The 120,631-nt window shown below is 45.0% G+C and overlaps 4 protein-coding genes across 8 annotated transcripts; 1 reads left to right on the forward strand and 3 right to left on the reverse strand.

Annotated features, from left to right (window-relative positions):
• Positions 1-203: 203 nt before the first annotated feature.
• On the reverse strand, positions 204-9,828 carry EIF3F (eukaryotic translation initiation factor 3 subunit F). Its single transcript, XM_082225021.1, has 8 exons — positions 9,480-9,828; positions 6,936-7,006; positions 6,476-6,555; positions 5,124-5,261; positions 4,039-4,130; positions 1,960-2,096; positions 1,745-1,858; positions 204-503 (listed from the first exon to the last, which is right to left on the reverse strand). Exons 1-8 carry the CDS (start codon positions 9,811-9,813, stop codon positions 426-428), a joined length of 1,044 nt encoding a protein of 347 aa, XP_082081147.1. The 5' UTR covers positions 9,814-9,828; the 3' UTR covers positions 204-425.
• Positions 9,829-14,622: 4,794 nt separating this feature from the next.
• TM9SF3 (transmembrane 9 superfamily member 3) lies at positions 14,623-39,944 on the reverse strand. The gene is made up of 15 exons (XM_082225012.1): positions 39,784-39,944; positions 32,507-32,702; positions 31,329-31,451; positions 28,686-28,846; positions 27,912-27,989; positions 27,111-27,242; positions 25,110-25,276; positions 23,178-23,272; positions 21,001-21,131; positions 19,831-19,970; positions 18,414-18,482; positions 18,178-18,324; positions 17,414-17,497; positions 17,198-17,274; positions 14,623-16,523 (listed from the first exon to the last, which is right to left on the reverse strand). Exons 1-15 carry the CDS (start codon positions 39,859-39,861, stop codon positions 16,456-16,458), a joined length of 1,746 nt encoding a protein of 581 aa, XP_082081138.1. The 5' UTR covers positions 39,862-39,944; the 3' UTR covers positions 14,623-16,455.
• Positions 39,945-44,077: 4,133 nt separating this feature from the next.
• On the reverse strand, positions 44,078-92,965 carry PIK3AP1 (phosphoinositide-3-kinase adaptor protein 1). 3 transcript variants are annotated; one of them, XM_082223574.1, is made up of 17 exons: positions 92,746-92,965; positions 82,233-82,640; positions 75,649-75,800; positions 71,272-71,416; positions 69,732-69,874; positions 67,415-67,544; positions 65,254-65,450; positions 63,435-63,627; positions 61,704-61,784; positions 60,585-60,767; positions 56,615-56,680; positions 54,603-54,808; positions 52,670-52,742; positions 50,686-50,841; positions 49,884-49,954; positions 47,922-48,025; positions 44,078-45,013 (listed from the first exon to the last, which is right to left on the reverse strand). In XM_082223574.1, exons 1-17 carry the CDS (start codon positions 92,837-92,839, stop codon positions 44,944-44,946), a joined length of 2,472 nt encoding a protein of 823 aa, XP_082079700.1. In that variant the 5' UTR covers positions 92,840-92,965; the 3' UTR covers positions 44,078-44,943. The 3 variants fall into 3 exon arrangements, with proteins under 3 accessions (XP_082079700.1, XP_082079701.1, XP_082079699.1); XM_082223575.1 differs by lacking the exon at positions 92,746-92,965 and adding an exon at positions 89,716-89,895; XM_082223573.1 differs by lacking the exon at positions 92,746-92,965 and adding an exon at positions 84,861-85,116.
• A 699-nt stretch (positions 92,966-93,664) lies between these two features.
• Positions 93,665-117,137, forward strand: NOLC1 (nucleolar and coiled-body phosphoprotein 1). 3 transcript variants are annotated; one of them, XM_082223584.1, is made up of 14 exons: positions 93,665-93,800; positions 95,057-95,112; positions 97,885-98,012; positions 99,041-99,153; positions 101,054-101,219; positions 102,835-102,953; positions 105,873-106,005; positions 107,899-108,036; positions 108,678-108,767; positions 110,663-110,770; positions 112,323-112,910; positions 114,155-114,264; positions 115,226-115,306; positions 115,471-117,137. In XM_082223584.1, the coding sequence occupies exons 1-14, from the start codon at positions 93,690-93,692 to the stop codon at positions 115,627-115,629; spliced, it is 2,100 nt and encodes a 699-aa protein (XP_082079710.1). In that variant the 5' UTR covers positions 93,665-93,689; the 3' UTR covers positions 115,630-117,137. The 3 variants fall into 3 exon arrangements, with proteins under 3 accessions (XP_082079710.1, XP_082079712.1, XP_082079711.1); XM_082223586.1 differs by having other exon boundaries at positions 102,838-102,953; XM_082223585.1 differs by having other exon boundaries at positions 99,044-99,153.
• Positions 117,138-120,631: the final 3,494 nt, after the last annotated feature.

Genomic DNA, 120,631 nt, shown 5'->3' on the forward strand with positions numbered 1-120,631 from the left:
ATTTAGAAGAAAGGTTTCAAAGATCAGCAATACTTTATGTAGTTTGTTTTTGAAATGTTTGTGGTATGTATTATTAGGTTGTTCTTCCTCTTCCCTCAGGTGCTGATGTTAAGAATAGATTTGTCAAAAAATGAATTAAAAAGGATGGGATTTTACTTGGTTGGTTATTAAGATCTAAACATGAATGGGCAAGACTCAGCAGCTTGGGAGTTGCTAGCTTATTTTTAATTATTGTCTTCCTCTTTGTGATCCTGTTTTTTGGGGGATGCGGTTCTTCAAGGGTTGGAAAGAGGGGCCAGGATAAAGTTGACAGTTTAATTATCAGTCGTTTCAAAAGTTATAGTCCAATTATAAGAACTGAATGACAAGGTTACAACTCCATAGTTTTCTTCACCTTCTCCTCTAATAAGATGGTTAGGAGTTAATTACAGGTTTAGGATTTTTTCATTGAGTGCAATCTGTGACTGTGTGAGATTTGCCAAGTAAGTCACCATCAGCAGGTCCTGGAAAGAAGAAAGGAGCATGCATAAGATTAGGCAGAAAACAGTCGTATAAAATAACAATCTGTTAATGTGCAGGAGCGTATTGATACTTGGGTCCACCTGGTTGTGCCAAGAGACTGCAGAGCCTCTTAAGCTCCCAGTTCCAGATTGTTTAATACAGCTTGAAAGCCTTGTCAAACAGTTACATTATCGTGAAGCTTCGTACCAACGGGATTTAGTCCAGTAAGAGAGGTGCTTAACTTATTTTGATCTCATTCTCTGCAATATGGTACAGGAAGGGAAACCTTATTCCGCCTGAGGGCCACATTCCCTTATAAGCAACTTTCTAGGGGCCACTTGCCAATGGTTGGTGTGGCCAGAAGCAAAAGCGGGCAGAGCAATAAATGAAACTCTTCTCTCTGTACGGTGGACTAATTCCAACCATACAAAAGCCAGAGGTTTTGACATCTCTTCACACACAAACACCCCCATCCAAACAAGCAAGATGAATTATCGAAGTCTAAGGACACATTCCAACTGGGGAAAAGGACTTGAAGAGAGCATGGAGCAGTGTCAATGAGGTGTGTGGCCTAGGTAGCCAGGCCCCAATGTTCCAGACCCGTTGTCCACAAAGGCTGCACAGTTGTCATGCCTCCATTTTCCAGACAGGAAACCTGAACCAGAGGTAACCACCACTATCTTGAGTTATGCAGTCTGAACTGCTTGGCCACTGCCAATAATTTTACATGTCCAAGACTGCAGTGTGCAGTTGGGTAAACCGAGGCTCTGGTCAAGACCTAGGCTGTGACTGCAAAACTACACAGGAGCATTCAAGGGAGCTTGTGGTTAGGAGCTTATACATAGAATATACTGACTTGGCTACCATCCTTTTATAAGCAACATGTGTATGCACCCCCCCCACCCCAACGCTAACTTTGGAACTGGTCAGAGTCCATATTTTTATCCAAATGGGCAACTTTTCAGGATATGATCCAATACAACGCAAGTTCTTGATTTGCAGGGAAATAAGCCTTCATAAAAGGCAGCCAATTCAAAGTCCCCTCTGGTTGTTCAGGAAGGTTGCTGCACCAGAGCTAAGGCAGCCTTGCAAGTCAGTACACACAGGAGGTGCTACTAAACCAAACAGGAATCACCAGCTTACCCACCTATACATCTATATCTTAGCCAATTGTGGCACATTGCTTGGATGGAGGAAGCTTCCAAGCAAGCGGTGCTTTTACAAGCCAGCTCTATGGACTTACGTTGATATTGCTGTTCAACATTGTCTCAAAGTCCTCTGGCGAAATCTTCGGAACCTGGGTGATGAGGTCCATCAGGAAGCGGCCAACAGTGTTGTCAGCAGTCACCTTACCAGACTAGATATGAAGACAGGCAATGTTAACAAGTCATTCAAAATAAAGGTGCACACAAACAAGGGTGCATTTATTTCCTGGCCAGACCACAACACTATCCTCACCAGCACATCTTCTGCATACTGCAGCACCGTGCTCAGGGTATCCTGAATCCGAGCAGAAGCAGCTCCCACTTGCTGAAGGTCACTGGATAAACTGATCACTCGATTTGGACTGAAGCAAGTCTTCATGATGAGATCAACTGAGAACACAGGGTGTGGGAATGACTGTTAGAACAGCATTTGTTGTCACTGACAATTCCAGAAATTGAACCTAAAGCCATGTACCATAGCAATAATGATGCTTCACTGCTCATATGCAACCTTCTGAATCAATTGCCACACCCTTTCTAGTGGGAATTCAACAACTACTATTTGATGCTACTGCCTCATCTCTTCCCCCTGGCCACTGCATGGTTATTCAGCTGAAAGCATTGTTGGCAAAGCCTTTCACTCATTAGAAACTGAAATCCAATTGTTAAAAATCCAGATTGCTGAAGGTTGATATTGCCAAATAGTGTGCATCTTCCAATTTAGAGAAAGCATTTAAAAGCTGAACATGTTTCGATGCAGAACAGTGTCTCTGGGCACACAAGCATGTTGCTACTGTCACTGCTGTTAGTGCTTAATTTCCTTCCTGTCAGCCAAGTTCCCCTGCAAGTCCCTCCTCCCACCTGCTTTCCCTCACAATGTGGCAAACATATTATCTAGGACCTGAGCGGAAGGAAGGGAGTTGCAGGGGCAAAAAGCAATCAACTGGAGATTAAGGCCTCTCACTCTACCCACTCAATTCAAGCTATGCACCCACTGCCTTTTTGCAGCTGTTGTCAGCCACCGAAAACCCAGCTGGACCTAAATATTTATAAACACAGTGGTATCTAAGCACTGAGCAGCGGACAGCTATCATTGTGCTCTCACTGCTGCTAGGAAAAGCCAGCACCGTCCTACTGCCCAATAACAGGTTCACCAACCCCTGGAACAAAGTCATGTGGTGGTGGTAGGCTGTTTTCCCACATGGCCATGGCCGAACTTTGAAAGAGCAGCAACTGGAAAACAATACCTTTCCCACAGCCCTTATTTCTGAAAAAGAATCTTACATTTATTGTAGGTTCATTTTTATTTTTTACTGTGAGCTGCCAGTAGGAGGCCTACTGACAGGCAGAAAGGCAGGATATATATGGTTAAAACTTAATTTTTATTATGAGCTAAATAAATGTCAGTTCATTCAAGAAAATGCATTAGTTGATCAGCTGGTTATTATAGCTTTAACTATTACTACTCTACATCATTCAGCTCCAGCCTTACAAAAGTATGTTGGGTAACTGAATCCTCCGTCTTTTGTTCTAAATCACCCACAGCAAACCACCCCCACCCCCACTACATGGAAGTAGAGAGAGCATACACAGAGACAGCAGCCATAATATGTGGAGGCAACACAAAGGAGTGCTATGAATGCTCTAGACTGGAACACACAACTATGGTCCAGTTGGCGGTGGAATAAACAGATATGTGCATTTGATAACTACTCGCCCCAGGCAAACCAGATGGCTGCTGTGGATTAATTAAATAAAATCCCAGTCTTCCAACCTAAGGGTCAGCATCACCCATAGGAATGAGTGGCAACTATTTCACTTATACGGGGAGCAGCAAAGGGGTGATCACACAAGCCCCACTCTTTATCCCTAGGAAGATCAGCATCAGGCATAAGTGGCAGGTTAGGCCACTCTCAACTGCATCCTAGATTACAGCCCTAGTTCTGTATCCTACAGAACACTGTCAAGCCAACCTCTACTTGTCTCAGCCCCAAATAATGAGAGAAACTTGGGAGGACAGGCACACACTACAGTCATACCTCGGGTTACAGACGCTTCAGGTTGCATTTTTTCAGGTTACGGACCGCCGAAACCCGGAAGTACCAGAACAGGTTACTTCCGGGTTTTGGCGGTCACGCATGCGCAGAAGTGCTAAATCGTGCTTTGCGCAGAAGCGCAGAATAGCAAGCTTCACGTGCGCAGACGCAGGTTACGAACGCTGCGGGTTCCGAATGTGCATCCCGCAGGGATCACGTTTGCAATCTGAGTGTCCACTGTACTTTAACCAATCAAAGACATTTATAAAGTATCAAAAAAGGACAAGAATACTTACCACCTATCCGTTCTGTGTCGTAGTAAGTATATTTCACTGTGAGCGGAGTGAACATTACTCCCATAGTCTTACCAGGGACTCCCATTGCAGTACTAGAGGAAAAATAGATTTTCTTAGCACAACCAAGGGCTCAGAGGAAGCTTTATAGCACCCAAGAAGGTGGTTACACTGGCTTGATTCATATGGCATGGTAGGACAAACTATGGCTTACCGAGATGGTGCCAATGTGTGGGGTTTTGGAGGAGCTCACAACTACTTGGCTCTTCCTAGGTCATTTTTGTTGCCACACTACACCATACTATGCCTAAATTTGCCTTAGGGTGTCATCTGAACCCAGGATCATGGTTAAGCTCCCTCTTCACTAACCATCAGCTAACACCAAGAACAAACCTTGGTTAGTACAGCTCACGGTTAGTGAAAGGAGAGTTTAACTATGAATCCTGCTTCGGGCAACACAATAAGCCAAACTTTGGCAAGAACTGCAAATATACAAATAGTACTTCTGAATGTTCCGGTGGACAAATACCTGATTAAAAAGCAATGAAATTGCAGAATGGTAGGAAATAAAAAAAGCACAAATGAGAACATTAACACCTGTTCTCATCCCATCCCTTCTCCATACATAGTACGTGGAGGACCATCCACACAATTGGGATCCTTAAAAGCAGGATGACAATTTTTTCCCTCTCTCCTTCCTCTGTAATGCCCACTGAAACATTCTCCAAATCCTTTGTTAATTTGAAACTTACAGTCAGGAGCCCTGGAATGTTCTCATAAATTAAATGTCCTTGGGTATATGAGACAGACAGAGCCTTCTCCGTGGTAGCGACTAAATAAGAGACATTTTCCCAAGCAAGTTCCACTGGGCTCAGTCTTTCTGTTTATAGATATGCTTTGAAAACTTTATTTTAAACAGTCATACTTATTTGATGGTCTACTCAATTGCATTTAGATTTTTGTTTTTGATATGTTATTGTCTTACTTGTTTTTGAAAGGCCATTTTTGTGAAACACCAGATTTCTAGTTAAAAGGAACAAAGGTGGAAGTAGAACAAGTGCAGTACACGAAGGTTGTTTTCTAAATACCTGATATAGGCCTTAATGCTCATGCGCCCATTTTGTAGACTGGTGTCCACCGTGAGGTGAATTGGATTGTGTGCTTCTCGACTGTAATATTCGTGAATCAAGACAGAGTGTTCTGTGATGTCATGCCCTGTTGCATACCTTCAAAAACGTAATTAAGACTAATTAATACCTGCACACAATGAAGGCCATTCATTTAACACAGACCTTTTAGACACAGATGTGATATGCCAGTGAGATATATTAAACAACGCTAATTCAGATTTAGATACATCCATAAATCATTCTTGTGCTGCCCTCTGAATTACATTAAAGATATATATCATATCTTGGTTTGGAGGCAAAAGATTCCTACATTGCAGGGGGTTGGACTAGATTACCACTGTGATCTCTTCCAACTTTACAATTCTATGATTTGTTGATAAACCAGTTGCATCACAAAATAAATACAAGGAAAAAAGACAGCAAGAGACTTGCCAGTACCTCTGCGGAGAAAGCATAAGCCCAGTGCAATTAGAAACTGCACTTAGTTAAAATAAACCAGAATCAAATGTTTGTCATTTGTTTAAACTAACTACAGTTAGAACTAGCCACAGTTCTCCGAGTCTGGACAAAACAGAGAACTGTGGTTAATCTAAAAGTGAAAGCAGATAAGCTTATAATATCATCTTGGTTGTGCGGAGACAAAAAGTAGCAGGTAGGTATATGCTTCTGAGGCTCACAAAACACTTGTTCCTTTAATCACAGCCCACAGTTTGTCATTATGTCTGAACCAGGCCCTTACACAGTGAACATATGTTATAGGTATGGGGAGACTGGCACATCCAACGTTCATAAGTAATGTAGCCGCATGATACTCCAGCCATTTAACCAATTGGTCTATACGGAACAAGATGTTCCTCTCCTCCAACTAAATGGGCAGTCAGTTATTTACTGCAGTCACTGAAGTCTCTTGCTGGGTACAAAAAAGGACTTTTGAAATGTTTTTGTGCGGAGTGTAAGCCATCATGGGGGGGACGACTTTGGATTTTGAAAGATGGCATAAAAATATTAACAAATATGTATTTATTTAACATGTTTATATCCCACCTTTCTCCCAAGTTGGGACTTGGCAGCAGTGCTTAAAAAAAAAAAATCAGATAAGACACTCTAACATAGAACTAACAGAAGTCAGGAAATTGCTGTAGTTCTGCCATTTTTAGATAAGTCACAATTAATTTTACCATCTCTGGAATGAGTTATGCAACACAGGAGTAAACACACTTTTGCCCCAGCATAACTTGCACTGTACATCAACAATTTTAAAAGCCCATTAATGCTGTTCTGTTTTTGTAACAAGAAGAATAGCAACCCACCATCCCAGAATAATCTCACTGGGAGAAACTTTCTTGTGCAGTTCATACATATTCTTGGCAAATTCCATGTCAACTGCCACCTAGAAGTAAAGAAAGGAAGTTAGAGAATCTGTAGCAGTGAGTCTCATCTATTGCAATGGTAGCAACTCTCCAAGGTCTGAAGCAGTCTTACCTGCCTTGATAACTAAGTTCTTGTGACTGTAGATGCTGGGGATTGAACCTGGAACTCTGCATGCACAAAACCTGCTCTCTGCAAATGGTCTTATAGCTTCCCTGCCTTCATTTCAAACAATCACCAGGTTATCAAATTTCCAAGAAATGATGCTGCACCAGACTCACAGGGATTTTGAAACCCAGAATTCTCTAATCTAGCTATCAACTATTTCAACACCACACTGGGCTTAGCTCTGAGTGGCCAGTACATGACATAATACAGCATGGGGAGGAAGCAGGTACTCACCTCATCTTCTGACTCATTGTGAGGCACTGAGAAGCAGTTGGTGACTTCTACTGAATGCTTGTCAATGGTGCCTGCAAAATTAAGGACAACATGTTTCTGGAAGAGAAAGCCTTTCTAACCAAGGCCCCAGGATCATGCAAGGATAAATTTTGTAATTAAGGTATAAGACAAGGATGAGCGATTGTCAGCTGCTGGGCTGGTCTCGGCTCATGAAGCCTTGCAATTCCAGAATGTTTGTCAACTGTGCCTGTGAAATTAATAGAGATGTTTCCATGAGAAAGCATCATCCAGATCCCTGCCATGGCCCTCTCCACAGTTTTGTTGGGAGCAGGAGGGAGAAGCAAAAGTGCTAGAGGGTAGAGGGAGGAAACCAAGATTAATAGGCAAAATGCGTTCTTTATGCTGGAGAGTGTCTGATGTAATTTGAATTGCAAAGTGTTGTGGGTCTGTGGGGAGAAAGAAACCAAAATTTAGGATGCTGGAGGGAGAAGCAAGGGGCTTGTTTTTTTAGTGGTGCTGCTGCTGTAGAGTATCAAAGCATCTGATGTACTCAAAATGCAAAGTGCTTTCCCTTTTATTGCTTTCTCTCGGAGGAAGAAAGGGAGGGAAGGATGAAGTCAACTGAGTCTCCAACATAATGTAACCCCTGACATCTTACAGCTTGTGGATTGCAGCCCTTGACAGAAGGTTTCCCACCCTTGGCACACCTGACCAAAAGAAGATGATGATTCAGGTTTGCTAAGAAAGTATACTGGAATTAGAAACATCACCCAGCTTTCTTCTCCAACTTCAGTTTCTTTCCGCATCTATTGAAGAATGCTTTTTATTGTGGTGTACAACAATGTGGCCATAATTTACATTAGCCCATGGGATCACGTTTCAGTAGAAGGCCTGAGTATTTTGACCTGGTGCAAAAAAGAGCTCCCTGTTCCTTCAATAAACTATTTAGAAAAGTACAATAAAACAGATGCACTTTTCCTTGCCTTTTATGACAAGCTATCCTCTTCCAAAATCCCCTCTTCTACGTAAATTCAAAGAATTGTAGAGTTGGAAGGGATCCTGGGGGTCATCTGGTACAACTCCCTGCAATGCAGAAATATGCAGCTATCTCATAAGGGGATCAAACTTGCAACCTTGATGCTATTTAAAGCACATTTGTTCTCCACTGCATTTGGGCATCCTAGGGCTGAGACACGTGACCATGCAAAAGGTACCACAGCCTAGCGGCTTGACCTACAAATCAGTACGTTCCTGGTTTGCCTTGTCTCTTTGCCATAAAGTCATAAATTCAACACCCATCCGCAATATGGGAATAATCATACTCACTTGCCTGACAAACTGGTTGAGATACCATAGTGAGTGAAGTGTTCTGAGAGCCACTACAGTTGACATGAATAGAACAGGGAGATCTGGCTTCCTCGCTCAGCCAATTCCTTGCTCAGCCACTGCAGTATACACAGGTGGGCTGCTTTTTAGGCTACTTCACAGGAATGATTCTGCGCACCAGCCAAACAATGACAGAGGAAGCAGGGACAAAATGCAATCAATAATGCACCATTACAAAACGGGAGCGTCAAAGCAGCAAAGCTGCCATGTGACCTCAGCTACAAGGCATGAAGCCCAGATTCAAATTTCACCTCTGCCTGTCAAATACACTTGGGAAACTTTAAGAGGAGGAATGGGACCCTATGACCCTCCACTTACTGTTAGGCAAGAGATGATGGGAGCTGGAGCCCACCAATGTCTGGAGAGGCCAAACCCTCCCCTATCCCTGTCTTTAAACTGCAATCCATGCAGTTTCATCCCCTGGCCAGTGGGTAACCCTGCAAAGCAGTCTAAACTAAGCACCAAATAAATGCTGTCAAGCAGCTGCTTTTAGCATTTTAGCTTCTTGTACATTTTCAACACATGGTAGCTTTTCACCGGTTTATCTTTTTGTAACATGCTTTAAGGGTTTGGGTTGTTGTTGTTTGCAAATGACGTATAAACTTCATGAAATAAAAACGCATGAAAATATTAACTAGCATAGCTACATTTTAATTAGTATGGTGATGACTAGCTGGTTTTACATCTTATTTTATTCTGTGAGCCGCCCTGAGACCCCTGGATATAGGGCAGTATATAAATTTAATAAATAACAATAATTTTGAGTTTGATTGACGACCAAGCGGTGTATATATTTTATGGGATAAAAACACAGGAAGCATAAAGTTATTACCTGGCAAAGCTACATTTAAATGAGTACACAGATGTCTGACTTCCGAGTTTCACGTTTGTGTTTTAACACCCAAGCGGTGTATATACATTTTACGAAATAACTACGAACTAAAACAATGCCAGTTAATTAATTTATCGCTTCCGCTTCATAAAACCTATACACCGTCGATTAAAAAACAAAAGCAAGCCAGCGAAACCCCAAGCCGATTATTACCAGCCTAGGAATGAGTACAAGGTAGGTAAAGAAAGGCGGGCTTCTGAGCATGTGCAGAGTTCCGGCCACGAGGAAAAGCGGCGGTTGGGACGGAAGGGTGTCGTTGGCCTTACCGAGCAGCGTCCCGATGACCCGGGCGGCCCCCTCGTTCCGCCGCTCGAAGCTGTCCACGATGGAGGCGAGCACCACCGGGTGGATCCGGACCGCGCGGCCGCCGGGGAAAGGCGCCGCCAGAGCCGGCGGCGGGGCAGGAGCCGGAGTCGGGGCCGGCGCCGGGGCGGCCTGAAGGGGAACCGGAGCGGGAGCCGCGGGAGGCGCCGACGAAACGGCGGCGGCGGCGGCGGCGGTGGAGGCAGCTGCGGGCGGGGAAGCAGCCGCGGGAGCAGGAGGCGGCGGCGGCGAGGGCGTCGCGGCGCTCTGAGGGGAACTGGCTGCTACGGCCGCCATCTTGTCGGCGAAAGGGACCCGTGGAAGCGGCTCCTCGGCGCTGATAGGCTGAGCCGAGGCCACTGGAGAGTCACGTGCTTCGCCCTCTTCCCGAGGAGGCGCGTCACGCCTCCCATCCCCCGCGACGCTTTGGTTGCCGTCACCATAGACGTATGAAGAATGTAGAGTGACGCGTTCAACCCGAGTGCCGTGGAGCTTCCTAGCTCCCTTTTCACTTTCTCCTTCCTCCTCAAGGCGCCCAAAGAGGAGCAATGGAGAAACTCAGGGTTTTCGGCTTGCTTGTTATTGCATAAGAATTGTAGAGTTGGAAGGGGCTAATCCAACCCTCCCCCTGTAATTCTGGAAGCCTTTGACCAATGTGGGGCTCGAACCTACGACCCTGAGATTTAAAATCTCATGCTCTAGCGATTGAGCTACCCCGTGTTAAATAGGTACTGGTTCTTCCCTGCCAAATTGGACTTGTTGTAGATATTTGATTTCTTGCGGGATGAGGTAAAGGTAAAGGGACCCCTGACCATTAGGTCCAGTCGTGACCGACTCTGGGGTTGCGGCGCTCATCTCGCTTTATTGGCCGAGGGAGCCGGCGTACAGCTTCCGGGTCATGTGGCCAGCATGATTAAGCCACTTCTGGCGAACCAGAGCAGCGCATGGAAACGCTGTGTACCTTCCCGCCGGAGCGGTACCTATTTATCTACTTGCACTTTGACATGCTTTCAAACTGCTAGGTTGGCAGGAGCAGGGACCAAGCAACGGGAGCTAACCCTGTCGCGGGGATTCAAACCGCCAACCTTCTGATTGGCAAGTCCTAGGCTCTGTGGTTTAACCCACAGCGCCACCTACATCCCTTCTGGGATGGGGAGAGAGCTTTAAAAGGTTGTGTTGTGTTGTTTTGTTTGGAATACCAATACAGTCCAGTTACAGTGCTGGTGGGTGGACTGCACTTCAAGCAGTTTACAACAATCTGTAACATGGACTTATTGATATTGCAGGTATAAGTGGCACTGAAGGCATATAGATTCTTACATCAGTGCCCTACGACTTATTATACCCATCACACATGGGCATGATGACAATTATGTTGATGCATGACAACCCTGCAGTGTAGTCCAATATTATCTGGTCATCTACTACAGGGTATTTTTACAGAAACTCTCTTGGGGCAGAAAGGAGGATACGTTTTCCTTACGCTAGGAAAATATACAAGCCTGTTTTGGTTCTAAAGGATTTTCCAGGTGATGCCTCACATTTTCTGAGTGTTGCTGCTAGAAAAGCCTTGGTATCTTGGATGGTAGTCTTATAATTTGTGTATCATTTTTCTGTTTTAAGGAGGGTGTGTGTTGTTTTTTTCCGTTACTTTCAATATGTCCATATACAACAGCAAGTATTTTTTTATCAGAAACACAGAATTGTAGAGTTGGAAGGTGTTATGTACTGATGTTCTCACCCTGGGCCAGCAGGGGGATACTGTAGATAGTTTTTACTCAGGTCCACATATGCAAATAAGGGATTGAAAGTGACATTCAGTGATTGGATAGTTACAGAAAGTTGTTACAGTTACGTTGTACTGGAGCTCTATATAAGCAGGCTGACTGAACCCTTCAGTTCAGTTCTGTTCTGGCCTGTAGGGCTCCCCAAGGGTCACCTAATCTAACCTCCTGAAATGCTGGAATCTCAACTAAAGCATCCCTAACAGATGGCTATCCAATCTCTGTTTTAAAACCTCCAAGGAAGGAGAGTCCACCTCCTTCTGAGGGAGTCTGTTCCACTGTCAAAGAGGTCTTATCGTCTTATCCTCCTGAAAAGTTCTTCCTGATGTTTAGTTGGAATCTCCTTCCTTGTAACTTGAAGCCATTGGGTTCAGGTCCTACCCTCTGGAGTAGGAGAAAACAAGCTTGCTCCATCCTCCATCTCACCCAACTGCATAATTACATTCATAGGTAACATATGCTAAAAATGGGTTGCACCCTTATTGGAACAGAAATGAGAAAGACCTTGAGGAACACAACACACAGACACCTAAATCAGAAAATCAAAATCTTTTCTGCAGGAGGATCTCTTAGTATTCTGTAGGTACTGCTCTTCCACACAATCATGTGAAGACAGCAACAAAATCAGACCTTTAGCTCTACTATAGACATGCTGAATGTCTGCTCAGTTGAGTCCTGAGGCTAGGCAATCACACTGTTGCAGGCCACCCCAATCTCTGCTGAGCCGTGTGAGATTCCAGGGGTCTTGAAACTTAACCAGGGTTTGTGTTGCCTTTGGAAAAATGAGGCACAGTGGAGACTGTAGTGTCTTTAAGATATATGGTTTTATTTACACATGCCGGAGTCTACAGTGGAGATTGTTCAAAGCAGTGGTTCCCAAATAGCTAATTACAGAGGACCCCTTATTTTTCAAAAGTCAAGTCATTGACCACTGACTTTTGACAATTTTGATAACTCTGTGACAGAGCAAATTTTTGAACAAAACGTGGGGTAGTCTCTAATAAGCAAAGGATTTTAGGTATACAGTGGTACCTCTGGTTACAAACTTAATTCATTCCGGAGGTCCGTTCTTAACCTGAAACCGTTCTTAACCTGAGGTACCCCTTTAGCTTATGGGGCCTCCTGCTGCTGCCAACATGTGATTTCTTTTCTCATCCTGAGGTAAAGTTCTTAACCAGAGGTACTACTTCTGGCTTAGTGGAGTTTGTAACCCGAAGTGTTTGTAACCCGATATGTTTATAACCCGAGGTAAAACTACTAAAAAATAGACTAGGGCTGAGCGATATCTGGTTTTTAACATTGTAATATATCAGCAGCTAAACATCACAATATTCCAATATATCATGATGTCTCAAATTGGAGACTGGGTGTGGGGATGAGGGAAGGAGCAACCTTGGAGATCGGATGGGTGGGGGGAAGGAGTGGAAACGGAGTGCTTTTAGTGGGAGGGTGCATCAAGGCGCCATCAGCGGGGCAGCCAGCCGTGGCAGCCAGTGAAGATGCACATCCACTGTGGCTTCTGCTGCTTTCCTGCTGAGAAAAGCTGCTGTGCCCCAGTGCCAGGGGAAGGTAGTGCCACGGTGCCTTGAAGTGAGGGCGATCAGTTGCCCTGTTTTCCCTCAGCACGAGGGAAGGCAGCTCAGATCAGCAGCATTATTGGCCGAGATCTTCATGTGATATAAACGGTGCCTTGAAATCGGCTGCCCTGCTCTCCCTTGCACAAGGAGCAATATATTGCTGTGTATTGCTGGCTCAAAATCATCATTGTGGTGTAATTTCAAAGCCAATTTTGGCCAATAAACTGAAAAACTGCACAGCCCTAAAACAGACATAAAATTTGAGATATTGCCATGCAAGAATGACAACAATTCAGTTGGGAGGGAAGCAAGAGATAGGTGCATTTCCCAGACCCCTAATTGGGAACCACTGGTTCAGAGCATTCACATCTCAAGAGGGGCTTGCTTCCTGCAGGAGCACAGCACTAGATTCCAGGGCAGGGGAAATAATTTTCTTGTTCCTTTAACAGCTGTTTGGCAGTCAGAAATCCAAAAGGCTTACCTTTCTTGTTATGGAAATACAATTATAGGAAAAGTGTCACCCTGACTACTCTGATTTTGTGATGCCTCAAGCCCCCTCTTCTGGGCGGCAGTCTTTTGTGTTAGTCACACAATGGCTGCTGTGGAGTTTGACCTGAGTCTCAGCACTCACTCAAAATCCAAGATTTTCCCACAAGTCCAGAAAGCTTGGCAACCCCTGGTGCAGGACCTGGGTACCTCGCTGACTGCTTACTCCAGTATAAACTTGACATATGTTGAGGTAAGCTGGTGCTCCATCTATGGAACACTCCCCCCACCCCCTGGCTGGCTCACCTGGTGCCTAAACATTGCAAGCTGCACTAAAGGGCTGAATATAAACAAATATTATGCAAAATAACCACATCACTTAATTTGCTTATTTCATTAAGTTGGCAGTGACATAATCCTTGTGACATAATCTAGAATGTTTTTTGGAACAGGAAAGAAACCAAAAATTGGCGAGAAGTATAAAATGATTTCTCACTAGTGGCATCCATATTGAAATTCTGGTCACTGTTCTAATTAGTTTAAGTAATATTTCCTGACGACAAACCTAGACAGCATCTTAAAAAGCAGAGACATCACCTTGCCAACAAAGGTTTTCTCAGTAGTGATGTATGGAAGTGAGAGCTGGACCATAAAGAAGGCTGATTGCCGAAGAATTGATGCTTTTGAATTATGGTGCTGGAGGAGACTCTTGAGAGTCCCATGGACTGCAAGAAGATCAAACCTATCCATTCTGAAGGAAATCAGCCCTGAGTGCTGACTGGAAGGACAGACCATGAAGCTGAGGTTCCAATACTTTGGCCACCTCATGAGAAGAGAAGATTCCCTGGAAAAGACCCTGATGTTGGGAAAGAAGGGGACGACAGAGGATGAGATGGTTGGATAGTGTTCTCGAAGTTACCAGCATGAGCTTGACCAAACTGCGGGAGGCAGTGAAAGACACGAGTGCCTGGCGTGCTCTGGTCCATGGGGTCACGAAGAGTCGGACATGACTAAACGACAACAACAGTATTTCCAGTTTCCAAACAGAGGCAAACATCTAATCTACTGTGGATCATAATGTGCTATGCATCCCACTACTGTGCAATCTGCAAGGATTTCCATGAAGTTTGTGCAGAACCCCTATGCACTGCTACCTGAAAAAAAGATTGTCCAGTAACTGTATGGAGGATTTAATCTGCTCTATTAGAATTTTTGAATAAAACCAGTGTTTATAAAATGAACTGCAAACACTACCAAAATAAGAGGGCCAAAATCATTTAATATCTGTCTGCCATTTAGATATGAAAAGAACTGCAGACCCACCATGGAATTTAACTACACATATAAAACATTTTCAGATAGCCAGCCACAATTCACTTACAGTAAATTGTATTTATTTCTCCTCTTCCACAATTTTCCAAGGTGAAAATAAGTATCCAAGTGAACTTACCTCGGGAAAACTGTTTTCTTTTTATACATACATACACCATACACACAGTTTAGGGCTACCCAACTCCCCTCGCAGTAATTTGTCTTTTGGGAACACCTGCATTATTTGGAATCTGCCTTGCCTTGGCGATACATGTTAAAATTAATCTCTAGACATCTTTGAAAACAAGGAACCCTGAAGGCCTTGCTGCAACAAACCTCCAGAAATAATTGTCATTTGTCCACTATCTATTTCACCATCATAGCCTGTACACTTAATAGGTGCCTCTTCTCATGAGCCAGAAAGCTTCTTTCTAAATTAACAAAGCACACTGGAATTGGAATGTGACCTATCCTCTGGCGTTTTGATATATGGAGAATATGTAGCACTTTATTCAAGAATTGGTATTCTGTAGTACTGCTTGAAAAAAATTTCCAACTGCGAAATTTATCTATTTTTTACAATCAGAACATTTGTCTGAAAAGTTTATTTTAAATTTTCTGAACACTTAAAGCAGCACTGCTTTAGGTGTTACACAAGTGTCCAGAGATAACTAAACAAAATTAAACTTATAAATTACAAGTTTTTGCTTCTGAAAGAGCTTCAGTCAACAGAAAACATGACACACGCACACACACACATTGCGAGGAAACCCCCCAAAATTTCATGCAACAGCAGGCAGGATGTAAAAAGCCACCTAAATTCACACGTTTGTACATTGAATCATCAGAAAAAGTATTCTTTAGTAAATCTGTACATCCAAATACATTTGGGAGCTACATCTAAGTTACATCATTTAATGTTTTATACACTTGTTACCCCTTTTAATCATCAAGTAAGCACGCCAAACCGGGGATGGGCGGCTGAGTTAGGAAAAAAGAAAAAAAATCATTGTAGACATTCAATTATTTTTGTTACCTAGACCACCAAGTGTTGAATAAAAACCGATGGCATCATCTTTATTTACCATTTTTTCTTGCTAACTGTACAAAAATTGCAGTGCAGAGAATTCCACCTTTGTACTTAAGATTCTTTGGATGGATCTCAGATATAGCTGGATATTCCTTTAATGACGAACCAATGGAAAGTCGGTCCTATTAGACTGATACTGCATGCAAATATTTGTCTTTTTAAAACAAATGCATGTAAATGTTAGAATAGGTGATACTGCAAATTATCCTGGTAGCATCCAGTGTCCCCTTACCCTGTAAAATAGCACTAACAACTGGATGGAGGAAATCTTTCCAGAACAGTATTTTAAAGTACCAGAAACTAATCAGCAAAGTTTTAGGATCCACAAGTTTCCTTTTCCTTTTTTAATTAAATGGAACAAATGTGTAAATACAGTTTTGTCCTCTTCACTGAAGAGAGCTAGTCTATTTCATCTTTGTGAGCTAGTTTTTGGGAAGATTAGCATGTACTGGGGAGTGATGCCTACCGAATACAATCCAAGCTTTTGCTGAGAACAGTTGAAGAAAGTCAGTAAGAACCTAGGATCAATGAAAACAGATGTTGCTTTAAATGATCCACAAAAGAGAGACCCACAGAGTGCCCAGTGTTAAATACACAATTTTCTCCTTGCGCTTTCTGGTGTGCAAGTTTATATACTCTGTCCCCCACCCCACCCCACCCCAAGGGTTAACCATTCCAGAGTTCACTTTCCTTAGTCAATTTTCACATTAGTGTAGATTTTTCGAACAAAGGCACTTGTTCCCATATAGCCAATAGCTCCTGCAAAAACAAGGCAAATATTTTTGGTTAGATTTGCTTAAGTTCTACAAGACAATGGCTGCAATCCTCAGCATATCTGCTATTATTATCGAATTCATTAGGACTTCCTCCCAAGTAAAAGCACATCAGATAAGCTTCAATAATTATGTTTATGTCATACAACCATATAGCCTGCAAAAAGCTCATTCCTTAAAAAGCTTAAGATATGCACCATTGTCATTTTTGGTATATCATTTTTTTAAAATTACATTTTGTTCACCCTGGAGTGCAAGCTTCTTTTCATCTCAAACAACACATGCATTTTGGCAGGGGGTTGGACTCGATGGCCCTTGTGGTCTCTTCCAACTCTATGATTCTATGATTCAGCTTAGTGTCAGCTTAGTACATGTGCTGCCAAGAGCCATACATATGACAAAAACTTTAAAGACTAAAAATCTGATAAGCTAGCAAACTCATGTTCCTCAACCAGAATGAATCAGGTCCAGAAAACCAATTTATGGAATGCTTCCCCCCATTTAGGAGTCTTCCTAGCTTGTGTTCTCTGTTTTCTCAATAGACTACGAACTCAGAGACAGGAGAGATACATGCTAACTTAAGGCTGAAACCCAATATAACAGAATGGGCCTGGCAGAAAAGAGAGATGACAGCATTTCAGTATGCTGCAGAAAACTTACCGCACATTATTCCCAGCGCTGTGCTAAATACTGCCATATAACCAAAGTAAAATGATGTCTGAAACAAGCCATACATCCTGGGGGGGCAAAAAGAGGAAGAGGAATATTTTTTGTATCTCCCATATTACCAATAATTAAACATTGTTTTTAAATGTGAAGTATTAGTTTTCTTAATTTAAAAGGGAAGGAAAATACAAAATGTCAAAGGCTACGTACTTTGTCTTGAAAAAGTAGTAATAAAAGGAATACATGTAAACATAGATTGCAGTTGAAGCAGCAGACAGAAAACTTGTCCATTGCCTGAAAAACAGACACAAATATTTCAAACAACTGGGAATAAAAGCCTGGCAAACAGTACAAGAAAATCTAGACAAGAACTGTAACAGGAATAAAATTTGTTCAACTAATTTCCACCTTGCATGAAAAAACAAGCTAGCTTTCTTCATACTGTTGCACAAATTGTTCACAATCCTTGTGCAGTTTTGTGGAACCACCATTTTCCAGTTCTGTTTCCTCTCCCTCTCTTCAGAGGGAGAGATTTCTTTTTCTTGGCATAATTTTTAAACAATGCATTTAACATTGGAGACTCATCACTGAAATAAAAATATTTACCTAACAGAATATGCATGCCATTTAACTGTAAAAATCTTCCAAGCATTTTACACAAAATACACATTATAATTGTCAATAAAAAGAAGTCAAACATAAGTAGACCTAAACAATTCAAAATATAATTGAATCACCAGTTTTAAGTTTACATTATTTAAAGAGTACACATAAAAATGCATCAAGTTATGTATCTGGTTAGGCTTGCTTAAAACACACACACAAACACACAGACCCCTGCCTGCCTCAAAGGCTATGTGTTACCCCACTGAAAGACAGATTTCTTGCAAGTGCAAAATAGACTTTCTGTGGCACTAATTTCTAGGTTTTTTGCTGCTTAAGACTGACTTGTAAGTGGGGAAAAAAATACTTACCACCTATAGTCCTCTGCATTCAGTAGAAAGTATGTACACACGATTGTCACACATACGGTCACAATGCAGAGAATAACCAGAACTAACATCATGAAGCCATAGACATAATAGATTTTGTAAGCCCAGAAGGAAGTGAATATAAAATACCTGCAGAATAAAGAAGCATTGTTTATTGTACGGACATGAATGTTTAATTAATTAAAGCGCTTGCAAAGTTCTCTAGGCAGAAGACTCACATTTCAATGAAAATGGATCCAAACGGGAGAATCCCACCTAGGCAAACAATAACAGCTGGTTCCATAAACCTGAAAAGAAATTAGAATTAACTTTCTCATTTGACCATAACTAATGGAATAGCTCACTTAAGAGAGGGGCTCCTGCAGAATCACTGAAATCAAACAGATAGCTGATTTAAGGATGCACTGGTGGCAAGATCTCAAAGGACTGTGATCACTTCAGTAAGGTTCAGACCATGTGAGTCCTGATTCTCCAGAACTGTTGCTGGCTTAGTTGCATTCTGCATGCAGTTACTGCTCCGGATTAGAGCGCCAGCCCCCTGAATTCCACCTGCACAAGGAGTTCATCACTGCTAGACCAAAAACATGATAGCAGTTCTAAATCAGGAATAAGGAACGCCTGTTCTTCAGGCCAAATTAGGCACAAATTAGGTCTTCTCCCCTCAGCCACACCCACCTATCCCCACATCGACAACATGTGTGGGGCAAGTAAGGCTATGACTGCAAAACTGGAAGCTTTAATGTGCACCCCCAATTGTTCCTTGGCAGGCAGGGGGTTGCATTTGGCACCAAATGCAAGCCCTACTGGGACTGGTTCCCCTTGGGATCTCTGCCAAAAGCGGAGTTTGCAGCAGTGCCAAATCTTTGCAGCCCCAGCCTGAAGGGCAGAATTGGGAACACACTTAAGAGTGAGCTCCCAGTTCTTCCTTTGACGTTTGGATCACCTGATTGACAGCTGGTGACTGCCCATCTGTCAAAAGCAGCCCACAGAGGGTAGCCCAGTTCCATAATCCTGCTCTTCAAATTATCCACAATGCTCATCATTGGTGCTGTGGTCTAAACCACTGAGCCTCTTGGGCCTGCCAATTGGAAGGTCCGTGGTTTGAATCCGTATGACGGAGTGAGCTCCTGCTGCTCTGTCCCAGCTTCTGCCAACCTAGCAGTTCAAAAGCACACCAGCACGGGTAGATAGATAGGTACTGCTGCGGTGGGAAGGTAAACAGTGTTTCCGTGTGCACTGGCACTCGTCATGGTGTCCCATTATACCAGAAGTGATTTAGTAATGCTGGCCACATGACCCGGAAAGCTGTCTGTGGACAAACACTGGCTCCCTTGGCCTGAAGCACCACAACCCATAGTTAGTTACCTTTGGCTGGATTTAACCATCTAGGAGTCCTTTACCTTTTATTATACGCAACAGATCAGAAATAAGACCGTACATTGCCTCAACCACTAATAAAAAGATGTGGCAACTACCAATGACACCCATAGGATTTTTATCTCTCAGCAAGTATTTAACCTAAAATTGAACTGACCTTCTTGGTAGTTTGGCTAGTAAAGGGGCAAACCTACTTTCAAGGGCAACCACCTACTTCACCAGATGCATGAATGCCAAGAGAAGCCATTTATACTTTACCATTTTTTCTCTGGGATTGGACGAGGAACAGCATTGACTCGGCAAGGAAAGTTGGGCTGACCCGAAAGGTTCCGTCCCAGTATTGTGCCAACAAGGTTCAAAGGAAGGATAACAAAGAAGCAGATGCAGCACACAGCCACCTGTAAACTCATAATCACACAAGAAGAGAGGATATAAAATGCATCAAAGCACATGCACCCATTATAACAATTTCTGCTTTCTAGCAACATTAACCTTAACATGCCTATTCAGAATAGCGACACTAAGGTTCATTCCACGAAAGGATAAGTATCTGAAGGGGGGGGGGTGCACTGCACCAGGCATGAATTTGTCTTCTCCTCTCCTGGTGGAGGGAACTTTGGGAGCCCACTGCATCAGCTGTCCTGGAGCTCAGGGTTGGAGAACTCACACTCTGCTTGGCTTCTCCCCCAATAAAGACAGGTTGCTGTCTGGGGGTCAGGAAGAGAAGTCCCATTTCCAAATGTGGACAGCATTCTCAGGGCCTTCCTAATCCAGCTGCTCTCCTTCTCTCAAGAGAGCAGCAGATAACTTCTTTCTTCTTCTTTTTAAATGGGGGAAGTAGGGATTTTTTGCGAACATTTTAGCTGCTGAAGTCCCTTTGTTTGTTTGTTTTCAACTGAAGTGAAAACTGAACTTAATATAAATTATGTCAAAGGAACACGCAAGATGATTCCTATCTCTGCCGAGGGACCAGCTGCCTTTGGTTTTCTACAATGGTCATCTAGAAGCAGTCATTATATCAGGCTAGTTTGCATCCTGAACTGCTTCCATGTAGCTGGCTGTTTTTAAAAATGAACTAAGATTTGTGGTGGAGCTTACCTTCCTTCTCTCCCCCCCCCCAAAAAAAAAACCCCGTTTCTTGGCATGTTGTGCATTTTATGTTATAAGCTTTGGGGCAGGGACTATCTTACTACAGATCTTGCAAGTCATTAACATGCAGACCCCCGAAAGGGCCCCCCATCCTTGCTTTAAATAAACTAATTATCAGGATGCATCAGTAAACCTAAGCTTTTGGCTTTCTTGTTGATGTGATGCAATTCCAAGTTTTGCATGCAAGTTCCCGCCTTCTTTAAACTTTTAATTGCCCAAGGCAATGTATAGCAGCCTTCTTGATTTAATAGATCAAATCTACAGCGCTAATGTACTCACCATTGTTCCAAAGGGAATAGCCCTCGATGCATGATAATAGATGGCAATGAAATTAATGAAGAATGCTGTGCCACACACCATTGCGGGAATAAGGAATGCCCCAATGAACATCTGCTTTATCCACCGCCTTCCTGCAAGGAGAAATATCCCAATGAAATTAAGATTCAGGACTCAAGTGGCATGTGAACATGTTCCTATCTGTAGCCAAAAACACTGTGTTGTGATATAGGAATGATTAGGTAAAAGGAAACCATAATGCATATTCAGTATAGCCCCGAAAAAACAAATTTTGGTTCAGGGAAAATATTAAGATCAAAGTCTGATAATTTTTAGGCTGGAAATGTCTGGATCCTAGTATTATCTTTCTTGCGTAGATCTAAAACAGACTCACATCTCAAATGATTCTATCACCAATCTTACTTGTACAGTGGTACCTCGGTTTAAGAACAGCCCTGTTTACGAACTATCCGGTTTAAGAACTCCGCAAAACCGGAAGTTGTGTCCCGGTTTGCAAACTTTACCTTGGTCTAAGAACGGAAGCCGAACGGTGGAAGGGCACTGGCGGCGGGAGGCCTCATTAGGGAAAGTGTGCCTGGGTTTAAGAACAGTTTCAGTTTAAGAACAGACTTCCGGAACTGATTAAGTTCATAAACCAGGGTACCACTGTATATGCTATAGTCAAATAAGTATTTTGAAAGGTAAAAAAAAATGAGTCATTAATACCAGGAATAGCTTCTGTATCTTGAAGGTCCCAGGCCACAGAGAAGTTAGGCTGGCCTCAACTAGAGCCAGGGCTTTTTCTGCTGTGGCTCCGATCTGGTGGAACACTCTGTCACAAGAGTCCAGGGCCCTGCGGGACTTGACATCTTTCCGCAGGGCCTGCAAGACAGAGCTGTTCCACCAGGCCTTTGGCCAGGGCACAGCCTGACTCCCTCCTGCGGCAATCTTCGTGGAGCTCTGGCCCAATGGTTGCCAGTGCCCTGAATTAATTAATTTTATAATGAATGATTTTAGAGTGTTGTTTATGCTATACTTTTATACTGTTTTACTGTTGTTAGCCGCCCTGAGCCCGGCTTCGGCTGGGAAGGGCGGGATATAAATAAAATTTATTATTATTATTGTTGTTGTTGTTGTTATTATTATTATTATTATTATTATTATTGTTATTATTATTATTGTTATTATTATTATTTTAGAAAAGGCTCAAAGTAAACTCCAGGGCAAATGGAGGACATTCACCATCTGGTGGCCAAACATGGTTCGACGCTCTCATTTGATAGTTACTAGTATGGTGGATCATGGGAATGCCATGGACGCAGTATATCTTGATTTCAGCAAAGCACATGATAGAGACTCCCTACACTAACAAGGTGGTAAAATAGGGGCTAGACAATACTATGAGATAGAGCCACAGCTGGTTGAGCAACCGTAGCTAACAAGCGCTCATAAAACATATCTGCATCGACCTGGAAGAGGGCATTGTCCTAAGCACTATACTGTTCAACATCTTGGCACAATTCTGCCTTTCACTTCTGGGATTTTCAAGACAAGGAATAGATACAATTGATATGGTATCTGCAGGAGAATGGCCCTCCTGTTATTTGTGGTGTCTGCTGTCACCTAGGAAACGCCTGCAGCCTCCCATTCCTCTCCAAAGCCTTAGGTTGGGGTGTATATTTTCCCCAAAATGAGAACAGAGTCCGGCCTTCAGTAGATTCCAAAGGGTTTCTTCCGATGGCAACATATCCTCAAAGGGACATGAGAAGATACTGCAGCACCTGTTCAGCTATTCCGATTATCATGCTGCTGAGGTACTGTGAACAAGAGCCTTTCTCTACCTCTGCCACAGGACACAAACTTGCTTACCCTTCACTGACTTAACTACTGAGCCCTTCTTGACTCCTTTCTGATCAGGTGGGAGCAATCTATCCCAAAGACAACAGCATACTACTACTGTACTTGCAACATCTAACTGGGGCCACAGTGTTAATTTACTCAAGGTATTCTCGCCACAAAGAAATTTGTTAGGCACAAAGCTGTCTGCAGAACCCAGAAAATTCACAACTGTATAATGGTGCAGGTAATCCCAAAAAGTCAAAAGCAAACCAGGATGGTGATAAGATTTTAGATTCCTTCCAAAATTATATTTAATACAAAGGTAATTTTAAAAGTCTCACCTCCTTGCCTGGCATAAAGGCTTCCTCCAAAGTAGCCATTCACTGGGGATGTTGCAGCATAAACAAAAATAGCGGTACTTAGCATTGATCCTCTCCTAAAATGAAAGACATGTAGTTTTGGCTACACAAATGACTGCCTGAAGTCTACCAATGTAAAAAGTGACAGGGAGCAAATTGTGGAAGGTATGCTGAATGTTTAGCTTCAGCTAGTGCAAAACACCAACAATTTTAATGTGCAGCAAGAACAAAATCCCAAAGTGCGTTGAACATCTGGATTAAGTATTCCATTATAGCCACAGTTACATGCCACCATAAGCTGCCACATGCTGCTCAATCACTCTTCCCCTAACCAGGATGATAAACCTTGGCTTATTAGAAAAACCACTCGTGTTCCCAGACCACATGGTAAGCCAAAGTTTGTAGCTTGTTCCTCCCCTAGCGTGAACAGGAGCAATAATCAATAATCAAGCAGTGTGACTCATTTGTGATATGCTATGGTTTGTAGCTTACCATGACATGCAAACTGTGTCACCTTGCAAAAAAAGTAACAACTAGAACAGTTTAACAGTTTTGGGAATAAGCAACATTAAATTATGTTCAAATATATTTTTAAAAAACTTACCTAAAAATCTTTTGGCCAAATTCTATTACAAGATCTAAATTATTTAACAATTATGTCCTTATAATTAAACACAATTCCTTGCAGATCAGAAGTGCTGGTATCACTGTTGTAGCCTAGCAGTGCAAGAATCAAAACCATAGGAGATACTGCTAATTCCGATGTTGGTCTTTCAATTCACAAGGCAAATCGTCATAGGAGCCCTCCAGTGAAATTTCAGAAATGTCAATATTTTTCAGATTACAGCAGTCTGGAACGATACTCATAAGTTTTCGTTTCTGCTAAGTTCTACAACAGGAGTAGGCAACCTAAGGCCCAGGGGCCGGATGCGTCCCAATCGCCTTCTAAATCTGGCCCGTGGACGGTCCAGGAATCAGAGTGTTTTTACATGAGTAGAACGTGTGCTTTTATTTAAAATGCATCTCTGGGTTATTTGTGGGGCATAGGAATTCGTTCAGTTTTTTCTTCCCAAAATATAGTCCGGCCCACCACATGCTCTGAAGGTGGACCAGCCCACAGCTAAAAAAGGTTGCTGACCCCTGTTCCACAAGGATCACTTGGAAGCTTCTGGCTTGTACATACAGTTCCAGAGGGTTTCCACTAAAACAAAGTGTCTCTCCAGAAGAGAGACTGGGAGAACTCCAAGAGGCTGTTTTTCACCACTGGCCCAATGCTCTCTCTTGCTATTCTATGCATTTTTTTAAAAAAAACAGACACCCTTTACACCTTTTGAATGAATGTCAGTCACTGGAAAAACAGTCTTGGAATCCAGCAGGTTTTGGGTTCTTATCTAGTTCATGGCCAAGTCAACTCTTTTGAAGTCTGGGACATAATTCATCATTTTTCCTCATCTGACAGGGTGCGCCTTTCCAGGTTGCCTGAGCCTCTACAATGCTCCCCCAATTAATCAGTTTGTGTTACTAATTATGCTTTTAATCTGCACATAGAAAGTACAAAATCAGGAGGTTTCTGCCAACTCCTCCCTCTTTCCATTTGCACCACACTATTTCCAAAGGGTTCCCCAGCCCCCAAGGGGCACAGGGAACAGGAAAACCCTCGACAGGAACTCCTGTTTTGTTCATAGCAAGAAAGCCAGGATCCAAGATGTTGTTTTAAACTTTTCATTTCTGAAATTACGCTCAAGAGTTCTGCACCATGATGGCCATTGAGAATGATTTATGCACACAGTGGTGGTTCTCATCTCCTGGGCATAGAAAAATTGCCCCAATGTGATCCACTTTGAAACTGTAAGGAGTTCCTGAATCTCAGCTAATATCTTTTAAGATATGATGAAGGCACGAAGCAATACTCACTCTGTGTATAAATCCTCCAGCATTGCAACAATGATCACTATGAAAGAAACGGCAAAGATCTGGCAGCCAGAACCAATCAAAGATGAAAATATTAAAGGGTGACTGGATGGTCTGAAGACATCGCCATGAACCTGTTTCCAGCCATATTCATCACCTAGATCTCTGTCCTGCACACAAAAAAGTTTGAAAACAATCACCAGGAAGGAAATGGCTAGTAGTCAATCCCATTTAAGCAAAAATACCCATTTAAGGAGGAGAAAAAGAGACAATGGCCAAACTGTTATAGGAAGGAAGCACTTTGTGAGACGCTACGTATCATGAGATGTAATAAATATTCCAAAGCACTGTACAGTGGTGCCTCGCAAGACGAAAATAATCCGTTCCGTGATTCTCTTCGTCTAGCGGTTTTTTCGTCTTGCGAAGAAACCCTATTAGCGGCTTAGCGGATTAGCGCTATTAGCAGTTTAGCGGCTATTAAAGGCTTAGCGGATTAGCAGCTAAAAGGCTATTAGCGGTTTAGCGGCTTAGAAAAGGGGGGGGGGAGTGAAAAAAATCACAAGACTCGCAAGACGTTTTCGTCTTGCGAAGCAAGCCCATAGGGAAATTCATCTTGCGAAGCGCATTGAAAAACAGAAAACCCTTTCGTCTAGCGGGTTTTTCGTCTTGCGAGGCATTCGTTTTGTGGGGCACCACTGTACATGAGGGTACTAAAGCTTATTAAATGGCAAGTGCTTGATACAGTGAGGCATTTTGCAGAAGGTTCAGCCAGGCGTCTGGCTACTTGTGGTTAGAGTGAGTTGCCATGGTTGGCTGTGATCCATTCTCTTTGACTAGGGTGATACAACAGATTTGTATTTCAACTGTACCCATTCCCTTAGTAAGAATTCCTGGAAAAACAACAATACCAAATCCTGGGGGTCTGTCACTCAAATGCTAGATCCCAGAGAGATGCTCTCCGTAGACAATCAGCTTAGGCAGGGGGGGGGGCATTCTGTGCACAGCACCAGAAACCTTGCTAAGGGCTCTCAAGGACTGCCCCAAGGAGAAAAATCTTTTCTTTCAGAGGAGCTCAAGCTTAGAACCTCCGATGTAAGGAGAACATCCGTGTACTGTGGTTCTTGGTCATTCATTTCCAGTGCTCTAAATGTTGGGTGTTTCAGAGGATCTCTCTGCAACCGTTTTAGCATCACCAAGAGTGGATTGCTTGGTCATAATTCCTGACTTATGTGTTGATTGGCTCAGGAGTCAAAAAGCTCTTTTGCTAATGAGCTCATGCTTTTGAGTGTCAATACTCTGCTATACTACCAGTGGGGATTAAATGGCTTGGGCACTTGCCTCAATCTGTATTCAATTGTGCCAGGTCAGCAAGCTTTTGAGACAGTTCTTTGCCATAATCCACTTGCATTCCTCTCTTTGGAACAAGGGTCGAAAGAGTAAAGGAATGTTGCTCCAGGCAGCTTTTCTTTTATGAGGCCTTGCATATTTGAATGCTCTGAGACTTTCCAACACCACAGTTGCACTTGTTTGAAGTCTACTCCTTGCACTCCTAAATAATTCCCTATAGTGGTAGGGAGTTCTCTTGACTTTCTGTCCAGGCATGTTGGGGTTGGGGGTTGGAAATGCCATCCAAAGAAGGAAGGAAGGAAGGAAGGAAGGAAGGAAGGAAGGAAGGAAGATGCAAGCAATTAAGCTGAATATATGGGGGAAAGTGACAGAATAGGATAGGCTTCTTAGTCACCAAAAGGACTAGCTGCACCTCTGACAGTTGAACATAAACTGAGCAGCAAGACACCCCCATACCCATATCAAGGAACTTCAATGTTCCTGCTTTTAAGCCCTCACATAAATTACACAGAAACACCGAGGAACTGAAATCTGACCAAAAACTTGTTCTAGAGATCCTTTCCTTTTACCGAAAAATTACTGTCATTTGGACAAGTTTTCTAGAAATGAAAATGCAATTTAAAAAAAGAAATAGTAGCAGATAAATAAGACTTTTACCATATCATCCATTTCTTCTTCTTTACTGTATCGTGCATAATCTTTTCTCAGTGTCCTCATTAAAATCATAGAAACCAAGCCCACCAGGAAAATAACCATCATGAAGGAATTGAAGATTGAAAACCAGTGAATCTAAAATAAAAAAGTGGAAATGTGTCAGCTTGTTTATTATTTAAGCAAGCTACTCAAAAGACAAAACAAATACTGTAGCCCAGCGATGGGGAACCTCAAGTAGAAGGGCCAAATACTGCCTGGAAGGCCTCTCAACTTGGCCCTTGGGACTGTTCCCAAGCCACACCCCTCACTGTCCTGCTCCACACCATCAAATGCTCCCCCCACCTGGTTAAAATGTGACTTTGAAATATAATAATGCTTCTTGTTTGACTGGATGGAGAACGGTGGTTGGTGTTCATTGCATAGCTGAAATGTAGCCTACTGTACTAAGGTTTAAAAGTCACATCTAATAATAATAATAATAATAATAATAATAATAATAATAATAATGTTGGAGGGGCAAGGTGAAATTAAAAGATTGAAGGAACATATCCTAGAAGCAGAGCTCATATGTAAAGCTAATGGAAGTTAGGGACACTAAAAAAGAAGAAATTCTTGTTGCATGCTGCTGTTTAAATGCCACAGGTGTTAAGTGACCTCCCCAACCTTAACCCTGGTTAAAGATCTGAAGGAGAGTTCACTGTCCGATCCGGACACTACCCATTCAAGATTTAACCAGGACAGGAGTTTTCTGGGTTACTAATTATTATAATGTGTATATACATAAACAGAATAAAGGAGACATACCCTGTGCTGAAAGAAAGATGGGTCGAGGTACTTGTCAAATCTGTCTTCAAACTTCACGTCTGACCTTTTCCATTTCACCTAGAAAGAAATTAACACTTGGAAAGCTGACAATATTTGGTTATAGGTCTACTGAATTCCAGTTCAGCAAATCACCTATAGTTAGGAAAAAATAAAACAGGTTGTGAACTGGCAATCTGAGTTGCCACCTTTCTTCGTGACCCTACTCCTGTGCCTAACACGCAAGAGAACCTTTTCCTAGTAGGGAGACAGAGATAAAGAATCACTTGTTTATTTCAGTCATTATTTTCTCCATGTCAACTGCTGTTGAAGGCACAGGGAAAGGGCCATCAAAAAAATAACGGCAAGCTGCCATCCATACAGGAAGAAGGCTGTTGGAGCAGAAGACCATGTGCCAGAGCACCGTTAATATGCAAGAGCCAAACTCAAGAAACACTCTGCTTCTATAAAACCCTTTAAAGCACAAAGGTGCTTTTCAGAGTCTGGGCTTGGAAATCCTAAGCATGCAGAGACGCCCAACATACAGCAATCCAGAGCATGAGGTGTGGGAGTAAGTTTTTGAAGATGACCTGCAGTTATATTCAACTGCCAGCTCTATTTTAATATATTGCTGGGAATAGGGTAGAACATGACGAGCACACCAGTTAGCTCTCGACGCAAGGCTAAAACGAAGAGATTAGCTCAGCTTGCTGAATGGCCTAGTCACCACTAATGTAAGAGTATAAATAATGTTACCCATGAATTTGAATTACTTACAGAGTAAGACATTTGGATTTTGGTGTTGGGAACTAGTTTAACTTTTCCTTCACTTGTCAGATTCACATCTACGATTCTATTTCCATTATAGCCTATTTCAAGTTTTTTGTACGTCCAGAGATAGTAATCTTCACCATTTTCATCAGCTTCACCAACAATACCTGTAAAGAGAGGGGAATGGATATAGGTAATATTATTAATCCATGCACGAAAGCAGGTTTTGTTTTGCAGCAGGCTTGCCGTCTACAAGTGTGCCCCCCCCCCGAGGGGAATAAAGATGGGCTTCAAGAGTTAGATACTTCCCTGCTGTTGCAGAGATAGAGAGAGCTGCAGCCTGCAGGCAAACTCTGCATTCCACGCACACAAAACGATCCCACAGGAATCCAAATTTTGGGTAAGAAAGCTAAATTACACAACATAAAACAAATGTGCATAGTTTATTTTGCTTCCGCTAGTCATGGACAGGGACAAGGAGCAATATAGGCACTGACGCACTCTTCTGAGCACTGTTGATTCAATTTAGCTACACCTTCTCTGACTTCCCTTCCGAGATTTCACCAAATTTGCTGCCCATTAACTGATCAATTAAAAGTAAATTTGGATATAAACATTAAACCTGGAAGTTTAAAATCAACTTACAATGTAATAAAAAAGAGCTATCACCCACTGGGAAGGGATGGCTTCCATTTTAACAATCTCATTGCAGTACCCCAGTGGCCTTAAACAGATGCCTGCAAGTTTATCATTATAGATTAAAACTAAATTAACTAAATCTGTAGTAGATTAATCTACCAACCAGACAAATTAAAGCTTGCACCCCTACTCAAATCAACGGTCTTAAGAACATTACCATATCCTTGGAAAACTTGCACGGCTTTAAAAAAACCCTTAAAAAATCATAGACCGCTTCACAGCACACAGCCATCAAAGTGTTGTACACAGTAAAAACAGAGTAAAACTCAGAAACACAAACTTGAAGAACAATCGAATCAATTCAGCAAACTCTAAAACAACAAAATCATATTATCAAATATAAAATTTCACCTCAGCCTTCCTAAAATATATATATATATATTCAGTAGGTGCCTAAACACCATCAGCAGGGAACCAATTCCAGAAAGATGGAGCTGCCACACTGAAATCCCAGTTTCCAAGTGCACTTCTGGGGCATATGATAGTCTTAGCATGCAGTGCCCCATTTGAGGAGCACAGTTGCCAAGAGGGGATATTGGGGGTAAGGTGGTTCCTAAGATATCCTGGTCCCAAGTTATTTAGGGCTTCAAATGTTAAAAGCAAGACCTTGAATTGTGCCCAGTAACGTATTGGCTGGCTACCCCAGTTAACAAGCTGTTGCATTCTGCATCCCCTGCAGCTTCCAAGTTAAACCCAAGGGAACCCCATGTAGAGCATGTTGCAGAAATCCGGTCTCAAGGTTACCCCATAAAACAGTAAAAAACTGTAATCATGTGTCACTCCAGCTGAGTAACACATACCCTAACAGATTGAGGTTGAATCCTGGTAATGGCTGAATATGGTAATGGCTAACAGATTGAGGTTGAATCCTGACAAGACAGAAGTACTGTTTCTGGGGGACAGGAGGCGGGCAGGTGTGGAGGATTCCCTGGTCCTGAATGGGGTAACTGTGCCCCTGAAGGACCAGGTGCGCAGCCTGGGAGTCATTTTGGACTCACAGCTGTCCATGGAGGCACAGGTCAAATCTGTATCCAGGGCAGCTGTTTACCAGCTCCATCTGGTACGCAGGCTGAGACCCTATCTGCCTGCGGACTGCCTCGCCAGAGTGGTGCATGCTCTGGTTATCTCCCGCTTGGATTACTGCAATGCGCTCTACGTGGGGCTACCTTTGAAGGTGACCCGGAAACCGCAATTAATCCAGAACGCGGCAGCTAGACTGGTGACTGGGAGCGGTCGCAGAGACTACATAACACCGGTCTTGAAAGACCTACATTGGCTCCCAGTACGTTTCCGAGCACAATTCAAAGTGTTGGTGCTGACCTTTAAAGCCCTAAACGGCCTTGGTCCAGTATATCTGAAGGAGCATCTCCACCCCCATCGTTCTACCCGGACACTGAGGTCCAGCACCGAGGGCCTTCTGGCGGTTCCCTCACTGCGAGAAGCCAAGTTACAGGGAACCAGGCAGAGGGCCTTCTCGGTAGTGGCGCCCGCCCTGTGGAACGCCCTCCCACCAGATGTCAAAGAGAACAACAATTACCAGGCTTTTAGAAGACATCTGAAGGCAGCCCTGTTTCGGGAAGCTTTTAATGTTTGATGTATTATAGTATTTTAATATTCTTTTGGAAGCCGTCCAGAGTGGCTGGGGAAGCCCAGCCAGATGGGCGGGGTATAAATAATAAATTATTATTATTATTATTATTATTATTATTATTATTATTATTATTATTATACCCATTCCTTCCAGCATGACGCAGAGCTACAAACACAGAAGCAAGCCTTGTAGCTTGTGCCAATTCCCACCGCCAGTTATTCAAGGTTCATGTGGAAGAGGCAATGCTTGATCAAATAGGGAAGAAAGTAGGATAAAGCAGGACAGAAAGGCGTCAGATAAGATCAAGGGTATAATACTTATTTAAATGTTTTCTGGTTCTGCAGGCAAACATTTCTTACCCCATATTGGCAAGTCATCTATGTACATCTGATACCAATAATGATTTTTGATAGCATAAACAAATGCATCTCTTGTTTGCTTATCCAAGTCTATTTCACAGTAAGTTGTCTGCATCACATCATCTGTGGAAATTATTGGAAAAAAATGCATTAATAGTGCATTAACTGAAAGTTAATTGAGCCTTGGATATTACACTAAACACTATTTTACTAAAAAGATCAGTCACTCAAAGATCATTTCCCCACTTTCAACCCCGCTGAGCTCCTTTATGCTGCACTGTTGCTAACCCTTACTGCTGAACTACAAATAAAATTAAACCCACCCACAAGGCCCCAAAAGTCTATTGATGGGCATCAAATGCTCAAGGACTTAAGAGCAACCCAAAGCCAGCTTTTTGGCTTTGAGTATATACAGCTCTCTGTCCCTCAAAGCACACAGACTGCATAGACCATCACTCCTGCCATGCTTTTCTCCAAACCAATAACCAAATCACCAGATCAATCACACACACACACACACACACACACACACACAAATAAGACTCCCACAAAAAAGAGTGTGTGTGTATACCTATGCTTAGGAGATAGGCTGCTGCCTGTGCAAATTTTCCAGCCATCCTTCATCATGGTTAAATGGCAACCAAATTAAAACCCTGGTTTCAAACACAGTGGTACCTCTGGTTATGTACTTAATTCGTTCCGGAGGTCCGTTCTTAACCTGAAACTGTTCTTAACCTGAAGCACCACTTGCTGCTCTGCCGCATGATTTCTGTTCTCATCCTGAAGCAAAGTTCTTAACCCGAGGTACTATTTCTGGGTTAGTGGAATCTGTAACCTGAAGTGTATGTAACCTGAGGTACCACTGTACTGGTTAATAGCAATTCTCACTAAACCTTTTTCCTAATCTTAAGGTCAACACCAGCATTAGCCTTTATGACGCTGAAGACAGGTGTGGGAAAGGTCCATGGAAGGGAACAGGAGTGTGGCCTGCTTCTGAACGCTTAACAATATTGTGAACAAAAGTAGTATCAATGATGGTGTTGGAGGGTTAATGACGAAGTAACTGAGCTGCATTAAACAAATTTCTGAACATAAGACAATATAATTCCAAGTGTGTGTGTGTTTAAGACTGGAACAGTCGTGTGCAAATTTAGAAAACATTAACAAAAGCAGTTTACCTTTAAATTTAATGTCCAGACCACTGAACTCCAATTCAACCCCTTGCAGTGCTTCTCCGAGCGTTTCATGGTAGTGACCAATGCTTTTTTTGGATCCACCACAGAAAGGGAGAGAAAAGTATTTGTATGTCTCCTGGCGATTGTGGTATGGTCCTACTGTATTCATCCATAAAACAACTTCTTCTTTATCTTGGTACTGAAAAGAAAGCATATTGAAAAATAAAAGGATTGTAAATAAATGTGTTATTTAGAATGGAGCAAATATTCACAGGAAAATCTGTGAAGAATGTGCAAAACACAGTGGGGAACATTTTTGCTTTCAAGGGCCACATTCCCGCAGAAGTAAACTGTTGAGGGCCAACTGAGCTGGAGCTAATTATAGGCTCCCTCCTTGCCACTCACATGGAATTAGGCCAAGCTTGTACAGCCTTACTTTAAAATTAGGACTGCACTACATATTCAAATACTTTTCTCTCTTGCATCCATCTTCTGCAAACAACAACAACAACAACAATTTATTTATTTATACCCCGTCTATCTGGCTGGGTTTCCCCAGCCACTTTGGGAGGCTCCCAACAGAAGTAAAAGCACAATAGAACATCAAACATTAAAAACGTCCCTAAACAGGGCTGCCTTCTGAAAGTCAGATAGTTGTTTATTTCCTTGACATCTGATGGGAGGGTGTTCCACAGGCCAGGCGCCACTACTGAGAAGGCCCTCTGCATGGTTCTCTGTAACCTCACAGGGAGGGAACTGCCAGAGGGCCCTTGGCACTGGACCTCAGTGCCCAGGCTGAACGATGGAGGTGGAGACGCTCCTTCAGGTATACTGAGCCGAGGCCGTTTAGGGCTTTAAAAGCCAGGACCAACAGCACCAGGTAGCAGACTGTTGGCTGAATTGTGTAAGTTTAGCAGGATAATGAAGTGTTTGTCATTTGTTATGTATGGGCGTTAAACTGTCCAAGAATCCCATCTTACTTCTGATGGCTGCTCCCATTCAGCAGACAATAGTAAGGCGCTGAATTTTCTCAAAAAAGGGTACCGGTACATTCTGCTTATCATCTCTTGACTTCCTTTGACAAACAATTATTGGTGGCTTGCCACCAAAACACACAGCTCCCTACTGGTGGCACAGAAGTTGCAGATCACAGCACTAATAGAAGCTGGCCTCAGCTTTGCCAAGCACAGTGCCCTGGCAGTTGTCCATGCACCCTCACACAAGGCAAAGAAAATCTTGGAGCATAGGGCTACTGCAGTGTCAAAAAGCAGAGGCAGGGCTGCAGCAAGTGGGTAGATAGTTAGGAGAAAAGAAACTGAACAAGGCACAGGGAAGCTTATGAGATAGTTTTTGCTGCCTACCTGAAAGTGACCAAAGTGCACTAGGTTTCAACCTAATTTGGGCTGCTAAGTGTAAAAAAAAGTGCAGTTAAATATATATTTTCCTATGCAAAAAGCAAGTAGTAGCTGTACTCCTTTTTAAATAAGAGTACACGGGTCAAGTAATCGTGAAGGAAGATGTTAAAGACGCATGGGTTAGAAATCTAGCTGGAATATGGCATTTTAAGATGGGAACAAATGTCGAAGGCTTCAGAGGAGAGAAGCAATTAAAAGAATCTAGCAGGGTAAATAAGAATAAAGAGTCCTGCGGCACTTTAAAAAACGAACAAATTCATTGTGGCATAAGCTTTTGTGGACTACATCCCCCCCCCCCATCAGATGGATAAAATATTATCCCAAGTTACAGGTACATATACATTGCTTTGGGGGGGGGGGTTATGAACAGTAAGGTCAGAGAGAAACCTTGTCTCTTAGTTGGTTCGTGCCAGGGTAACAACCAATGGGCTGAGTTTGTTAATTGGCTTCACAAGAGGATCAAACCGTTTTAACTAGGAGCATTCTAAAATAAGTTGTTTATCATCATCATATTTATACCCCAGGGGACGCGGGTGGCGCTGTGGGTTAAACCACAGAGCCTAGGACTTGCCAATCAGAAGGTCGGCGGTTTGAATCCCCGCAACGGGGTGAGCTCCCGTTGCTCGGTCCCTGCTCCTGCCAACCTAGCAGTTCGAAAGCATGTCAAAGTGCAAGTAGATTAATAGGGACCGCTCCGGCGGGAAGGTAAACGACGTTTCCGTGCGCTGCTCTGGTTTGCCAGAAGCGGCTTAGTCATGCTGGCCACATGACCCGGAAGCTGTACGCTGGCTCCCTCGGCCAATAAAGCGAGATGAGCGCCGCAACCCCAGAGTCTGTCACGACTGGACCTAATGGTCAGGGGTCCCTTTACCTTTACTTATACCCCACCTTTTTATCCTGACAGGGACTCAGTGTCTGTGTCGTTAATGAAAGCGCTCACATCTGTTTGTGTATTAAATTTCATTTAATAAATATGTTAAATATATACATTGTGTCTTTAATTATATATTTAATTAAATATATATTAATTGTGTATATTTAAAATATTAACTATATTGCAAAAACTTTAATTTATGATATGGTAATTTAATTCAGCGTACGGCCCACGGGTTCTGTGTCAAAGTACTCTTGTGGCCCACTTAAACTGAGAGGTTGGACCGCCCTGGTCTAGGACATAAGGAAGGTGGTTGCTAGTGAGGTGGGAGGAGAATTCAGTGAAGACAACATCTCTGAGCCACAAAAATGATTTCTGGCATGTAGGTTTGCGAAGTTAATGAAATCTGTTTGATACATAACTCAGAAGCTTTCTTTTTACCATGTAATTTCTCTTTCGGCGTATCTTATTTTTTAAGCACTTGTTCCATGCCACCTATGCTAACCATGGGAAAAAGAGCTTAAAACATTGCAGATAACTGTATAATAGGATACAGTATCATCCACATGGACTCTGTGGCTTTTCCTGCTGATACGAGCTACGCTGCAATGACCAGCTAGTCCCTCTGTCCTGTAGAAAGCCCACAATATAGTAATTTATATGAAATGCAAATTTCATGATATGTTATTTTTAAATGGGAGAAAAGACTAGTTTGGATTATTTCTGAGGCTTCCAATGGGCACTAGGGCCAAACACTTCTCTTGCCCTTCCCGCTGTGCATTGACCAGCACAAAGATCCTGGCTTGTATTAAGCCAGTTCCTCATTTTGCCCAGAACAGGCAATTCTGGCTTAATGTCTGTTAACCAACCAAGAAATAAACCTGATCCTGGCTTCGTTTCCTGATTTAACTACCGTATTTTTCATCCCATAGGACGCTCCGTCCCATAGGACGCACCTAGTTTTTTTTTTGGGGGGGGGGAATAAAGGGGGAAAAAATTCCCTTTATTTCCCCCCCAAAACCAGGTCAGGGAAACCGAACCAGGTCGAGGAACAGCAGGATGGCGGCGCTGCGCCTCCCTGCTGTCCCCCGAGCTTGTGGGGCTGGCCGATGTCTGCCCGGCACGCGGGGCGCTCTGCTTCAGCGTGCCCCACCCATTGGGCGGCAGGCTGCTATCCGCAGTGTGGGGAGCCCTGGGGGGAACTGCTGCAGGGCTCCCCACGCTGCGGATGTCTGCCCGGCGTGAGGGGCACTCTGCTTCAGGGCGCTTGTCGCGCCGGGCGGCAGGCTGCTATCCGCAGCGTGGGGAGCCCTGCGGGGAACTCCCGCAGGGCTGCCTAGGCTGCGGATGTGTTCCCGAAGCGCCGGGCGCTCTGCTGTCAGCGTGCCCGGCGCTCCGGGAAGCAGGCTGCTATTTGTGGCCTAGACAGCCCTGTGGGAACTCCCGCAGGGCTGCCTAGGCTGCCGATGTCTTCCTGAAGCCTGGCGAGCGAGAGGGGTCGGTGCGCACCGACCCCTCTCGCTCTCTAAGCTTCAGCGAAAGCCTGCATTCGCCCCATAGGACGCACCCAGATTTCCCCTTCATTTTTGTAGGGGAAAAAGTGTGTCCTATAGGGTGAAAAATACGGTATACAGTTGTACCTCTGCTTACGTATCCCTCTGGATACGTAAACTTCAGGTTGCGAACGCAGCAAACCCAGAAGTGTATACTTCCGGGTTTCGCCATGTGTGTGTGCAGAAGCGCGCTTCCAGTTACAAAGTTTTCAGGATGCAGCCAGGCCTCCGGAACAGATCCCATTCGTAACCGGAGGTACCGTCTGACAAAACACAGAACTCTTGGTTAATATACAAACCAAGATGTTTGCACTGAAACCAGTGTTTTCTTCTGTGTTTACCCATTCATCACACCCAAGAGGAGTTGTGGCTTCCTTCCAAGAAGCTGCACACTTTTTGATTCTATGGAAATGAAATCAGCTACACAAAACCAAACTATGCCATAAGCAGGTTCCCGAAAAAGCTTGCAGTCACTTTACTCCACCACAGGCCCTTTTGTTGCTGTGCTGTGCTCTGGTTTGGCTTAGCGGACCATCCAAACCAGGGCTTCCGGTTCAGCGAGGTGAATCCAAGGTTGTTCTGGTTTAAAGTTCATGGTTAGTCTGGGAGAGCTAAACAATAAACTCTGATTCAGACAACATGGTAAGGCAAATCTTGGCTTCACTTATTGCAGCACAGCTCCAGAAACAATGGCAGAAAGAAAATCAGCTACTAGCTACTCCATGGGAGCCCACACATTAATGTTAAGCTAATGTTTGGCTTAGCATAACGTGCGAACCAGGACAGTCTGTGGTAGAATACTGCCTAAAAATCAACACAAGAGCATTAAGAATACCATTGTTCCCCAAACTTTCAGTTATATCACACTGATAAGAGAATCTGTTTTTCCAAGCATGGAATAGCTCCCACAAATTATATATCCTCATAGGATACCTATAATGTTATTGAATATTCATCCCCAATAGCCAATGTTTAACCAAGGTTCATAGAGAAACTTGATTCACAATTTTAAAAAATCAGCTTTCATCAGTGTGACAATTCCTGCCCAAACAATTTAGGTTTTCCTATTTGCCTTAGACAACCCCTTGTTTCTATGTACATGTTACAAGCATTCCTGCCATTTATCAAGAACTGTTAACAGCTGCCCTACCTATAAAGTCAAGCATTCAATATTCTGCCAGGGAAAACTTTGTTGGTTTAGTAGCCCTGTTATACCAGGGATTAAGGCATATGCTATGTGCCAGAACACACTCATCCCTCCTTGTCTTTGACAGAGGGTAGCCTTTGAACAGCACTACATAGGCTAAGGCTGCAGTCCTAGCTCCACTGAATTCAATGTGACTTACCTCTGAGTGGGCATAAGACTGCAGCCTTAGTCTAAGATCTGGCCATTTGCTGTAGTGGCACCAAGACTGTACAACTCTTTGTTGGAAAAAATCTGCTTGCTGCTATCACTGCTTCTGCTTGCCTTCCAATAAACCAGGATATCCCTGATAAAGGGTCTGGAAACCAATGGTTGTGGGAGTTGGGTATGTTTAGGGGAGACTGAGAGGAGCCACCTTCAAATATCTAAAGGACTGTCACATGAAAGATGGAACAAGCTTGTTTTCTCCCATTCTGAAGGGTAGGGCCTGAACCAATGGATTCAAGTTACTAGAAATGAAATTCTGACTAAACAGCACTAAAAGCTTTCTGAGAGCAAGAGCAGTTCGACAGTGAAACACACTCCCTCAAAAGGTAGTCCTCTCCTTTATTAGAGGTTTTTAAGCAGAGGTTGGGTGGCCATCCATCATGGATAGGTTTCTTCAGAGTCCTGCATTGCAGGTGAATGGACTAGATGGCCGTCAGGGTCCTTTCCAATTCTACAATTCCTCTTCCAATAGTTTTCAACAGGTATTGCTTTTAAAAAGGAATTCTGGTTGTTGGTCTGAAGACCAATGACCATCACCCACCTCCAGGAAGACTGCTTTGCCCCCATTCGCTATGGATGGAAAGCCTGCAGGATGTTTGCTTCCCCACTTGCTGCCAGAAAGAACATTCAGCTCCACTTTAATGAAGGATAACAAACTCTGGAACCATCCACCAGTTAGAAAACCAAGGCCTGCCAGGTGATGTGTATGTGAGTTGTGCATTACAGTTGGTTGCTTGAAAGGGAGAGCACAAATCTTTAAAATAAATAAATATACTGTTCGTGGGGTTGTTTTTTGTTGTTGTTTTACAAATTTACATTGTAAATATGTACTGTGGGTTTTTATGTTGTTTTAATTTTCTATTACACTTTGCCGCTTTGAATATTCTTTTAATAGAAAGGCATAGAGGGGGAAAAGAAAGCACACATGAACAGGAAGTCCCAGAATCAAACAATTCCATGGCTTTGCAGGTTCACCCGTAATGCTAAGCCAGCCTCTGGTTTCCTTCTTCCCCACCACAGCAAAGGGTTAGCAGGGGGAAGAGCGAACTGGAAACTTGAACAGTGTGCACCAGCACACTGCTTGCCTGTATGAGACCATAGATAAAAATAAACAATGGCTTAACTTTACACGCGAACCAGGTCAGTATTTTATGTGCTGCGCATTTCCTATGTGTTGTTATAGGCTACGCGCACCCCACAGGTCGGCCACGGCTTATGGCAGCATATCCAAGATTGCACATGCAAGTCCCTTGCTTAACAGCTCTCTAATGGGGCAAGAACCTGCCACAGGAACGTGGGTATCCCCCACCACCTTTTGCCATGCTAGAAGCCAAGACACGCGGAGAGGCAAGCTGCTGCCTCTCCCAACCTTCACGTGAAGGGGCGACTATCACTAGCGCATCCACGCCGCTGTTCTCAAAACTTGCCAAGCCCGTTATGCGATGTGAGACGAACGGTTTTTTGTTTTTTTAAAGCGGATGTGGCTGGCGTTTCCCCACCATCACCACACCCCAAACTCTCGCAGCGCAACGTTCCCTCAAGGAAGCGAAAGGGGTGGCGATATCCAGCGAATCTCTCCTCCTCCAACGTGACACAGGGCTACGAAAGTCTCCCTCGCAATCCTATGCTCGGTGAACTTAACGGGGCCGGACGACGCAGGATGGAGCTGCACGGCATCCTGAGCGCGGTCGGCCGCTTCGCCTCCCCCCCTCCACTGCAGAAAAGGCGGCTCCTGACGAGGTCCCCTCGCCCCCCCAGCCCCGGTTCTGAAGTCCCAACAGGGCAAGAAGCCTTCCTCGCTGGGAGAGACGCGCGACGGGCCCTCACCGCCACCAAGCGAAGCCCCACTGGGCCCTCTCCCTTCTCGCGGCCCTCAGGACAGGCCTGGAGGAGGGAGAGGGGCCGCCGCGAACCAGGCCCTCTCAGGCAGGGCGGGCGAGCGAGCGACCGACTGACGGCAGGGCGGAAGGAAGAGGGGAGGCCGCCCGACCCCGCCGCCTCAGGCCCTCCGCGCCGCGCCGGCTCACCGTGTGCTCGTGCTCGTCGGCGCGGCCCCGCAGCACCAGCAAGGCCGCCACGCACCACAGGAGCCCGGCCGGCGCCATCCCCGTCTCCACCAGCCGCCGCCGAAGAAAAGGAGGCGCCGCCGCTTCCGCCGTTCCCGCCACGTCATCCGGGCGCACACCGGAACAGCCGGCGCTTACGGCGGCCGGCGCCGCCCAAAAAGGCTCAGAAGGCGCAGGCGGGAGAGGGGGGGGGGAGTTGTCGGAGGAGGGGCCAAGCACCACCCCGCGCGATCTTGTGACGCGGGAACGAGAGATAAAAGAGAGAAGGCGGGAGGCGCCTGACGTGAGTCGGGTTTCCAATAAGTGGGCGGGGCGGGGCGAGTCGTCTATCCCGCGTGCGGGGAGGAGCCGCGTAGGAACGGCATGCGCGGCTGCTGAATTAAGCGAGAATTTCCCCGAGGTTTTTTTTTCTTCGCGGGGGACCAGTGCAGTGTCGCATCGCCACATAGTCTGTGCCTAACGGTTATTTATTAATTTTTGCATCCCGATTCATCATCATCATCATTATAATTATTCTTTTTTTTGCAAATAAAATTTTATTAGTAATTATACCTGTTATACATAAGTACAAATAAACGTATACAAAATTCAATACTTGAATTGCACAAAATATAATCATTCCGTAAGTCAAGAATACATTCATTTTAGGCTCTGCCGAGCACTGGACTTCCTTCTACAACTTTGGTAAGTATCAAATAGGCTTTATATTCACGTATTTTATTTCTTTCACATGCTGGCCATTATAATTATTCTATAACTCTCCTTGAGCCCCGTCAGATAAAAAGGCGGGGTATAAATAAATACAAGAATGAATATAAGAATCACAGACAGAAACAAACCGCTAAAAACGTAGAAGGGGGAAAAAAGAAACCGATAAAGATCATAGGTTTGGAACAGGAGCGGGAAACCTGATTTTCAGAAATTGTAGTAAATTAATTTAATTTGGTTTGATTTGATTTCTAATACAGTGGTACCTTGGGTTACATACGCTTCAGGTTACATTTGCTTCAGTTTACAGACTCTACTAACCCAGAAATATTACCATGGGTTAAGAACTGCTTCAGGATGAGAACAGAAATCGTGCAGTGGTGGCGCAGCGGCAGCAGGAGGCCCCATTAGCTAAAGTGGTGCTTCAGGTTAAGAACAGTCTCAGGTTCAGAACAGACCTCCAGAACGAATTAAGTTCTTAACCTGAGGTACCACTGTAATTTGGAAAATTAATTAAAATAATTTGGGAAGAAAATAACAATTAAACACGGATAGAACGAAAACTCTCTGTGCATGAGTGTATACATATATAAAAACTAGCTCCGTTGGTTAGAGCATGGTGCTGATAATGCCAAGGTTGCAAGTTCGATCCCTGTATTGCACAGCTGCGTATTCCTGTATTGCAGGGGGTTGGACTAAATGATCCTCAGGGTCCCTTCCCACTCTACAATTCTATGATTCTATGGAGATAGTGTGTGGAATGGCATAAGAAGAGTTATGCCCATGGATCTTATTCCCAACCTCTACACCTTGACCAGATACTCTGCACAGCATCTGAAGAATGGAGGATGAAGTTAATGGACTATGCAGAATTAGATAAACTAACAGGAAGGATTCGAAACCGGCAAGACCAGAAATTCACGAAAGACTGGAGTAAATTTACGGACTATTTGAAAAGCAATTGTGAAGAACAGACGACGTTTGTAGGGTTGCAAGAAGTTTTGTGAGGAGTATTATTAGAAATATTGTAAAAATGGACAAGGGGGAAGATGATTTGTTAAGAGATGTAAAGGCAATATAAAGTTAATAAATGCATAAGAAGTGGTTAAAACGGTGGCTCATCAGAGGTGCTGACAAAAGTCTAAAAAGATTGTATAAGTGATAAGTTTTGCGGTACATTTTATAATTTATATGTTAAAATTAATAAAAAATATTATAAAAAAGGAACTGAATGGAAAGTCTTATCTGCTGGACTGTTAATGTTGTGAGCTGTCTCTCTTATGCTCAACTTGTGTATATGTGTAAACAAAACATTATATTACAGAAGAACCATCAGTCTCCAATGACCCGCATTCCAAGGAAACAGAACCCTGGGTGAACACAGCATCCCTAAAACTTCACACTGCTCAGCACGTGCTTAACAATACATTTGAAAACATATTGATTTGTGCAAAAATATCTTAACCTGAAAAGGGCATTGCTTTTGTACCCTGGTTTGATACCAATGCCTCTCTTAGGATTCCTGGCATTGTACCCCCAACCTTAAACAGTAAATCCTCAAACCTTTTCAAGTCAGCTATCCATCCAAAGCTCACTTTCACCAACAACCACAACCACGCTAATGAGCAAACAGAGAGTAAAGGTAAAGGGACCCCTGACCATTAGGTCCAGTCGTGACTGACTCTGGGGTTGCGGCGCTCATCTCGCTTTATTGGCTGAGGGAGCCGGCGTACAGCTTCCAGGTCGTGGCCAGCATGACTAAGCCGCTTCTGGTGAACCAGAGCAGCGCACGGAAACACCGTTTACCTTCCAGCCGGAGTGGTACCTATTTATCTACTTGCACTTTGACATGCTTTTGAACTGCTAGGTGGGCAGGAGCTGGGACCGAGCAACGGGAGCTCACCCCGTCACGGGGATTCAAACTGCCGACCTTCTGATTGGCAAGTCCTAGGCTCTGTGGTTTAACCCACAGCGCCACCCGCGTCCCTAAACAGAGAGTAGGGATAGGCAAATCAGTCAGTTTGGTTTCTCTCAAGTTCTGATTTTCCCACTCATAAGTTCAATTCATCACATTTTCACATCAGTTTGCACTTTTATTTTTTAAAAAAGGTTCTTGTAGAAATTCAGGAGTATTTTAGTGCAAATTTGTCCCATGAAACACACCTTTGTAATTTTGCCTTATATACATTTCTGCAAGGCTTTTTTCCCTAAATATAATGCATGTTTGTATGCTTCTTTCACAAATATATGCAATTTTGTTTACGTGACTTGGCTGGAGAACTACCTTGCAAAATTCGGAGAATGCAAATTTTGAAGAATGTTTGTGTTTTGATTCGCATATCTTTCCAAAGTGTGAATTAGGTAGGTTTGTCTTTAATGCAAATAGAATCAAATTTCTCCCCCATCTTTAGTGGAGAGTAATGTTCACACACAATCATGTGTGAGATGCCCCACTGCAAAGGAGGATTTTCACAGGATGGGAGGAACTGGGCCAATAACACAAAATTAGCAGGGCCGGCCCACCCATGAGGCAAAGTGAGGAGACTGCCTCAGGCAGCAGCATCCACAGGGCAGGAATGCATCGCCCTCTGGTGGTATGGTGGCAGTGACAGCTGTGGTGCACTGCTTGAAGGCCACATCTTCTGCCTTCTCAGCTTCCCTGCAACATGTCGCCTCTACAATAGCCTTTTGACGAACAGGAGGCACTGCTGCCTCCCACTCTTGTTCCCAATGTAGAAACCTACAGCGAAGCCTTCCCAGTGTTCCCTCCCTTGATCCTGATGTAGCTCTTCATTTAACCCTTCTTCCCCGGGGCGCCATTTTGTGGTTTGCCTCGGGTGCCAAAAAGTCTTAGGCTGGCCCTGAGGATTGTAATAGAGATGGAGTAGGCTATCTCTGGCTGTCTCCTAAAATCAAACCTAGAAGTTAAAATCAAACCTAGAAGTTACCAGCATGAGTTTGACTAAACTGCGGGAGGCAGTGGAAGACAGGAGTGCCTGGCGTGCTCTGGTCCATGGGGTCACGAAGAGTCGGACACGACTAAACGACTAAACAACAACAACAACAGAAGTTAGAAGAAAGGACCTCTTCACAGTGTTCCTTTCTAGGCTCGCCTGGGATGATGGGGGCACACACTTTCTTTACAAAAGCACTGGGGGTCCTTAGCTAAGGCACATTAAGCACGCACCACTCTAAGCAGCCATACTTCATTTCTTCTTCCATATGTATTTTCCTCCAGGAAATTTGCTATGAGAGATATTCTGCACAGTGGTGTTTTTTGTTTTGTTAAACGACCTGAGGAGTTTGCTGCTGGAACAGACCCTGGAAAATAGTATCAGCTGAGATGGTCAGGTCAAAGGGTTGGGAAAATAAATATCTGACTGCTGCAAGATCTTAGTCTTCTCTCACTTCTGCAGATGTGTTGTGCCTTCCCAGGGGTTTCTACCCGACCGTTGAGAATGCACATCTTAAACCTTTTAACTCTGATCTGCTGCTTGCCTTTACAGGCTGCCTCTGAAAAAAAGAATTCAGACTCTGTAAAAAGAACTATGTTAAACATCTGTGCATAAACTTTATTGATATTCATAAATTATACAGAACCCAGGTTCCTTAACATCCACAGTTTGCTGGGTGGCTTTTGATAACATCACCACAGAATTAATACACACCAAGGCATGGACGAAGATTCCACAGAGGTCCTGTGTTCTAAGGCACAGGACTTAAAGTGCAAAACAATGCTCAATGTTTCCCTGTTATCTGGAAAAGCTACTTTAGGCACCAATTTGGTAGTCTGAAATATAAAATCATCATAAAATCAGTAATCTGCCTGCGCAGATTCCGAAGGAGTTACTCCATTGTGTACTGTGTCTGAGCTTCCACTGCACTGTGAGTGGGATTCAACAAAGCTTTACTCGAAGTACGCCCATTGGAATTTATGAAAATCGCTGAGTTAGGTCCATTAATTACAGTGGGTAATTGGAGTAAAGTAATACTTAGTTGAATACAGCCCTATACCATCTCCAGTCTGCCTACCTGAAAGCGTCATTTGTAACCTCACTTGAAGATAAACAGAGAAAAAGGTCCACTTGTAGGTATTCCATTTTCACGTTGAGGGACTGCCACCTTTGATCTGGTGCTATTAAGAAGGATGAATCGCATAATCCTGAAGAAGCTCAGTGTGTACTTTCCTCTGCCGTAACCAGTTTGTTCTGAAAAGCCACGACTGCCAAGAGGACAGTCAAATTCTTGTTCTTTCCCTGCCCCCCTCGGCTTGGTTTTTCAAAGAAACCTGTGCCAAAATTATTCATTTGACGGGGCGGAGTGAGGAGAAAACCTTTGCTGGATATTCAATATTATTAAAAGTCAACCTTAAGAATAAACGCCATGCATTTTCGTATTCAGCATCCTGAAGATTTAGCGCGGCATTTCGCGACCTCTCGGCGGCACAGGGGGAGGAGGACAGAAGTTGTCACTGCTAAAAAGCCTACAGAAAAACATTTGAAAAGCAGAGCATAAGAATAGCTTTGGAATATTACACATGCGGAACTTCAAAGGCAAGGAAACAACAGAATGTCTTTGCGGTTTTTATGTGACACCAACTCAAAATTGAAACAGAAAAGCTACCGTATTTTTCACCCCATAAGACGCACTTTTCCCCCTCCAAAAATGAAGGGGAAATGTGCCTGCATCTTATGGGGCGAATGCAGGCTTTCGCTGAAGCCTGGAGAGCGAGGGGGGTCGGTGCACACCGACCCCTCTCGCTCTCCAGGCTTCAGGAAGCTCTGCGCAACCCTCGGTAGACCGGCTCCTAGGGTTGCGCAGAGCTGCCTGCAGTCCTGGGACCAGCGCAGCTCTGCCCGGCCACCGGGAGCCGGGGGAGAAGCTCCGCCCCGCTCCCGGTGGCCGTGCAGAGCTGCCTGCGGTCCTGGGACCAGCGCAGCTCTGCCCGGCCACCGGGAGCGAAGCTCCGCCCCGCTCCCGGTGGCCGTGCAGAGCTGCCTGCGGTCCTGGGACTGCAGGCAGGTCTACGCCGCCATCCCGAGCGGGGCGCTAAGTCCCGCCCCGCTCGGGATGGCGGCACAGAGCTGCCTGCCGTCCCGGGACGGCAGGCAGGTCTACGCCCCATCCCGAGCGGGGCGCTAAGTCCCGCCCTGCTCGGGATGGCGGCGCAGAGCTGCCTGCCCTCCTGGGACTGGTGCACTTCTCCCCATCGCCAGCCCCACAAGCTCGGGGGACAGCGGGGAGGCAGAGCGTGCCTTCCCACTGTTCCCCGACCTGGTTCTTCCAGCCCCGCACCTGGGGGGGAAATAATTTTTTTCTTCTTTATTTCCCCCCAAAAAAACTAGGTGCGTCTTATGGGCCGCAAAATACGGTATTATTAATATTCTTACTAATGATGTCAGTCTACATTTATTTATAAAAATATTTATATTCTACTAGTCATATAAACTATCAGACCTGCTTACAACTGTTTTACATAAAGCCATGCAATTAAAACCATATAAATGTTTGTTTTTAATTGCCAGAAAAAAAGCTTGGCAACAGGGGCTTAAAGGTTAAAACAAAAGGAGGCTGGATCAGTTTCTTGTTGCTGTCAAATGAGTCTTGCCAACTTAGGAGACAACCAATGGCACTCTTGCAGATGATCTCAGTGATTCAGCTGGGATGTAAGGGGTTAGGCAGTCCCCAAGGACCTAAGTTGTTCAGGGCATTGTAAATTAATACAAGGACCTTGAACCTGGGTCCATATTATCTGGGTAGCCTGTTCAGATGTCTTAACCATGGGGTCGCATGTTCTCAACCAGAAGCTCTCATCAGGAGTCAGGCTGCAGCATCCTGCACCAGCTGGAGCTTCCAAACGAAGCCCAAGGCAAGTCCACATATTGCTGTAATGCAGCCTCAAAGATACCAACGCATGGGCCACAGTGGTCAGGCTCTCTCTGTCCAAGAACAGATGAAGCTGCCTCACCAGACAGAGCTGGTAAAAGGCACTCTTAGCTTCCGGGCCTCTAATAACAGAGATGAATCCAGGACCAGGAGTAACCCCAAGCTATACACTTTCTCCTTCAGAGGGAATGCGACCTCATTCAGGATGGGTAACTTGCCAGTCTTCCAGACACGGGAACTACCCACCCAAAGAGCCTCTGTCTTCCCAGGATTCAAACAGTTTATTGGTCCTCATCCAATACACCACTGCATTCAGACACTGATCCTGAGCTTTCGCCACCTCTCCCGTTTCAGACATTAGAGATAAATAGAGCTGTGTGTCATCAGTATACCGGTAATAATTTTATTATTTATACCCTGCCCATCTGGCTATTTAACATATAAATGTTAAGTAGTGCTAGGGAGAGGATAGTACCCTTTGAAACTACATAGCATATGACACTCTATAGAGTAACACAAGCAAAAGAAACAGGCCCCTGCCCTGAGGTGCTTACAGTGCTGACAGTGGGGGGGGGCAGAGAAAGGGCGAAAAATGAGGGAGGCAAAGCATGGAAATGAAATGAGCAAATCCACTTATGCATACATGCAACTTCATTTCAAAACTAGAGGACTAGGTCAAAAGCTTTACAAAAAGAAGTGGTTCAAATATAACGCTGGCTTTTACCTCACTGTGCAATTGGAATAAAAGTGAAAGAAATACTGAGAGAGATCACCTTACAGCAGCTATTTATGACTTCCAACTCTTTTTATATCTGCACGCTATTTATATCAGCACGCTAAATATTTTTACTGACGATACGGAAATGGCAAAACAACTGACCTCCATGAGCCTTTTACATAAGTCGAATGGTTGCTTTATTTCCCCAAAGTTTCGATAGGCTCTAAATTGGCAAAATAAAAAGCGGGGGGGGGGGGCTGTGTTTTGTGTAAACATCCCTCCAATAGCTTCCTGTCTGCTCCTGGATCCAGCAGGACTTCATTGTCCTCCTTACCATCAAAACCCTCTATGACCTTGCCCCACTAACTTCTCCACATGCCTTCCTGTGATCTTTGCTTGGCCAGCTATACCACCTCAGACATCTGGTGGTTTCCTGCTGCTTGAAAGAAACTGCTTGAAATCATACACCTTTGTATGATTATCTCTCCTACTTCCTTCAAATCTTTCCTCAAAAACCATATTTCCCACAAAGCCTCTAGCAGGGCCCCCTAGTTCCTATGCCTTACCATACCTCTGTCTGTATTAAGCCTAAGCAACTGGAACTGGAACAAAATAATAATTGCATAGTCTCTTGTTTATATCTGCCACCATCGCACTTCATCCCCCCCCCCCCGTTTCTATTTTAGATTGTAAGCCCCTTGGGGCAGAGACCTGTCAAACCTGCTCTTGAGGTAGATGACAGTAGAAAGGTAACAATCATGATGATATTAATAACAGCAACAACAACCTGCTAGTAACTCGAGGGGGTATCCTTGGAGGTCTTGCAGATGGTCTGTCTGGCGGCTGGGGCCCGGGGTTGAAATTTCTCTTTACTTCTGGTATTTCATTATCCTACGTAAAGATGTGAAAGTAAGCTTTCCCCGCAGCATTTCCTTGGAAAATACACAGCCACATTTGTGTGTTTGTTTGTTTGTGTGTGTGTGTGTGTGTGTGTGTTTTCCCAAGCACAATTCAAAGTGTTGGTTCGGACCTAAAAGGCTTAGGCCCTGTCTACCCGAAAGAGCGTCTCCACCCTCATCGTTCAGCCGGACACTGAGATCCAGCTCCAAGGGCCTTCTGGTGGTTCCCACACTGCAAGACGTGAGGTTACAGGGAACCAGGCAGAGGGCCTTGGTAGTTGCACCTGCCCTGTGGAACGCCCTCCCATCAGATGTCAAGGAGATAAATAACTACAGTGGTACCTCAGGTTAATTACTTAATGCATTCCTGAGGTCTGTTCTTAACCTGAAACTGTTCTTAACCTGAAGCACCACTTTAGCTAATGGGGCCTCCGGCTGCTGCTGCGCCGCCGGAGCCCGATTTCTGTTCTTATCCTGAAGCAAAGTTCTTAACCTGAAGCACTATTTCTAGGTTAGCAGAGTGTGTAACCTGAAGCGTATGTAACCTGAGGTACCACTGTATCTGACTTTTAGAAGACATCTGAAGGCAACCCTGTTTAGGGAAGCTTTAAATGATTGATGTCTTACTGTGTTTTAATTTGTTGGAAGCTGCCCAGAGTGGCTGGGGAAACCCAGTCAGATGGGTGGCATAATAATAATAATAATAATAATAATAATAATAATAATAATAATACACACACATATTTGCATTGCCTAGGACTATGCTAGATCTGCCTTCAGGCCTTTTTCTATGAATGAATCAGTGTGCTACACAACACAGAACGCTGCCTTAAACCAAGCCAGACTACGGCTCTATAATTAAGTACTTTGGAACTACCTCGTCATCTAACTAGTTCATTGATTTTAAGTTTTATATACTGCCTATGGATGTGCAAAGCATTAGCACAGTAATCTGAAACAGAACAAACGGGGGCAAGGGGCACCCTGTGGTACGTAGTCCTCTGGTTGATGGCAAAGGCCAGGGTGGGTTTCTCTTCAACTTTGCAGCCCCAGAGCTCCTGGCATTAGGAACAGTGTACAGTGGTGCCCCGCAAGACGAATGCCTCGCAAGACGGAAAACTCGCTAGACGAAAGAGTTTTCCGTTTTGGAGGTGCTTCGCAAAACGAATTTCCTATGGGCTTGCTTCGCAAGACGACAATGTCTTGCGAGTTCCTGCGGGGGTTCCCCCCCTTTTTTCTAAGCCGCTAAGCCGCTTATCAGCTGATCCGATCAGCAGATAAGCCGCTAATAGCGCTAATCCGCTAATCCGTCAATGGGCTTGCTTCGCAAGACGAAAAAACCGCTAGACGAAGAGAATCACAGAATGGATTCTTTTCGTCTTGCGAGGCACCACTGTATTATTTCAGGCACAGTAGGGCATATCATGGCCCCACACCCTGGTCCTTCTCATGTGGATCCTGGGAGACAAGAGTGCAATTCTGCCAAAGCAGTCTTTTTCGTTCCAGTGTTACCACAGCAGCAACTTGGTGCCTCAAATTAACTCTTCCTGCTACTCCTTTATCAAGTTCTATGCCAGGGTTGGGAGGCCTGTGGCCCTGCAGGTACGGTTGTTGGGCTCCAACTCCTATCAGCCCCAGCCAGAATGCCCAATGGGCAAGGATGATGGGAGTTGTAGTCCCAATGCCTCATCACTGCTCTATGCGGCCATTTTGTCATGTATTCTAAGCCCACAGTCAAGAGGCTACTGTTTGTACACGGAAACCTGCATTTCTGTAGCTTTAGTGAGGGATCAGGCCAGAGCAGTTGTGCAAGTTTCTTAAGAGAGAAAATTTCCAGGGAGAAGTGTTACCTCGTTGTCTCCATCCATCCCACTGCTGGCACTCAGTATACTTCGTGTACTGGATCGGTTGCTTGAACTACCTGGTTAGATGAGGAAACAAGCCCAGTTAGGGATTTTCAAGCATTTCATAAAGTGTCCACACATTCATGTTTTCTTGTGAAGAACCACCTTCCAATCCTTTCCCCTGGCCCTGAAACCACCATTCCGCTTATTCCTATAATTTCTGAATTAGGGAAGAGCTCTGTATCAAGTTATTTCTTCTTACCTCTCGGTTTCTTTTTCATTTTGTGTCATGTGTCTGTTAGACTGTGAACCTTTAGGCAGGGACTGAATTATCTTTCAATATGTGTACAGTGCTTAGAGAATTGCATGTACTGAGAAACAGGCTTTATACATGTTTATCAAAGAGGGAAGGTTTTCCCCACTCCCCTTGGAACAGCGTCAAGGAGGTGTGGAATTCTGCACCAGAAAATTAAATTATTGCTATTGGATAAAACTGCAGCATGATGACACTCAAACTTTTGCCGATCAGCAAAAGGAAAACAAGGAAGTAATACATGTTTTATGTTTGGTTATCTGAATCTGTGGTATGTATAGCGAGGTTTGGGTACTAATTCCTCATGTTTGGATAAGTGAACTTTTGCATAGGAAACATTCATAAAGCGCATAAACAGACTGAACAGTAAGTTCAGTGAGGGTAATATAGAGCATTGGCTGGGAAAGCAACAATTGCTAAGTGCTCCATCCTTAACGACTAGACATCCAAAGCATCCTCACCTCTCCCTAGATGGCTTCCTGGCTGCTTACTTACTGGTAGTACTTGAGGCGCTTTCTGTTTTCCAGTCCCCTCGCCTGATTTCTTTAATTGGTTGGTATAGGTTTTTCCGAGGATGAGCTTCATAAATGCTACACTCTGGTTTCTTGGGGATGTTTTGGGAATGGCCAACAGGGACAGTGATTTCCAAATCTGGGAAGAAAAAGTCAGGAGTCAAGGCAAGGCAACTTATTGTTACTATTAAGGTAAAGGTAAAGGGACCCCTGACCATTAGGTCCAGTCATGGCCGACTCTGGGGTTGCGGTGCTCATCTCGCTTTATTGGCCGAGGGAGCCAGCATACAGCTTCCGGGTCAGGTGGCCAGCGTGACTAAGATGCTTCTGGCGAACCAGAGCAGCGCACGGAAACGCCGTTTACCTTCCCGCCGGAGCGGTACCTATTTATCTACTTGCACTTCAACGTGCTTTCAAACTGCTAGGTTGGCAGGAGCAGGGGCCGAGCAACAGGAGCTCATTATTAAAACACATTTATTCAAAAATTACACTTCAGCTTTGTCCCTTTGGCAGTGGGCAAAACTTTTTCAAACTGGAAGTTATGCCTCGTTGCTCATCTAGTACCTTCCTTGGCATCGGCAGCTAAAATTCTGATTCTGCCCCAAACAAGGTAATCCCTCCTGCACTTTGGAAATCCGTGAATAGGGCTGCTTGGATTTTCCACTGATGTCTCACTGATTCAGTGCAAGTAAAGGATCCCTGGATGAGTTAAGTCCAGTCAAAGGCAACTATGGGGTTGCGGTGCTCATCAGGCCGAAGGAGCCGGCGTTTGTCAGCAGTTTTCCGGGTGATGTGGCCAGCATGACTTAAACCGCTTCTGGCACAACAGAACACCGTGACGGAAGCCAGAGTGCATGAAAACGCCATTTACCTTCCCACTGCAGTGGTACCTATTTATCTACTTGCACTGGAGTGCTTTTGAACTGCTAGGTTGGCAGAAGCTGGGACAGAGCAACGGGAGCTCACCCCATTGCACAGATTCGAACCGTGGACCTTCTGATCAGCAAGCCTAAGAGGCTCAGTGGTTTAGACCACAGCGTCACCCGCATCCCCTTCAGTAATACAACAGGCAAAATTGGCATCTAGTAGGCACATCCCTGTAGTTACAATAGCCACCGCTGCAGCAGTCCAAACCATACATTTTCCACCAGTGTCTTGCTATCATAAATGATGGCATTTGACGAGCTACAACGCCAGTGAAAAGAACATAATGTTAACCAGTTGCTATTTGGGCAGTCTTGGTATGCTTGTGCACGTACAGCCTGAGATATTCCTGCCCTCTGTGTGTCAAATGACAGTAACCACAGAAGAAACGTTGTTTTGCCTCGAGTCTTTATCATACTCTTTTTATCCACAATCTTGTTTGCGTCCCAGGATTTTCACAAAAACGTATACATCAACTTTGAATTTATGGGAGTTGTTTAGCCTTCTGAAATGTAAAGACTGCAGTAAAGTAACAAAAAATGAGCTATTGAGAGAACGCCCGTTTACCAGTGGTGGTTTCAGGTTTGCTCCCACATTTGAGGCTCTTCAGATTGCTGGGGCCTGTTTTGTTTTTGCCTCAAAAGCCTCACAATCAGACCGAAGTCAAAAGAGGTTAGAAAACCAACTAGAAAACCATTACAACAGAGTGTACCATGGGCTAACTAAATAAATGCACAAGTGGAACTGCTTCTGCTTTTGCATTGCGACTTCCCCCTGCCTTTGTGCATGCTCCATAATGTCCCCAAATCTGCTGTGGAGGGTTGGGAAAAACCCCTAAGAGATTTAGGCAGAGCACAAGGGGAGGAGAGGGGGGGGAAATGCCCTGCTGTGCAAGAGGAAGTTGTTTCGCTCATGCAAAGTAGTACTTAGCAAAATGTTGCGTACAACCCCTTAGCTCCACCACAATTGGCTACAGACCAGGAGTGGGAGACGTCCAACTGCTGCAGTTTTCAGCATGGTCACCAATTAGTCAAGCCCTTTACCTGCATGTTTGCCAGCCTTTTGCTTCTCAATTTGCCGCCGAGTGATGCTGTCGCGTAATCTTTTCAGGTTTTCCTGGAAACGCAAAATGTTATTTTCAAGGATCTGAACAAACATGGACAACTATTAATAATGGTTTGCAAAACTGGCAAGATCTAACTGAATCCGAGGTAGATAATCCCATTTCTTCTACAAATACGTGGGCCTCACCATGTAAGATTTTAGGAAAGAGATTCTAGTGGTCATGAAGCAAGATTTAACGAATTATCAGCAATTCTCCATAACTTCCAGTCCATGTTGTTCTGATCTTATAAACTGATGGCCCTGTCCATGCACTTTTTTGTGAGTCCTCCTAGCTATGACTCCACAGGGGCTGAAGGTATTTCAGGAGGGAACGCAGGAAATACTTGTGTAGCTGATGAAGTTTGACCCACGTTCAACACGCAATCAATAGCAAAATGAGTTTTGCAGCAATTTGGTGTGGTTAACCAAGATTGTGTTACATACTCCAAATATTCCCTCTTTTCAATCATTTCTGATTATTAGCAAAGACTCCAGTATGGGCACAACATCTGGCTTCTCTCTTATGTAAAGGTAAAGGGGCCCCTGACCATTAGGTCCAGTCATGGCCGACTCTGGGGTTGCCGCGCTCATCTCGCTTTATTGGCCGAGGGAGCCGGCGTACAGCTTCTGGGTCATGTGGCCAGCATGACTAAGCCGCTTCTGGCGAACCAGAGCAGCGCACGGAAACGCCGTTTACCTTCCCGCCGGAGCAGTACCTATTTATCTACTTGCACTTTGACGTGCTTTCGAACTGCTAGGTTGGTAGGAGCAGGGACCGAGCAACAGGAGCTCACCCCGTCACGGGGATTTGAACCGCCGATCTTCTGATCGGCAAGTCCTTGGCTCTGTGGTTTAACCCACAGCGCCACTCGCGTCCCATGGCTTCTCTCTTAGCCTATACCAATTTGGATATTTTTAAAAACAAGACCACCCATCAGAGTGGCTTCAAAGACAAGGCTACAGTACAGCTGGGTACTATGGGCTTGTCTGTACAAGGGAGATATTTGGGATGGTTAGGGATGATGACATTTTCAAGGGCTTGAAATGCAGGCTCCCTCCTCGCAGACTGGTCAGCTCTAATGCAAGTTGGACAATGTCCTCTTTGAGCTTGCCGTGAGTTTAATTGGGGCTCCTGCCCCACATACCACATTTGCAACTGGAGCAGCAGAGCAGAAGCCCTCAGCTGTGAAGAGCTGTCATCCATTTGACAGGGGAGGGACAGGGAGGGGAAATCTACTAACTGGACTCTGTCAGGATTCCTTGCAAATCCCCTCAGGTTCTTGTGAGGAACGCTTGCAAAACTCAAGATCGTTTTTGAGGTGGAGAGGGTCCGTCCATCCCTAGAGATTGTCCTCATTGTCCTTTTTGTTAAAGACACATCTGGGAATACTAAGATGTTTTAGTTTCCAGCTCCTACAAGCTGAAACCATTGCCCACTTGGCCCTGCATTCTGAATTCCACTATGCCAACTTATGGAAAGGCGCAGAAGAGAAAACAGCAGCTTTTTACCTTTCCCAGCAATGACAACAGAAAGACAAAGAAAGAATTACCATATTTTTTGCTCTATGACTCACTTTTTCCCTCCTAAAAAGTAAGGGGAAATGTCTGTGCGTCTTATGGAGCGAATGCAGGCTGCGCAGCTATCCCAGAAGCCAGAACAGCAAGAGGGATTGCTGCTTTCACTGCACAGCGATCCCTCTTGCTGTTCTGGCTTCTGAGATTCAGAATATTTTTTTCTTGTTTTCCTCCTCCAAAAACTAGATGCATCTTATAGAGCGAAAAATACGGTATGTGTGGTATGTGGTAGGGTAGACTCAGTAATGCTGTTGCTTTTTATATTTCCCAATGAAAAGCACTTTTTGACTCACACACCTGCTGAAAGCGAAATGATTCCGACCGCTTTTTCTGATTCAGCTGCCACTCCTTGAAACAAAGGACAGCTTCATCTACAGTGAGCATCCCCAGTTTCACTTGCTCCTGTAAAGTGATGAGCTGCCTTTGGCCTGGGGTTTTCATCCCAGCAAATGGGTCATATATACTGGTTTGAGGCTGAGCCTTTGGATCTCTGTCTGCTTGCTCTGGAATGGAAGCAAAGGAAACGCTTGGAAAATTATCATCAGAACCCCTGTTAGAATAAACAAGTTCCGTTTTAAATACTGAAATACTAAATAAGGTGGGTAACAATGTGTAATAGAAAAAAAAGCATGAAATTAGGTTAAAGGTGTGTGAAAGAAAGTAATAGAAGTGGAAAGAAATTGCAACTGGGTAGATTGGAAGTCTAACACAAAGGTGGGGTGAGGGGTGGCGGATGGTGCTGGGAAAAGAAATTATCTGTGGGACTGAGTGTAGGTATGTTTGAATATTTTTAAGGATTGTATGAAACGTATGTTTGTATGCTTGTATATTCGCAATATGTGTGTGTCAGGGAACTGCCATCGCAGTCAGCAGTGGTGGAAGGGCTCCCGAGCGATGCCGGAGAAGGTACCAGCAGGAAAAGAGAGGACTCAGTGACCGGGGAAGGAAATCAGCGTTACACCAGGGAGAAAGGCGGGCAGAGGCGGGTTTCGGAGGGATGGCTCCAGGACTCTTCGCCCGAGACCAGCGGGGAGAGCATTGGTCCTCCACTGCCCACACCCACCCTGCGCAGAAGACTTCCGCGCAGGGAGGCTAGGCGGAGACTATCTGTCAAGGAACTTTTATGCTGGAAGAAGTTCAGGAAACGCCCACTGACGGATTCTGCCAGTGACTGAGACAGACGCGGAATCAGGACTGTCCAGCCAGGGAAAGGTTTATCCAGGCAACCTCGCCGAGAGTGGCGGCAACTTACGCACGAGCAACCCCCGATTCACATTACAGTGTGTATTAATGCTGAATTATTATAACAATAAAAACTTTTCAAAAAAGAAAAAGAGGAAAATATCATTTTTTTAAAAAAACAAAACTCTGCTAGATGTGTCATGTGGTTCAGTTCAGGGACGGTGTTTGAAAAGGGCTGAGGGGCTGCCGGCTCTGCAGGCAAGGCGTGACATAACTGGGCCTGTGAGCTCAGGGTGTGTTGCCCCACAGGGGAGCCGCACAAAGAAGGTTGTTGGTCAAGGGAGCCGTGGACTCAAAAAGGTTGAAAACTTCTGCTTCCAAAAGTATACTTTAAGGGAACACCTAGAGCAGTGTTTCCCAACCGGTGTTCCGCGGCACACTAGTGTGCCGTGAGACACCGGCTGGTGTGCCGTGGGAGGGAGGCGGGCGAGTCGGGCGGCGAGAGGTGGCGGCGGCGAGGATCCGCGTCGAGCCGGGGGCGGCTCCGCGGTGGTGGTGCCGAGCGGCGGGGCAGCGCGCGCAAAAGGGAGGAGCGCGAGACAGAGGAGGAGGAGGAGGCCGGCATGTCCGGGCAGCAGCAGCAACAGCAGCAGCAGCAACTCCCGGCGACGGCTCCTCCTCCGCCCGCTATCGCCGCCACCACCACAACAGCCGCCGCCGCCTCAGCTGCCGCCGTCCCTCAGTCCCTCGCTCTGCTGCCTCCTCCCACCCCGGCAAGGGGAAGGGAAAAAACGTTCACTTTTGTGCGTCCCTCCCGGCGTGACGCTGCGCGCTGACGTCACGGGGCGGGGCTTTAATGGTGGTGTGCCGTGAGATTTTTTTCCGGTAAACAGGTGTGCCGTTGCCCAAAAACGTTTGGGAAACACTGACCTAGAGCACATCGTTGCTTTTCTAATCCAAATGCTTTTGCTACTGCCAGCCCGCTCACTTCTCTTACTTATTCCACTACAGCAATTTGCACAGCTCATCTATACTTAATATGGTAAGTGATATTGACCATGAATGGAAGTCATACCCAAGAATTAGCCTGTCAGGCAATGGGAAGAGTCGCTACAACTCCGACTTACCCTTCCTAATATTGCCTGTAGACACGTAGAGGTTCCCAGGTTTCTCCTGGTGTTTTCCTGCAAAAACTAAACAGTGGCAAGCTATTTAAGGCATGAGACAATATGGCAGATCCAGACCAAACTTCAGTCAATGCAACTTTTAGGAGAAATCCCATTCTAAGCAAAAACAACAACAACAAACCCGAAACTCTTGAGTTAGCTGATCTGCAGATCAGTGTGGGAATCAGCCAGCCAACTTCTATTGGTCTATAGACAACACAGTAAGACAGATGCTATACTCATCAATGTTACCATGTGTTGCCAACACTGACTTAATAAAGCATACTATTGCAGTCTATGAAAATCTGAATGACAGAACATACTGAAGACTGCTATGTTTAAAGGAAAAGGAATGGGATGGGATGTACCAGCATTGTGATTTGCAATTTGAAAATTCTAGAAGCTGATTTAAAAATAATAATCAAAGGTTTCACATGAAAGAAGGCCATATTAGAAAGAAACATACCGTATTTTTCGTCCCATAGGACGCTCCGTCCCATAGGACGCACCTAGTTTTTTTTGGGGGGGGGGGAATAAAGGGGAAAAAATTCCCTTTATTTCCCCCCCAAAACCAGGTTGGGGAAACCGAAACAGGTTGAGGAACAGCGGGATGGCGGCGCTGCGCCTCCCCGCTGTCCCCCAAGCTTGTGGGGCTGGCTGATGTCTGCCCGAAGCGCGGGGCGCTCTACACCTCGCGCACCGGGTGGCAGGCTGCTATCCGCACCGTGGGGAGCCCTGCGGGGAACTCCTGCAGGGCTCCCCACGCTGCGGATATCTACCCGGCGCGAGGGGCGCTCTGCTTCAGGGCGCCCCTCGCGCTGGGCGGCAGGCTGCTATCCGCAGCCTAGACAGCCCTGCAAGACCTCCCGCAGGGTTGCCTAGGCTGCGGATGTGTTCCCGAAGCGCCGGGCGCTCTGCTTTCAGGGCGCCCAGCGCTCTGGGAAGCAGGCTGCTATCTGCAGCCTAGACAGCCCTGCGGAACCTCCCGCAGGGCTGCCTAGGCTGCGGATGTCTTGCTGAAGCCTGGAGAGCAAGAGGGGTCGGTGCGCACAGACCCCTCTTGCTCTCCAAGCTTCAGCGAAAGCCTGCATTCGCCCCATAGGACGCACCCAGATTTCCCCTTCATTTTTGGAGGGGAAAAAGTGTGTCCTATAGGGCGAAAAATACGGTAACTCCTGCCATTGCTGCTTGCTTCTCATTTTAGGGTGGCGCCCAAACGCTGCTACGGTGGCATCTTGCATTTCTATGGGGAATTCTGATTTTTGCCCAGGGAACATTTCAAAATTTAGTGTTTGATTTTCATTTACCGTATTTTTCGCTCTATAACACGCACCTGACCATAACACGCAGATCGTTTTTAGAGGAGGAAAACAAGGGAAAAAATATTCTGAATGAAACAGTGGACGTATCATTTTTGTGCTTCATGCTGTGGCCACAGACATGTGATCTGATGGTGAATTTGGGGTGACCCAATGCAAAAATCCTGAGAATCCTTGTGGATCCATGCTTTGTAACCACGTTTTTGCACCATTGCAGCCCCAGGCAACAGTGGGTGCGTGATTTTTTTTGGGGGGGCAGGCTGTAGCCATGGACATGCTATGTGATCTGATGGTGAATTTTGGCTGACCCAATGCAAAGATCCTGAGGATCCATGTGGATCCATGCTTTGTAACCACGTTTTTGCACCATTGCAGCCCCAGGCAACAATGGGTGTGTGATTTTGGGGGGGCAGGCTGTAGCCATGGACATGCTGTGTGCTCTGATGGTGAATTTGGGGTGACCCAATGCAAAGTTCCTGAGGATCCATGTGGATCCATGCTTTGTAACCACATTTTAAGTGGGGAGGGAAGGAAAAACACAGAAGGCTAAGAATGCAGGAGAGGGCTATAACGTGAGGAAAGGAAGGCAAAAGTTTCCCCCCACCCACCCACACAAGCCAGCCACTGTTTAAGGATTTCATCCTTTTAAATGGAAGAAAGCATATTTGAATGCTGTGTGTCTCCAAAAACAAAAAGCAGGAAGTCAAATCAGAATTTTAAGCCGAACCTGTAATCTCTCTTCCCTTCACAAACATTGTTCCTCCGGAGCAGGGAGAGGATAGAAGGACGGACGCTCTGCTTTCCTCTCTTCTTGCCTGGAGGGGAGGGGCTTTCCCTGCTCTTTGTTCCGTTTGAGCAAACACAGCAACGAAACAGAGAGGGCGGGCAGTAAGACCCTGAGGCAGAATGCAGGAAAGCAGCAACTTCCTGTCTCACGGAGCTCCCTTCTCCCTGAAGCGCGGTTTGATTTTTGCCTTATTTTTCGGCTCCAGAGACCACACATTCGCTGCATAACACGCACAGACATTTCCCCTTCCTTTTTAGGAGAAAAAATCTGCGTGTTATAGAGCGAAAAATACGGTACTTTTTAGAATTAAAAAAATAAATCTGTAAACTGGACTATAAAACAGTATTTACATATTCTGAATAACTGAATGAATGAATGGCTTCTCCAATGAGAACACAGAAATCTCCTGGCGAGACAATGAGAAGATGGTTCTAGAGTAGGGTTACCATATTTCAAATGGCGAAAATCCAGACACAAAAGGTTTTTGAGCATTCTTTTTAGGCCAATCGTCCGATAGCCCCTCCTCCTCCACCACCACCAAGCCTGGGCCGCCCCCACCAGAGCCAAAGTCTGAACCAGAGATACCTACAAACACTTTGTTTTATATAAAAACCCCCAAATCCAGGACATTTGCTTTAGATTGCAAAATTCCCTCCGGATGGGCATGTAGGACCCCCAAAAGAGCATGTACGGGAATTGCTGGAATATTCTGGAGGAGAGCCTAGATCAGCACTTCAAATGCTGCTTTTGCTGCTCCAACACTACTTCTACTGGCTCTGGCAAATCTCACAAGACAAGATCTGGAAATCTCAAATAGATAAAAAGGAACTAGGTTCGCATAACCAGGTTCGCCTTATTTCTTTTCAGTCCGCAAGAATGGGTATGTTGCACACTGGGTCACCCTCTCAGGCCCCAGCAAAGTGTCCTCATTCCTCCCACGCTTGGGCCCTGACACATGGAGGTACTGGATCATATAAACAGGTTTGTTCTCTCCACGAGTTCCTCCCAGCAATGAACCTAACTGTGGCCTTGAACGTTCCTGGAGGCGGTCGTATGTTGGCTGTTAGTTGCCTGGACAGGCGGAAATAATGGGAGCTCACTTCTGTTTCCCTCTTATTTTCATTTCTTTGGTATTTGGAAAATATGTTGTTGGGACCTGGAAGACTAGACAAAACCTCTTTTAAAAAATGAGAAGCATAATTCTTTGAACTCAACTATAAGCATACAAGCTGCGAGTTTTCCTATCCTAGGCTGTATAAAAGGTAAAGGTAAAGGTACCCCTGACCATTAGGTCCAGTCGCAGACGACTCTGGGGTTGCGGCGCTCATCTCGCTCTATAGGCCGAGGGAGCCGGTGTTTGTCCGCAGACAGCTTCCGGGTCATGTGGCCAGCATGACTAAGCTGCTTCTGGTGAATCAGAGCAGTGCACGGAAATACCGTTTACCTTCCCGCCAGAGCGGTACCTATTTATCTACTTGCACTTTGATGTGCTTTCCAACTGCTAAGTGGCAGGAGCTGGGACCGAGCAACGGGAGCTCACTCCGTCGTGGGTATTCGATCCGCCAGCCTTCTGATCAGCAAGCCCTAGGCTCTGTAGTTTAGACCACAGCGCCACCTGTGTCCCTTCCTAGGCTGTACAGCCTACAGCAAAGATGGAGAATCTGTGGTCCTCTTGACATTGCTCTGCAACTCCCATCATGGATGACCACTGACTTGGGATGATGGGAGCTGATGTCCAACAACATATGGGGTACCAGAGGTCCCTCATTCCCTCGCTACAGGCTTTTGCAAAACAATGTTGAGATAATTCTGCTTCCTCAGTCACCTTTATAGATGTATGACTCTTTGTCCTGTGGTTTAGTGGAGGGATCAGGTCTCGGAACAGGGACAGGTGGCCTATTGACCAATTCCTGAGGAAAACTGTCCTGTTCCACCGTGTGATAGAGTTCTTCATCTTCACAATCATGGTATATATCCTCTTTCAGTTCTGGTACATCCATGCTCACACCTAGAAAACAAACTCATAATTAGAAAGGGGGAAACTCATGCAGAGTGAAGCAACTGTGTGCATTTAAGTTTTACATAACTTGTAGAGTGTGGGGTGGAGAGAGCTTTTATATATCTTATGTTAGTCTGAATATTTTTGTTTTGTTGGCTATAGAGTCATTGAGGGAATCTCTAATATTGGACCCGCTATATTTGAACATATTTACCCCTGCATCACTCTGAACGAAAGCCAAGGATTGCCTTGGCGTGTCATTTGAACCCGGGTTCGTGGGTAAGCTGTCTCCACGCTGATGATGAGCTTTGACCAAGAACAAGCCTTGGCTACAGCTCGCAGTTAGTGATAAGATTTGTTGTTGTTAATAAAATTTGTATCTCCACCTTCATCTGAAGATCCCAGGGCGGTTCACAACATAAAAATACAAAATATGAATACAAAATACATAATAAAATGAAAACAAAACAAAACAATAACCCCCTCCCACAAACATATTTAAAAGGCCATAGAATGCTAATCAGCAAAAGGCCTGGTTGAAGAGAATTGTTCTCGCCTGGCACCTAAAGACATGCAGAAGAAGAAGAGGAGTTTGGATTTGATATCCCGCTTTATCACTACCCGAAGGAGTCTCAAAGCGGCTAACATCCTCCTTTCCCCTCCTCCCCCACAACAGGCACTCTGTGAGGTTAGTGGGGCTGAGAGACTTCAAAGAAGTGTGACTGGCCCAAGGTCATCCAGCAGCTGCATGTGGAGGAGCGGGGAAACGAACCCGGTTCACCAGATTACAAGACTAGCGCTCTTAACCACTACACCAGCCTTCCTGGGGAGAGGCTTCCACAAACTGGGAGCTACTGCAGAAAAGGCTCTCTCTCATATTGCTACCCTCCAGATCTCTTCATACGGGGATCTTAACTCTGAGCCTTCCTCTCTGCATATGCTCACCTTCTAAGAACTTGCGCATCATATAGGCCTTTGTTGTCCGCGCGGAGGAGCTGCTAGTCTCCGACTGAAGCATTTCTACGTCTGAAAACAACAATGGACAAACATAATCCACTGGGTTCTTTGAAAAGCTTCTCTTGCCAGCATCTAAGAACAACTGAGATATGACTCCCATTGACAGCTGCTGAAGGGGGAAAGCTGCTCAAAAGGCTCCACGGCACTGGAAATTAAGGCTGAAATGGGCGAAACTGACTCCACCACCACCCATGGGAACAAACCCACTTGCATGGGGAATTCCTGTAGTGGCACCGTAGCTCTTGATTTTGTTTTCGATGGGGTAGTACAGTGGTGCCTCGCAAGACGAAAAGAATCCATTCCGCGAGTCTCTTCGTCTTGCGGTTTTTTCGTCTTGCGAAGCATGGCTATTAGCGGCTTAGCGGCTATTAGCGGCTTAGCGGCTATTAATGGCTTAGCGGCTTTAAGAAAAAGGAAACAAACTCGCAAGACGAAACGGAAGCCCATACGGAAATTCGTCTTGCAGAACGACTCAAAAAACGGAAAACTCTTTCGTCTAGCGAGTTTTTCGTCTTGCGAGGCATTCGTCTTGCGGGGCACCATTGTATTTTAATCTTGTTTTTAAGTTGTATTCATTCAACTTGTTTTTCTTATTGCTTGTTAGCCGCCCTGGCAGGGAGGGCGGGGTATAAATATTATTATTATTATTATTATTATTATTATTAAATAGGTAAAAAAATTGCCCATGGGCCCACCATATTACACTCATCCTGCAACGGCTGCATTGATTACCAGTCTGTTTTCAAGCACAGTTAAAAGTGTTGGTGATAACCTCTGAAGCCCTAAATGGCCTGGGTCCAGGGTATTTCACCCTGTTTCAGCTTGCCCATTCCCTAAGAGCTGTTAGCAAAGCCCTTCTCTGTGTCCCACCAATGATGGAGGTGCAGTTGGCTGGGATGATATGAAGGACTTCCTTGATGGCTGCACCCAGACTGTAGAAAACCTTGCCCTGCTAGGTTTATCTGGCCCACTCCCTTGCCATTTCTGGTGCAAATGTGCTGAGCCTGTCTTGATATTGCTGTTTTATCCTGGAATGTAGTACTTTGACTGCTGCAAGCCACTCTGAGTAATGCAAATAAATAAATAACCCAGTGGTAAGGTGTGTCATTTCCTCATACATACCAAACAACTTCATCCAGAGGCCACGATCTGAAAATTCTTTGTTCTAATTTCCAATGTTGTGTGCATTTGGACTTGAAACAAGGTTAGAACATTCTGTGTTTGAGCTCCTCTGCGTGATACCTGCCATGTTAGGTACAGCCAGACCCAGTTTATTTACTGATCTTTGCAATGCACTTCCTTTCAATCTGAGTAATTTACCAGTCCAAGAGAAGCTGTTAATTGACGCTGGCTTTGTTCAGATCTTTTTTGTTTCTTTGCTTTTTTGGATAATGCTTTCAAGGTATTTTTCATGGTACAGAAGATACATTTTGAGAAAACAATTGTTACAACAGTAAACAACTATTAACTTGTTCTGATAAAATGCTTTGTCTAGATCTTGATCAGGCATAGAGCTAGGAGGAAGGAGACGTTTTAGTCTACTTACAGGAATACATGGCGGCAGCCATGACAGACTCTTTAGTCTGCCCTTTAATATCTTAATTTAGCTTAGTGGATAAGGAGTCCAAGTTCGATTTAAAAGAGGAAGACTATACATACACAAGTCCTCTGTAGTAGCACCAGGAACCAAGCCAGCCATAGATTCGTAGAGCTCCTCATCACAGCCAGGGTTCAGAGAGCATTTCATCAGCAGGTCACTGGAAAGGTGAGCCATGGACTCATAAACAGAATCATCTTCCTCGCCCTGCATCAGCTGTTCCTTTATGTGGCTTTTCAGCAAGTCTGCTGTCTCCTAGAAGGTGAAGGAAGAAAATCAACAGACCCACCGAGGCAGTTGGTGGTGGTGAATGCCACTGAATCAATCTAAGAGCATGCCCATGTAACCAATCCGAAACATGACCCCTCCTACCACACTTCAGTCTTTATATGCAGTGGAGCTGTCACAGCAGGGCAGAACTTTGGGGTGGAAGTCAGCAGAATGAGCAGAAAGACCACCATACAGGGGGGCAGTCTAATCTTACTGCATTTTGTTCACTAGCTGACGCCAAAAACATTTCGCTAACTCTTTTAAACGTTTAGAGGCAGAGCCCCTACACAATCATCAGCTAGCCACTTTCAAGCAAATCTACTCTTTTCCTTTGCAGTCACGCACCTCTAAACTTCATGAAACGGCAGGGTGAGTGGGCTGGTGTTAAATCATTATTTTACTGCATTTCACTTTCTGCACTTTCTGCACTTTCTACCCTCTAGGGCGGGTGTGCACATTTGCCCCGATTATGTAAAAACCGCAGCCCCTCCTCAGAGGATGGCTCTCTTTCCCACATTAAGGTTCCTCACTGCCCATTATATGTGGAAAAGGAAAATGCCACAAGTGATGCTAAATCAGGAACTATCATGGTGTTTCCTGCTTGGCAGGGGGTTGGACTCGATGGCCCTTGTGGTCTCTTCCAACTCTATGATTCTATGATTCTATGTCTATGCAGAGAATGACATTCAGAGAAGAGGGTGGGTCCCCTGCAAAGGCCTAAGCCATACATTAAATCTTTAAAGCATTCCTGTCTCCCAGAAAATTCCAGAAAAGCAGAGCAAAAAGGTGCTGTTACCTTTCACCTCTGCCACTGATCCACAGAGACACCAGCCTGCCTGTCTCCCACTGACAAATCCACACTGCTTCTGCATGTGCTTTCTCTATCTACTTGAAGATCTGTTCAACATTGTTCACAGGTGTTATTTTTCCTCCTACAAACACTGAAGTGTGCCAATATCTCCAGGCCCTAATTTCACAAGTATCACCTACCCTATCAATTACTCTGGATCAGACATAGGCAAACTCGGCCCGTCATATGTTTTGGGGCTACAACTCCCATCATCCCTAGCTAACAGGATCAGTGGTCAGGGATGATGGAAGTTGTAGTCCCAAAACATCCGGAGGGCCGAGTTTGCCTATGCCTGCTCTAGATTCTAAAGCAGTGTTTCCCAAACTTGGGTCTCCAGCTGCTTATGGACTACAACTCCCATCATCCCTGACCACTGGTCTTGCTAGGTAGAGATGATGGGAGTTGTAGCCCAAAAAAAAACAGCTCGAGACCCATGTTTGGGAAACACTGTTCTAGAGTAATTCGTAGAAGGGGGTGTTGGGAGTTTTCTCCTTCAGGTTATTATTTTTGCTGTCAGAAAGGAATCATACATGTGAGCTAGAGAACTTTAAGTAAAATGCATCTTTAGCTTCTGGAGAATTGGGGAAGGGGACCCACATTCAAATACTAGTATCACTTTCTGAAGGAATAAAACGGCAGCAATCGAATTCTTGCCCCTGCAGTGCAGTTTCTACGTGAGACACCACCCTAAGCAGTGTGAAGATTCAGGAGTCCTCCACCATCCTGACAGCAGGGAATGGAAGGGCACCAGCCCCTCTTACCACATATTCATCAATGAACTGCCGGAGATCTTTGAAGCCCTCATTCTCTGCAATGTTGTTGGGATAGTGACCATATTTGTTGGCAACACTGTAAGCCTGTAGGGCTCCTGGGCACGAAAGCAAGAGGGCAGTGAGGTTCTTCAGACCATATTTAGCAGAAAAGTGCAACAGAGTTGGCAACTCTTCATCCCTCTGGCCTGAAAAGAAAGAAGAAAACGGTAATGTAAGGCAGGTTACTTTTTTTCAGTTTTACTCACGGACGATAAATTCAGCAGTTCTCAGTCGTTACACTGTCTCGGAGCTAGTGTCGTGCCCAAACCTCCGATTTCTCAGAAGTTTCCTTCCCAGGTGAAATCAGCTTTTATTTTGTCTACCCTAACTGCAAGGTGCATTAGAACCTTGGACCTTTTGGACCAGCAGCCCAGGTCATTATATACAATCACCCCATGGACCAACTTTCACAGATGAGTGGGGCACCCACCTGTTCATCATCTAACATCAAGGTGACATCAGGTGATGGACAGGAGAGTGGTACTGTTCTCCTCAGCTGACCTGTAGGGGTGGAGGTGGGGATCTGCCTCCTCATTGGCTGCTCCCAGACTTTGGAATTCCCTTCCTAGAGAAATAAGATTGGTTCCCTCCTTGTTGCCCATCCACCCTGGTGAAAGCTTTCTACAGTGGTACCTCGGGTTACATACGCTTCAGGTTACATACGCTTCAGGTTACATACGCTTCAGGTTACACACTCTGCTAACCCAGAAATAGTGCTTCAGGTTAAGAACTTTGCTTCAGGATGAGAACAGAATTCAGGTTCCGGCGGCACGGCAGCAGCGGGAGGCCCAATTAGTTAAAGTGGTGCTTCAGGTTAAGAACAGTTTCAGGTTAAGAACGAACCTCCAGAATGAATTAAGTACTTAACCCGAGGTACCACTGTAGTTCCAACAGGCCACTGGGAACTGACTGTTTTTAAGGAAAGAGCTGGCGCGATGATATTTTTATTGAATTGGGGTGTTGGGTGTAGGTGTAAACAGTCGCACCTTGCTTCTCGAACACCTTGAGACTCAAACGTTTTGGCTCACGAACGCCACAAACCCGGAAGTGAATGTTCCAGTTTGCGGACGTTTTTTGGAAGCTGAACTTCCGACGCGGCTTTTGTGGCTTCCAACTGAGTGCACGAAGCTTCTGCAGCCAATCAGAAGCCGTGCCTTGGTTTTAGAATGTTTTCAGAAGTTGAACAGACTTCTGGAACGGATTACGTTCGAGAACCAAGATACGACTCTATACTACAGTGGTGCCCCGCAAGACGAAATTAATTCGTTCCGCAAGTTTTGTCGTCTAGCGAATTTTTCGTCTTGCGAATCACGAAATCCCATAGGAATGCATTGAAAATCAATTAATGCGTTCCTATGGTCAAAAAAAGTCCAAACAGAGCCAAATTTGGTACAACAACAGTTTATTAACTGCTCTTTAAAGTCACACATACTGTAAAGAGCAGTTCAAAAATTGAAGGGAAAATAAATTAACTTTATAAACAAAACATGTCTTTGTTTTTAGACAAAGGAAACAAAGTCGCGAGACGTTTTCGTCTTGCGAAGCAAGCCCATAGGTGAAATTCGTCTTGCGAGGCAAATCGAAAACGGAAAAACCTTTCATCTAGCGAGTTTTTTGTCTTGCGAGGCATTCGTCTTGCGAGGTACCACTGTATTAGTGTTTAATTGTTTTTTTCATTATTGCTTTCTTTTCTCTGTTTTTAGCTGTTTTTATTTTAGTTGCAAGCTGATCTAAGTTCATGTCAGGGGTAAAGGCAAGATTTAAATAAATATAATACAACAACATCATCAACAACAACAACATCCAGAACATTCCCTGCAGAGAAGGCACTAATGAGCAGGATTTAAAACACACCCAGCAGCTGATGAGCCAGGGGGCTAAATTCTGATGTTTAACCCTTCCAGAGCACACTTGCCTCTAGAAGCAGATGTGTTATTCTCAAATGTTTGTGTTGAGCTGAGAACAAGACAGCTTGACCAAACCATCCATCCTATACTACCTTGTATTGTGTCAAACACGTCAAACTGCATTTCCTCTCTTTTTTTATTCCTACTATTGTACTGTGCCTTTTCACAGAACACAATAACTTTCAAACTACCACCACACTTACATGCAACGTCTTCTTCCTCCAGCTGGTTGATCCCTAATAGGTGCATACCACTTGCAGGAAGGCTCTTTTTCATTGACTCTGTCAGGATTTTGTCTAGTGCTTCTGTGTTGTAAGGGATTATTTTAAATGCCTGAATGCAAGGAAGGAACCCATTCATATCAGATTATTTCAGCCAGACAGTATGTTTTAATAGATCAAGAGTTCATCCATCACCTGTAAATCTCAAGAACAGAAGTCATCCCCTTCTGGGGAACTGTTTACCCACATTCAAAGGCACACCTGATATTTAAGCAAAGGTGCCACAATACTGATTGCACCATTGTCCATCTAGAGCAGCCTCTGCCAAACTGATGCTTTCCAGATGTATCGGGCTACAGCTCTTACCACAACTGTGCTGCATGAGGTTGATCAGAATTGTACTCTGATACTTCTGGGAGGCCACTGCACTGTCGAAAGCTGCTCTAGAGTCTCCCCATAGGAATCAACCGCGCGCTTATCATGTGAGGCCTTTCCCTGTGTCCCCATTCCTTTGGAGGTTTGGAGAGTGACTACACGAGAACAGGCCTTTTCTGTGGTAGTTCCCCATCTGCGGAATGCTCTCCCCAGAGAGGCTCACCTGGCCCCATGTCTTCAGACCCTGGGCAAAAAACATTCCTCTTTACCCAGGCCAATGAACAGTGTATGGCCTTTTAAAAGTGGGGGGATGGTTATGACTTTTTCATGTGGTTTTATTGTCTTTTATTTTTACACTATGTAAATGTTGTTTCTAATGTTGTTCACTGACCTGGGATGGTCGGATAAAGGGCAATATATAAATTGAATCAATAATAATAATAATAATAATAATATGCACACTCTCACATACTTACATTTAATGAGATTATAAAGGTAAAGGGACCCCTGACCGTTAGGTCCAGTCGCGGACGACTCTGGGGTTGCGGAGCTCATCTCGCTTTATTGGCCAAGGGAGCCGGCGTACAGCTTCCAGGTCATGTGGCCAGCATGACTAAGCCACTTCTGGAGAACCAGAGCAGCGCACGGAAACGCCGTTTACCTTCCCGCTGGAGCGGTACCTATTTATCTACTTGCACTGCGTGCTTTCGAACTGCTAGGTTGGCAGGAGCAGGGACCGAGCATCGGGAGCTCACCCCGTTGCAGGGATTTGAACCGCCAACCTTCTGAGGTTACTCTTTTTATATCCCAAGGTCTCTTATCCAATTTCACACTGGAACTGAGAAGTAACAGGGTTTATGGGTGCTCCATTCTTTCTTTGAATTTAGAAACTTGAGCTACTAACTTTGCGTAATATGTAGAATAACATCAATTCAGCAGCAGCTGATATCAGAGTCACTCAGCCTTTCAACAGTGTTCAGGTAACCCCATCACTAACCCCATAGACCAGGGGTCAGCAAATTTTTTGTGGCTTGTGACGGTTCACAGTCCCGCAGACGCCGCGGTGGGCCGGAGTGCAGGCATACTATTTCCGGCACTCCTTCCAGTGCGGAGGAGGCGTGCGCAGATTCCCATTGGCTGCAGGAGCTTCCTGCAGCCAATGGGAAGCTAACCAGCATTGCAGATGGCGGTCCCTGCTCTGCTCCACGCCAGTTTACCGCTGCACACGGGAGCCAACCGAGCAGGCAGCAGGGGTCCCCGAGCGGGCGGCGGGGGTCATGGGCCGGTTAAACAACCCCCATGGGCCTCTTGAGGCCCATGGGCCTTAAGTTGCCGACCCCTGCCATAGACACCTGCTGAGAAACTAGACCTCATAATTGATTTTGTTGGTTTCTGGACTCCACCTTTCCCACTATTACAGAGACTATCTAAGCACCTAGCCTCTTTTTTGCTTCACTGCAGCAATGAGCAAGCCCTTCCTTTCATCACTGCTATTGCAAGCACCTTCCTCCACTGCTGTTCCCAAACAGAAAAAGTGAATGCTTAACTTGTGGTGCCATGGAGCAAATTCTTTCTAGCTACTGCTGCATCTAAAATATGTTTCCACATCACACAGTAGTAAACATGCTCCTTGTCCCTTCTTGAAATAGGAAATAAAACAGGAACCTAAATTTCCATTTAAATTCATAAAACCTCCATGGCTGAATTTTACGTAGAAGGTATATTGCAGTTGTTTGACAGATCTTTTTCAAACTAATCATTTCTGTTGCCACCCTGGATTTTAAAACAAAACAAAGCAGCATGCCCATCAGGCATAGCTTGTGTCTCTCAGGACTATAAGAATTATGCTGATATGCAGTTAGCTATTTTTCAAGGTTCCTCGCTGATTCAAGTTATCTCCTTTGCCCCATCTTTTAACATTTACCTGACACATAAATTCCACTGGATTTGCTGCAGTAGACAGCAAGTTGCTAATTTCTTCCATGTCAGTGTAATAGCAAATGCTTGCTTCAGCTATCATCAGATCCCCAGAAAACAATCGCAGGCATACAGCTCCAGGCGATAGGTCTGTGGGAGAAGGCAAAGATTAATCAGTAACAGACAAGGTACAAAAGAAAACCCACTATGCCAGAAGAATCAATAAAGAACAATGCTCTGTGTGGCCTTCCTTTGAACACAGTTGGTACAGTTCGGCTTTCGAGGAATACTACAGAGGCTCACCTGTTGACAGGTAGTGCTTGGTTTCTTGGTGGATCTCTAAAAGCAACATCGGCTACTAATTCATTCCCTAACAGCCAATGTTACTAAGTACTAAGTACTACCTGTCAACAGGTGGGCCTCTGTTTTCATCGAAAGCTGAACTGTACCAACCATGCCACCCAAAACCAATGGTGGAGCTGCTATTGCTATGCCTCTTTCACGTGTATCTGAATGCGTGGAATAACTTAACATGCCAAGAGAAACCTACAGGCTTCAGCAGTGGAAGCGATGACATAAACCTAAAGTTATCGAAGAGAACAAAACTGGAAGGTCAAGAATCACCCAGCAGCACAATCAGTGCTTTCAACTTGCTTTAGCCATGATCATGTGATGAAACCAGAGAATGCAGGAAGTATTTACTCAGAACTCCTGGCCTTAAACAAAGCCCAAGAAGCAGTCCTGAGTCCTTGCTATTTATTTATTTATTGGCGCTGGCCGGAGGGGGAAGTGCAAGAAGGATTCAGCTCTGCCACAGTCCTCTCTGGTGAGCAGTTTCAACGAAACCTGTTGCAGTTTACAGTCACCAACTTCCTTAAAAGAATCATGCGTGAAAACTAAACAGGGTCCCTGCCAGAGCCCTAAGCACAATCAACTGCACTGCTCAGCCCTTAGGAAAGTGAGAAAAAAATCCTACATATAGGAAGAAACCTGTTCCCATTAAGGATTTTCATATTCTCCAGGCTGTCATTTGAATAAAAATTAACTTAGCTTCCACAACATAACCCTTCCTATTTTGAATGACAAATTTAAGTTCCGTTATGCTTCTAAAATTACCACACAGCAAAAATTAAGCGCAGCTCTGGCCATTTGGCAGAATGTGGGGGAAAGAGGAAGCGCAAGATAGCTTCTGCTTCCTGTGGAGGCAGCCCTCTACACATCTGGAGCTCAGACGTCAACCAACCCATGATGATGAGGCTTGCAAGCCCCCACTTCGGACGCAGTGCAGCACGCTAACAGGAAGCATGGTCTAATCAGGCTGTTTTAGCTCTACTACGCTCTAGCAACTATCTATTTGCGGCTTTGTGTATACAGTTTTAGCTTCCAGGGCTCACTTTTTTGGAGCCTTCATAAGAGGATATTGTTTGTTTCACTTTCTGCTTACTTAGCTGATGCTAAATTTGCCTCTGAGATAAGGTGCAATTCTGTTTAATATTTTCTGCCGCAGAGAAGCGTTTTAGCAAAGCAATGCCAATTTTGGCACCTACCAGGTGCGGAAACCGAAACGGTGTACTCATTCTCTATCCTGGCCAGAACTCGCTGTGACTGGCAGCTCTCGGAGGAAAATTCCACTTCCATTTTTACATGGCTATCCAGCTTACATTTTAGGATGATGTAAACTATTGTCTTCACCTAGAAGTAGAGCATAACATTTTAGAAACACAGTAATATCTGCAGGCTCTTGAATGCTCTACAGTCATTATTTATTTGTTTAGCAATCCCTTTCTCCACAAAATGTGCCCAAAGTGACTTGGAATAGTTTAAAGTGTTAAAATGTAGACATTATATATATATATATATATATATATATATATATATATATACACACACACACACACACACACACACCTATACATATACATATACCCACCCACCCACACATATATATTCAACAACGTCTAGTTTTTTGGCTGTAAAATCAATCCTTCTGCAGAGAAAGTAGCACGGGATCTTGAGCAGAATCTTCAGTATTTTCTGTTTCATGCTGCACAGAGAGAAAGATGGGAGATAATGATGGTTTTCACAGAACTGCAATTGAGAAGGACTGTGTGGAGATTCTCCAACAGGTCTACAAGGTGGGATTGAAAATCTCGGCCCTTCGTCTCCCTCCCTTCATTCCCTACCAACGGTGGCTGATGGGAGTTGTGGTCCAAAATACTGTGGGAGGGGAGGCAGCTGGTTGGCAAAGGCTGGTTTAAACCAGAGTTAAGCTTAACTGTGTTTCGAGGAAAATGAGGTGTGATGGTGCACAGGGCAAAAAATCACAGCCACCTTGATCCTCTCCTGCTCCTCCCCTGCATGCTGGGAGCTAAGCCATGGTTCGGCTTAGTGCTATGCCCAAAGCAGGGTTCATGGTTCGTCTGTATCTGAACAAACCACAAGTTGTTGCCAATATCAGTTCTTGGCTTGCCACTTGTGTTTTATTAAGGGGGAAACAAGCCATAAGCTCAGGTCTGGAAGTAAAGCGAAACCAATTCATGGCTCCCGGCCTCTAGAGTGAGATGAGCACACAACCCTAGAGTCTGACAAGGGTGGCCCATACGGGCAGAGTTACCTTTACCTTTACCTTTTAAGGATCAGCTATGGTCTAAAATGATGTGTGAACACTTCTGCAGAGGGCCATTCTCCGTGGCTGCCCCACAGTTGTGGAACTCTCTTTCCGTATCCTAAGGGGTCATGAAAATCTAAGGCTAAAAACAAGGCTGGCACCAGAAATCAGCCAGGCTGAGGACTGGCCAAAGACCCATGGAGCTCAAAAGGACCCCTCACTAGCCTGAGGTCTGCCCCCTTACTACCCTCCTTGCAGGGCCCCTGGTTAGCCATTCTAGTGGGCAACAGTGCCACCTGCAGTGCCCGTGTGCCATTTTGGATTTCCCAAAATGAAATTCAAGTTGAAAAGCAGCACTGAAAACCACTGACAGTAATCTAGTCTCGAGGTTACCGCTGCACGGACTACAGTGGTCAGGAATGGCTGTAGTTGGCAAACAAGACAAAGGTGGAAAAAGGCATTCCTGGCCACAAAGGACACTTAGGTCTCCAGGGACAGAGATCTATCCAAGAGTACCCCCAAGCTACACATTTGCTCTTTCAGAGAGTGTGCAACCCCATCCAGAACAGGTAGCTTGCCAATTTCCCACACATGGAACCACCCACCCAAGGAACTTCCATCTCCCTTATTTATATATGCCACTACTGCACCCCGTGTCTTGGTAGCCCCAAAATGGAAAACGAGTGAGGTCTCAACCAAAGAAGAGTGGTAACTTAAGTTGACAGAATATGCAGACTTGCAGACTTAACATATAGAATAAGAGAACAAGAAGAACATATGTTTGGAGAAGACTGGAAAACGTTTATTGACTATATGGGAAATAACTGTGTACAGCTGAAAATGCTGGCAGCATTAAGATAAATTCAACTGTGTAAATAAGTTACGATGGATGCAATAATGGAATACTGAATAGTATAGTTTCTGTAAAAAATGCAGGGATTTATGATATGTAAAATGAACCATGGAAAGAGAAGAAGGGAAGTCATTGATATTTTAAGGATGTAAAAATGAGCACTTTAAATTGTAAAAGAGAAAATTTAATAAAAATTATATACCAAAAAAGAAAAGAAAAAAGAACCTCCATCTCTCCAGGATCGAAACACAATTTATTGGCCCTCATCCTGTCCACCCCTGCATCCAGACTCCGATTCAAAGCTTTCACAGCCTTTCCTGATTCGGATGTTATGGAGGAGTAGAGCTGAGTGTCATCAGCATACTGATGGCACCTTGCTCCAAAACTCCTAATGACCGTTCCCAATGGCTTCATACAGGTATTAAATACCATTAGGGAGAGAATGGTACCCTGCGGGATCCCACACCACAAATGCCAGGGGGTGCAAGGAAGACTCACTCAGTTCTACTCTCTGGAAATGGCCCTGAAGAGCACTGGGAGAGCAAGCAGAGGTAACAGGATTGCACTCCCTTTGTCCCTCTCATGATAAAGGTCAGCAAGGCTGATTCAGTTCCAAAACCAGATCTGAACCCAAATTGTAGTGGATCTAGATAATCAGACATACCCAGGAATAACCACAGTTGCTCCGCAACCACCCTCTCCACCACCTTTGCCAAGAAACAGGTGTTGGTGTTTTTAGTGTTCTGAGAAGTTTTTAATGTTTGCTGTTTTGTCGTCTTTTCAATATTCTGTTGGGAGCCGCCCAGAGTGGCTGGGAAAACCCAGCCAGATGGGTGGGGTATAAATAATAAATTATAACTATTATTATGAGGTGGAGCGGCTGACAGAGTGGTGCAGAGCTAACAACTTGCTCATAAATACAAGGAAGACAAAGGAGCTTGTGGTGGACTTCAAGAGACAGAAGAGCAACGTCCAGCCACTTTTGATTGATGGGGTCTGTGTGGAGAGGGTAACAACGTTCAGATTTTTGGGCATTGAATTACAAGAGGATCTGTCCTGGAGTGTCAACACAAGGGGGCTTGTGAAGAAGGCGCAGCAGAGACTGTACTTTTTGAGAATACTAAGGAAAAACCATCTTCCGCAGAAACTGCTGCTTGCCTTCTATCACTGTGCCATTGAGAGCGTGCTCACTTACGGCTTATGTGTGTGGTACGGAAGCTGTACTACCCAGGACAGGATGGGGTTGTGCAGGGTTGTTAAGGCAGCAGAGAGCAATGTTGGCTGCCCACTCTCCACCTTAGAGCAGATTTATGCCACAAGGTGCCATAGGAAGGCACTGGACATAGTAAAAGATCCATCGCATCCTGGTCACTGTCTCTTCGAGCTCTTGCCGTCAGGACGGAGATACAGGACGATGAAGACAAGAACGAGCCGTCTTAAGAACAGCTTCTTCTCCAGAGCAATCTCGGCCCTGAATGGGAAGCCCGGACTTTGAAAGTCATCTAATCTCCCTTGCTGTATTATACTGTATTGTTTAATTAGTGTTTTTATGGAGCAGTCAAGTAATTTCGTTGTCCCCGAAGGGGGCAATGACAATAAAGATATTATTATTATTATTATTATTATTATTATTATTATTATTATTATTATTATGACCGGTTTATATTTGTTACACTTTGCTGGGTCTAGAGTAGGATTTTTAAGAAGTGAATGTACCACTGCCTCTTTAAAGGCAGTGGTTTTATTTAGCTTTCATTGTCATTTTGCTTTGTTTGGTTTTTTAAAACTGTAACTGTAACATACCATGAGATTTTAACTACTGTATAAAGTTTAAAGCAATATACGGTAAAAAAAAATGCTTCACTGCAGGAAGACAAGGAAGCTGCCCCAGAAATCAAGGGTATAAAAGTGTAAATTCAGGTATGCAGCTAAATTCTGCAGCAGTCAAAACTCCAAAGCTATTCGAGGTTCAGAGCAAAAGCGGCCTGGGTAGCCGTGGCAATACTGAAGATCAAGTCCCGAACATGAGTACGCTACTTCAGTTGTTCCACAAGCAGGTAAAAGCAGGAACACCTGTGCTCTAGGCTTGCCTCAAAGCCAACAGAACTATTTGCAGGTGGGTTATAGCACAACTGCGACGCCAAACACCCGCCAAATTCCTCATGCCCTCCCCATAACACAGAGAGAAATGCAATGCAATGTCCTCAGGTTGTATTCCAGGCAGGCAAACACATGCAAACAACGCTGCAAATAATAATATTTGGGAAAGGAAAATGCCCAAGAGGACGGTGTTGCTTCACATATTTCTCGAACGACACACTAGGGCAACCCTCATAGGATTGCTTATTTAGCCTAGTTATTTAGCAAGGCTCGGTTCTAGAGAGTCGTAGCGTTCACAGCACAGCATCACACACACATTTTGCCCTTTCACGGCAACTTTGAAAGAATGGAGACATACCGTACCCCACAGCGAATGCAATCTGGCTGCACTGTAATCAGGCTTCCTAGTCTGGTCACCAAGTTCCCATGCTCTCGGCTCATTGCGATATTGCACGAATGGTGTGCGTCTCTGTCGTCTTCCGCTTCTGCATCAGTCACTGAATCACAGCCAGAATCTAAGTGCAGGACAAAGGTTAATGTTACTTCTCAATGCAGTCCAGCCTGAAGTTCGCTAATTAACTAAGAAAGTCCCTTAAAAAGAAGTCGAATGGTTTAATGAAAGCTAGCGCTAGCAAGGATGCACATTCTGCACACAGGGATTATCTTACATTGGCCTCAAGCATAAATTAGTTGGAATTAACTAATTAGTGGGCTCTTTAGCCCACTGGACTCATTTTAAGCTGCAGGTGCTAAGGCAGAATTAAGTGGGGCCTGGATGAGTTTGTGACCCACTGGCTTCACTCAGATTAAGTTGGAAAAATGACACTTTGGGTTTTCAAAATGCCTGATAGGGATGTGACGGAATCAATCTCTGATGCTTCCACTGTGCCTACCATGTCACTCCCTCCACCTCAGGAGTGGTCAAGCCACTGTGCCTGAATTTGTCTCTCCAGAGGGTGGTACACCACCCATTCCACCCACCTGTCAAGAGACAGAAACACCTCCCCTGTCATCTAGGTCCTGGAGATGACAGCAGGGGCATAAAAAAGTGGTTCAGGCCTCCAGGCAGAGTTCCTCCCAAGTTCCTTAAGTGTTTGCCCATGTACAGTCCAGGAAGAAGTTTCCCCAACTTGATTCTGTATTGTTGGCACTAAGGATTAAGCGTTTCACACAAGGGCTGAGCTACACATTCTCCACAGAAGACTTTTGATTTGAGATGTGAATAATGGGGATGGAGAACAGCAACCCCTGGCAAATTTTGAGCTGATGGTAAGTGAAACTTTGGGGTGGCTGAAAAACTTCCCCACCACTGCCAAGTCCTCCTGCCTGGCAGCAGCTGCCACCCCCCTCCCAAAAAAGCCCCCTGAAGACACGTTAAATAGCACCACTCTGACAGGGACGTCTGGAGGAAATGGTGGGCGTTAATATTTTTAAAGACATCTTCGTCAAACGATGCAGTAACATCACATAGTTTTGCTTCAGGGAGTTTTGGCGGTGGGGGTAATAGCTAATAAAAGCTCCAGTGGCAACAGCGAGTTTCAGCTACTGCATCTACCATTCCACATCCTGAAAAATCACCTCTCCCCACCCCCTCAAATTTTGTAGCCCACGAATGAGACAGTGAAATGGAAGATTGCATTCTGACACTGCATGAACCCTATAGAACAGTGTTTGAGATTTGCTCCTTAAGGCAATAAAATCTGTGAAGTTCATGATCATCAAGTGTCACTGCTTGTGCAGGTATATTTGGACCAAATACAGAGTGGTCACAAACACACAGTGTTTTTTCCGTTTTTTCCTTAGTTTCTCCCCCCCCCCTTAAAGAAGATGTCTCTTTAAATATCAAGAGTACCAGTTCAAAAGAACAACTTTCCATTCATCCCAGGTCTTTGTGAGAGTGAAGTTGTTTGAGATTGTGCTTATCTCATCAAAATTACGAGAGATCTTGCAGAGTGCAAGAAGTCTCATCCGAAATCGGCACTGATGCCAATGCCACGTGGGCAATGCAGGTGTCATCGTCAGAGTGAGGCTTTCCATTTCGCCTCAAGCGCTGAGACAGGACGCCCTGCCCCTAACAGGGGTGTCCAAACTTTTTACAAAGAGGGCCAGATTTGATGAAGTGGACATGTTTGAGGGCTGACCAAAGTTGCTGAGGTTTTTTTTAGGATAGCTGAACTTTTTGCTTTTTTTTAGGATTCTGCCCCAGGACATATACAGTGGTACCTCTGGTTACGTACTTAATTCGTTCCGGAGGTCCGTTCTTAACCTGAAACTGTTCTTAACCTGAAGCACCACTTTAGCTAATGGGGCATCCCTCTGCTGCCGCGCCACCAGAGCACGATTTCTGTTCTCATCCTGAAGCAAAGTTCTTAACTTGAGGTACTATTTATGGGTTAGTGGAGTCTGTAACCTGAAGCGTCTGTAACCTGAAGCATCTGTAACCCGAGGTACCACCGTACTGCCACGGGGACTAGATTAAATCAAACGGTGGGCCAAATTAGGCCCCCGAAACGGACTTTGGATATGTCTGCCCTAGGAAGTCCAGACTGGCATTCGCTGTGTCTGTGAAAACAAAGCCCTCAGTGAGGGCATCTGTTTAGTTCCTGTATCAAAGGTCCTTCGGAAACATATATTTAGATTCCTCTTTTTTATGTGCCTTCTACCGTGAAGATGTAACTATGGAAATGTGCACATGAACAGCACCAGTGACCTCAGTAGAACTTTACTGCTCCATCTGGGCTGTTTGAAAATGTGCTCTCCTGAGTGCGTTGCAAACTTCCACAGGCATACAACCTCCAACTGCAATAAGCAGGTACTAACAAGCTAGCAAGTTGCGAACCTTTGCGCTAAACTACTGAACAACTGAACCAGACTACTGTGACTTTCAGACATTTTCAAATTCATGCAGTTCTTTTAATGAACCAAGCAATGTGATAAGAATCACCCACATGGTTGAACACTATGTAGTTTTCACCTCTGAAGTATCATTTTGGTTAAGTTTTTGCCTTTTTAAATCTCTGCCACAAAAGCCACAAATTCTTGTAACGGGATATTTTTAGCATCGCTCTGCTTGTGGTTAAGATTCATTTTTAACTTTGCTATGATGGTGGTTTGTATGATACCTTTAGCTCTTAGGCTTACAGACGCAGCCTAAACATGTTTGCTCGGAAATGGGTACCGCAAATTTCATTTTCTACTCAGGAAGCTTGGGGTTTGTAAACTCTTAAGATGCATGTGCTCAGAAGCAACACAATATGCTGAACTTGCAATTTACTTGTTCTCTGGGCATTCCCACTGACAAGGATCCTATCACTTAAACTTTGGTTTGTAACAAAGCTTTCCCGCTAAATATTTTGGCAAATCGTTTGGATCAAATTTGCAGCCTTAGAAATCAGCAGGGACTAGGCCTCTCTTTGCAGATTTAGTAGCCTGGCTCTCTGGGCACAAGGGGCTGGGATGAATGCTAAGGTCAGTAGAATATAAACAGGAAGTAAGCATGCTTTGGCTTGAAGCCTCTGAAATGCATATGCTGAACATTCCTGCAGGCACACCTTAGCAACAATTCCTCAGCATCTTAACAACTGGAGCACAATGGCAAACACCATTTCCTGCTTGGCAGGGGGTTGGACTCGATGGCCCTTGTGGTCTCTTCCAACTCTATGATTCTATGATTCTAATGGCGAGTGGTGGAAATCTCACTCTGAATACAACCGAATATGTGTTAAGTCATATTTCTTCTTGTTGCTGCTGCTGTTAATTCAATTTATATACAGCCCACAGGTCTCAGGGCGGTTCACAAGATCAAATCACAAAATACATAATCAAAACAAAAGTAACACAATAACCCCCCTGTGGCGTTTGCCCTCCTAGGTGGGTCATAAGGAAAGGGTTAAATGAGTGTGAAGCGATTGGCCAGTGGGAACCCAAGGGGAGGAGTTAGAGTTAGAGTTGTTGGAAAGTTAATTGGGAGTTGGAGAAGGAAGAGGGAGGATAAGCCTGTGGGTTGGTCGAGTTGTGTTGTGAGAGTGAGAGAAACTGATAGGAGGAGTCAGATAGATAGATAATCAGTTAGCAGTTATTAGGAAAGGTATAGGCCGGTATAGAAACTAAGATTAAGAAACTGACAAGAAAAATTATCTGAAACCATAAACTTGTTCATGCTTATAAAATAAACTCGATTATTTGTTTTAATCTGGTTATCTGCTCTGGTTATCTCCCGCTTGGACTACTGCAATGCACTCTACGTGGGGCTACCTTTGAAGGTGACTCGGAAACTACAACTAATCCAGAATGCGGCAGCTAGACTGGTGACTGGGAGCGGCCGCCGAGACCATATAACACCAGTCTTGAAAGACCTGCATTGGCTTCCAGTACGTTTCCGAGCACAATTCAAAGTGTTGGTGCTGACCTTTAAAGCCCTAAACGGCCTCGGTCCAGTATACCTGAAGGAGCGTCTCCACCCCCATCATTCTGCCCGGACGCTGAGGTCCAGCGCCGAGGGCCTTCTGGCGGTTCCCTCATTGCGAGAAGCAAAGCTACAGGGAACCAGGCAGAGGGCCTTCTCGATAGTGGCGCCCGCCCTGTGGAACGCCCTTCCAGCAGATGTCAAAGCAATAAACAACTACCTGACATTCAGGAGACATCTTAAGGCAGCCCTGTTCAGGGAAGTTTTTAACGTGTGATATTTTATTGTATTTTTGGTTTCTATGGAAGCCGCCCAGAGTGGCTGGGGAGGCCCAGCCAGATGGGCGGGGTATAAATAATAAATTATTATTATTAAATTATTATTAATGTTAACAACTGTCTGGACTCAGTGTGTACCCGAGAGAAACGGGTTGGCGGCAGCGGGAAAGTGATCATAGTGGTGGCACAGGGATCAATAGACCGTCAAACGTCCGGGGACCCTGTGTGATTGCCCCCCCCCCACAACACTTTTTAAAAGGGTACTGGATGTCAATCAGTCAAAGGCATGGTTAAAGAGGAACCTATTTGCCAGGTGCCTAAAGGTGCATAATGAAGCCGCCAGGCAAACTTGCCTGGGGAGAGCATTCCACAGATGGGGAGCCACTGCAGAGAAGGCCCCGTTCTCATGTTGCCACCCTCCGGACCTCTCGAGGAGGCTGCACACAAAGAAGGGCCTCAGAAGTTGATCTCAGGGTCTGGGTAGGTTCATATGGAAAGAGGCGGTCCTTGAGGTATACTTCTCTGCTGGTATCCTCAAGGAGTTGCCTGGTCGAGTTGTTCCATGTGGTCCAGACATTAGTTAACCCAGATTTGGGCATGTTGAACGTTGTAGCACATGGTGACTATCTCTGAGCTGCTCTGACAAAGTCTCTTGACTTCGTAATAACTCATCAAATCTGGCTGCAGTGCCCAATGCTACATCTGGCCCAGTTTCAAGGGATCGTTTCCTGTTGGTGTGGCCCAGTGACGTGGACAGGATACTTGCAGCAGTGCATCTGACCACATGCCCTCTGGGGCTCCTGCTCTCCCTGGCTGCCTAAAGCTAGCCAGAGTGGGGTGACCAGGTGGGCCGAGGATGTTGTGATTGATGCATCCTCAGAAAGAGTCCGCTCCTTAAACAGCCCACACTGGACCCAATGGTGTGTAGTAACTACCAGCCAACACTACTTTTGGGGGAAAGGTGGTAAAGAGGGTTGTGGTGGAGCAAATGAAAGTGTTCCTGGATGAAATGTCGTTCTAGGCTCAGGCCTGGAATCAGTTTTGGTCATCCTGTTGGATGGTTTTTTTACTGAGAGACAGAGGACCCTGTTACTGTTACACAATCTCTCACTGGCTTTTGATACCATTCAAAATGGTACCCACTTTGACCGAAGGTTCAGGATGGGCACCGGAGGCATTATATTACAGTGCTTTCGTTCCCACCTGCATGGTCAAGTCCAAAGAGCAGCACTGGGGAAGTGCTCTTCAACTCCCTGGCACTTGGGCTATGGAGTACTGCAGGGAACACTGAGTTTGATTTCTGGGAAGGTGGAGGCTACGTGGGTAGGCAGTTCTCATGTAGAGAAGACATGCCAATTGCCTGTTATGGAAATGCAATGTCCCAGCAGCACTAAAGGGCTCTACTCTCAAGACATGCAGATGTTTTAGCAGTTTAAGAATACCTAAAGCTTCTGAAACTTCACACTTTGCTATAAGGACATTGTAATGAACGCGTGGCATTTAAGCAGCATAAATGGTATGCAGGATTGTATCACAACTGTAGTGGTAGGTAGGTTGTGCGCAAATTGCTCAATATTTGAAGTTTGGCTTTACCAAGACTTGACATTACTTTCACTAGCCCTCGTTTCTATGGTTACCAAATTCTGGTATATAATAAGGTCACACAGTATTTTATTTTCCATCCATGCTCGCTTACTAAGGCTGGCGTCACCTGTTTTCTGGCTCTTATTCTCTTGGACTTAGATGGCAGCAATACCATGTCTGAGAGAGTCTTCTCTGCAGTGGCCCCCAGGTTTTGGGTAATGACCTCCCCTTCAAGTTGCATTTCACACCATCGTTGCATGCTCTGCAACGATTGGTCATGGCACACCTTTGGTTGAACAGATGTCTTCTCTCCTCCTACACAGCTGTTTTGCACAGCTGTTTCATTAACTTAATTAGTGGTTAGTTTTGTAGTTTTATTTTATGTTATGAATGACGATTTGTACTTGCTTTTAATTGAGTTGCTTTTGTAGCCAACCCTAGGACTATTCAGTTATATGTGCAAATAATAATTAAATAAACTGGAAGAAACACCATCCATATATGAAATGGTAATAGAGCTTCCCATAAACATTCTGAATTTATAATATTGGCAGCAATTTTCATAGGGTTTGTAAGGTACTGATGAGGTACCCATGACTGAGACGATGGAACAGGAGGCGGATGAGCGACTTAAAGCCACAGTCAAAATCCAAACATTTCAACAGGTATTACCAGGTTACCTCCTTCTGAAATAGCCTTCATGACAGCTTCGACATAGACATCTGGGTCATCATCGTACGTAAGCTGTTTCCACTGGGACCAGTCCTTGAAGAATTCTTGATAATTCCCACATTTTGATATTCCGCAGAACAGCTTCACCACTTTATGAGGGGGCTGGAGAACCTTCTGCAGGCTCTGAAGGACATCAGGGACATAGAAACTCTCCACCAGCTCAGAGGACAGCAGAACAATGATGCACTTGCTGCTCTTGAAGAGCTCCAGCTCCTCGGTGGAAATAGTCGTTCCGCTCTCCACTTGATAGCTCCAGACTTCTTGGCACGAGCGAAAGATGCTCTCAAGGTAGTTGCGCCATTCGCTGGCGTCGTTCCCATATAGAATCAGCACACTGTGTGCACTGGAGTGTCCTTCTGTGAGGGAATAAATAATGTAAACATATTATACAAACGGAATCTTGTTTACCGTATTTTTCGCCCTATAGGACACACTTTTTCCCCTCCAAAAATGAAGGGGAAATGTGTGTGCGTCCTATGGGGCGAATGCAGGCTTTCGCTGAAGCCTGGAGAGCGAGAGGCATCGGTGCGCACCGACCCCTCTCGCTCTCCAGGCTTCAGGAGAGCCCCACCGCCAGACCCACAAGCTCAGGGGACAGCGGGGAGGCGCATCGCGCCTTTCCCGCTGTCCCCCGACTTGGTTGGAAGGCTGGCGGGGGGGGGAGAAGCCTGCTCCTCCCCGTCGCCAGCCCTGCAAACTCGGGAGACAGCGGGAGGCGCAGCGCACCTTTCCCGCTGTCCCCTGACTTGGTTAGAAGGCTGGCAAGGGGAAGAAGCCTGCTCCTCCCCGTCGCCAGCCCCGCAAACTCGGGAGACAGCGGGAGGCGCAGCGCGCCTTTCCCGCTGTCCCCTGACTTGGTTAGAAGGCTGGCGGAGGGCTTCCCCCTCCTCCAGCCCCGCAAGCTCCCAGAGCCATGCCAAAGCTGCACGCAGCTTCGGCATCGCTCTGGGTCCTGTTCTGGGGGCCCGCGCCTATGGGAGGGGGAAATAATTTTTTTTTCCTTTATCCCCCCCCCCAAATCTAGGTGCGTCCTATGGGCCGGTGCGTCCTATAGGGCGAAAAATACGGTATTTGTTACATTGCTCAGTTGATAGAGCATAATCCCAAGGTTGTGAGTTTGAGCCCCATGTCAGGTAAGAAGATTCCTGCAAGGCAGGAGGTTGAGAAGGGACTTGAACCCTGGTTTCCCAGGTCCTAGCCTAACACTCGAACCACTACACCTGTGGCTCATCTTAACCTGCCCTAGTTAAATCACCAAGCTTCACAGCAGCGGGCAAGGTAAACAGGATTAGGACAGAAGTGTGTCAATAACGACTACGAACAAACCAGTGTTTGGTAACCATAGAAATGAGGTCTGGTGAAACAAAACTTTTTAGCAATTGGTGCGCAACCTACCTACCAATCCAATTGAGATACAATCCCGCAAACCATTTAGGCTGCTTAAATATCCTAAAATTAAAATGACACATCTTCTGTATAATTTAGCATCCATCTCAGAAGAAGTATATATCTTGATCTAGCAGTAGTTGTATCCTCTATCTTTACATTGTGCTGGAAATCGGTCAGTTACATGTGATAAATAGTTGTGAATCATCTGCCTCTAAGTAGTAAATGTAGCAATTCTTTTGGTTCCGTAGACATGCGCAGCGCGTGCTCATGCATGACACATGAACTGATATTATTCTGTTCAAATCGTTGCTGTGTGTTACATGTCATCTACATTTCTTTAGAGCACAGAAAGCACTCTTCATGGAATTATTACTCCAAGAAGCTTTACACAAAAGCATCCATCAGTTTATGATGCAGAAAAAATATATGAGCCTCTCCTTTTGAACATAATATAGCAGGGATTCTCTTACCAGGCAACTGTTGGTTGAAGGAGCTATTTGATCAACAGTAGTGAGATCAACCACAGGAAGTGGTTTTCATTTCCCCATTTTTTGTTAAACTGAATTGTTCTTTTATACCTTTATGCATAGAATCATGGGATTAACATATAATGTTGATACATGGCAAGAAAACTCAATGAAGTTTCCAGTGAGTTCTGGAGCTAACAACTCAAGCTCCTTCCTCCTGATTGCTAGATTTGGCATTAAAGATGTGCCAATTACTCATAAAATTTAACAAAAGCTTAGCCATGTGAACTTTAGCACAGCTGAAGTAAAAGAAAGACTACCATTTGTTCAGCTGGCAATCCATAACAAAACATCTTGTAGTGCTAATAATTCACTGCAATTGTTGACAAAAGCTATCAAAGCTTCACGGCTTCTTCAGGAAACTGCACCTTGGAAGAGATCTTTGTGCAAACTGGGAGAAAACAACTTACCGTATTTTTTGCACCATAACACTCACTTTTTTCCTCCTAAAAAGTAAGGGGAAATGTCTGTGCGTGTTGTGGAGGGAATGCCTACGGGTGGCATGCCTATGGATTTTCCTCCTCTAAAAACTACGTGCGTGTTATGGTCGGGTGCGTGTTATAGAGCAAAAAATACGGTACCTAGCTTGGAAATCCTGGAACAAACAGCAAGCTGTATAGGATTATACAACACAACAGTCCAACTATAAAACCTTGTTACCTGGTGGCCCTGGCACCTCTAGACAAGAGGGAATAGGGTTGGGGTGACAGTCCTCACTTGCTAAAATGGCAAATCCTAGCACAGGCCAATTATGCCGGAAGCCTGCTGTGTGAAAAGCATGGCAGCTTAGATCAATATATTGAATTAACCTCCCAAGGCTTATTGTTTGGAGCTCTTTGTACCCCTTACAATTGCCAGGTGCTAACATGGCAGTGACAACATTCCTGACAAAATTCCTCATGCGACCGTCCTCTACACTTCTCAGAGCGTCCAGTCCTCCAACCCTTCCTTCTCTGCCAACTTCATTCCTTCCAATAATGGCATCGTGTCTTGAGACCTTGTGGGAGATTTTGCCGAGGTTCGACACGCTCAATGGCTCGTCCTTCCTTCCTTTCATTCCGTTTCTTCAGCAAGCATTGCTCCCTCAAGTCTCTGCTTTGCGGACAAATCCATACTTCGTTCCCCATCTGTTACCAACTCCGAATTGTGGCTCTGGACTTCTCCCCTCAATCTACTCCTATACCCTCCAAGTGTCCCTATTTTCCAGGGACAGTCCCGGAATTACACAAGCCGTCCCGGTTTCTGATTTGATCTTAGAATGTCCCGGTTTCCCTTTTTCCTCCCTTCCACATCCCAGAGAACAATTAAAAGTGGTGTGTGTATGTAGGTGCAAAAATGGAGTCTTGTTTATACCGAAAATAAAAATCCTGCACCAAATGAAGGAAATGGTGAAGATGGCCGATGAACCCCTTCCTATCATTTTTAAGGAAAGGGTCACCAATCTTTAAATTATTTAATTGCAGGCAACCATTTAAAAGAAAACGTAAAAAGAAAATGCATTTAGTGCTTATTCCTTTATTATTAATGGAACCTTGCACTGTCTACTGAGAAGTTAAGTCCCACTGAATTCAACAGAGCTTACTCACAGGTAACTGGGTAAAGACTGGGCAGCCTTACACTGCAATCCTAAGCATTTTTACTCAGAACTAAGTCCCACTGAGTTCAATAGGATTTACACTCTGGTATGTGCCTGATCATTCTCACAGTTTCGGTTGTTGTTGTTGTTGTTGTCACCTGCCTTTTCACCTGACAGGGACTCAAGGCAGCTTGCAGCTAAAATTTTATTTCATTCCATATCTCTGTTGAAGGTGTTGTCCATAATCCCTTCACCTCACACATTTCTTTACAACAATCCTGTGAATTAGGCCAGGCTGAGAGGTTGTCATTGGCTCAAGGCGGCAGACGAATATGTGTATATGATTGTATATGTTTGCGGCAAGGTCAAACGCGGGAGAAGGATTTCTGAAAAATAAGTCATGTCAGACTAACCTGATCTCGTTTTTTGACAGAATTACAAGCCTGGTAGATGAAGGGAACGCAGTGGATGTAGCCTACCTTGATTTCAGCAAGGCATTTGACAAGGTGCTCCATGATATTCTTGTAAAGAAGCTGGTAAAATGCGGTCTTGACTATGCTACCACTCAGTGGATTTGTAACTGGCTGACTGACCAAACCCAAAGGGTGCTCATCAATGGTTCTCATCAATGATATGATAGCCATGTTCAAATATATAAAAGGATGTCACATAGAGGAGGGAGAAAGGTTGTTTTCTGCTGCTCCAGAGAAGCGGACACGGAGCAATGGATCCAAACTACAAGAAAGAAGATTTCACCTAAACATTAGGAAGAACTTCCTGACAGTAAGAGCTGTTCGACAGTGGAATTTGCTGCCAAGGAGTGTGGTGGAGTCTCCTTCTTTGGAGGTCTTTAAGCAGAGGCTTGACAACCATATGTCAGGAGTGCTCTGATGGTGTTTCCTGCTTGGCAGGGGGTTGGACTCGATGGCCCTTGTGGTCTCTTCCAACTCTATGATTCTATGATTCTAAGCTTCCTGATGCAGAATGTCTCTATTTCTATCAGAGAAATGTTGGAGGGAATGCACTCCCAGCCACGCCATAGCACACACCCTCTCTTGGCCTTATCAGGGGCCCTCTCGCATCAGCCCATTTCTACCTCACACCAACTTCCTTTCTCTCCAGCTCTTCCCTCAGCTATGCTGGCCCTGCACTCCTGTGACCTCAGCCGGCTCTATAACCCAACTTCTGTACCTAAGGCCTATGAGAGGTTCATAACCCCACCAAAGGGGGCATTTCCCCATTTTGAAAGATGCCAAACAGAAAGCAATGGGAGAAGTTCCCCATGAGCAGAGCAGCCCCCGCAGGGAGCAAAAAGGCTTTTAAAAAGAGCTTTCAGGAAGAAAAGTACACGTGGGGAAAGTTTATCTGCTCCCAGGAACCTGGTCCCATGGCGCTTTCGATCGCCCTTCACTCCTTTCTCATTTTGTAGGGATGTGGCACAGGGCTGGCCCAAAACCTTTTGCTTCCTGAGGTGAAAAACAAGATGGCGGCTCTCTTTAGTCAACATACAGAAGCTGACTGGACTGGGAAGTGATTCTTAGTTCACTGCTGGCAGTGGGGTAGTATCCTTCACAACGAATGCAGTAGGTTAGCTTGCAGGGGCCAGAATATGTCACATAGGGTACATAGCTCTCTTCCCGGAGGGGAAATAAGAGAAACAGCAAGGCAGTTGCCACCACTGGCACCCAGCATCTGCTGCCTGAGGTGGTTGGTTCACTTTGCCTAATGGTAGGGCTAGCCCCAATGAAGCATGACTTGAGCTGGGCTATGGGTGCATTGTGTTCAGCCTTCAAAGAGGCTGTCCTGCAATTCATGACACCTTTATTTCCCAAGGCAGTAGCCTAATGGGTGGACCGGGCACTCCCACAAGGTATTACAAGACTCTTAGCTGTCTATATTTTGCCATGGTTGCCTGTGTTCAGCTAATACTTCATATTGTCTTGGAAGTATAGGGTGAATAAGAACCTGACTGCATTTGATGTTGAAGATTTGTAATCAGATCTCCCAATATTTTTTATTGGCTTCAAAGCAGCAACAAGGGTCTCCTAAGTTGATCTGAGGAGTGAGTGCTGACATAGGCTTGACACTGCACTAAGTTAGCAGCCTTCTCCCTGCTGTTTTGATACAGCATCAGTCATTCCAGCCATGACTCTTCCCATACTATAGTAGTTTGGTCCTATGTTGCTAGAACACAGCCATGATAGCTTGGGAAAGCAGGCAAGGTCTTCTCGTTGCATTAAATTATTTGAAATGTGAGCCGCCTTGAGGAATTTGATGCACTGAATGCCAATATATGCATGCAATAAACAGGAATTAAAATAGCTATAATTTCACATACCGTTGCATTGTACTTCCTTTGTATGCGCTTCTGGGTAATGTGGGTGTGATCCTCATGTGAGAATAGCTCATGCAGCTCGCCATAAGGGACATGCATGAGTTCCCCCTTTGTAAATTACTCTCACGGAAGCACACAGACAAAAAAGGAAGAGAAACTCACTTGTGCTTTCTGCCTCAGACTGCAGTCTTTAGCAGACTTGGGGATGCAGAGAAGACAATTGATTTAAATAAAGCTAGTTGTGGCTGGCTTTGCACAGGGCACACATCCTATCCTGCTAATATGTGAAGCCACCCTTGGAATGATGCTCAGTCCGATGCAAACTACCATTCTGCTGCTTACATCGGGCTACAACAACAAGCTCAGCAAGCCTGTCTAATGCCTTTTTTAAATTGGCAGTGCTCAGTCCCCAATTCAGCAGTGGAACTCGAGTGAACACAAGTGAAGCAAGCTGAGAAGTGCTGCCAAGCTCGATCACTTCCAAAAACAACCCCTAACTATTAGTGTTACCCAATCTGCATATCCAAACAAGAAAGGACCTTGAACTGCTGATTCATAACTGTCAAGATTATTCTGAGTGAGAGTTTTAGAGGCCAGCATGGGAGGGAGGCGGGTAACTTCAACAGCCCAAACTTTTAACACCCTGACTACATATGACAGTCCAGGTAAAAATATACGAGAAATCTAACAATAAGAGATTAAGGCTGCAGTCCTCTAAACCCTACTGGAGACAGTGGGATTTGCTTCTGAACAGACATGTATAGAGCAGATTGTGCTGTAAGACTGCAGTTCTTACTTGACAGCAAGCTTAATTTAGATGAGCGAAATTTATGAGCTAATTCCCCGAATAAATATGCACAGGATCAGGATGCTAAGTAGCAATCTTATGCAGAGACAGTCATTCTTAACGTCACTGAGCACAGGTGCGCCTAACTATGCATGGAACACGACTGTGTGCGGCACAGTTAGCTGGGAGGAAGCCCTACTGGATATACAGGGCTTGCTCTTGAGTAAACATGCATAGGATTGGGATGCAATACAGTACTACAATCCTAAGCATCTGGTAGGACCTGAAGTCTGTGGGGCATTTCCTTCCGACTAAACATACTGCAACACTGGATCAGCAGGATGTATGAACCAACACACACATCTATATAATAGTTGGGATCAAGTAGGATCACCTTTTCCACCCGTGAAACAGAGGGGGGGTCTAATTGTCCCACCTGATCTGCATCGATTTGGTGAGCTTGGGCAAAGCGCACTTTTAGGGCTTCTATTGCCGAGGTCAAACTGGCCAAGCAGCCGGGTCTGGGCTGGAGAAAGGAAACATGGGGCCCGTCCAAGCCACCAAGGGCTTCCGAGGTCCTCGGGGTGGCCACCAGTTTTTTCGGTTAAGGAAGGCACCTCAAAGTTAAGATCGCAGAACCCGACTTCTGCTTCTCTCCCCCTCTACAAGGCGGTCTGTAGGGCGGCGAAGGGAGCTTGTGAACCCCCAGGCGGCTCCGCGTAAGCCCCCTTCGCCGGGGCGGGGAGGCGTCCGGAGAGGCGCCTCCGGCTCCGGCTTTGCGCGCCACGGAAAGCGCTCCTCAGAAAAGCGCACTTACCTGGAGCTGCCGCCGCCGCCGCCATGCCGGACTTCTTGGCCTCGGGGAAGCCGAGCTCCGGCCGGCAGCCAGAGGAGGAAAACCGACGGGGCGCTCCCGCTAATCGCGCGGGGCGCCTGGCCCCGTGGGCGCTGCGGGACAGAGAGAGGGAGAGAGAGAGAGAAGCGGAAGGGCTGGCTCCCTGCGCGCCTCTGCAAGAGCCTGGCTGAGGGCGGAGACCACTTCCTCCCTTTCCACTCTCCCCTGCACGAAAGTAAATGGGGGGTGGGAGCCAACCGCTTCTCGGAGGTGGGGGGGGGGGAGATACCCCGTGGTGGTATATCACCCTGACGTCCTCTGAGAAGGATGGGTTTTTAATTTAATTTAATTTTTAAAACATAGCCCGGGGAAATAGACCCGACCCCTGCCTTGCGTTACCAGATAGTAGTAATATGCAAAACAAAACTAGTACACGCCCCGCCCCCGGTGTGGAAAAGTCTGGGCTATGCTATTCTTGATTTTATGACTTTATGAAGGAGGTGTTACAACACCCCTAATAAGGACAGGTCATCCTATCAGACTGAACACACACTTTTACCTGTGGTTGATTTTGGTCTTGGAACGGCAGTGCCCATCGTTGGCCATCTCTGAGCAATGCACTCCAAAGGGTGTTTATTTATTTGATTTATGTACCACCTTTTATCCAAAGATGCCAGGGCAGAGTACAACATTATTATGATTTATGGAGCCTAATAATAATAAAATAATGCAGAGCATGAGAATAACAGGCCATAGATTATTTAATGGCCAAATGCCTGGGTAAAGAGGAGCGTTTTCACTTGGCACCTAAAGATATGTAGTGAAGGTGCCAGGAGAGCCTCCCTGGGGGGAGCATTCCACAATCAGGGAGCCACCACTAAAAAGGCCATTCTTGTGTTGCCGCCCCCCCCAACCTCTCAGGGAGGAAGGACATAAAGGCCTTGGATGACAAACACAGGGTCTGGGTTGATTTGTGTGGGGAAAGGAGGTCCTTAATGTATTGATGTCCTGAGCCATGTAAGGCTTTATAGGACAGCACCAGCAGTTTTAATTGGGCCCGTTAAATAACTGGCAGGCAGTGCTGATTTTTGTTACAATTATATTCACTAAGCATTTAGAGGCAAACTGCTTTGATATTTTTTCTACAAAGAAGAGATATATAAATTTTATGCAACAAATAAATTATTGAATTTGAACTTTCTGAAACAATATGAGAATATGAAATTTACACTTATCCATATTTTGCATTGCGTTTCTCCAACCAACCAAAGTTTAAAAAAATGGGATATAAAGTGAAAATAACATACAAAAAATGCACTATACAGGGGGAAATTGCTTGTAAAAATGTGCACATTAATCAAAACTTATGAATATTTAATCACAAATTGCAACAGAAATGTGAAGAACTGAATTTTAGATCAGAAAAATGAGAACCCAAGAGCACCAAGATTGAAAAATCCTTCAATCCCCAGGTCATTTGTGCTATGCTCCAGATCTCATGCCCCCATGACATGAATTTTTTTCTGTGCTTATTACACTTTTGGGCACAGTGCCAGGGAGACAGACCCCCTTCAAACTACCACCTTAATTTGCTCAGATACCTAGATTTGCATATATAGTGTATATACAAATTTGTTTCATGAGGCTGTGCTCCCAAGTCTTAAGTGCCTAGCAATGTCCTTGATGTGAAACAGCCCGTTGCATTCCTTGATGGGTGAGGAATACCTGTTTCATCTATAAGTCTGATACTACTTTTCTTCCTTCCTTCCATGCTGGTCTGGTGCCCTATACTAACCCATAGAATAATAATAAGAGCTTGTGTTAGTGGTTGCCAGCCTAACCTAACAACTGGGCCAGTCTTTTACAATGCAATGGTATACATGCTTACTTAGGAGTAAGTTCCCTGTGACCCACCTACTTCTGTAAACATGCACACAGGGTTATGCTATGAGTCTTTTGCAGCCCAAGCATTACACAAATGAATTTCGCAGGACTTACTATTATTATGTATTGTTAGATACGAAAAATTTGTTAGTTGCTTTATCTTGCCCAGGGCAACCCAAAGCAACTTAGAATAAACAGACAGACAATATACCCCATACTGATATGTTAAAAACAAGAGGAAAGAGAAATACAATAAAAACATCCCACCCACTTTCTCTCATATAAGTGTGTATAGGAATGCAGCCTCAGTTGTTGTGAACAAAATTTCTAAGTCATATTAAGCGAAGAATGGTCAGACTAGAATCTGGGAGCTCTGGATTCAAATTCCAACTCAGTAACAAAGCGCACTGGGTGGCCTGGGGCCAGTCACTGTCTCTCAGCCTAACCTACTTCATGGGGTGATTGTGAGAATAGTAAGGAGACAGGGAGACATTACCCTGGGTCCCTTGGTGGATTATAAATACAATTGGCTTTTTTTCAGTCAGAACTCAGCAGAACTCAGTTCTGGCATCTCTTAGGTGGGTGCCATTGCCACTACAAGAGAACAAGGAAGGCATTCGTGGTGAGTTCCGGCACCTATTTTTCTAGAAAAATAGTGCTGAATACAATATAAATAAGTAAATAATCTGGCATATGCACTTCTCAACATGGGTGTATCCAGGGGGGGGTGCAGTGAGGGGCAGCTGCGCCCCCCAATCAAGTAAATAAATAGAAATACTTAACTAACTTACCAATTGTATCACAGATAACCACACACACATAATGCCTACCCCCTGTAAAATAAATCCTGGCTAGACCCATGCTTCTCAACGCATATACGTGTTTAGTTCTGCCGTCTCCCAACCTGTCTGAACCTAATTTTGAGAATGATAAAGGCGCTTAGCATTATCTGCAGCCAATATTCCTTGGAATGTCTGTCGCTTTAAACCAGTTTTTGCTCTGGTTCGTGCATCAGTGTAAGAAAGAGCATTGCTAGCCACATCAGAAAGCCTTGGAGTTAAGGACTCCCGCGGCACAGATTTTCCCTTTGGGCTACCATTGAAACCCTAACGGGAGCTCGCCACCTACCGCCTTTTCCAAGGTAAAGAAAGAAGTAGTCAACGTGTCGGCCGTCAGGTGTTCCTGGACTACATTTCCCATCATCCCTGGCGATATGAACCATGCTGGCTGAACATGCTATATCCCTCTATCCGCAAACAATTCAACGGTCGTCTTATATTCTCGTGTAGCAAACAAATAAATTAAATATCCACCGTGGGCTCGACAACCGAAACATTCCTACTTCCATTCACTTCTGGAATCAAGACGCTTTGAGCTTCACAAGCGTTTACGCGCTGCGTAAAATCCCACCGCGTCGGCGCAAAAACGCCAAAGGTTGCGCCAAGCCGCTGGCGGAGCTCCTTTTTTTATAATAATAAAAATAGTTAGATAGTGCCCAATTAAAACCCCAAGGTCCCAGATATCTCTCTTTTTAAAATAATCCCAAATTAAGGGGAGGCCAGCAGTAGAGGGGAGAGAGAGAGCGAGAGAGAAAAGTCGACTGAATTTTGCGCGGTGTCCCTTGATACTTTTTCCTATCTGTATGTTTTGGGGTGGTGGGTTTTGTTGTTGTTGCTGTTGACGGGAGCCACTGCTTTTCAAATACAGTGGTACCTCGGGTTACAGACGCTTCAGGTTACAGACGCTTCAAGTTACAGACTCCGCTAACCCAGAAATAGTACCTCGGGTTAAGAACTTTGCTTCAGGATGAGAACAAAAATCGTGCTCCGGCGGCGCGATGGCAGCAGGAGGCCCCATTAGTTAAAGTGGTGCTTCAGGTTAAGAACAGTTTCAGGTTAAGAACGGACCTCCGGAACGAATTAAGTACTTAACCAGAGGTACCACTGTAAATAAATAAATAACTAGAATGTGCGGTCTTGTGCGCGCGCGCGCACGCTCGCGCGCGTATCCACGCGCGGCGTTTTTTGTTAAATATCCGGTGCCGGGCTCCAGCTTCCTTTTCCGGCGGCGACATGGCGAAGGCGCGCGTGGTGCCGAGCGACTTGTTCCCGCTGGTCTTCGCCTTCCTGCAAGAAAACCATTTCGAGGGGGCGGCGCGGGCTTTCGGGAAAGCGGCCGGCGTGGTGAGGCTGTTGCTGTTGCTTTTTGGGGGGTCGGGGGGGGGCGGCGCGTGCGTGTCTGTGCGCGCGTGGAGGCGACAGGGATGCATGAAATCCCTTGGAGAAGGGAGAGGGGGTCTCGGGGTCAGGCCTTTCCCCGCCAGCGGTGTGCCATATCCTCCAACATTTATCCGGTGAAAATATGGACGTCCCGAGGGGAGGTCTCGCCAGGTGATGTGCGGGGGGGGGGACGACTCCATATTTGGAGGTCAGGGTTCAGATCCTGAACTGAAGGGGCTGTTTGGGGGCGTGATGGCAGTTGCAAAGGGAAAACAGTTGGGGGGGGCAACCTCCTCCCGTGGAGAGGCGACGTGTTGCGCTTGTCTCAAGGCAGCAGATGTTTCTCCTCTCTGCGCACGTGGGGGGCGGGCGGGCTAGGGCACGTTTTGCAACTTCCGCATTTCCAAAATGAGGGGCGCGAAACGTTGTCACGTGGCTGGGGAAGCCAAAGGTGTGTTGGGGTTAAATTAATAGAATTTAGTTGGCTTGGTAAGTAGAACGTGTGCAAAATGGCGTACAGTCGTTTAAAAAACCTGTTGCCAAGTACTTGCGGTTCTATTCCATATTCATATTACTTTTATCATTCACCTGGCATTTTCAGAAGGCGAAATTAAAATTGTTTTTACGAAAACAGTTATGTGCTTGGTAGACTTCCCAAGCTAGATGTGTCCAGTCACAAAAGCAGCAGCAGATTTGAATTCCTCACAACCAGAAACATACTTTTAAGGCCCCCTCATTGAATAAATTAACAGAAATTAAGTTTCACCCCCTAAAATGACATGCCCTAATGTGGGATGGAGGTGATCTGTGGGCTTCTGTGGAAGTTAGATAATTGTTATTTATACATTAAAGTTCTATACCACCCTTCATATGAGTACCACAAAGTTTTACAATGCAATCTTTAAGGCACCATGTATATGAGGGAGTGGTAAGTAATTGATAAAGGAGGAAGGAAATGTGCTGATGGACTGAGGCAAAGTGCTTTTACTTTGAGGGGCTGTTGGGTTTGTGGGTAGGAGTGAGGAGAGTGGATTATTGAGGGTGGGCGAAAGCACCTGAGGAGCCCAGGGTGTTGGCAGCAGGAGGCTCCAGAATTCGCTGTACATGGTGCTTGTTTGCAAGGAGGGCAGACTGGTCCCCCCCCCCAAAGCATCATAACTTACTGTCAAAAATGTGTTTTTTTCATATTTTATCATTTTTGCGTTGTATTTGCATTTTAGACAAAACAAGACCCCAATGCCGCTTCTCTCCTTGATGTCTTCAACTACTGGCTGAAGTAAGTAGTGTAGTTTTTCAGAGAGAATTACTGCCTGCTGGTTCCAAGCAATTTTTCATTGGTTACCTGTTGGTTTGTTTTAGTAAAGCTGTTCATTGTCAGTCTCTCTCTCTCTCTCTCTCTCTCTCTCCCCTCCCTCCCATGTCAAACTAGGAATATGAGTGTGCGTAGTTCTGGTGAATCAGACTCAGGACTTGCCTATAAAAGATGCTTCACAAATTGGTATAACACCAAGTAAATGGGATGGTAATGAAGGAATATGAATTCTTTGACATCATCAGTGTCTAGCCTACGTTTGATTGGTTTCATCATGTGTTTTTTTAAAGCTGTTCTAACTTGTCTCTGTTGCTCCTAATGCATTGCTAAGCTTAAGCAGCCACACAGGCCCTACTATAAAGCAGGAATTCAGGGGAGGGGGGCGGAATTGCATATTTGTAGCAATGCCAGTATGCAGATGGAAATTTGCAGAACTGGCTGTTGGTGATCCACAAAGAACACATAATGCATATTAAAAGTCAATGGGACTACTTGCGAATAAATGTGCACAGCTGGATGTTTATGGTAAAATATACGTGAAATGTTTATCAAACGTATTATTTCCCCCCAAAATACTTGCTACACCAGTTGATTCACTGGTGACATTAATCTCATAGGTGCTGTGGGGACGTGCTTTTCAAAGGCACACATTATTCTTTGCCGCCCCTATTTATTTATTTATTTATTTATTTATTTATTGCATTTGTATGCCTCTATCATGAATCATCAGGTCTCCTATTCAGACACTGACCAGATCCACATGTCTTCAGATCCTGCCCTGGGATCAGAGGAGAACCACATGTTCTTCTTTTAAACTGGTTCTGTTGGCCTTGACAAATCTAAATCCAACTGTGGAGGGATGAGAACCACCAAAGAAAATCTAGCGCGTACATCATCTCTCAATATTGGTACAAATATACATGCCCATGCATACTCTTTATTTGTCCTGGGTTGCTTTGTGAGTAAACTTAGTTGTAAAAGTAAGCTAAGTGTACCAGTTCACAAGCTTTGGGGTGGGGTGAGGTTTTCACATTGCGCTTGTGCAAATGGATGTAGTTCTGCGCATCCTTTTATTTGTGGGTGCCCGATTCACGTGTTTTTATCACGCAGCAGTGTAGCAGGGAGTGTTCAATTTTAATCATCGTTAGCATGAGGGCCAGTTTAAAATTGGTTCTCCCTCCCCCCCAAACGTGCAGTTCCTGTTTGTGCATACTTGAGAAATCAGGAGTAACGCCCACCCACCCATGTGGATATGGAGCTACCACTACAGTGGTACCTTGGGTTACATACGCTTCAGGTTACAGACTCCGCTAACCCAGAAATATTACCTCGGGTTAAGAACTTTGCTTCAGGATGAGTACAGAAAGCATGCAGCGGCGGCGCAGCAGAAGCAGGAGGCCCCATTAGCTAAAGTGGTGCTTCAGGTTAAGAACAGTTTCAGGTTAAGAACAGACCTCTGGAACGAATTAAGTTCTTAACCTGAGGTACCACTGTATTTGCGAGGGGAGGGAAGTCTGTTCAGCACTGATGCGAAGACACCCCACCCTGAAATCCCGGGAGTTCTGTGGTGCTCAGAAGGAGCTAACAGGACCTTCCTGGTTATTCCAGATGTTGAACCAAAGCCAAGAACGAAAGGATTCCGCTCTCTCAAAGTAGGTGCACTGTGGTAGCCAACAATGCAGTCCTACCCATGTCTACAAGAAAGGAAACCAAATTCAGTTCAATAGATCTTGCTGGACCCTAAAATGACAATAGTTATACCTCTGTTTCCTGTTTTCGTTCAGCCAGTCCTGCATTCTTTTTTGGCTGCTGTTTCTTCTTGCCTATCTTTCGCTCCACAAGATGGAGCTTTTGATTTGTTAGTGAAGGAGCTGGGAGAGAGGATTTTATTATTATTATTTCTTTAAAGAATATTTATTGAGATTTTAAACATAAAACCATCCTTCCAATCAAACCAAAGAAGAAACAACATTATCACACTCAAAGCAAAACAGATAAATACAATAAAAACATATAAAAGGTAAAAAAACAAAAAGAGAAAAAAGAAAAAAAACATAGAAGCAAGACATAAAAAAAGACATAAAAATCCAAATTTTTACTTGTTGTTTTCGTAACCCTTCTTCCTGACTTCCTCACGTCTCCCTTTTCTGTGTTCCTTTTTACACACTCATATTCAGCAATATCTTACCCTCTTTCAAATCTTAATCTATATTATGCATTTCAACCCATTGTGTCTCCAATTTTTCCCTTTATATCCTTTTGATTACATTTGACACAGTGTACTCTAATTTTACTGCCCTTGTCTTTTGAGACATTTCTTACATACTCCTTTTACTTGTATCACTAATGCCACATTGTCTTTATATCTTTCATCATTTTAGCCTTTCAGCGTTTTAACATTCCAACATTTTACAATGTTTTTGCAAATAGTCTTTAAACTTCTTCCAATCCGAGAGGATTTTAAAACTGAAGACCGGTTGTGAGAAACCACAGGAGGGGGCAGTGCTGTTGTGCTTGAATCCTGCTTGCAGGTTTCCCCACAGACACTTGGTCGGCCATTGACAGAAGTGGGTGCTGGAGTAGATGCGCCATTGGCCTAAGTAATCCAGCAGCTTCTTCTTGTGTTCTTAGGAACAGAAAACTTAATACTGTTGCCTTTCCACCAGCACTTGGGGTCACGGACGAACCTCACAGGCAGCTCAGTTACACAGCAGTGACTGTGATGTTTTCCTTTAGGTCGCCTGAAGCCAAAAAAAGACAAGCTGTTCCCAATGGCCCACCAGCGAAGAAGGCAAAGAAAGAATCTTCATCCAGTTCTTCTGACAGCTCCAGTGAAGATGAGAAGCCCCCAGCTAAAAAACTAGGTAAATTCTGCTAGTTTGCTCCAGTATGCAGATAAGTTGGTTCATACTTAGGTGTTGATTTTGCTTCCGTAAGGAGTAGCCCAGTTGCATCACTTGTGTGTGGAAACGCCTCTCTCCTCCCGTTGTTTCTGTCCACATTTGGATACGGATCACGTGCTCCTTGAACAATCCAGAGCAAATGAGTTATTCAGTGCCCTTGAGTAAAGGCTCCGTCAGCCACTATACCGTAATGTTTATCATAAACATAACTCAAAGCAGTTGGAAGTCCATGGCCAAAGAATATTAGGTAAGAGGGGCTGTAGATTCTTTAAGGAGTCCTACTCAGCAAGTAGGGACGCGGGTGGCGCTGTGGGTTAAACCACAGAGCCTAGGACTTGCCGATCGGAAGGTCGGCGGTTCGAATCCCCGCGACGGGGTGAGCTCCCGTTGTTCGGTCCCTGCTCCTGCCAACCTAGCAGTTCAAAAGCACATCAAAGTGCAAGTAAATAAATAGGTACTGCTCCGGCGGGAAGGTAAACGGCGTTTCCGTGAGCTGCTCTGTTTTGCCAGAAGCGGCTTAATCATGCTGGCCACCTGACCCAGAAGCTGTATACCGGCTCCCTCGGCCAATAAAGCGAGATGAGCGCCGCAACCCCAGAGTCGGCCACGACTGGACCTAATGGTCAGAGGTCCCTTTACCTTTACCTTTACTCAGCAAGTAGGGGAAAATATGGAAATCATGTAAATCCACTTGAAGGTTTTTTGGGGGAAGGAAACAAAATTCAACCCAAACTGAGGGGTGTCTTTTACACGACTGATATTAAAACCAACACATGCAGATGTTTTGCAAACGTAACTTTATTTTAGGGTTAAAATAATCTGTTCCTAGGGTGGGAAGAAGTGGTTTTTTGTGTTTTGTTTTTTTAAGGGGGTGCTCTTTGCAATAGCAACTTTTGCTGACTGCTGTCTGCCTTTAAGATGAAGAAGATGGGGCTAGATTCCTTTCTAAATAACTCAGTATTTTCTTTTTCTCCCCACCCCAAATCTAGCAGCCAAGCCTGCTGCTGTAACCAAAGTACCGGCAAAGGCAGCTCCTGAGAGCAGCAGTGATGATTCCAGCGACTCTTCCGATTCAGAGCAAGAGAAGAAGTCATCAGCAAAGGTGAGATTCTTGCCATTGCTCCTCTAAGTCTTGAAAAGTCCTAAAGATGCCCTGAAAGCTACAAAACATGGAAACTCATATGGCTCTGTAAACTGGCCAGCCCTGTTTTTTATTATTATTAGTGTTCTTAATAACAATGACATTCTTGTTTAGGATAGAAAATAATGTGAAGGTGAAAAACGGTTACCATGCCCCTAAGATTTATGCTTGGTCGCTTACAAAGCACTTTCAACCTTTATCCAAAACTTTTAAAACATGGTGGCAGATAATCTTGGATATTGGGTGGACATAAAGGCCAGGACACGACTACAGTGGAAATGAGGGTCGTTCTGGAAAGGGTTTGCTAAAAATAAATAAAAAATAAATTGGGAAGTAAGGAATGAGTTTTTAAGGAAGCAAGGGGAACCAGCTGAAATTGTGATGCCCTGTTCTCCTCCAGGGAAGCTTTACTGCACAGAGAATTTCCAAAGGTATTCTAGGGAACCCTGTGATTCCTCTGTTAAATCCGTAATGTTGGCAATCTTCTCTGAAAGCCAGTGAGGCCACCATTGTTCATCTTAACCTGCAATGCATAGGCGCAGAAATACGTGCTGTATATTCTAAACCGCCCTCTTGATTCATATGGAACAGTGGTGGGCTCCAATAGTGGCCAGCGCCCTACGTAAAATAAGCATGCACACCAGAACATTTCCTGGAATCCTCTGCTATGGGTCTCCTGGTTGTTCCAAGTGTCTAGGAGTCCCTTGTTGGGTATGGATTTATTGAAGCTATAATTCTGAAAGTGCTGGTTTTGAATATACTCTGTACACAGGTTGAGGGTGGAATGTCTTAAAATATGAACATGGAATAATAGAGGCGTTAAATCAGGGTTTCCCAAAGTTGGGTCTCCAACAGTTTTTGGACTACAATTCCCATCATCCATGACAACTGGTCCCACTAGCGAGGGATGATGGGAGTTGTAGTCCAGAAACAGCTGGAGACCCAGCTTTGGTAAACTGTGTTAAATGGTGACCATGGGCTCTTATGAAAGCATATTGGACCCCATCCTCCAGGCTTCTGACATGTATTTGTAACTTATTCATGAAGTTGCCAGCAAATGTACCATAGTGAGAGCAGAGAAGGGTGGAGCGCTCCTCTGCTATGACACTGGACTGGTAACATACACATGCTTTGCTTCCCTGGGAAAACATAGAATGGGTTGATGTTGTGTGAAAAGCAGAATGGGCATTTGAGCATTTAGGCCAAGCAAGGCTGCACTCCAGGATATGCTGTTAAGGCCAACATAAAAGCTGAAGCTGGGAGCAGGGCAGGGAGTCAGGTGAGGTCAGGAGCTCCGGCAGGAAAGCAGGGCAGGGTTCAGGCAGGAACTGACAACCAACGATGTTGCTCCCGCAACTTGGGACTGGGGCTGGCTGGCTTTTATCTGCCCCGAGGCATAGGATGGCCCCGATCCTCAGGTGACTCGCCTCTCCTGGCCTGGAGGCGAGCACTCCTCCTGCAGGAACTTAGTTCCCTCTGCCTCTCTGCCCTGAGGCTCTGCAGCTCAGGAGAGGCTGGACCCAGAGGCAACCTCAACTTCCCCGGATGGGGCTGAGAGTGGAGCACCTGCAGGCAATGGGTCCTCCATCACCTCCGGAGCCAGAGCAGACTCAGCTGGTGCCTGCACCTGAGGATCCAGCACAGGTGAGGGCCCTTCAGGCTCAAGCCCCAGCCCCTGCTCAGCTGGTTCTGGAAGCAGGGACCCCTGTGCAGGCTGGGATTCCTCAGGTTCAGCCTCCGAGTCCAAATCCCAAGCCATCACACCAACTTTTGCTGAAGACAGGGTTATAGTCAACTAAATATTATGTAAAATATTACTAAAGTAATGTGGCTTGTGGTGTTTACTGACTTCTCTCGTTAGAAGGGAACAGGTCTCCCGGTTAAGAAAGCTATCGTGAAAACAAAACCGCAGAAGAAACCCAGCAGTTCTAGTTCAGATTCAAGTAGCTCGGAAGATGAAGCTCCAAAGAAGCAGCAGCCAAAGCCAGAGGGAGGCAAAAAGGGAGCAAAGCCAGCTTCTAAGCCAGGTAACTCACCTGCATTAGTGCAGAAAACCAAAATGCTGTTAACAAGTTCTCACAGGGGAGCTCTGAAAGGATTTTGTGGCTCTTGAGTTCATTGAATATGTATAAAACGAGAGTTTTGTTCTGTAGATGCAGCTGACTTTTTCTGTTGCTTCTAGTTTGTATCGTTTCACAGACAATAGATACACAGGGCTGCCTTTGAAATGGTTTAGAAGTTCCACCTGGTCCAAGGGAGAGCTGCAAGATTAACTGGGAGGGTGAATCAATTATGTTATGCCAGATCATACCAACTCAGCTGCCCCAGCTCCCATTGTGTTTCTGGACCCAATCCAGAGTGCTAGTTTTAACCTTTAGAGCCCTTAATGGCTTGGAATCGGGATACCTGAAATACCACGTTCTATGTCACTGGCCGAAACAGTGAGATCTTCACAGGCCGTACCACAGGTGCCTCAGCCAGGTGACGGGCGAATATTGGGAACAGTGCCTACTAAGTGGTGGCACCATAGTTGCGGAATGCCTTGCCCACAGAGGCTTGTCTGGTGCCGATTTTATGGTAATTTTTGCATCAGGCGAAGACTTAACTCTTTTTTGTTCTCCCGGGCTTTTTAAAAAATCTGATTTTAACAAAGAGCTTGTGTTCCGAACCACGGTTTATGTGCTGCGTATTTTTGAGACTGGCTTTGATTTTCTCTGGTGGAAATGTTTCTGCTGCACCTGTTCTAGGTTACTGTGTTGTCGTAGAAAAGTAAAAGTTACAAAAGTAAAAAAAAAAAGTCATTCATATCCAAATCACTGAAAACGGGGATAAAACCTGGACAATATGAATTTCCTTTTCTAGACCTCAGGCCTGATGCAATACTGAAGACCCTCCCTCCTTTATGATAGCTCAGTTGGTAGAGAATGAGACTCTTAATCTCAGGGTCATAGGTTTCAGCAAAAGATTTCTGCATTGCAGGGGGTTGGACTAGAGGATTCCTGTGGTGCCTTCTAAGTCTCTGATTCTATTAATATATCATTCTTAATGTGCTCAGAACAACAGTGGGTTTTTTTGACTGCATGATACCAACTCGTTAAGCCAAGTACAGTGGTGCCCCGCAAGACAAATGCCTCGCAAGACGGAAAACTCGCTAGACAAAAGAGTTTTCCGTTTTGGAGGTGCTTCACAAAACGAATCTCCTATGGGCTTGCTTCGCAAGACGAAAATGTCTTGCGAGTTCCTGCGGGTTTTCCCCCCTCCCCCTTTTTCTAAGCCGCTAATCAGCTGATCCGATAAGCCGCTAATAGTGCTAATCCGCTAATCCGTCAATGGGCTTGCTTCGCAAGACGAAAAAACCGCTAGACGAAGAGAATCACAGAATGGATTCTTTTCGTCTTGCGAGGCACCACTGTACAAAGAAATATGAATCCTCTTTAAAGTAAACCAAACTAATCTTGCTGAAAACAATAGAAAATGATGTTCACTGTTTTGGATCGTTAACCGTATCATACTGTACAGCCCAGCAAATTGAACTTGGGAAAGGGGCGGTAAAAATTATTGTAGCGCTATGCATATGCAATAGCTGGATTCGAGCTTTCTAATTTCCTCTGTGCATCAAATATTATTTGCTTTCGCAATCAGCAGCAAAAGTCACCAAGGTGACGCCCAAAATTAAAATTACCAATGGCAAAGCGGAAAGTAGCAGTGACAGCAGCAGCAGCAGTGAGGATTCTGATGCAGAAAAGCATCCACCTGCGAAGGTAAGCAATAGATCTTTGTATAGTGGCTAGAATTGCTAACGCTTGACTTTCCTGTACAGTGGTGCCCCGCAAGACGAATGCCTCGCAAGACGAAAAACACGCTAGACGAAAGAGTTTTCCATTTTTTGAGTCGTTCCGCAAGACGAATTTCCCTATGGGCTTGCTTTGCAAGACGAAACGTCTTGCGAGTTCTTGCGAGTTTGTTTCCTTTTTCTTAAAGCCGCTAAGCTGTTAATAGCCGCTAAGCCACTAATAGCCGTGCTTCGCAAGACGAAAAAACCGCAAGACGAAGAGACTCGCGGAACGGATTAATTTCGTCTTGCGAGGCACCACTGTATTTGTTTCTTGTTTGGAGGGAACTCAGTTACACTAAAGCATGGGAACTAGGCAAGCATACTTCATATTAGTTCTGCGGCCTATTTACACTCGGAGCACTCAAGACTTTATATGCTCTCTTCACGATCCTCTACTCAAGTCTGTCTTAGACTTGTGGCGCACATGTCCGCTCCTAAATTCAACTTAGGAACTCCTCTGAGTTCAGACAAACTTACTCTCAGATTAAGCGTGCAAAGGATTGCAGACGTAATCTTCTAGCTGTTCCCTGTGAACATGGAGAAAGTCAAAAATTTCTCTTGGCTTTTATATTTTCTCCTTGTGAGATTATGCACCCCAGAATTTCTCAGCTGATACTGTGCCTCTACTATATTTGTATTGTGACTCCTCCCAAAATATTTTTTAGAATAAATTTTATTAGGATTAATAAAAAGAAATACAAAGCTTAACATCAAATGTCTCTTTTTAATCCAAAACTAAAACATTGATTTAAATGCAATAAAAACATAGGGGGGAAAGAGAGAAGAAGGAAAACAGGAAAAGTAGAAAGAGAAAGAAAGAAGAAAATAGTTCAGATGTAGCTGTTAGTATCTTGGTTCACAGGCAGAGGTACCTGGCCTCCCCCGAGGCAATTGAGCGAGATACTGTGTTTACCTTTCGTCTGCGACCCCGGCAGGCTAGGTAAACAAACCCGGTGATTCTTCTCATTAGTTGTGAGATAGAACACACCCTCTGCTTCTCTCTTCTTCTCTCCCTCCCTGCATTCTCCCAGGGAGGAGAAATGAGACAGACAGGAGTCCTTTTTACATGTTTATTCCTGTCACTCATCAGTACATAGAAATGCGACCGTTCCCTTCAGACTCCATCAGAAGAGACTCACATACTCCTCCCCTGTACTTCCAGCACAGGTCAGATGACACTCTGAGCTAACATCCGGTGCTCAGTACAGAGAATAGGCTCCACCTTTTCTCCAACAGTACAGTGCAAAACAACAGCATCCTGTTTTGCATTCCAGCCATCTGGAGCTGGCTTTTGCCTTGGTGCTTTTTCCCAACAGTAGCTGCCCTTATTTTTATACATTCCTCAAAGCTTGCTCTGTTCTACATCATAATTCCCGTAGATAGGAGTGTTGCAGTAGACCATAGCTTTGACTTTCAAAAATAGGGGTTTGATGAAGTTCCTCACAGAAGGCTTTTAAGAGAACCTAGTTGTTATGTGGCAAAAAGATTGGTGCTATTTAGCAAACCATGCGAACAACAAGGTAGCAGTGTTTTCAGATTACACCAAATTATTACATTTTTGTATACGCTGGAAGCTGCCCAGAGTGGCTGGGGCAACCCAGTCAGATGGGCAGGGTAGAAATAATAAAATAATTGTTGCTGGTGCCGTTGTTATTGCCGAATCTCAAGCAGAGTTTGATGAGCTCCAAAAGCATCAAAACTGAAAACAGGATGACAGTTGAGAGAGTGCAAAGTACTCTGGGACAAAAATAACTAACTTGTGATACTGATTGGTTAGCTGCGTCGATCCAGGGAAGTTCTCGTGCTCTATTGGCAAGTTAAAGAGTAATGAGTAAGTTCACTGGGAGAGGAGAGAGATTCAGTATTCCATTCGCAGCAGAAACGGCAAGTTCCATGTTGGGAAATGGACTGGAAATCACAGGGCAAGCTTCCTAAATCAATATAGAAATCAGATGCAGTCAGATTTAGATTACTATGTCAAGACCATTTTTTTAAAAAAGTTATGGATATAAAGGGCAGCCAGTGGTCCAGTTCTGTGTGTTTTCACTAGGAATGACCTGCTGAGGTCAGTGAGGCTTCCTTCCAAGTAACTGGAGGACAGTAACCTCAGACTTGGCATTTCTGGCACTTAATTCCTTTTTGCATGAGAACTAAGGATGCAGCTCTTAAGCACAGTCCTCGCTATAATCAAAATGATTGCTCCGCAAGGTGGGAAAGGGTTTCACAGGGTTATCTCCTCATCTGTAACATAGGAAATGGTCTATAATGCACATTTATGCATTAATATAGTTCAGGAAGTATTTCTGGTGTGATTCAGTAATGCTAGCCTGGTGTAAACAGTAAGCAGGTGGTGCTGTTAAGGAGAACATACATTTAGTAGCAGCTGGAGTGCTTCAAGGCTTGTGGCAGCTTAAAAGTATTAGCAGTAAGATAATGCCACATTATTCTGCCTCTTGCATTGCTGTGTCATTTTACTTTGTTTACGAAAAAAGAGAGAAAAGGAATGAGCTGGTTTTCATTTTTCATCCTCTTTTGACTCTTGGTATGTAGTCCAGTCCTCCTAGACAGCTACTTTATTCATCTGACAAACTAGACTCTAGGCCCACAAAACTTATGAAACAATACGTTTGTTGGTCTTTAAAGAATCCGTATGACTTCTTCCTGCAAGAGTCTTTAACTATCCCTCTGGAAGAAATTCTCTTTTAATAGCCTTTCATGTCTCCGGCTTGTATTTGAGTTGTGTGCCTGGTAGGGTAGCAAATGATTAGCTTTGGATGGCAATTGCTCTTCAAACTTCACCCTTAATGAATGGGCAACGGTGGGTCATCTTCTCCCCTGTAATAAGAGCGAGCCAAAGAAAACTCCGCAGTCCAAACCTGAAGGTGCTCGTCTACCCACAAAGAAGGAGAGCAGCAGCAGCAGTGATGATTCTTCTGACAGTTCAGCAAGTGGGAAGCCAGTGTCAAAGCCCAAGGCAGGTGAGTTGCTGGCAGATGCTTAAAATCCATCCTGAAGCTCCAGTTGATTCCAGAGCAGCGCCACAAGATTATTAAATGGGACGGGGCAATTTGACCAGGTTATTATGCCAATGCCGAATAACGTACCCATCAGGGAGAGAGGACCCTGGTTACAGAATAGCATTTCCAGGGACGTTTACCCTCCTTGTGTTCTTTTGAAGACCTTTCTCAATAGTTTTTGTAATTTTAAATCATGTGTTTTAACCCAGGGAGTGCAGCGCGTTTTGTGAGTGCCGTGTCGCTGTTGGTGTTTTGACTTAATGGCTTTATATCTCATTTCGTATTTTAATTCTTTGGGGGGGGGGATAAATTTTACAGTGGTACCTCGCAAGACGAATGCCTCGCAAGACAAAAAACTCGCTAGACGAAAGGTTTTTCCGTTTTCGATTTGCCTCGCAAGACGAATTTCCCTATGGGCTTGCTTCGCAAGACGAAAACTTTTCGCAACTTTGTTTCCTATGGGAAACCGTGCATCGCAAGACGAAAAATTCGCTAGACGACAAAACTTGTGGAACGAATTAATTTCGTCTTGCGAGGCACCACTGTATTAGGATTTCTAAAGAGAAATATAAAGCTTAATACCAAATAGCCCCTTTTTAGTGGCCAACGCTAAAACATTGATCTAAATACAGTACGAACATAGAAAAAGAGTGAAAAAGAAAAGCAGGAAAAATTATGATTGTCCATGCTGGATCGGTCAACCTTTGCTACTGTGTCCTCCTTTTAGCAGATCAAGATGATCAGGTGACAGCAAAAACTGTGAGGTTTTTAGCGGGGGCAATTAGAATATGATCTATTGTTTGATTATTGATGCAAACCCTCCAAAATGTATTTTCTACAGTTAAGCTTTTACCTCTATCTTCAGTATATATGTATATATATATATTTGCTATGGCTAGTGGCTAATGCAAATAAAGATTCTTCTTCCCTTCTCTAGGAAGAGAAATAAAGTAATAGACAAGAGATTTTTAAAAAGAGAGAGAAAGAATAAAGTTCCGAAATTAATTATTTTCCGTGCTTGTTATTGTAAGGTGCCCAATCTGTGCCTTCCTGGAATCTGCGTTAGATGTAACATGTAACATACGGGGTTTACTAGCCTGGAGATGGGGTGAATTCTAGCCCCAGCCCTCTTTCCTTCCCCAGAGTTTGCCTGAAGCCTGGGCTTCCTTTTGGCCTTGCGCTTGCTGTACACAAACCACAACTGTCCCTTGCCTGCTGTCTCTTAAAGCTTGAGTAGAACATAGGCTTGCTTTCCCACCTGACAGAGCCAGAGGAAACACATGTCCTTCAAGCTCAGAGCTAGAGGGACGATGAGGAGACATGCGGCTTTCGCTGTAGCGGCTGGTGGAAGGTCCAAGACTTCCATAGGCTGTGTGTCGAAGCAGAGCAGTTACAAATCTTTGTAAAAGAGGAAATGGAGAGGCGTGTGGGCCTAGTCTGTGCCTAATAGGCACTGAGGCAGACCAAATGCCTGTCCCACTCCAGCTCTGTTGGCAGACAGGGGCTTGTTTTCCGGCCCAAATCCAAGCTTAGAGCTGGAGAGCGGAGCAGGATATCCCCCCCCCCCAAAAAAAAAAACCCCTACAACTTTATGCTGTGTTTCAGAGACATAGCACAAGGTTAGAGACAAGACTCTGCCACTTGGGTCTGAGAGAACTACCAGCAAGATTGGCCATAAATGGTTGAATTCTTGCAGTATCACTTTGAGAAGCATATGCTCCACAGATCCTCTTGGCTAGATGATTTAAAACACACACACACACTCAGTGTAATGTGACTAGCTTCATATTTGTGTCTCATGTTTTGGTTGTTGGCAGACCTCATTCCACCAGATTCGCTTTTGTCCCTTCGCAGGCCAGTACAGCGCTGTGCCCCCTCCTTCGTCCATAGAATCAAGGAAGGGCAAAGCACAATCTCTGCCTGTAAAGACTTCTAAGAAAAAGGAGGAAAACCGTGATGAAAAGGAGCAGGTGCCCAAGAAGAAAACAGCAAGTATGTATTTGTGGAGAGGAATTAAACATTAAGGTGACGGCATCCATATCTGATGGAAGGGACTCGAGAGACAGTCCTTGTTTTGTTGCATTTTGGGCAGGGAGTTTATGCACATGTGTAAAATATGTTCTCTGTTGGATACTGACTAATGACTTGTTAAAACTTCTAGAAAACCAAGGAAGCTTCCAAGGTTAGCCTTGGCTCTGTATATTCCAGAATTCCTGGCTTCTCTGGTTGGCAAAAGGCTTTGTACCAACAAAGAGATACGCCTCTACCAGTTGAACAAAGCCTTTCTCTGTCATGAAACATGTAAGCTTACAAGTCCCCGCAATCACTGGCTGAACGCACGTTAGCAAACACCTTTTGCGCATCAGTTTAAAGTGCTTGCATGTCAGACTTTGATTGCAAAAGGCTAGGTGCCTTTTTCGGTTGCCTGGGATCAGGATCCTAATAAGTACCCCAACTCCAGAAACCTTTGTAGTTAAAGGGAGTATGTCAGGACTGTTCTGATTTGTGCTGAGCTGGCTGATTTTAAAAAGCCTTCTTGTACATACATCTGGGTATTAGCGTTTGTTAGACTGGAATTGTTTGGGTCCCCTTGAAGAGAAAGTTCAGTGAAAGCAGCCTGTTTTTCTTTGTAGCTAAAGGACCTGCGGCTAAGCCATCGCCTGCCCCTAAATCTGCTGCTGTTTCCAACCAAAAAGAAGAGACTAGTTCAGACAGTGACTCAGGTGAGTACCACAAACAAACAAGTTCTCTGGATTCTTGATCACTGTGTCTTCTACTGAGGAAATGTTTCGATTTACATACTATGGAGGCAGTGAGCGAGACAGAAGTACCTTCTGTTTCAGGCTACCTATCGGTTGCTTTTGATGTATACAACTGGTGCAGAATTACTTTGCACAGGGGATATCTCACACATGGGCAAATGTAATCGCTTGATGAAGAATCATGCTTAGGAGTGGATTGGGGGATTCTCTTGGACGTTTTAGGTCCAGAGGCTTGAGGCAGAATAGCAGAATGAACGGGCCTTTTCTGTAGTAACTCCCCGTTTGCGGAATGCCGTCCCCAGGGAGGTTCGCTTGGCGTCTTCATTATATATATTTTAGGTGCCAGGAAAATACGTTCCTCTTCAACCATGCCTTTAGTTGATTAATATTCTACAGCCTTTTAAATGTATGTGGGAAGACAGGGGTTACTGTTTTGCTTTACCTATTTACTTGTTTATATCCTGTATTTAATTCTGTGAACCATCCCGAGATCTTACGATGAAGGGTGGTATATAAATCTTAATACATAAATAAAGTCGTACCTTGGATCTCAAATGCCTTGGCTCCCGAACAAATCGGTTCCTGAACCACTGAAACCCGGAAGTGAGTGTTCCGGTTTTTGAACGATTTTCAGAAGCCAAACATCCAGGGCAGCTTCCAATTGACTGCAGGACACTCTTGCGGCCACTTGGAAGTTGCGCCTTGGATTTCAAGAACCAAGGTACGAATGCAAATAAAATACCTGACATTAATGATGCTGATTTATTACTTACACCCCGTCCATCTGACTGGGTCGCCCCAGCTACTTGGGGCAGCTTCCAACAGAATATTTTAAAACCCCATAATGAAACATCAGACATTAAAAACAATCATGCCCCATAAGTCTTACAAGCTGCTCTTGTATATTCTTGAGGCCGGACTGTTGGTGGAAAGTTACAGTTCCATCACCAAAGTTCACTTTTGTATACTCTTGCGCATGTCCCGGGGCAACAGAGAGCGATATCGTATTCCTCCCTGTTAGAGGCTTCATATACTGCTGGTAGGATGCGGGTGGTGCTGTGGTCTAAACCACTGAGCCTCTTGGGCTTGTCGATCAGGAGGTTGGCGGTTTGAATCCATGCAACGGGGTGAGCTCCTATTGTTCTGTCCCAATAGAACAATAGTTCGAAAGCACACCAGTGCAAGTAGATAAATAGGTACCACTGTGGCAGGAAGGTAAACAGCATTTCCATGCGCTCTGGCTTCCGTCACAGTGTTCTGTTGAGCCAGAAGCTGTTTAGTCATCCTGGCCACATGACCCAGAAAGCTGTCTCTGGACAACCGCTGGCTCCCTTGGCCTGAAAGTGAGCTGAGCGCCGCAACCCCATAGTCAACCTTTGACTGGACTTAACTGTCCAGGGGTCCTGGTGGAGTGGGATAGGTTGCTTGTTTTGTCTCCATTGATTCAGTGGGTGTTTTTTGACCTGTACCACTCCTGAGGCCAGCGTAATAATTTATCAACGTTCGGCTGTAAGGTAGCATAGGGTTTGGTGTATGTCCACTCTTTGCCTATCATACTCTAGCCTCTACCCAGAGTTAGACTTCCTGCTGGTCATTGTTACATCAGCATATCTGTGATGTTGCACCACTTGATCTCCACTGACAGAGGCCTATCTTGAGAGATGCTGGCAAAACAGGGCTTTTTGCAACGCTTTGAAAACCCCATCTGGCATATCTTGAGCACAGGACTGTAAAGCTATCATTAGCACTTCTGTTTGTTTTTGTTTAAAGCACACACCTCACTTTGAATCTCTGTGGTGCGAGGTTAAAATGTGCTGGGACTTAAAACCACTGTCTTGTTTGGATTTTGTGCATAGATAGTAGCTCTGAAGAAGACAAGAAGCTTCCTGCCAAATCGTCTGCAACAAAGGTTGCTGCTAAACCCGCTCCGTCAAAGGCAGCGACCACCTCTTCTGATAGCTCAGGTACCTGGGGTTACAAGCTAGACAAGCTCCATGTTGATCATTACTGCTCCCATATTACGAAAACTTCAAGATCTGGCCATAGTTTCACAGATCCCTGGACGTGTTCCTCGCCATTTCTAAAACAAGTAAAAGCCACAATGCTGCAAGTACAGTGGTATCTCGGGTTACAGACGCTTCAGGTTACCGTCTCCACTCACCCAGAAATAGTACCTCAGGTTAAGAACTTTGCTTCAGGATGAGAACAGAAATAGCGCAGTGGTGGTGGGAGGCCCCATTAGCTAAAGTGGTGCCTCAGGTTAAGAACAGTTTCATGTTAAGAACGGACTTCCAGAACGAATTAAGTTCTTAACCTGGGGTACCATGGTACTTTGCTTGATTTTCTTCTACCACTCCTTGTGCCCTTTAGGCTTTAAGTGTGGCCCTGCCAATGAGCTTTAGGATAGACCATATTTTTCGCTCTATAGGACGCACTTTTTCCCTTCTAAAAAGTAAGGGTAAACGTGTGTGCGTCTTATGGAGCGAATGCAGGCCGCACGGCTAAGCCCAAAGCCAGAACAGTGAGGCGGAGAACTGCGCAGCACTCCGTCTCTCTGTTCTAGCTTGGGGATGGCTGCACAAAGCCTCCGCAGGGCAGCGGGGTGCCTTCACTCGGCTGCCCTGCGGAGGCTTCACAGGCTGTCCCCGAAGCCAGAACAGCAAGAGGCTATCCCAGAAGCCAGATCCCTCTTGCTGTTCTGGCTTCTGGGGTTCAGAATTTTTTTCTTCTTGTTTCCTCCTCTTCACCCCCCCAAAAAAAAAACAACTAGGTGCATCTTATTGTCCGGTGCGTCCTATAGAGCGGAAAATACGGTAAATCAGGGTTGGGTCCACGGCAGTGTCCAAGGGCTGCATGTGACCCTTGAGGCCATTTTGGGCGGCCCTCAGCAACATTTTACGTCCCCACTTCCCCAGCACTGCCTTCCCAAATCCCAAATTTCGGGCTTGTCCCCACCCCATGCGGCAAGGCAAAGTGTGACCTGCGGGTTCTCTTGCAAATCACAGGAGACTGCCCTGATGTAGATGTTCCATAGAAAAGATAACCTTCCACCATTTAAGTAGCCATTGTTTTTTATTAGGACTTATAATCACATAACCAAGCCTATTCCCTATGTTCATTTATGCTCCAGTTAGTCACGGAAGAGGTGCCTGTCTGTTTAAAAACCGGCAAGTATCCTTGCTTCGTTTAAATTGTCTCAGTTGATCAATGAGTAAATATTCCAATCACTGCACATGAAATGTGTACACATATATATATCTCGTGTGCCAATCTGTCTGATAATTAGTATGGGCAGGGACCCTATAATTAATCTCACACCCTCCTAAGTCAGCTTTCCTAACAAAATCCTTTCCCCTCCTACTCTTCCTTGAATAGTGAAAACATTGGTATTTGGATTCGTCTTGTGGGTGTACAACTCGCCCCATCTGAAACTGAACTGTGAAAATACTATGTGCAGAACTGCACTGCTTTTGTCGCTGAAATTTCTCCTTTAAAATTTGCAATGCCCTTCCCTAGATTCTGACAGCTCTGAGGATGAAACTCCTGCAAATGCTGCAGTTAAACCAGCTGCAAAGGCGGCAAAGAAGATTCCTGTGATGGTTGGAAAGAAGGTGGATGCTGCCTCTGGGGATAAGAGAGTTGCTCCCCCCAAAACTGGTGCAAAGAGTCCCAAGTCAGGATCCAAACCTAGCCTCTCAGCCTCCCAAGCAAGCAGTTCTTCAGACTCCAGCAGCAGCTCAAGTAGCGAAGAGGAGCAGAGCAAGCCTGCCCAGAAGTCGGCTAAGAAGTCGCAGGCCAAACCCGTTCAGAAGCCGGCTAGCAAATTGGCCGGTGGCAAGAGCACAGTGGCTCCGAAGCAAGCGGAGTCCGAAAGCAGCAGCTCGTCCGACAGCTCCAGCGACGACGAGCCCAAAGCAGCAGGGGAGGGGCTAAAGAATAAAGCCAAGAAAAACAGCAAGCCGTCGAAGAAAAAGGCATCGAAAGCTTCATCTGCGCCTGCAGGCAAAACGCCATCTTCCAAGACTCTTACATCTGAAGCAGCTAGCGATGGGGAGAGCAGCAGTTCTGATGATGACGACGACGACGATGGGGCTGTAAATGGAGGTACGTCACTGCTAGCCAGGAAGGAAGTAGGGAATGCTGAATATGAAAGAAAGTTAATACTGTATGCAGGGTGAATTTGATTTAAATCACGATTTAAATCACCAGTCAGTAAGGCTTGATTAAAATCGTGTTTTTTTGCAGAAAGATTCATTCTTGCTGTGCTGGCATAATCTTAATATTTACAAGCAAAGGAATGTTTCATTTTTGGAATAATAAATTTTCAGAGTGGTTTTTACAGTTATATTACTGATTTGGTTATACTGTTCGAAATACATAGATAATTATGAAATTATTGTGAGGTTTAATAAGTTAACTTTATGTTGGGACAACTTTTCTGCTGTACTTTATTGGAAGGGGGAAAACCCAATAATTTCTTTAATAACAATTTATTAACTACAATAACATTATAGCATATGTATTCATGTTTGTTAACCGATGTGGTTAAACAATACAAAAACCCCTTAGACTATGTTTTAGCACACATGAAAAACTTAAATCCTTATTTCCTGATGAATAGCCTTTGGACTATAATGTAACTTAAACAGAAAACTATCTTTAGAAAGATTTTTCCTCCAAAAACATTTTATTTCAAAAATCCAATTTAAATTTTTAAAAATTGATTTTTTAATTTTTTAAAAAAAATAAAAAACGTTGATTTTTATCCACCCTAACCGCATACATAAATGCCACATGTGCAATCTTTTCCCAGTAACTGCAGTGCATCTTATGTTCAGTGGGCAGTTAAAAAGAATATGGGTCATTAAAGTAGCACTGGATATGGGTCACAACAAAATATTTCTTACTTTTACTCCCACACCACCTGACTGCTTATTCTATGGGGTGTTCTCTTATATTGAGCAAGATATCATTGTGTTAGGGACACATGTGGTGCTGTGGTCTAAACCACTGCGCCTAGGGCTTGGCGATCGGAAGGTCGTGGTTCAAATCCCCTTGACGGGGTGAGCTCCCGTTGTTCGGTCCCTGCTCCTACCCACCTAGCAGTTCAAAAGCACGTTAAAGTGCAAGTAGATAAATAGGTACCGCTCCGGCAGGAAGGTAAACGGCGTTTCTGTGCGCTGCTCTGGTTCGCCAAGAAGCGGCTTAGTCATGCTGGCCACATGACCTGGAAGCTGTCTGTGGACAAACACCAGCTCCCTCGGCCTATAGAGCAAGATGAGCGTGCAACCCCAGAGTCGTCCGCAACATTTACCTTTTACCTTTATGATTATGTTGAAACACGGCAGGCCAATCCAAGAAGAAACGAAAAAGGGAGGACAGCCAGGGGCAGGAGACACCAAATGCGGGGAAGAACAAGAAACCCAAAACGCCACATACGTTCCCCAAGATGAAGCGGGTAAGAATCATGGAGCTGTAGAGTCGGGAGGGACCCGAGGGTCATCTAGTCCAACCCCTTCAATGCAGGAATCTCAGCTAAAGCATTCCTAGCAGATGGCCACCCAACCTTTGCTTAAAAACCTCCAAGGAAGGAGAGACCTACAACCTCCTGAGGGAGACTCTTACTGTCGAACAGCTCTTACTGTCGGAAAGTTCTTCCTGGTCTTTAGTCAGAATCTCCTTTCTTGTAACTCGAAGCCATTGGTTCGAGTTTACCCTCCAGAGCAGGAGAAAACAAGCTTGTTCCCTCCTCCATGTGGCAGCCCTTGAGATATTTGAAGATGGCCACCATATCTCTTCTCAGTCTCCTGAAGAAGACTGTGAGGATCTCGGGAGAAGGGGTGGAATTGCCTTCTTGACAAGAGCTGTTGGTTGTCTCCTTTTACCCTGAGAAACCTTGTTGAGGTGCTATAAATTTGCCAGGAGCAGCCTGGCATCTGTGGTTCTAGTCCAGGGGTTGGCAAAGTTTTTGTGGCTTGGGCCGGTTCACGATCCAGTGGGCTGGGCCGGAGTGCGCACGCATGCGCAAACACTCTTTCCGGCGTGGAGGAGGTGTGCGCAGCTTCCCATTGGTTGCAGGAGCTTCCTGCAGCCAATGGGAAGCTGGCCAGCGTCGCAGAAGGTGGTCCCTGCTCCGCTCCGCGCTGGTTTGGCGCGGCGCACGGAAACCGAGCGGGCAGTGGGGGTCCATGGGCCGGTTAAACGACTCGCATGGACCGCTTGTGGCCCATGGGCCTTAGTATGCCGGCCCCTGTTCTAGTCACTGGGGCATCATGAAGCATTTCTGTCCCAGGAAGATGCTTAACTTTACAGTTTTGGTGCATACGGCCTCAAATCCAATGTAGTTTGGGGCTCATTGCTTTAAATTAGCACAATGGCTACTGCAGGAAAATACCAAAATACCAATTTTCTTTCGACAGCAGTCCAGTCCTTTCCGCAGAGTAAAAGCAGAAGAGATTGAGGTGGATGCACGAGTAGCAAACAATTCATTTGATGCCAAGGTAAGAGGAAGATAAGAGTTGCAATCCTCCAGACTGTAGTTTGTGCAAAACTGTGGGGTTTTTGCACTGTCTAGGACCTGTTTGCTTAAGGGAGCATTCCCTCTTGAGTAACTACTCGGTGTTCTTTTGCTGACTGGTGGTCACTGACTCGCTATCTCTTCCAGAAAGGAGCTGCGGGTGACTGGGGCGAAAAGGCCAACGAAGTCCTGAAATTTACGAAAGGGAAGTCCTTCCGACACGAGAAGACAAAGAAGAAAAGGGGAAGTTACTGCGGCGGCGCGATCTCCACACAGATAAACTCCATCAAATTTGAAAGCGACTAAAGTTCAGTTGCCACTGCAGAATCCAAGGCCTGAGCATGTGAAAAGATGCGAAGTGTAGTGGGATATCTCTTCCACAAAGCATCAACTCTTGTATTGGTAACATGGGAAGATGATTGCTCTTTTGCGTAATGACAAAACTTAGCCGTGTCTGTGACTGTCTCTTGAGGACTTCCCAGACTTTCTTAATTAAGTACAAACTTATTTTTAGATGAAACAAGTTCAGTTCTAGCAGACCTCATGCAGCAATATGTATGTTGTTCTTGTTTTGCTAAACATCCTTTTTTAATCTTCCAACAAATCTAACATTAAGAATACACCGAAAGCGACATGCATCTCTATGGCTCCGCTCCTTGGTAAGGAATCTGGTCTTGCCTGCTGTCAAATGGGTGATCCCACCTTCGCAATCTCGCCTATCATTTTCCCCCTCTTCATTTGGGGCATTCATAAAACATTTCCATAATCTCTAAGAGCTGGGCAACTTGGTTAAATCCAGGCAAATCTCCCTTTTCCTATAAATGGATTGGCTATAACTACTTGAAAATCACTGAGTTAATTTTTTGGGCCATTGTTTTTGTAGATGAGGCAACAAAAATGTCTGCCTGTTTCCTTTCGGTTTCTCCAAAAGCCAGGAAAATACCCAAGGGTTGAAATAGCTCCAGAGTGCAGGGCCACTCATTGTTATCTATGTTTTGGCAATCATGTAATACCTTTGAGGGGAGATGAGAGTTATTGCATGGTGGCTCTGCCAACTAATATGTCGCTTGCAATGGCCGTTCTTATTTGGATAGTGTGCAGTTGGGCCCGTTGAAACCTTTGTCCATCTGCTTTTTTGTTTTGTTTTTGGGGAATGTGATGACTTTTTATTTCCCAGAGATGGCCAGGTCCAGTTAAGGCTCTTACGTGAGAAGCTTGCAACCTCAGGCATGTTAATCCTTGCTGATGTGCTTCAATGTGGCCAGAGAAGCCACAATGCCTCTTTAGGGTACAGCCTAGACGCCTGACCTAGAACCCAGCTGCTAAAAGAAACCGGGCCTGTTCAAGAAGAACCATCTGATAATGGAAAGATGGGAGAAGTGGTTGTTGGGAGATCTCACCCCACCCAACCCCCAAAGACAAAACCTTCAACCGTGTGTTTCCTCTACTTGGAGCATAAAAGTAATAAGACCCAGCAGATTAACTGCGTGGGAAGCTGGCTGTCAAGAGAGAGCATTTTAGATGTTTCCCTGTTGTGGATATCGCTGTACTTCGGAATCCGTCCACAGTAAATGCTATGCCAGCAATGTCTGCGGGTTAAAGACAAAACAGCCAAGGTTATAATGTGTCTTAATGCCCCAAAGGGCTATTCTTTTCGCAGCCTTGGCCCCTTGCCCTTTGATGTCTTCAGATTCCATTGGCATGGTAGAAGAAACTGGCAAGACTCAACTCCTTAATGGTGTTGGGACGGTTGGATATTTTATTTGAATAGACAAACATTTAGTATAATAAAAATGTTTTTAAAATGTCGATAAGGGTGGTTGTTGTTGTTTAATCCAGACCTAAGGGTGTTTGAATTTAGGTGGACAGAAATTGCTTTATTAAGTCCCTAATGCACTGGCATTTAACAGGGCAGCTTTTCAGCCCCAGTTGGGAATGGTAGAGCTGTGCTCATTCCATATATACAAAGAGTTGTTTGATGGGGGGTGGGCAAGATAGGGGGAGGGGACCTGATTTGTCAAGAGGCAGTTCTGGGTGACTAAATGCTTCTGCCTAACACGGGTGGCACTGTGGGTTAAACCACAGAGCCTAGGACTTGCAGATCAGAAGGTTGGCGGTTCAAATTCCCGCGACGGGGTGAGCTCCCGTTGCTCAGTCCCTGCTCCTGCCAACCTAGCAGTTGGAAAGCACGTCAAAGTGCAAGTAGATAAATAGGTACCACTCCTGTGGGAAGGTAAATGGCGTTTCTGTGCGCTGCTCTGGTTCGCCAGAAGCGGCTTAGTCATGCTGGCCACATGACCTGGAAGCTGCACGCCGGCTCCCTTGGCCAATAAAGCGAGATGAGCGCCGCAACCCCAGAGTCGGCCACGACTGGACCTAATGGTCAGGGGTACCTTTACCTTTACTAAGGTCTAGGAGTTTTCCTGGAACTGTCAAGGTGGCAGCTAGCACACAGCCTTATATCCGGCTCTGACTGATTTGGGAACTCCATGCTGTGCTGGGCAAGGAAGTATCTTTCACTACTCTCAGACGCACCATTGTTCTGTCCAGATTTCATGAAAAGGGGTGTTTGTCTGGCAGCGGTAAGAGCTCTTTCCTGCCCAGGAGAGCACGCAGCTTCTGCGTTTTGTGCCAGCTCCCACCTAGGCAGCCAGGAGCAGGGCAATCCTCAGATAGCCTTAAAAGCCACCCTTATCTTTAAGACAGAGGGTGAGGCACAGGGGACCAGAAGATCTTCTCCATCTACCCTATAGTGCCTTCTCCCACCACCCTGCTGCAGTTAGGTTTTTAAAACCTCCTGGAGCCAGTAAGTGTTCTTCTCCAACCAGAAATATAGCATAGGCACAAGCTTGTTTTGTTGTTGGGGTTCCCTGCCACTCACCCTTCTCCCGCATCTTGAAAATGCCAGCAACTGGTTTCCAAACCAAGCATTTTCCAAAGTATAATTGCCCTGTGTCTGTAATTAATTGCAGGAGTATCTTGACTCTTCCCACTGTCTGGCTCACACCCCACTCACTTTTGGATTGTGGCTTGCAACAAGAGGTGAGAGTGACTCTCGACCCAAATAAAATGTCCACACCCCACTTTTAAAGAACAACCTACCTCGCGGTTAATTGGGTCTCTTCCCCCCGCCCCAATACAAATCTTATCTGGAGTGCTAACTAGTTTTACTAGCTCTCATCTAGTCAAATTAAGGACACCTGCTGCTCTAGCTGACACAGATGAAAGGGGAAAGTAGAACATTTAAAGTAGAACATTAAAAAAAAGAACATTGAACACTTTCTTCATATGGCTGGTTTCCAGTGCAACAGCACCCAGCCTACGAAATGGAAAGTTGTGGGAACTTCACGCCAGAGGAATTGCAGTCGTCTTATCGCTAGTTGAAGCCTGCTGAGGTCTGCATTGGATCCGCTATAAAGCCACCCGTCTATTTCCTACCCAACACATGTGATCCAGGATCAGGCCTGTGCAGCGTGTCAATTACATAGGTGCAAAAGGAGCGACTTGAAGGGTGCTAGTTAAATGTTATGGTATCTAGTATCCTCCAGCAACTGTTTAGTTGTGGACGGCTCCTTGAGAAAGAAGGCTCGCTTTGAGCCCGTTTATTTTCTGATATCCTTCATTAGTCTGCCCAATCCTTTATTATTATTATTTTTAAAAGTCATCTCTGTTAATGGCCAGTACCATAACTAGAGGCAGGCACATTTCCTGCCCTGATACAGATGGGCTTATAGGTGCAATTGAGACGGGGGGGGGGGGGAGAGTGCATAGTATCAGTTTAAAGTTGCAGGTTCTCTGAGCACTGGAAAGACTGCCTTTATTACTGGACGCAGCGTTTCCCAAATCTCCAATGTCCTGGAGCAATGTGGCAAACTCAAAAGTCAGCCGGTCTTAGGCAACATCTGACAGGCAACTGCGCATGTTCACTTAGGAGCAAGTTGGATTGGGTTCAGAGGGATTTGGTTCTCTGGAAATGTGAATAGCCTCATTCTGCAGCCCTAAGTATTTCCGGTTCTGCTACTATCCCAAAAAGTCACGGGCATCAGAGCATCTGAATTGTGTTTGCTACTCGCCTTCACTTTATTCCTATTCATTTTCTCCTTCTGTGCTATTATGATGTTTGTTTGGGATCTGCATTACAGTGGTACCTCGGGTTAAGTACTCAATTCATTCTGGAGGTCCGTTCTTAACCTGAAACTGTTCTTAACCTGAAGCACCACGTTAGCTAATGGGGCCTCCTGCCGCCGCTGCGCCGCCAGAGCACGATCTCTGTTCTCATCCTGAAGCAAAGTTCTTAACTTGAAGCACTATTTCTGGGTTAGCGGGGGTCTGTAACCTGAAGCGTATGTAACCTGAGGTACCACTGTATTTAGATGAGATACCTCTTTTATAATGCTCCTGCTACCAAATCTTCTACCTGAATATCTCGGGAGTCAGTAAGACCTGGCACACCAGAGAGCAGCATACAAGCAGGCCAGAAAGGAGTTGTTTTTTTGAGAGGGGCTGCAGCATCAACCTACCACATGTCCAAAGTGGACATAACTAGAAGTCTAGTGCATTGCAATTGCTACAACAGGCAGAAAAACAATTGGGTGGTCTGCCTGTTTTCAAGCAGTCCATGTGGCCGTGGGCTGTTTGGAGACAACTGGTCTACACTTTGGCTGGAAGTGGCTTTCCTTAAGTTCAGATAGGGCTCTCAGCCCTACCTGGAAATAGCAGGACTTGAACCTGGGACTTGCTGCGTGCAAAACATGACCTGCCACTGAGCCCTTCCTCTATTTTACGGTAACCACTCATAACAAAAATGATAATCCACGCTTGGTTCCAAGAGAGACTTAGAGCGGATCAGTCTGCTAGGGTTAGGAACCTAGGATTCTGGAATAAAAGAAGCACCTTGCTATGTAAGAGTAGGGAAACAAAAATTCTGGCTGGTAAATACACCATTCTCTTTAATTATTATTTTTAAATCATTGTGTTGTCACACCTAATGTTGAGCTGCATCTTTGTGTAGGGTGTCCCCAAGGGCTAAGCGTGCTCTGTCCCCAGTATCAAATCTGGTTCTCTTTCTCTCGCCTCTGTTCCCGAGGCTGTTAGGCAACAGAGTGAGCACACAAATTAAAGGGCAATGAACCTGTTCCTAGGGTGCAGCTTTAGTTACAGGCATACAATGCAGTTTTAATAGGGTGGGACACTGGAGGAGAAGAATGGAATCATTTTTGACAAGAGAACATCACACACATGCGTCAGGGTGGAGTGTGCACATGTTTGCTCTTCCACTCAGCCATGGCTTTCCATTCAGGTCAGTCTC

This window comes from Podarcis vaucheri (genome assembly GCF_965113315.1).
Source record: "Podarcis vaucheri genome assembly, chromosome: 5".
Classification (NCBI taxonomy): domain Eukaryota; kingdom Metazoa; phylum Chordata; class Lepidosauria; order Squamata; family Lacertidae; genus Podarcis; species Podarcis vaucheri.

Excerpts from the sequence above, each read along its gene's own strand:
- NOLC1 (XM_082223584.1), top strand. The coding sequence starts at position 93,690 with ATGGCGAAGGCGCGCGTGGTGCCGAGCGACTTGTTCCCGCTGGTCTTC. Across the intron at positions 99,154-101,053 it reads AGAAGAAGTCATCAGCAAAG|AAGGGAACAGGTCTCCCGGT; the intron begins GTGAGATTCTTG and ends TTCTCTCGTTAG. Across the intron at positions 108,768-110,662 it reads TAGTTCAGACAGTGACTCAG|ATAGTAGCTCTGAAGAAGAC; the intron begins GTGAGTACCACA and ends TTTTGTGCATAG.
- EIF3F (XM_082225021.1), bottom strand. The coding sequence starts at position 9,813 with ATGGCGGCCGTAGCAGCCAGTTCCCCTCAGAGCGCCGCGACGCCCTCG. Across the intron at positions 6,556-6,935 it reads ACAATGAGTCAGAAGATGAG|GTGGCAGTTGACATGGAATT; the intron begins GTGAGTACCTGC and ends CTTTACTTCTAG. Across the intron at positions 504-1,744 it reads TGTTGAACAGCAATATCAAC|GACCTGCTGATGGTGACTTA; the intron begins GTAAGTCCATAG and ends TCTTCTTTCCAG.
- TM9SF3 (XM_082225012.1), bottom strand. The coding sequence starts at position 39,861 with ATGGCGCCGGCCGGGCTCCTGTGGTGCGTGGCGGCCTTGCTGGTGCTG. Across the intron at positions 28,847-31,328 it reads AGATGACTTGCCAATATGGG|GTATTGTTGGTGAAGCTGAT; the intron begins GTAAGAAATGTT and ends CTCTCTTTACAG. Across the intron at positions 21,132-23,177 it reads CCTTTATGCCAGGCAAGGAG|GAAGGCGGTGGATAAAGCAG; the intron begins GTGAGACTTTTA and ends TTCTCCTTGCAG.
- PIK3AP1 (XM_082223573.1), bottom strand. The coding sequence starts at position 85,101 with ATGAGGAATTTTGTCAGGAATGTTGTCACTGCCATGTTAGCACCTGGC. Across the intron at positions 75,801-82,232 it reads GAAGGCTATTTCAGAAGGAG|ATTCTGGCTGTGATTCAGTG; the intron begins GTAACCTGGTAA and ends TCCTGCACTTAG. Across the intron at positions 71,417-75,648 it reads CAGATTGCATTCGCTGTGGG|GTGAAGACAATAGTTTACAT; the intron begins GTACGGTATGTC and ends CTCTACTTCTAG.